Raw genomic sequence first — 144179 nt, forward strand, 5'->3', positions numbered from 1 at the left:
AATAATAAATTGATATTTTTAAATTCATTACAATAAACAAATTTATCTAACAACATCCCACATGAATAGTTTTGACTTTTATAGTCAAAGTTTATTTTAAATCAAAGTCAAAATGTAACATAGAAAAAAAAACCACAGGGATTACAACTTCTGACATTTAGGTTGAATCTTTATGAAATTAATTAAATTAAACTAGACAGTCCTAAAAATTCACATATTACCAATTCATTCTTGTTAGCATATAATAACGAAAAAGCTAGTTCGTTTAACATACATAGAATCACGCCAATCATTATTTTTTTTAAGGTGATTAGTTTGTCTTCTGATCCAATATGTAGCAACGACAAATTTTTACGTATAAATATAGTAAACTTTTAAAGATTCAATTCGTTAAAACTAAATTTCTACTTCTAAAAGCTCGTTAAAATTAAATCTTCACTTGTAAGTTATAAGATCACTAAAATCATATTTTATTTACTTTTTTTTTTAAAAAAATCTTAACTTTTAGAAATCCGTTAAATTTAAATCTCAAGTAATTTTACAAATTTATTAAAATAAAATCTTACAAACGTTTTTATGAGTTCGTTAAAATTGAATCTCAACCGCTAACAATTCATTAAATTTGTTAAAATAAAATCTTAACTATCTATAAGTTCGTGAATATTAAATCTTAATTTATATAAGTTCTTATCAAAATGAAATATTTTAATTAAATTTCTATGAGTTCTTTAAAATTGAATCTTAACCACTTAAAGTTTGTTAATATAAAACCTTATATTTTATGATCGAGTTCGTTAACATATTGAATCTTGACTTCTAGTTAGAAGTTTATCGAAAATATGGAGTAACTTTTTATGGGTTCTTGAAAATTTATTATTTACTTCGGTAAAATTAAATCTTAAGCTCTCTTGTTAGACTTAGAACTGAATTTTAACTTTTATAAGTTCGTTATATTATAATTCAATCTCAACTTAAAATTCCTTAAAATTTCAAGAAACTTTTTTTTTTTTTTTTTTTGTTGCAATGGATGATTATTAAAAGCGGGCCAAGCCCATTAACCTAACAAAATTCGTCATCAAACCAAAATGGAAATAAATCATAATGACAGTTCATTATTTTTGTAAAATCATAGATTATTAACAGTCATTATTCGTTACAGTATAAACACTCCAATAATACTAAGCACTTATCCATGCTAATTTAATATTATCTAATGAAAGTGAATGTATTCAGTGTATTCATTGATATATTCAATCCAATAGCATCCAAAAAAAAGGGTAAAATATTAAGATATCAGCTTTTCTTTTGGTAACGAATCATGGTAGTTTTTTTCCCCTCTTATTGTTGTGAACCATTATCAAAATCAAGAATATGATATTTAAAAATTACTTGCAAATGAATCATGATTTTATTATACACCTTTTTTTTTTTTTCTTTTTTTTTTTAACGGGTGGTTTTAGTTCTCTCTTATTGTTGTGAAACATCACCAATATCAAGAATATGATATTTCAATACTACATGCAAAAAGATACATTTTGCTTCCTATAAATTGCTCTTTAAATCGTCCCATTTTCCTACACCAAAAGCATTCTATCCCTCTCTTTTTCTCCTTTCTTCTCTCCAATTGCGATTCCTCTCAAATTTTTAGTCTTCTCTTTTATCCCCTCCTTTTCTCGATTGTAATTCCTCTCTAATTTTAGTTTCCTCCTTTCTCCCTTCTCCCTAGTTCCGATTTTTCTCATCAATCTGTTGTTTTTATATCTCCCTGAAAATGGCCCCCTCTGAAAACCGAATCTCTTTACTCCCAGAGGCAATTCTCATCACCATTGTTTCACTTCTTCCCATCAAAGATGCGGTTAGGACAAGCATCTTAGCAAAGAAGTGGCGGTACATGTGGCAACACTTGCGTTCCCATCCTGATGTCGAAATAAACGAGCGCCTTTTCGCCACCCCTCTCACAAATATTGATCCACAACACCCAAACTTCGAAGTTGAAATGCAAAATCTCAAATCCAACCAAGAGTTCCATTGCTTAGAGTTCGGATTAAAATGGCTATTAAATGAAAAATCTCCTATCTCATCTTTTAGCCTTACTTTCTCCAACCCTCAAAATTGGGAAGTTAAAATTGTTGAACTCATAAGGCTTGCCCTTGAACGTAACACCAAGTCTCTAGAACTCGATTTTTCGTGTCCAAGTTTCGTAGACGAACTCCCTATAAGTATTAATACTGAAAGGTTTGATCTTCCGGACTTTGTCTATTATTACACTCTCTTAGAGTCCTTAAAATTGGTATCATGCGGAATTGTTATAGACGAAGATTTCACGATTATCGGTCAAAACTTAAAAAGTGTCACTTTGGCGTGGGTTAGTATACAAGACGTATCGACCCTCGAGAGATTGTTGCTAGGTTGTCCGAAAGTCGAATATTTAAGTTTGTCAAAGTGTTTTGGTGCAACAGATTTTGTGATTCAATCCAACACATTGAAGACGCTTGTCGTCGACAAATGTGTTGATTTGTTAAGCTTAACAATTCTTACACCAAATCTAATACATTTCAAGTATTGTGGTGAAGTTGTACAATTCGGTATCTTCGTGTTCGCTAAATTGCAGACGGCCGATTTAGATTTCGGCTTCGTCGGCATGTTTGATGATGAACATGGTGAGAAGATTGTCTATCTTCTTGACTGCCTCAGCCCCGCAAGATCTTTGGTTGTAAGCAGTTACGTCATGCAGGTATAAGTTTTATTTTTATTTCTCTTTATTAAATGTTTTTTTTATCATTGTAATTGAATAAAAAATTATTTAATTGTTGCATATGTCAGGCGGTATAACCCACTGTAACTTCTTTTAAATTATCAGGAAAATAACAAAACATTATAATAAATTTTAAACAATAATTCCGATTGAAAACCGCCCTAATTTTCCCTTTTTGTGAGAGTTTTAATTGCCAATTGGCGTGAATAGAATAAGACATTATTATTTTTAAACAATAATTCTGATTGAAAACCGTTCTATTTTTCCCCTTTTGTGAGAGGTTTTATTGCCAATTGGTGGATACAACTGAAATTTTTTTCTTTTTTGAATTGTTAGAGGATTGTACCTCCAAAATAACAACTGTTATGATGACAGTTGTCTTAGAAAATTAGATTAGCCTTGATAAAAGGCATATATAACCATTGCATATGCCATGTGATTAATTCTGATTTAAATTTTATCGGTTTTTTAATGTATGCCTTTATGCATTTTTGTGAGCATGATACACCCAAAATGTGAAATGAATTGTACTCTATCCATTTGATGATAAAGTGTCTAATTTTATTTTATGATCAAATTTTTAAAATTTGACCCCAACATATACAATACATAATCATGTGACATCTCATTGAAAATGTCTTAATATTAAGATATTGGGTTATTTTTTTGATAATATGATTAATATGTAACTAAATATATTTTTTGGTTACAATCCTGTCTTGAAAACGGTTTATAGAAAAAAAGACAATACTCCGTATATTATGTTATGGAGGGTGTAACGTCATCTTATAACTTGTGTATTTTACATCATTACTTTTACAATTTATTTTTTTGTCAACTTTTATTCAGTTAGTTGTTTATTTTTCCATCTGTAATTAACTTAATTTAAATTCTACTATGAAGGTACTTCCTCTGTCAGAAGTAAGCCTCAGGAGAAACCAAGTGAGAAACCTAACAATTAAAACTAATTTTCATGAATTGGAATTCGAGGGTATACGTATCCTGTTAGACAATTCCCCTTTGCTAGAGGAACTCCGACTCGAGCATGGTAAACATTTCATTTTCGAGGTAATGTTACAATAGCTCTCAATTAATTAGTCAATCATCGAAGACTTAATTCAAAATTAATAGTCACATATTTTTGAAATATTGAAATGTGATACAATTTTTAATGTCCGGTTATAATTTGACGGTTTAAATTAATTTTGTCGAACAGGAGGACATGGCGGACTTAGGCTTCTATGCGCCTTCGAGCCCTTCAAGATATTGGGAAAGAGTGAAACCAAGGGCGCGAGGATGTGTACCAAAGACATTGAAAGTTGTTGAGATAATAGGGTTTCAAGCAACACCAAATGAAAATAATCTGTTAACTTATTTGCTTAGATATGCAGGTGCAGGTACCTTACAAAAACTCATTTTAAGGGCTGCTAATCAAATGGGAATGGATTTTGCAATCTGCATTAAAAATTTTGTAGCGGAACAGAAATTTAAATTTAAGGTACAAATTATCTCTCAAGATGGTGTCATCTACTAAGGGACGCGAGTGAAAGAAGATGTTCAAGTTACTTGATTCTTGCTCCATCAAAATAACCTGCGTGAAATTGTCGAAAATGGTTCAAGTTATTATATACTCCGAGAACTTTGTAGTAGTTTTATTATGTTATCAGTACTTTTAAACCTCAGTTTGAAGACTTTGTCAAATTTAAAGTTTATGGTTGCTAATGTTGTTGGTTTTTGCACTCAACGTCTTGAGTCCTACTTAATGGTTAAGAGTATTATCTTAATTAACTTTATCCTGCATATATGTGCTGCAAGTTCGCGTACAAGTTTGTTACATATTGATGTTCGTGGATCGTTGGCCGTCAACAATTTCCTTGACATTGTTAAAGCTAATTAAAGTTCTCGTGAACCAGGTGGACCATACTAAAAAAAACTTCTACATATTTTTGCTTCCAGGTTTTCATGTCCTCCACACTTGTTCACGTTTTCCTACTTTTAAATTTCTCTCTCTAAGTCTGTTACAAACCACTCAAGCCTCCTCCTCTAACCCGTTCTTTCTCTTCTCCTTCATTCTCTAACCTTAATTACTAACAATACGAATTTGGGAAAATCTTTGCCTCGATATGTAACCTCAATTTACACAATGTTCGTTTATTATGTTAATAAAAGTGGTTGTACGTTATTCATTCAGTTTAAGTTTATCTGGCCTGGGAGCATTTTTACCAAGGTCTATAGAGTGACACATAATATATGTTGTGTACTTGTGTTATGTTATAATAATATAAAGTTAATATAATAAAAAAAAATGTAAAACAAGCTAGAGGATTTATATTTCAAGTATGGCCCTTGTATAAAAGTTTTAGTGAATTTTGGACATAATAATAAAGAGTCTTAACATATATAATATATGTAATAAAAAATGAGGTTATTTTTAACTGAGAAACATGTTATGAAAATTTTAACCCACCCATCACTAGCTAGAAATTAAGCCACTTGAAGTCTTGAACATTTTTACGTTAGTAGTGTCATTGTTGTACATTACATTTTTTTTTTTTTTTTGAACTCTTGTTTTACATTAGTTTTATTCTTCTCATAGCCTCAGAATTAACTGGATCTCCTTTACGAATTTATCCAACTTCATACAAAATCTTGATTTAGAATATCATCAATGATTCCTACTCAATTATATACATATAAACCTGGAAAAACTACATTTCCTTGTACGGTGTACATATTTGAGCACATATGAATTCAACAAATTTGATTAAAAATACTAAACAATTGATATTTTTGAAAATTCATTACAATATGATTTGATCTAACATCCCACATGAGATGGTTTTGACTTTTATAGTCAAAGTTTATTTTGAACAAAGGTCAAAATGTAACATAAAAAATAAAATAAAATAAAAAAAAAAAAAAAAAAAAAAAAAAAAAAAAAAAAAAAAAACCGAAGGGATTACAACTCCTGACATACAACATGTTGAATCTTTATGAAATTAATTAAACTAGACAGTCTTAAAAATTCACATATTACCAATTCAATTTTGTTAGCATATAATAATGGAAAAACATGTTCGTCTAACATATATAGTGTCATGCCAATCATGATTTTTGTTTTTTAGGTGATTAGTTTGCCTTCTGATCCAGTAAATGTAGCAACGACTAATTATTACGTATATAATAAGCTTTTAAAGATTCGTTAAAACTAAATCTCTACTTTTATTTAAATCTTGACTTTTAAATTAAAAGTTCATTAAAATCAGATCTTATTTACTTTTTTATGAGTTCGTTAAAAATGAATCCGTTAAAATCTCAACTTTAACTTTTAAAAGTCTATTAAATTTAAATCCCAACTTCTACAGATTCGTTAAAATCAAATCTTATAAATACTTTCATAAGGTCGTTAAAATTGAATCTCAACCGCTAACCATTATATCTTAATTTATAGTTTATCAAAATGAAATCTTAATTAATTAAACTTCCTTTGAGTTCGTTAAAACCGAATCTTAGTCACTTTAAGTTCGTTAAAATAGAATCCAAAATTTATGAGTTCATTAAAATATTGAATCTTAACTTCTAGTTAAAAGTTGGGCTTTTCCTCAAAAAAAAAGTAAAAAAATAAAAATAAAAATAAAAATAAAAGTTAAAAGTTGGGTTTTTTGTCAAAAATACCTACTAAAAGCCATTTTTTTGTGTGAGAATTACATAAACTACACAGTACCTACATCAAATTAATTTTCAACGTTGACTAATTTTTCCAGCGTTGACCACCCTTTTCCGATCACGTGATCTTTTTAAACCTTTTTTCACGCCCCACCAACAATATAATGCCCACATTCCTTATCACCGCTCCATCACCATACGGAGTTGACCCACCACCATAGCACCTGAACCCACCTCAACCCCCCCCCCCCCCCCCAAAAAAAAAAAAAACCACCACATCATCTGAACCCGCCTCAAAACATCCCCAAAAGGCCAAAACCAACACACAAGCCCTCATGATATGACTGAATATAAGGATGAAACAGAGATGTGATTAGGCAATGATGAATTGGATGGGGAGATAAAAAGATTAATTATTACGTATATAATAAGCTTCTAAAGATTCGTTAAAACTAAATCTCTACTTCTAAAAGTTCATTAAAATTAAATCTTAACTTCTAAATTAAAAGTTCATTAATATCAGATCTTATTTACTTTTTTTATGAGTTCGTTAAAAATGAATCCGTTAAAATCTCAACTTTAACTTTTAGAAGTCTATTAAATTTAAATCTACTGATTCATTAAAATCAAATCTTACAAATATTTTCATAACGTCGTTAAAATTGAATCTCAACCGCTAACCATTAAATCTTAATTAATATCGGTTTATCAAAATGAAATCTTAATTAATTAAACTTCCTTTGAGTTCGTTAAAACCGAATCTTAATCACTTTAAGTTCGTTAAAATAGAATCCAAAATTTATGAGTTCATTAAAATATTGAATCTTAACTTCTAGTTAAAAGTTGGGCTTTTTGTCAGAAACTACCTACTAAAAGTCATTTTTTTTTGTGTGAGAATTACCTAATAAAAAAATGTAAGAAACTACACGATACCTATTAATGAAAAGATTCTTCACCGAATTAATTTTCAACGTTGACTAATTTTTACAGCCCTTTTGCCCACCACGTGATATTTTTAAACCTTTTTTCACGCCCCACCAACAATATAATGCCACATTCCTTATCACCGCTCCATCACCATCATACGAAGTTTACCCACCACCACATCACCTGAACCTGCCTCAAAACACCCCCCCTCCCAAACCACCACATCATCTGAACCCACCTCAAAATATCCCCAAAAGGCCAAAACCAAAACAAGCCCTCATATATGACTGAATAGAAGGATGAAACGGGGATGTGATTAGGCAATGATGAATTGGATGGGGAGATTAAAAAATATTAAATTTTATTAATTCACCGAATTGGGCACCGACCGAGGGTGGTAAATGCCGGAAAAATTAGTCAAAGAAGAAAATCCGACGAATAATAATTTTTACAACACTATTTGTTTTAATAGGTAGTTTCTTACAACAATTTTATTTTAATAGATAGTTTCTTACAATATTATTTTATTAGTTAGTTTCTCACAAAAAAGTACTCCCTCCGTTTCACTTTGTTAATCCCATAAAGAATTAATCACAAAAAAAATAAGAGAATGAATAATATTTGGAATCTTACATTTTAGTACAAAAACTGCTTAACTAGTTTTATCTTATTAAATGTTATATTTTTTTTTCTTTGGAAAGCATCAATTACAATGCTTCTTTAACGTGAGGAATATCAATCAAGTGTCATGTCATCAATCCACTATTGAGATTGATGACCAATCAGAATATTTAATTACTGCCATGTCATCAATCCACTAACAAGATAAGAAATTATAAGTTCGAATTAGGAAAAAAAATAGATTCAATATGAGTAGATCATTTTGAAACGCCCAAAATATTATATGGGACTAACCTTAGAAACGGAGAGAGTAACTTTTAAAAGGTATTTTTCTGACAAAAAATCCTTGAAAGTTTATTTAAAATATGGAGTAACTTTATATGGGTTGTTGAAAATTTATTCTTTACTTTGGTAAAATTAATCTTAACTTTGGGCGGTTTGTTTTGATTTACTAAACTGATGAGTTGATCTGAACTAATTAGATCTGAACTGAACTGAATATTTTATGAGAAAAGAAAATTAAGAACTGAACTGAATTGATTTGATTGGAGCTAAACTGAACTGAACTGAAAATAAACTGAAGAGAACAAGCCCTTCTTTTGTTTGTTCGGTCAGAATTTTATTTATTTTTTAATTTTTTTTTGGCAATGGATAATTAACTGCATGCCAAGCCCATTAACCTACAAAAATCGTCATCAAATCATAATGGAAAGAAATAATAATAATAATGGTTAATTATTTTTATGAATCAATGAAATCATAGATTCATAGTCATTACTGTTTTTTTTTTTTTTTAAAAAAATGAAAAAAATTCATAGTCATTATTAGTTACATTATAAATCTCCAATAATACTAAGCTCTTATCTATGCGATTAATTACTATATAATGAAAGTGTCTGTATTCAGTGCATACATTCATATATTCAATCCAATAGCATCCAAAAACATAAGCAAAAAGATTAAGATATTTAAAAATCAAGAATCAAGATTCAAGAATATGATATTTTAAAATTACTTGCAAATGAACCATGGCTTTATTACTCTCTTATGGTTTTGAAACATCGCCAATATAAAGAAGTGGGTGCCCCGGATTCTCATAATGAGAAAAAAATTTGTTTCTCACATAGCATTTTTGTAAATAAACCAACAACATTATTTAATTGTGGAGCCCACAATAATGAAAAAGTTGTTGATTTATTCACAAAATGCCCCCATGAGAAACAAATTTTATTTTTTAATATGGAAAACAGGAAATTGCTCTATAAAGGATACTTTGACTTGATTAATTTTCTAATATATAAAAACAAATGTTATTGTATAATCCATTGTTGTATTTATTATAATATATATTTTCAATATCAAATTTCATATAATTTTACTAACATATAATTAGATTTATAAATGGTCAAAGTCGTGTCTCGACATGCATGTTTGGTCAAACTGTAACACTTATTAAAACACGGAGTGAGTATGATATTTCAATATTACATGTAAAAGCTACATTTTGCTTCTTATAAATTGCTCCTACAATCCTCCCATTTTCCTGCACCAAAGGCATTCTATTACCCCTCTCTTTTTCTTCTTTCTTCTACCCAATTGCGATTCCTCTCTAGTCTCTAGTTTTCTCCTTTCTCCCTTATTCTCCCCAATCGCGATTCCTCTCTAATTTTTAGTTTTCTCCCTTCTCCCTTCTCCTCCCTACTTCCGATTCTTCTCTAATCGATTTTTTTTCATCTTCCAGAATTGAAAATGGCCCCCTTTTAAAACCGAATCTCTTTACTCCCAGAGGCAATTCTCATCACCATTATTTCACTTCTTCCCATCAAAGAAGCCGTTAGGACAAGCATCTTAGCAAAGAAGTGGCAGTACTTGTGGCGACAATGGCGTTCCCATCTTGATGTCGAAATAAACGAGTGCCTTTTCGCCACCCCTCTCACAAATATTGATCCACAACACCTAAATTTCGAACTTGAAATGCAAAACCTCAAATCCAACCAAGAGTTTCATTGCTTAGAATTCGGGTTAAAGCGGCTATTAGGTAAAAAATCTCCTATCTCATCTTTTAGCCTTACTTTCTCAAACCCTCAAAATTGGCAAGTTAAAATTGTGGAACTCATAAGGCTTGCCCTTGACCGTAACACCAAGTCTCTAGAACTGGATTTTTCGTGTCCGAGTTTTGAAACTGAAAGGTTTGATCTTCCAAACTTTGTGTATAATTACACACTCTTAGAGTCCTAAAAATTGGTATCATGCGGAATTGTTATAGACGACGATTTCACGAATATCGGTCAAAACTTAAAAAGTGTCACTTTGGCGTGCGTTAGATTACAAGAATTATGGGCTATTAGGACATCGAGTCCAAGTTGTCCGAAACTCGAATATTTATGTTTGTCAAAGTGTTTTGGTGCAACAAATTATGTGATTCAATCCGACACATTGAAGACGTTAGTTGTTGACAAATGTGTTGATTCGTTAAGCTTCACAATTCTTGCGCCTAATCTTGTTCATTTCAAGTATTGTGGTGAAGTTGTACAATTTTATATCTTCATATCCAGGAAATTTGAGATGGCCGAATTCGATTTCGGCTTCGTCGGAAAGTTTGATGATGAACATGGTGACGAGATAGCCCGTCCACTTTCCTGGATCAGCATCGCAAGGACGTTCATTGTTGATAGTTACGTCTTGCAGGTATAAGTATTGTTTTTATTTCTCTTCTTAAATTTATTTTTGATCATTTGTTACTCACTTCACCTTCATTTAATTATTAGAAAAAAAGAAAATATAATAATTATTATTTTTAAACAATTCCGATTGAAAACCTTCTTGTTTTCCCCCTTTTGTGAGAGGTTTTATTGCCAATTGGTGTGATACAATTGTTTATTTTTTTTTCCTTTTGTGAATTGTGAGAGTATTGTACCACCAAGGTGACAACTGGAATAATGACAGTTGTCGTAGAAAATTAAATTAGCCTAAAAAAAATTTATAGTTGCATATGTCATGTGTTTAATTTTGATTAAAATCTCATTGGTTTTTTAAAGTATGCTTTTTTGCATTTTTGTGAGCATGATACACCTAAAATGTGAAATGAATTGTTGGAGGATTGCCCCAATTTCTCAGGGTGTGAAAAGAATTCGTTTCTCATGGGGACATTTTTTGAATAAATCAACAATTTTTTTAACTTTATTCAATTGTGGAGCCTACAATATTGAAAAAGTTGTTGATTTATTCACGAAAATGCCCCCATAAAAAACAAATTTCATTTCAACATAGTTGGGTTTAATGGGGTTATTGGTAGTAATCGCAACATCTTAAAATTTTTTGCGGTAGTAATTTACAAAGTGGTATTAACTTGCGGTAGTAATTCACAACTTTTTTAATTTGCGGTAATAATTTACAAAGTGGTATTAACTTGCGGTAGTAATTGGGAAATTATCATAAATAAAAAAATAAAAGACAAAGACAGTACTCCGTATATTATGTGATGAAGGGAGTAACATCATCTTATAACTTGTGTATTTTACTTTACTTTCGCTACTTTGATTTTTGATTTTTTGATTTTTTGATTTTATTTTATTTTATTTTTATTTTTGTCAAATTTTATTCAGTTAGTTGTTTCTTTTCCATGTTATAAATGCAGAGTAATTAACTTTATGTTAAATTCTACCATGAAGGTACTTCCTCTTGCAAATGCAAACCCGGGGGAATACCAAGTGAAAAATCTGATAATTAAAACTGCTTTTCATGAATTGGAATTTGAGGGTATACGTATGATGTTAGATATATCCCCTCTGCTGGAGGAAGTCAGGTTCGAGCATGGAGAACATATCATTTTCGAGGTAATGTTACTTCACCTCTGCATCCATTAGTCAATTGTCGAAGACTTCATTTATTTAAAAATAATAGTCACATATACTACCTCCGTTAATTTTTATGTGCAATTTTGAAGTATTTTATATCTCACAAATAATACCCCAAAGTTACACATAAAAATTAACAGAGGTAGTATATTTGAATATAATATAATTTACTCTTAATAAAATCAAGAATTTAAGTTGATGGTTTAAATTAATTTTGTGGAGCAGGAAGACATGGCGGAACGTGGCTACTACGCGCCTACGAGCCCTTCAACATATTGGCAAAGAGTGAAACCAAAGGCGCAAGGATGTGTACCAAAGACGTTGAAAGTTGTGGAGTTTATAGGGTTTCAAGGAACACCAAATGAACGTAATCTGTTGATTTATTTTATTCAATATGCAGGTCCAGCTGCGTTACGAAAAATCATCTTAAGGGCTGCTAATCAAGAAGGAGAGGATTTTGCCATCCGCGTAAAAGATGTTTGCGCGGTAAGGAAAATAAAATTTAAGGTACAAGTTATCTTACAAGATGGTGTCGTCTACGAAGGGACGCCAGTGAAAGAAGATGTTCAAACAACCTGATTCTTGCTCCATCAATAACCTGCGTGAAATCGTCGAAAATGGTTCAAGTTATTATGAACTCCGAGAACTTCGTAGTAGTAATGTTATTAGTACCTTAATGTCCCGAGTAATTATACACTCGGTAGTAGTATCCTCTTAAAACTCATTTTGGAGACTTTGTCAAATTTAATTTTTATGTACTAGTACTTTTTCAGTTTAATCAATAATATTATTGTGGCTTTATGTTTCATTTTTTTTTTTTTTGCAAACGGCTTTTTATGATGATTTATGTTAGTCAATCCCAAATCATTATGAGGCTAAGCCGCTAAAGTTTATTGTTGATGTTGTTGCTAATGTTGTTGATTGGTGTTTCCTCTCAACATCTTGAGTCCTTAATGGTAAAGAGAATTATCACAGAATGTTAATCATTCTAGGATCTTAATTAACTTCATCCTGCAAATATGTGCTGCGTACAAGTTTGTCAACTGAACTTGAAAAGGCCTTGTTCGAATTCTCAAAGTTAATTAAATCATTGCCTTAATTCATGGATCGTTGGCCGTCAACAATTTCCTTATCAAAATATGTTGTTAACATTTTTCTTAAAGTTTTAGTTTTGTATTATACATTATCAAATGTGAATGGGCAGATGTAGTTAAAACTTATTGAAGTTCTGATGAACCGGGTGGGCCATACTTAAAAAAAAAAAAAAAAAAAAAAAAAAAAAAAAAAAAAAAAAAACTGCACATTTTTTCTACTAGGTTTTCATGTCCTCCACACTTGTTCACGTTTTCCTACCTCTAGATTTCTCTCTCCTTTAACACACCACTCAAGCAGTCAAGCCTCCTCCTCTAACCCTTTCTTTGTCTTCTTCTCCTTCCTTAACTACTAATCACTAACAATGCAAATTTGGGATATAATCCTTGTACATGATATGTAACCACAATTTACACAATGTTCGTTTGTTATGATAATAAAAGTGGCAGTACCATAATTCAGTCAATTTAAGTTTATCTAATTAGGAGAGCATTTTTAATAGGCCGGGTCTATCTATAAACTATAAAGTGACACATAACATATGTTGTGTACTTGAGTTGTTACATTAGTAGTGAGAAACGTTGTTACATTAGTAGTGACTAGTGAGAAACTCATTAGGTAGCCACCAGAGTTGTGACTAGTGAGAAACTCATTAGTAGTGAGAAACGTTGTTGCATTAGTAGTATACATGAAATGAACATACATAAATAGACCCACATAAATCTTATCATATATATAAATTACTAAGCATTCTGTTTTTGAAACCACATAATTTGTAAAAGGATTATTGATCACACTTAAGGGCTTCATTTAATTTTTTTTATTTTATTTTTTTTAAAAAATGAGATTATTTGACTAATGAGGTACATGATACGAAAATTTTAATCCACCCAGATAGTTAACCACTAGAAATTAAGCGTCTGTTCACTTCAGCTTAATTTCAGTTCAGTTCAACTCAGCTCCAATCAGTTCATTTCAGTTCAGCTCCGATCAGTTCAGTTCATCTCCTAATTTCCTTCTCTCATAAAATATTCATTTCAGCTCAATTCAGTAAATATAAACAAACCCAAGCCACTTGAACAATTTTACATCAGTCATATCATTGTTTTACATTACTTTTATTCTTATCATAGCCTCAAAATTAACTGGATCTTTCCTTATAAGATTTTATCCAACTTCATACGAAATCTTGACTTCAGAAAATCCTCAATGATTCCCACTCAATTATTGAGCTATTTACTCTGATTTCCCCCAAAAAAGTACTTTTTCTTATGCGAAAGTATATAAATTATTTCGTCTCTGTTCTATGGTTACACTTTGATTTTCACGTGTAGTCTCCAACACATGTCTTTGAGCACGTATATATTCAACAAATTTGATTAAAAATACTACAGAATGATATTTTGGAAATTCGTTACAAGATGAATTGTTCTAATAACATCCCACATAAAGTAGGAGGTTTTGATTTTTATATAATATATATTTATTTTCAAATTTTTAAACCAAAGTCAAAATGTAACCATAGAATGAAAAAGATGGAGGGATTCAACTTCCTAGATAGGTATAGCATGTTAGATTTTCATAAAATTACTAAAAATCTAATTATCACTTAGAATATAATAATGGAAAAACATGTTCGTTTAACATATATAGATTTACGGCAAACATAAATTTTGTATTTTAGGTAATTAATGTAGCAACGATTAATTTTAACGTATATAGTAAGCTTTTAAAGATTCGTTAAAACTAAATCTCAACTTCTAAAAATTCGTTAAAATTAAATCTTAAAATCAGTTATTAAAAGTTCGTTAAAGTGAAATCTTATTAACAATTTTAATGAGTTCGTTAATAATGAATATAATCTTAACTTTTAAAAGTTCGTTTAACTTAAATCTCAACTTCTACAAGCTCGTTAAAATCAAATCTTACAAAAGTTTTCATAAGTTCGTTAATATTGAATCATAACTTTGTGAAAATTAAATCTTAAATTCTAAAAGTTCATTAAAATCATATCTTAATTTTTATGATGATTTAGATTCATTCTAATTAAATCGTGACTTCTAAAAGTTTGTCAAATTTAAGACTTAACTTCAATTTCATAAATTCGTTTCATAAATTTAAATTGAATGTTAACTTCTAAGCATGTTCACTTCAGCTTAATTTCAGTTCAATTCAGCTTCAATTAGTTCAGTTCAGCTCCTAATTTCTTTCTCTCATAAGATATTCATTTTAGCTCAATTCAGTTTAGTTCAATTCAGTTCAGTTCAGTTCAGTTCAGTAAATGTGAACCGACCCTAAAAGTCCAGTAATTTAAAAAATTATAAATTTCTTTTTTTTTTCCTTTTTTTTTTTTTTTTTTTTGAGAGCAAACTTCTTATAAGTCATTACAACTGAGTTTTAACTTAGTAAAGTTTGTCAAAATTTCAATCACTTAGTTATTATTATTTTTAATTTTTTAAATTTTTTTTGCTATGGATTGACAAGCCCATTAACCTAATTAAATTAATCGATATCAATCCATCACGGAAAGAATCATTAGTAAGGTTAATAATAATTATGTTTCAATGAAATCATTGACATGATTCTTCAAAATTATGAATCTAATACGCCAATTATTCCTAGGTCTAATATATCCACGCTATTTCCATTAGTGATAGTGTGAAGCGCTCTATATTCAGTGCATACATTCATCCAATAATACAATCAAAAATAGTAAAAGATTTGGACATCAACATTCCTTTTTGTGTTTGTTAACGAATCATTATTGTATCATTCTCATTTTTGTGAAACAACGCCAATATCAAGGATATGATATTTTGATATCTCATGCAAAAACTACATACATTTTCCTTCCTATAAATTGCACCTAAAAGCCTCCTTTTTCCTACACTAAAAGCATTCATTCTATCCCTATCTCTTCTCCCTTCTCCCAAATTCCGATTCTTCTCCAATCTTTAGTTTTATTCTCGCCTTGAAAATGGCCCCCTTTCAAGATCGTCTCACGTTTCTCCCAGAGGCAATACTCTTCACCATTCTTTCCCTAATTCCCGTCAAAGAGGCTGCTAGGACAAGCGTCTTGGCAAAGCCATGGAGGAGGTTATGGCTTTCCCGGCCTAATGTTGAGTTAAACGACCGCCTTTTCCTCACCCCTCTCACGGGAATTGATGAACAACACCCAAATATCGAACAAGTAAGGCATGTTAACAAATTTTACCAACTATATTATCTAATAAAAGTTGGGTATAAGTGGTTTGCTAATGCACCATATATCTCATCTTTTAGCCTTACTTTCTCCGATCCTCATATTTCCCCATTGAATATAGAGAATCTAGTAAGGCATGCCCTTTATCGCCACCCCAACTCTCTAGAACTCGACTTTTCTCCTCCCAGTTGGGAAGACAGACTCCCTTTAAACAATGATTTCATTGAAAGGTCTGATCTTCCGGAGGATGTCTACCATTACACCTTCTTAGAGTCCTTAAAATTGTCTTCTTGTCGATTTGACATGAACAATTTCGCGATTATTGGTCTAACCTTAAAAAGTATCTTCTTAGCGTGGATTGAGATTATAAACGCAACAAAGCTTAGGCTAATGTTGCAAAGTTGTCCATCACTCGAAAATTTAAATTTGTCTAAGTGTTTTCAAGGAACACATTATGATATCCAATCCAACACTCTTAAGACGATTGTTGTGGACCAATGTGTTGATTTGTTAAGCTTAACAATTGTTGCACCAAATCTTACTCATTTCAAGTATAATGGCAAAGTTGTACAATTTGGTGTCATCGTGTCTGAAAACTTGGAGACTGCCGAGTTAGATTTCGGCCTCGTCGAGATGTTTGATTTGGAAGATGGTTTGAAGATTGCTAATCTTCTTCATAGCCTCTACTTTGCAAGGTCTTTGATTGTTGATAGTTACGTCGTTCAGGTAAGGTTTATTTATTTTTTTTTTTTTTATTATTATTATTATTATTATTATTGTTGGATCATTTTAATCTCTATTTTATATAATTAATCAAATTTGATATAATTGTGTATGTTCTCATCATGACTTATTATTCAATTAATTGAAATATCAATCGATTTTTTCTATTTTAATGTGACACGTTTAATGGTATGGTAAAGGTATAATTTTATGCATTTGTTTGAGTTAGATGCTTATGTAAAATGTGAAATGGGTCATAACATAATGGTCTGTTATGACAACTGGTTTATTTCTTGGAAAAAAAAAAATCATCAAACGGTTATTGTACATCGTACATGCCATGTGGTACAACACCCTATCTTTCAACCATCAAATTTTTTACATTTGTCACTTTTAATATTTTTTTTAATTGTTAAAATAATATATTTTTTTTATTATTTTACCATCTTTTATTCAGTTATTTCTCTCAAAAAAATCTTCTAATAATTTATTTTATTTAATTTCATGTAATAATTAATTAACTTGATTTTAATTTCTACCATGTAGGTGATTTCTTTTGATGGGGTGAAACTAAACTCTCTTGGACAAAACCGTGCAAAAAACTTAACTATCAAAACAGCTTTTGATGAATCGGAATTTCGTGGAATATGTATGCTGTTAGATAATTACCCTTTGCTAGAGGAAGTCCGGTTCGAGCATGGAGACCATGAGATTTTCAGGGTAATGTAATATATTTTCAATAACTCTCCGACCCTCAATTATGAATTTATTATCGAAGCCTTTATTTAAAAATAATAATCGCGTTACACTCATTAAAAAAATTATCTCTTGAATTGAAATTAATCATAAAAAAAATTCATGCTAGTAACTAATTCAATGTGAGAAATACTTAACTATCAAGGATTTGTATTATGTATATTAATTTGTGATGGCAGTGTGCTATAAAAATTGTTGTTAAAATTTCGTGTATATAATTTTACTTTTATACATATGGATTGGTAAAATTAATTACTTATACTTCGTACGATTTATTACAATTAAATTGGTTTATGTTGAGCCTTTTGATTTTGATGGACAAATTGACAAACTCGACTAATGAATGTTTTGAGTCTTTGGTGAATAAAGGGTTCAAGCAAAGTTCGTTCCGGAGTAGGAACTTGGATGCGGAGTAGCATTCTTTAAAAAGCCTCGTGCAAATCTCACGTTCTAGTTTTAATTGTGAGCACTCAATAATATAAAGTCGGAAAGGAACTCAATGACTTATGTTAAAGACTACTGGAATAAAAGTTAGTTTTAAAAGATAATTTCTTAAAGAAAAGATAATTTGTAAAAGTTTTAATAAAGATAATTATCGAAGATAATTATCTAGTTGTTTTAATAAATAATAAATTTATCTTTTCAAATAAAATCTTTTTAAACAAACTTTTGATAATCTTTTAAATAAATATTTGATAAAGTTAGCAAGTGGTTTTTCTGTGAGAAAATCTTTTATACGGCTAATGGTTATCAAGTTGTTAGGATAGTGGTTTAATTAGATAAGGCTAGGAAACCTCTTCATGATCACAATCTGTCAAGATAACTCCACAAGTTGTTAGTGGGTTGTTGACATGTGGACGTGATTATGGTGGAGGTTAATGACTAAGCCTTCTCTATAAATACTCATGCAAACTATCTCAGAAAAACATAACTCTTGAGCATAAAAATTCCAGTAGCCATCTAATAACATAAAGAGAGTTATTTTCCTTCATATATTCTTGAGTGCAATAGGTATTTGTAATCACAGATTGTATTCAAGTACTTAGGGGTTGGGATTGTGAGTTTGTAAAGTGAGGTCAAGGAAGCTTCGTTGCTGAAGTCTTCTGTGAGAGTTGGGAACAAGTTCCTAATTTGTGGAACTTGTTAACGGGTTTGAATCTTCACTTGTAAAGAGTTTGATTACTTAGTGGAAATTTAGAAAAGCCTATATCTTCTCTCGTCACTATTTCATTTAGTTAAATTCCGCAAAAAGTTTTTAGATTTCACCTCAAATACAATTCACCCCCCCTCTTGTATTAGCCAGTTAGACTTTCAGTTGGTATCAGAGCAGGAACTCAGAACACGCAGGCAACCCTGTTGAGTAAGTTCCTGGAAAATGGCTTACACAGAGGAAAAGGAATTCGGGAGTACATCCATTCAAAGGCCTCCATACTTCAACGGCAAATTTTATCCTTATTGGAAGGATAAGATGGAAATCTTTATCCAAGCAGAGAATTATCAGGTATGGCGAATTATACAAGTAGGAGATTACGAAATTACGAAAACGAATGCTAATAATGAGGTAATCCCTAAACCTATGGATGAGTATGAAAAAACTGATTTTGAAAAACTTGAAATGAATGCTACTGCCAAAAAGTTTTTAATTTGGGGACTTGGACCCGATGAACATACTCGTGTCAAAGGGTGCAAGTCCGCAAAGGAAATTTGGGATCTTCTGGAAGTTACACATGAAGGAACGTCAGATGTTAAACGTTCCAAAATAGACATTCTTTTGTCTCAGTATGAGCGCTTTGAAATGGGAAACAAAGAATCCATTAAAGACATGTTTACTCGATTTAAAGGTATTACTAACGAACTAACGTGTCTTGGCAAGATAATTCCTATAGATGAGCAGGTCAGAAAAGTCTTAAGAAGTCTTCCAGACAATGACAGATGGAGAGCAAAGGTTGCAGCGGTGCAGGAATCAAAAGACTTCACCAAGTTCAATCTGGAACATCTTGCGGGTTCCCTCATTACTCACGAGATCCAGTCGAACAATCGGACTCAGGAGACTGTCAAAAGTCAAGGGCTAGCATTAAGAGCTAATGAAGAATCCGAAGAGAAGTCTGACATCGATGAAGAAGAAGCTGCAATGTTGGTGAGAAGGCTGAAAAAATTCTACCGTAACAACAAGTTTTTAGACAAGAAGAAAGGATACAGTAAAAGAAATCAGGAACCCAAAGCCAAGTCTTCTTGTCACAAATGTGGAAGCACCAACCACTTCATCAAAGAGTGTCCATTATGGGAATCTGAGAAAGGCAAGGGAAAAGAAGCTGATCAAAGCAGAAATTCCAAGCCTAACTTTTCTAAAACAAATTTCAGGAAAGCAATGATTTCCACGTGGGGAGAATCAAGTTCCGAAGAAGAGGAACAGGAACACACAGACGATGAAGTAGCCAATCTCTGTCTAATGGCAAAGCATGATGATGAGGTAGTCATTCAACCTAATTATTTGAAATCTCTCTCAAAGGATAAATTAATCTCTTTATTGTTAGAAACCTTAGATGAATATAAAGAATTATGTGCAAAACTAAGGCAAGCCGAAAAGGCAACTGGAATTTGTAGAGATCATGTTAAGTATCTGAATAGCTTAAGAAATGATGTTCAAGGCAGATTCTTTGAATTGTTAGATAAAAATATTATGCTAAAAGAATCCCTTGAAAGAGTCAAGAGTGAGAATATCATGCTGAATATTGAATTGACTCAATATAAAATGTTGTGTACTAACATTGATTCTTGCAGGTCTACTGAAGTTCCTTTAATCATGTTTAATAATGAACTAGAGCATGTTAAGAAAGAGATAAAGGAAACCAATGATAAAAATGAGAAACTAGAAAAGGACCTAGAAATTGCAAGAAAAAGTAAAAATACAGCAAGCACGGGTGTTCCCAAGTGGGTAAAGGAAGCTCAGACAAAAAGAACAGAAGGTCTAGGCTATGTTCATAAGAAGAAGTCCACTGGAAAGAAAAAGAAATATGTGAACTTACCTAGTGAGACCGTTTGTTCTTTCTGTGGTAAAAAGGAACATCGCAGTGAAGAATGTACTAAGAAAGCAAATCTGTACAATAAGAATGTGAATTATGTTTGGCAGAAGAAATCTGATTTAAATGTGTCAACACAGGAACCCATGAATGAAAGGGTTCCTACTACTAACTCTTAATTTCTTTTGCAGGTCGAAGTGAGGGGGAACAACCAGTGGTACCTCGATAGCGGTTGTTCTAAGCACATGACAGGAGATGAATCCAGATTTCTCTCACTGACGGCCTATACAGGGGGAACAGTGACCTTTGGAGACAATAAGAAAGGCAACATTGTTGCTGTTGGCAAAGTAGGAAGGTCAAGTTCCCATGCAATTGACAATGTATTTTTAGTCGAGGGTTTGAAGCATAATCTACTCAGTATTTCTCAGTTTTGTGATAAAGGAAACTTTGTAAGCTTTTCTTCTGAAAAATGCAAAATCATCAACAATAACACTGGTAAAATCGTTTTGGAAGGAACTCGTAAAGGGAACACATATACCGTGGACCTTAACAAAGTTCCAAAATACAATCTATCTTGTTTAAGTGTTATTGAGGATGATCCACTTCTATGGCATAAACGTTTTGGACATGCTAGTCTTTCATTGCTTGACAAATTAAGGTCAAAGGACTTGGTAATCTGATTACCTTCTATCAAATTCCTAAATGACAAAATTTGTGAAGCCTGCATCAAAGGAAAGCATGTTCGATCATCATTTAAATCAAAGAAAATGGTAAGCACCACAAAACCATTGGAACTCATTCATATGGATTTGTGTGGCCCCGTTAGAATTCAAAGTAGAAGTGGAAAAAGATATGTCTTAGTTCTTGTGGATGATTATTCTAGATTTACATGGGTCATATTCTTACATAGTAAAGATGAAACTTTTGATATGTTTATGACTTTCTTGAAAAAGACACAAAAATCAATAGGTAATCAACTTATTCATATGAGAACTGACCATGGTACGGAATTCGAAAATTCCAAGTTTGATGAATTTTGCAGAGAACAGGGAATAAGTCACAATTTCTCAGCGCCAAGAACACCACAACAAAATGGTGTGGTTGAGAGGAAGAACCGAACATTGGAAGACATGGCAAGAACAATGCTAATAGCAAGTGGGCTTCCAAGAAATTTTTGGGCAGAAGCCGTCAACACAGCATGCTATATCGTCAACCGAGCCATGCTCAGACCAATGTTGGACAAGACACCTTATGAACTGTTAAAAGGGAGAAAACCTAATATTGCTCATTTAAGAGCTTTTGGATGCAAATGTTTTGTTCACAATAATGATAAAAGAAATCTTGGAAAATTTGATGAAAGGAGTGATGAAGCAGTCTTTTTAGGATATGCATCTAATAGTAAAGCTTATAGAGTTTACAATAAGAGGACTATGTGTGTAGAAGAAAGTATACATGTGATTTTTGATGAAACTAATAATTATGGTTGTATACAGGAATATGAAGATGGAGATTTTGAAATTGGTCTCACTCGTTCAACAGACCAAGATGAAGAATTAATTCCCAGAAAGCAGCATGTTCGAATTACTGAAAATACTAATAAGGAACCTACTGAAGTTCCAAATAATACTGAAGCCTCTGATCAAAATACAGAAGAAACAGAAAATACAGAAGGCGAAGCAAATGCAGAAGCAGAACACCATGAAGAAATGGAAGAAAGAGCAACTCAAAATAACACTTTTATACCAGCTCAATCATTCCAACCAAAGCCATGGAAACATCAAAGGTCACACCCCCTGGATAAAATTATAAGTGACCTAAGCAAGGGAACTCAGACGAGATCCCAACTGAGAAACTTCTGTGCATTCAACGCCTTCTTATCAACACTGGAACCTCGAAATCACAAAGAAGCCTTGGAAGATGCTGATTGGATTGTTGCCATGCAAGAGGAATTAAATGAATTCGAAAGAAACAAAGTGTGGCACCTTGAACCCAAACCAACAAATCAAAAGGTTATTGGTCTCAAATGGGTATACAGGAATAAGCTAGATGAACATGGCACAATTGTAAGGAACAAGGCAAGATTAGTTGTTAAAGGCTACAATCAGCAGGAAGTGAGTTTGAGATGAGCATGATGGGGGAACTCAACTTCTTCCTTGGGCTCCAAATTAAGCAAACTAACGAAGGAATAATGATCCATCAGCAGAAATATGTGAAGGAGTTATTAAAAAAATACGGTATGGAAAGCACAAAGATAAACCACACTCCCATGGGAACAACCACAAGGTTGGACCAAGACCCCAAGGGAACTCGTGTGGATCAAACAAAATACAGAGGTATGATTGGTTCCTTGTTATATTTAACTGCCAGCAGACCTGACATTTCGTTTAGTGTAGGTCTTTGTGCTAGATTTCAATCGGATCCAAAGGAATCGCATCTAACAGCCGTCAAAAGAATTCTACGATACTTGAAAGGGACGGAAGACTTGTGTCTGTTTTATCCAAAAAGTGACTCGTTTGACCTAAAAGGATATGCTGATGCTGACTATGCAGGAGATTTGGTCAATCGTAAAAGCACATCAGGTATAGTCCAATTCTTAGGCTCTTGCATGGTTTCTTGGAGTTCCAAGAAACAAAACACTGTTGCTCTATCCACTGCCGAAGCAGAATATGTGGCTGCTGCTGCATGTTGCTCTCAATTGCTATGGATAAAACAACAGTTGCGTGACTATGGCATTATTTTAGAGTGCGTTCCTATTCATTGTGATAACACAAGTGCCATTTGCATTTCTAAAGATCCAGTACAACACTCTAAAGTTAAGCATATACATATAAGGCATCACTTTTTGAAAGATAATGTTGAAAAGGGCTTAATTAAGCTAGATTTTATTTCTACTGAATTTCAAATTGCTGACATTTTAACTAAGCCTTTAAGCAGAGACAAGTTTGAAAAGATGCGTGTGGAATTGGGGATGCTACGGCTCAAGTGATTTTTGTTTGGAACCCCTAAGGTAAAATCGGATGTAACTAACAATGCTACGCTCAATCTTGTGTGAATAACACAGCTGAAATTACCCAGGGGAAAGATTTGTGAAGTATTGAAAAGTCACTTATACATACTTTTAATATGTTAAAAGTATTGAGCCATGTTGTTTCAAGTTCCTTTTTCATCATTCTTTACTCTCTGTATCATGATCACGTAAATTATCATCATAATTTACAATCAATCTTCTCTCATTTATCTTTTTCGTTTTTTTTTTATTTTTCTTCTTGTTATTTTCTTTCTTATCTTTTATTTCTATCTTATTTTTTATTCTTATCTTTTTCCTTCCTTATTTTTTCATGATGAATTTTTCTATTCCTCATAGAATTCAAAAATACAAAAAGATCTTATTTGCTACGTAAGATAAGAAGCATGTATATCAACTTCTTAACTTACGATTTTATTTTATCAACATTGAATTAGATGAGTGCAATTATTTCACCAAATTAAATCCTACTACCTCTAAAACTACCCCACTACCTCACAGTTTAAACCGTCACTTTTCTTTCTCACTCCTCCCCATTAAACTCTTTTTCTTCTTTTCACTCCACCTTCACCTATCAAATCAATTAAATTCCCCATACACTCCCATAACCGGCCTCACTCTCTCTCCTTCCTATTCACACTATTCATCTTCTCCTTCCCTTCATTTTACCTTCAACACCATGAAAACCAACCGAAACACCACCCCAAAAACCCGATCACCACCATTCAAACCCTCCTCAAACACGGGGTCTCCACAACCGGTGCCAATTGCGGTGGTGCATCCATCTGCTCAGCCAAAGAGGAAGGCTAAGGCTGTGAAGGGCGGCGACAGGAAACGGCGCGCAACCACCAAATTCCCATCATGGAATTACACTCTCGGATATCACATCAACTATGATTGGTGTGTGGCGAGTAAGTTCACTGAATTTACTTCTTTAATTGATTATCAAAAATGGACTCACTTGTTCCAGAATTGTTCTCATTACCCTGTTTATCCTAAATTTATTTATGAGTTCAAAAATACCTTTCAATGTGATAATGGTGTGTGCTCGGCCGTAGTTAATGATATTCCAATTTCGTTTGATGCCAATTATCTTGGAAATCTATTTCAAGTTCCTGTTAAAGGCTATTGTTCTTATTTAAAGCACAAACAATCTGTAAACATTGGCCATAATGATGAATGCAAAATCCTTCAATTTATTGGAGGAAATCCGAAAGTGAAAACTACTCACCATCATGCCCTAACACCCCTTCATAAGCTACTGTTTACCTTCACCTGGAAGGGTATAGTACCCCGTTTACAAAAACGGAGTACCGTATCACTCTTGGATGCCTCCCTCATATTCTGTCTTGCATGCAAAATACAGATTAATTTCCCTGCTCTAATGATTGAACACTTGAATTTTTATGCTCAAAAGACCACAATTCCATATGGCTCTTTCCTTACTGTGTTGTTCAAATCTTTTGGTATTGATGTTGAATGTGAATCCCCAACATATCTCAAACCCGATAATATCCTCTCTGAACAATCATTACTTAGACTGAGTCTTAGGCTTACAAATGGCAAAGTATGTTTTGTGCCTCGGAAAGGAGGGGAGAAAAAGAAAGGGAAAGGGAAAGAAGCTAAGGAAGAATGTGATGCAAGCAGTGACCAGGGTAGTGAGGAGGCTAGTGAGGGTGCTACCACCTCCAGTGATTCTGAGGGAGATAAGGAAGAAGAAAAAAGTTCTAACGGAGAGAAAAACAAAGAAAAAATACTTGAGGGAGATGTGCAAGGAGAAAAACAGGAAGATTCTGAGGGGGAACATATGGAAGTTTCTGAGGGGGAAGCTCGACAATCTGACTTACATGAGGGGCAGGGAACTGATCAAAGTGAGAGGGAACATACCACAGACTCTGAGAGCACAGCTGGACCACCTGTCATTCCTGTGTTTACAGGGGGCCTTAGAAGGAGTAAGAGGAATGTGGTCAAGCCTGCCCTTTCTACTACACACCCTGTGACTGTAGAAACCATCAGCTCCTCAGACAAATCTGATTCCACCTTCAAACCTACCCAAGTTCCCTCTTCCACTGAACCCTCTTCTATTCCTGTCTCACCTACTAGGCAGCCTTCTCATTCACCTTCTCCTCCTCCATTTCAGCCTACTGGCTTTGCTGCTTTCTCTGGAACTCGTGTGTCTGTTTATGATTTTCAACAGGTTCAAGCAGATATGGAGAAGTTGACTACTCTGGTGAGCAAGAAACTGGAGGAAATGGCCTCGGAACTGCTTTCTCTTAAAGGCCAGGTGCAGGCTCTGGCAGATTCTCAAGCAACCGGATTTGCAGGCGTAGAGGCAAAGCTTGCACAGGCTGAAGGCAAGTTTAGTGAAGGCAACAAGGAGATCTTGGAAACTATCAACAGAGTAGCCTTTGAGGAAGTCGAGGAAGACTCTATTGATCCCACAAATCCAACCCTTGATCCTACCAATGCAGCCTTTTAAATCCTTGATTGCACTTATTCTAATTTCATATGTTGAACAATTTTATTTTGGTCTTGTTTAATCTCTCTGAACTTTGGTTTGTACGCCTTTATCCTTTGCTACATTCTCTATGTTCCTCTTCTATTTCCTAAATCGGAACTTGGCTCGTATTTTTCATATGATTGTGTGAGGTTGCTGATGATTTAGTACCTAACTTATTTTTGCCTTGCATTATTTGAGCTCACTATTCCCTACGTAGTCTAGTGGGAGTATAGCAAAATGTTTTTTTTCAATCTTTTGATAATGCCAAAAGGGGGAAAAGACAAACTTCATGGCGGCTAAAGTGTTTACCAAGGAACTCACACATCGAAGGTACAAACTTTTCTAAGTTAATAAAGTCCTAGTAATCTAAGTTTTTAAACTTTTTCTAAGATTTTAAAGTCTTTGTTAATTTTTTCTCTTTTGCTCAGTCTTTTTAAAATAAATACTTTTTAGCTTTTTTTTAAGTTCTTTAATTACTCTGTTTTTTTTTGTTTTCATGTCTTACTTTAAATTTCTGTTGCATGCCTGGATGATTTTATTTACTTAAGTTTGTCAATGTTTGTCATCATCAAAAAGGGGGAATTTGTTGAGCCTTTTGATTTTGATGGACAAATTGACAAACTCGACTAATGAATGTTTTGAGTCTTTGGTGAATAAAGGGTTCAAGCAAAGTTCGTTCCGGAGTAGGAACTTGGATGCGGAGTAGCATTCTTTAAAAAGCCTCGTGCAAATCTCACGTTCTAGTTTTAATTGTGAGCACTCAATAATATAAAGTCGGAAAGGAACTCAATGACTTATGTTAAAGACTACTGGAATAAAAGTTAGTTTTAAAAGATAATTTCTTAAAGAAAAGATAATTTGTAAAAGTTTTAATAAAGATAATTATCGAAGATAATTATCTAGTTGTTTTAATAAATAATAAATTTATCTTTTCAAATAAAATCTTTTTAAACAAACTTTTGATAATCTTTTAAATAAATATTTGATAAAGTTAGCAAGTGGTTTTTCTGTGAGAAAATCTTTTATACGGCTAATGGTTATCAAGTTGTTAGGATAGTGGTTTAATTAGATAAGGCTAGGAAACCTCTTCATGATCACAATCTGTCAAGATAACTCCACAAGTTGTTAGTGGGTTGTTGACATGTGGACGTGATTATGGTGGAGGTTAATGACTAAGCCTTCTCTATAAATACTCATGCAAACTATCTCAGAAAAACATAACTCTTGAGCATAAAAATTCCAGTAGCCATCTAATAACATAAAGAGAGTTATTTTCCTTCATATATTCTTGAGTGCAATAGGTATTTGTAATCACAGATTGTATTCAAGTACTTAGGGGTTGGGATTGTGAGTTTGTAAAGTGAGGTCAAGGAAGCTTCGTTGCTGAAGTCTTCTGTGAGAGTTGGGAACAAGTTCCTAATTTGTGGAACTTGTTAACGGGTTTGAATCTTCACTTGTAAAGAGTTTGATTACTTAGTGGAAATTTAGAAAAGCCTATATCTTCTCTCGTCACTATTTCATTTAGTTAAATTCCGCAAAAAGTTTTTAGATTTCACCTCAAATACAATTCACCCCCCCTCTTGTATTAGCCAGTTAGACTTTCAGTTTAATTTAATTATACTTATTATGTTGATATAATTTATATAAGGTGTTTAATTTCTTTGTTTAAATTTATTTTATCGAACAGGAAGACATGGAGATGGATTACAATCATGTCGTGCCTCCTGTAACAGATTGGGCTAAAGTAGAACCATCAATAAATGGATGTTTGCCAAATAAGTTGAAAATTGTGGAGATTGTAGGAATGCAAACAACTTTGTTTGAAATGCATCTCTTGCCTTATATAGTTACTCAAACCGGTGTCTTACAAAAACTCATCTTGAGGGCTGGTAATCAAATGGGATATGCGTATGCTAAAGGCGTAAGATTTGTTCTTGCACAAGAGCGTAAGCAAGTGCAGGTTGAAGTTTATTCTGATGATGGTGTCCTCTATGAACCGTAGAGAGTAACAAAGGTTCTGGCTAAGCCTTGCATCGTCAATGAACATGAGTAATTGACGAAAATTTCATAGATGACATACGTGGTGTTATCGAAAGTATTCTATGAAAGTAGAAGAGGTTCAACCTAGTTCTTGCTTCATCAATGAATATGAACAATTTTCTATATTTAAGGATGTTTTATTTTACAGTCTTTTTTTTTTTATTTGGTTTGATGAAAGAAATAATCTTCTAGTATTAAGTCTAGTTTTTATTTTTATGCATGTAGTTACATATTCTTGATGAAATATAAGCTTTGTTTGAATTTTCAGAACTTTTACATAATGTCTTTGAGAACCTAGCCGTTACAATTGAGTTGTTTTCTTGGCTTTGTTAAAGCTGGTTTATTCTATCTTAAAATTTTCCACAAGTAAGCTTCAAATACTTTCTCAAAAAAGAGACACATAAGTTGAATTTTAATTTATGACAAAAACCAACACTGTGAATGATTATCAATTTACCATTCTATTAATAAAGAACTGCGGAGTAATAATTACATTACGTTTAATAAAGATAAGAGTTACTTATCATTTTAAAATTAATATATTAGATTTCGTGCCCGTGCAGTTCAAGTCACAAAGTTTAAATTACATATTTAATTATGTGAATTTGAACAAATAATAAAAAAATATATGGTTAGATTTAGTTTTCTTCCTTTTTTCGGTTCCTGTATTTCTTCTTTTCGTTGAAACCCTAAGTTTTTGGTCTAGCTAACCTCGCTCTAAAATGTACTCCGACCTTTCTTTTACTCTGCAACTAGAGTCTTCGCCGTGTGTGTATGTATAGTATTGGTCGAGCAAGGGTTACCTTCTCCCTCAGCTTGAACAATATTGTTGGTCAAGGGTTATTTCTTAGTCTCATCACTCTCATGTATGTTGACGATGTTGTAACTTCATTCTTGTTCTAATACACTTTGCTCTTGAGGTATGCATTTTGGTATAAGATTTGTAGTACAAACAAAATGATCATATATTCATACACAATTAGTAGATCAAAACATTCAAAATTCTCATTTACGCGTCTTTTTTCTCCCCTTTTTTTCCTGGCTTTTTTTTTTTTTAAACCTCGTTCATGTATCTACGATTCTATCTTGAAAATATGTACATGATGACACCCCGACTGGGGCAGAGAACGTGGAAGAAGGTACAAGGAAACAGAATTTTACACTAAAAATCAATAATGGGCTCTCCAATAGTGAGATTCCTCTGTACAGTCCAAGGCAAGTTAAAGAGCTTGGCCATGATGAACTTGAAGATTTTGTTCACATTTATGTTATGAGTTGCACTCGAGAAGAATAGAGTCGCGTTCATTGCCTTTGCATATGCTCTTGCCTGAATCAAAAAACAGATCCATAATCACCAAGTTATTAGCTAGTCCGGTGTACACGAGATCAAAGGTTTTACTAAGATTAAACATATTTTAGATAGTGACATACATGATCATATCGAAAACACAAGGTAGATTATAATGCCAATTGATACACTAGAGATTACCCTTGTATAACAATATAACATATCGAAAACACAAGGTAGATTATAATGTCAATTGATACACTATATATCACCCTTGTATAACATATCAAAAACACATGGTACGTAGATTATAATGTCAATTGATACACTAGAGATATCACCCTTGTATAACATATCGAAAACACAAGGTAGATTATAATGTCAATTGATACACTAGAATCACCCTTGTATAACATATCGAAAACACATGGTACTTAATTAGATTATAATGTCAATTGATACACTAGAGATATCACCCTTGTATAACATATCGAAAACACAAGGTAGATTATAATGTCAATTGATACACTACATATCATATCGAAAACACAAGGTAGATTATAATGTCAACTGATACACTAGAATCACCCTTGTACAACATATCGAAAACACATGGTACTTAGATTATAATGTCAATTGATACACTAGAGATATCACCCTTGTATAACATATCAAAAACACAAGGTAGATTATAATGTCAATTGATACACTACATATCATATCGAAAACACATGGTACATAGATTATAATGTCAATTGATACACTAGAGATATTCAGATATCACCCTAACTGTATAACATATCAAAAACACAAGGTAGATTATAATGTCAATTGATACACTAGATATCAACCTTGTATAGAACATGTAAAAAGGATCATAATCCGTGCATACATGGTAAAAATTATGATTGAACAATATTCGTCGAACCAAATCCTCCACAATGAGCAATATATCATCAAACAATTTCATATACACTTAAGCAATAATCAAATCTCACGAATTTACCTATCTTCCCTTGTATGTGGATTAATGAGTCACAAACACCGTGTTAGGCGTATCACTACACAGTCACACATACAATCTACATCACTACATGTAACAATCCAAATTATCAAATACAGTAAAGCAATACTCTGTAAATCTGAAAGCAATCAAAACAAAACCAACTAGTAAAGCAACTTTGTAAAAAAAAAAAAAAAAAAAAAAAGGATATTAACGTGTTTTTTTTTTTCTTGCATCAGACTAAAAAAGACAAAATCATAAAGATACAAAGAAAATACTAACAAAAGTATTAAGAGATTTCCCAGATGTTTCAAATCTATCCAAATTATACTACACGGGTGTTCACACCCTGGTAAAGTCCATTTACAGGGGTGTCACATTCATTTCAAATTAACAATTGGCCTTTAATTATAAAATACTCGTACACCAAGAAGATGCACTCATACATTGATACATCATACATGTTACCCTCAATTATTTTTATCGATGAGGAAAGGAAACTAGGCCGAGCTTACTAAAGAAACTCCAACCAAAATCATACATTACGACGAATATATTTAATTTGTACTCCGTATGACATATTAAGTGTTCGATAAAAGAGTGATCTATATAGTTTTGAGTTATGTTTATTTGTTGTGAGTAAAAAATACTTGTAGAAATGTACCTGAGTGACGATAGTCCACTGCAAATCAGGAGGAAGTCTAACAAAATCATCAAACTTGGTGCCAATTAGTATTGGAATTGCTGTCTGCAATTATTCATGATTCATGGAACATATATTAATCAATTTGTTGCACTTACATATTTTGTTCTTTGCAGCCAATTTTAATAAAATGTACTCCTTATCTAAATACCTAATAAATAAATAATTAAGCAATAATCATACTTGGAAAAAAAATAGAATAAAAAAAAAAATGGACTCCATAAGAAAGAAAATGGACATTAAAAAAAAAATAAAAAATAAAAAAATAAAAAAAAAAAAAAATTAGGTGAAGGAGAGGGGCAAGCCCCTAAAAGCAAAACACAAAAAGCACTTTGTTATACTTTGTAAGTATAAAATTTAAAAGCAGTCACATAAATTGTTGTCCCGCTTAATGACTAAGGGCCTGTTCACATTTACTGAACTGAACTGATTAGAGTTGAACTGAACTGAACTGAATTGAGCTGAAATAAATATTTTATGAGAGAGGGAAATTAAAAGCTGAACTGAACTGAACTGAAATGATTGGAGCTGAACTGAACTGAACTGATTGGAGCTGAACTGAACTGAATTGAATTGAAATTAAGTAAATGTGAACAGGCCCTAATTGTTAACCATTTAACTTCACGTCCTCACTCGAATTAAAGAGAATACTCCAAGAGTCTATTGGCAAACAAAAATAGGTAAATCAAGTGACAATTTTCCAAATAAATTATCACAAAATCTCAATTAGCATAACATTTTCAATATAAAATCAAATTTTATGGGTCCCACGAGTAATGAAAAGTTGTTATATTTGCCAAATTACCGCTTGATTTACATTTTGGCTTTTTATCCCCAAGTGATAAAGTATAGTAGGGGAGAAAAAGTTATGGGTAAAAGTAATATACACAAGCCATCCAAGTAAAATCAATTTAGAAAAAGATTGAAATGAAATACTGTAATTAAGTCGTCAAATTCTTGGAATAGAACAAACAACATTCGTACTAATGAACGTGGGTCAATCAAATGACTTGAAATTAAGACCTTTCAACTAGTTTAATTAATGAAAATTATTAAGATAAAGAGTATGTTGAAGAAATAGACATTTCTCAATGTAGCGTTATGATGAAGACTAAATAGCTTAGCTAAAATAGACATTTCAAGTGTTACATTATATTCTCTTTTGTCTTAATTCTACCTAACAGAGAGAGAAACCCCCAAAAATAGATCTTTTTCTTAGTAATGAATGGCCATTACTAATTAAGCTTCATTTTCATTCATGGAGTTCCACTAACTATGACAATATACATACCCATCTACTAAGTACAAGTACATAATTAGTAATATACCCATGTTCATTTACATGTCTCCAAGTCAACTTCTTGTATCTATACTTCGACAACATTACATTAGCTAGCGTATGGCATGCACGTGTACCACATGATACCAGAGGTTACGCTTAAGTGTACAATAAAATTAGGATTGATTTGATTTTATAAGCTTTTATTATCTATACTAGATATTTATAACTTGACCAAATATACCCATATAGTAAAATATGCACAAATTAGTTTACTTTCTTTTATTAACTTCTTTTTTATAATATAATTTGAAATTCAAGCTCTTAAGTGGCTAATTATGCAATGTAACTTCAGGGGAAAAGTAAAAGCTAAAAGAAAAAGAAAGCTCTGGTTTTAAATCTAGTACCTTATTCCACTTTCTTGCTTGATTATACCATCCAATTACACTGCAAATACACAAAATTTCAACACAAATCAATCAATTTTACTCATAAAAAAATGCATCTTGAAAACCTAATCAATCATAAAAATCTGCATAATTAAAGTTTCAAGTAGAAACAAACCTATTCAAAGTACATCTGCTAGTAAGATCAAACATGAACAAGATTGCAACTGCATCTTTACAAGCTATTGGTACATGATCCAAAGAACCATGATCACCTGAAATTAACAAAATTATCATACCAGTGCAAATTAATAGTCGTGTTGATAGTGTAATTTGAACTAGTAACGCGACAATAAAACCCGAAAAAATTAAATTACCTGCAACATCCCATATACTAAAAGCAATGCGAGCTCCTTTAACAACCAAAGTTTTATCCATCAAATTCAACCCTTTCATCTGCAAACTTTTCCTCTGTTGTTCATCTCCTACATATTTAATCTACCCACAACAAAAAAATCAAAACTTTAAATCAATAAATACAATCAATCAACATTTAATTCAAGATTAACACATCAATTAAACAAAAAAATCATCAAAAAATTAAAACTTACAACAAAGCTAGTTTTACCAATTTGGCAATCACCCAACAAACTAATCTTGAGATTAACCAAATTAGAATCACTCTCATACCCACTTCGTAAATCAGCAACTTCAAACTCAACAGCGTTTTCCGGCGAGTTTGGCCGGTCAAGCCGTCGGTAATTAGCCGTTGACGGCGGTTTGAAATTACTAGTACAACAAGAACAAACAATGATCCTGTTCCAAATGAATCGGAAAAATCGCCGGAGAACGGCAACTCGGTCAAGAATTTCCGGCCATCTAATGTTAACTCGGACGATTTTCCGGCAAAGTTGTGTCATTTTTCCGGTGGCTTCATTTATGGTTTGTCCCATAAAATGTATTAATGGAGGAAGAAGAGAGAGAAAATAAAGAGATGATTTTTAAGTTTTCATTGTTAAAGAAGAAATACGGAGTATTGAATTTGAATTTTAGTTTAGAGGGTTTTTTTTTATATTATAAAAGGGAAAAAAAAAAAGTTTTGAGTCCAAATAGCCGGCTAAAGTAGAGTTTTGAAGGTGGATGAGTAGGGGTATTTATGTCAACCACGAGATGGGAGGTAATGTTCGTTGAAAATTATTATCTACTTCCTATATTTCATGATGTTAGTTACATTTAGTTTGTTGATGGGTGAAGATAATCATAATGGACCCTTGTTGAGGTTTTTTTAAGTCGGGATTGGTTCAGGTCTATCTCGTTGATACTTGATATACGAGTATATACTAGTCATTTTATTGAATTTTATAAATTAGAGTTTATATGGATTATATTTGATGAGATTAGATTTATGATATATTGAATTTAAATTTGATAGATGATAATTTGACGGGATTTTTATTGGATTGACGTATTATGGTTACTATATAAAAAGATTCAATCGTGGTACAATATTTGGAATTGAATTTTATCTTTAGACCTTTAGTAGATTTCGCAAACTGTTACCGTAGTATAGTAAATAGGCTACGTAAGAATTTCATTTTTGGAAACATAATTGAAATAATAAAGAAAGTTATTTGTAATTTTGTACACAAAATAAATAAAGTTAGTTTTTATTCAAAAATGATGTTAAATAAATAAAGTTGGTGACTTGATTTGTTCTTAATTGTCTTAGTATTTTGTCGCTTTGTTGTTGTAGAGTTAATAAGTATGGAACTATGGATCGTGGTTTCTAATAAGCCTTATTATTAGACAAATATACAATTATATTTTTTTAAGGAACTAGACAAATACTACGTATATAATCCTTCCATTAATTTATATTATTTGGATTTTGCTTATATATAAATTAACTAATCTGCCATCGTTGAATCTTGAATCCTCAATCAGACGAATCTTGTAATTAAACTATATTTAACTATGCATTGATGTATTAGCATAGGTAAAGTAAACAAATGTTATATTAAATCAAATAGATGTATCTAATTATTGTCTTAATTAATGCTTGGGGATAAGACATACACATGCATTATACATGTTGATGTGATAAAATTTACTACCTTCGTCCTTAAAAGAATGATCATTTTGGGTAAAAAAAAAAAAAATTCAATACAAACAATTGATCAGACTGGTCAGGAGAATCAGCCAGCAGCCAAAGCCAATTGCTAAAGAAGGCCTAACGCTTTAGAAAAAAGTGTGGTTGTGTGGGCATGGCAGACATACAGAGCAAAGGATTCATTTCTAATGATCCCTTTTCTAATGATAGATTTTGTTTATTCTTGTTATTAAGTACTTTTTTCGTTTTTTGTATTTATAGTTGCAACAGTTTGACTTTTATACTATTTATTTGTTTTATTTTGACTAGGTTCAACGATTTATACTTAAGTAAAAATATAATTAGGTGTAATCTTGTTAGATTCGTCTCGACATATACAATTTTAATATGTAAGATTTATAATTTTTACACATTGATAATAGTGTTGCAATTATAAAAATAAAAAATAAAAAAAAAATTAGAGGAAGTAAATTATTGCGAAAAAGTATTTGAAAGCTTGCACGTGGACCAATGCCGAAAGAAAACACTTGCTATACGTTAATTTCAGTTGTAATATGTTAATGTAGGATGGGGCTTGGAAAGGAAAATTCTTGGAGGGAACAAATAGTGACTTTTGATCATTTTTATCACCATTTTTTTGATAAAATGTTTCACCTAGGGTTTGCCTCCTATTTAAAATATGTGGCATGTCCACTAAACCAATCTACAATTCTAGAAATCTACAATATTTTAGTTCAAAATTTGAGTTTAGTTTGAAAAAGTCTGAATAGCTCGTTTTAATTTATTCCAATAAGCTCGATAATATTTTACCAATTTGGACTTGAAATTTTATACAATTCGAATATTAAGGGTATGTTCATATTTACTGAACTGAAATGAACTGATTGGAACTGAACTAAATATTTTATAAAAGAAGGAAATTAGGAGGTTGAATAAAACTGAACTGAACTGATTGGAGCTGAATTGAACTGAAATTAAGCTAAAATAAACAGACCCTAAGTCGGGCCAACTTTTTTTTTTTTAAACACATCTATAAACAAACATGATTATTGACTTATTTTCCTTATTTTTGCTTACAAATACTCACTAGTATTTTATTTTCACTTTCAATCTTATGGACTTAGCTTGAAACATGATTATGCATTTTCTTAAGTGTGAACTACGAGCAGTAATTAAAAATTGTAAATAGAACATGTGAAAATTTTTGCACCGTGCTTACTTTATAGTAATTGTTAAGGAAAATTAAGGACAAAGGTAGTATGTGTATGCAATGTAGTGTTAGGGCTTGTTCTCATACATACGTTTATTTTGAGTTCAGTTCAGTTCAGCTCAGCTCAACTTATAATTTCCTTCTCCTATAAAATATTCATTTCAGTTCAGTTCAGTTCACTTCAGTTTAGCTGAGTTCAGTTAATGAGAACAGACTCTTAAATTATGACACATAAATCATTGATTCATCAATGAAATTAATTCAGCCAATTTATTTGCTACGAATCAAAATTAACATTATGATTTAAGGAAGTGGATTAAATAATAATGATGAACATACACATTACAAAATTAAAGAAATGAGTGACACATTGATTGGTAGATCTAGATCAAATAGGTGAAGACAATGGTATAATTTTTAAAATAAAGTTAGAATAAAGGAAAGAAATAAAGCTGTAAATGGGGCATTAGGTCACAATGTCACGAATTCCTTGATTCTTAGCTTTAAAAACGTTAAAGTATAAGCAACAGTACAACTCTCATTTCTCAAACCAATGGGTGCAATTGAGTATACTCACTTTTCCCTTTTAATTTACTTTTTACTTAGTTACATTTACATACACGTTTTTTGGTTGCTAACTTTTTCTAAAACTAAATACTTCAAATGTTGAAATTTAATTTGATGCCAAATGTTAATATTTTGTTTAATATGTTATAATGCACAAGTTTTTAAATTTTATTTCAGTTTTAAATACAAAATGATACTAGTTGGCCTCTAAATTTTGATTAAAAGATTTTTTTTTTAATCTTCTCTACTTCGTATAATTTATTTTCTATCATAAGATTAAAATACACATATTAGTTTAGCATAATTTTTTTTCATTAAATATTGTGATGATTCATTACATGTATGCACCGTTTTATCCACCCTAACACACCACTACATATCCACCTCCAACACCAGTAACAAAATGTGAGTGATCGTCGTCTCATACAAGATTTTACCATTAACAATAATCTAACCATTTAAAAATTCATAAACCGAAATGGTTGTGATGAAGAGGAAGGGGAGGTGTTTGAAGTTTACCAAACTACAACGTGGCACCAAACAAGACCAACAAAAATTTTGCTTAGAATGACTTTACTTCTCTTACATTTGCATGGACCCCTCCAACTTTCAACTCATATGCCTATTAAAAATACATGTATAAGACTGCCATAATCTTAAATTAAATATAATGTGGTCGTTACATTAAGATATGACATTTTACTAATTGGGGCCAAACAACCAAGTAATAGATTAAGTCGTTAGTTAAACATCCAAGCTAGCACTTTCATTAATAATAATTAATAATAATCACCTTAAGTAATCCAATAATTTTCTACTTAGGATTGTATATAAATAAAAACTTGGCGACGCCAAAAAAAAAAAAAAAAAAAACAATTGGATAGTGTTACACGAAAAGGTGACAAAAGTTAGGTCTTAATCTTGTTACATGGGCCCTACAAGTTAATGTTAGTAAACTATTGGTAGGAAAAATATAAGTTTAGAAACTTGTAATTGACACTAACATTACCTGACCCACCAAATTGGTAGATGCTAGATTGCTTGTTTACACTATACTATATACTTTTGATTCCTTTGATTGAAGAATATGGTTTAAAAAATGAACCTTAGGTTATAATGTCAATGTTGAGTGTATAGGAGAAAGCAAATCCAATACTGTAATATAGTTGTATATGCATGGAGTACTCTATTAGATCATATCATTGAATGCCTAAGTCTATAATTTGTCACTTCTAGTACCTATACGTTTTTAGCACTTCTAACATAGCTACTAATTACGTTAATTAACATTTCTCATGACTATGCATGCATGCCCGCCATGGTAAATGATCGAGGATGCATCATTACGGGGTGTTAAAGTTGTACGACGTAGAATAGATAGTCCAGCGTAGAATAGATAATCCTTCTTTTACACTAATGACCTACACTATACTTAAGTCTTTTTATTTGTTGTTCAATTTATTATTATCATCAAACATAAACTTAGAGATTGATGTTTGGTCAGAATCAAATGTTTCAATATCCACGAATCACCAACAATCAATTATTGAGTTCCTTTGTTTGTCATTGTAATCATGTATTGATGAACATACATTAAGGAAAAAATTAAGGGTTGATTGCCCTAGCTAGCCCCTAGCATAGTCATTATTGTTTGTCTTAATCAAGATGACTAAAATTTATTTAGTGTCATCATCATATAGCTATCTAGCCTCCATCTCATAACAACTACCTTAATTTAAAGACTATATAGTATACACAAATTTAATTTGATCAAAGAACTTCTAAATGATTCTACATTTGTTCCTTTCCAAGTTTCTGGTTTACCCACCCTCTTTTGGCTTTCCCTTTCTTTTGTCATGTTAAAAATATTCTAGTAGTAAGGTATGTGGCATGGAAACACTACAAGGGTTATGCAATCATGCATATCACATCAAAGATTTAATTTGCACTTGAAATTAAATGTATGGAAACACGTATTTATATTTTTTTATAGGTAAAATGGAATACCAAACGGAATTGACACCTCTTACAAGTTAAGTCAGCTCAACTTCACAACAAGTCATTATGTGACTGACTAGTAACTATATATGATTTCAAACAACATTATATGTTATTAAGATGCATCCCCTAACATCACTTGAGTTTCTAATATCATATCTTGATATCTATTAAAAATTATCCGAATTATTTAGGCAGGACCGTCAGCGTAATTTCTCGAGTATCGCTTCTTTCACTGATTGTTCTATTATCGGGTCAGGTTTCTGCAGACATTTCGATTATTTGGTTGGTTTAAGAAATCCGGGAGATTTTGTCCTCCTTTCAGACCTCACATTTCCGTAAGGTGTCAAGGTCTTTGGTTGATGATGCTCATTTCTTGGCCGGGGCTGCCAGGCGTAGAGAGTTACTTTATTTTACGTTTTTTTTTTTTTTTGTTCCCTTTGTCAAAAAAAAAAAATACCTTCATATATAGTCTAGTGATTATTTTCAAAGTTGACAAAATTAGGCTTTGAGATGTTTATTCTCAAGATTCTCAAAAGACTCTGAAGCTTACTTTGAGCTTAAAACCTCTATGCATATGTAACTTTCAACAAATTAAACGTCGCTAAAGAAGCAATCATTGAGAATTTGAACCGATCAAAATTGTTCCTCAAGAAACATAATCACACCTAAAGATAAACAAGATTATATTGATGATGATTGTAATCATAGTAACTAGCTAGTCTCAAAATATGCATTCCTAAAAATAGCTAAAAATAGGAATACGTAGAAAGATATAGTACATGTGAAAAGAATAAATGGCTAGCAATTGATCATCACCCTATAATTAATCAATTAATTTTACTAATTGTGCTACAAGTTTACGTAGTAGTGTAGTACAACATTGACAACAACGTTTGATCACGTTGCAAAGTGACACAAACCTAAATTTCAATGTTATCAATAAAACAGAAATGGGCCGTTTGTTATTAAAAACATGCATGGGTCCCACATAGAAAAACTTGCTATAAAAGTGTCCGAAAAACGGAAAAACCGTGTGTACTACAATTTCCATGTGAGAGAATATAATTTGTTGGGTGATTATTATTGATCATTAAGATAATAATCTTCCTTTTAATAGCTAATTTTTTAAGTTTTGGTGAAATCTTCCTTTTAATTTTACTTCCTAGTGAATAGTGACCATTTAGAGCTTTACTTCTATCCTTAAACAATGGATTAATTATTAAATTTTATTATTAACTACCTAAAGTGGGTCAACATGTGTTGCATTTGCAACCTTAGACATTAGTCAATTTAACTTTATTGATAATATAATTTACTTTAGTGGCAATTAGATCTAGTACGTAGCCACGTAGGTCTAATCAAATTAAATGTTGTACAAAAGGTAAATTACTACTCCTTAATTTTATATTATCATGTCATTGAGAATTATGTGTTATGACTTATGAGGATGAGGCTCAAAGCTCAATTCTCACTATTCTTTTCTTACTAATTACGGAGTAGCAGGAAAAGGTTTTCACAACCACATTTATATATTATGTAAAAAAAGTTGACAACAAGAGTCATGTGTAAACGTCTTCCTGTTAAAGCTAATTATCCTTAAAACACTAATTAAGGAAATACATGCAGTGTTATGTCAAACTTGTGTTGATATTTCATAAATGAGGCTCATATACATCACAATCCATTAGTCGTGTCCTCATGTGCGCCTAACCTTCTCAACAATTATTAATTATCTTAGTAGTAGGTTAAAAATGAGTGGGTTGAGCCTTCATGCTTGTGGTGAATATTAAAAAAGATTTCTATGTGCGATCAATGACCCACTGTTGATGAGCTTCTCATGTCATGTAAAGCTTACAATAAGGTCGTTTGAGCCAAATTAAGTAGCTCATGTGCTGCCTCGGCCATGCCTATCTCTAGGATGGGAAGCTTAAAATCCTACTAGTAATATATTAGCTGAGCAAAGTTAACTCACTGTTTTCTTGGCTATATAATTATTCTAGCATTAATTAGTAAGGTTGATTACTCAACTAAAAATAAAATAAATTAAACTTTCTTGTAATATTGGGTGGATTAGGCTTGTCGTCATTGATAGACCACTTGTAAATATTTATATATTTGACACCCTCGGATTGACCAAATTTGAGAATCATTTATAACAATCACTCAAAGAAGAATCATTGGAGATAGAGATAAAGAAAAAGGAGGAGCATCTTGTTTTTTAAACTTATCTACACTTCTAGTCTCTTGTGTGTGGAGAAAGTAAAAAGCTTATCTAAGAAATCAACTACCTAAAATGATTTCTCAACATTATTAGTAAACTTTGGAAGATATAACTTGTTTTCATAAACTAACATCCTTTTAATCAACACTCAAACTTCATATTTATTCATATCAAATTCTCTACCACACCTTGGTTCATATAAATTCAAATGCGGACTAGAAAGCTCTTCAGTGAAAATATCAACTAATATAAATCTATGTAGGTACATACTTGTAGGGTATGTTCCAATTTATTGAAACGACTAAACTGAACTAAACTAATTGGGGTTGAACTAAATTGAACTGAAATAAATTATTTATGAGAAAAGGAAATTAAAAATTGAACTAAACTGATTGGAGCTAAGTTGAACTGAAATTAAGCTGAACAGAATAGGCTCGTACAAGCAGTGAGAGCTTCATAGACAACATGCTAACGAACAAAGTAATAGTCAATTTTGATATGCTTATTGCTTTCTACGATCATGTTAAAATGACTTTCTATGAGATAATTAGTAGAGACACGACGTTAATTCTCATTCACTCGCGATAATTTTTAAAGTATTATTGATGTAAGACTATAAATTTGCATTACAATAATTAGTAGAGCCGCGAATTTTAACTTGAAAGTCATTACAACTTTACAAGCTTAAGACCAATTCGCACCCTTAGTACCTTATCATAACCGCAACAATATAGAGAACAAGGCAACAACTCTATAGTCAAGTAAGTCAACACCTCTATGGTCAACTTTAGTAGAGGACTTGGACACGATAACTCGCCATCTTTGTTTTTACGAGCCGAGTCAAATTTACACAAAAGTATACATTACATAACTTATTTTACTTATCAATATGTGGTCCATCCCATTGCTAGTCGTATTAATAACTTTATTATTGTTAAAGTTGTGTATTGATAAAGGAAAACTAACAATTAACATGGATAGGATTAAAGTATAACAAACAATTAATGGAAAACTGCCAACCAATCTTAATCGATCAAAGGAATATAATTTTATACAGTGGATAGTTTAATACGAAGTTCAGGGATAATTGGATAGGATCAAATTTACTCTTGCACTAATTGATTGACTTCTTTTTAAGTGATTCTCTCTCCTCTCAACACCCTGCTCTTCTATCAAATTCTTCCCATAAATCTCATGAATTAGGTATCTTTTTGATTGAGTCATGAATTAGGCAGCAAGTTTCCACGATAAATGCAAAATCGCCGGAATTTTTAGCATAAGAAAGCTATTCAATTGCAATATCTTCCTTTTGGTTGATTCATGGACAATTGGATAGGATTAAATTTAATCTTTCATAGGAAAGCAATACATACTTTGCAGATTATCATCAATGGAAGATTAGAAGTTTCCGTTGTAGTTTAGTTTTTAGAGGAAGAAGGAAAAATAGAGGAAAAAAATTGGGTATTTTTCTTGGTCAACTTAAATCAATGGCCCTTATTTACATAATAATAATTAATGGTGAAGATTTCGTTTTTATAATGACTACAATTTTATTGTAGCCATTGCAAAACTGTCCGATAAACAAATATAACCTAATTATATGGAAAATATTTATACTTAATAACAACTAAAAATATTAACAATAAAAATTGTGCATTGATAAACAAATTGATCCTACCAAAGAGAAAATATTTATACTTAATAATAATTAGTAACAGTAAAAGTTGTATATTGATAAACGTACAAGCCAAAATGAAACATCCAAAAAAAAAAAGTTTAAGTGGAACCGTTAGATTATGTAAATCTCCTTGGAGATGGTATTCTCATTAACCAAACATATATAGGTGAAGCATTACAACCTAATCATGGAGAATACAAAGAGTTACATAATTATAATTACAGAATACTAAAGGATAAATGAATATTAATCATATTCATTAACACACACCCGCAGTCGTAGCGGGAGGAGGCCGAACGCTTAGACTGTTTCTGAAATTCAAGAATAGCTGCCGAGGTAAACCCTTAGTGAAGATGTCCGCGTATTGGTACGAAGAAGGAACGTGAAGCATCCGTACCTAACCCGAGGCAACCTTTTCACGAACAAAGAGGTCGGATGTCTAACTCGATGTGCTTCGTTCGTTGGTGTTGTACGGGGTTTCTAGACAAATACACAGCCGAGATATTATCACAGTAGACAAGGGTAGCCCGTCGAATTGGGCAGTGGAGTTCGAGCAGCAAGTTGCGAATCCAACAAGTTTCCGCAACAACATTAGCGACGGCACGGTATTCAGCTTCGGCACTTGACTTTGACAATGTGGGTTGCCGCTTTGCGGACCAAGAAACTAGATTATCGTCGAGGTAAACACAATAGCCGGAAGTCGATCTCTATGTGTCCGGACAGCCGCCCCAATCGGCGTCCGTATAGGAGACAAGGCTGCTAGGAGCAGACCGGTAGAGGTGTAGGCCATGGTCGCCAGTACCCTTTATGTATCGTATGATGCGTTTAAGGGCATTGAAATGTGGCTCACGAGGGTTGTGCATGAACAAACAAATTTGTTGTACGGCATAAGCGATGTCCGATCTTGTGAAGGTGAGGCATTGTAAAGCTCTGGCAAGACTACGATACAAAGAAGGGTCGGTGAACGGTTTGCCGTCAAGAGCACTTAACTTGGACTTGGAGTCAACCGGAGTGGAAACCGGTTTGCAATTCCCCATATTAGCATGAGTAATTATCTCCTCCGCATATTTGTGTTGAGAGAGAAACATAACACTAGAGGACCTAGTAACCGAAATGCCCAAAAAATAATGAAGCTTGCCAAGGTCCGACATATCAAATTCGGATTTTAGGAGCTCAATAATCTTGGACTTAAGAGCCTCCGAAGATGCGGTTAGCACAATGTCATCAACATACAAAAGTAAGTATGCAACATTCAGGCCCTGACGGAAAATGAAAAGTGAGTTATCACTTTTGCTACATACAAACCCAATCCGAAGGAGATAATTAGCAAAGCGTTGGTACCACGCCCTCGGAGCCTGTTTAAGACCATACAAAGATTTTCGGAGCCAGCACACATAATAAGGAAACCGAGGGTCCACAAAACCCGTTGGCTGATGCATAAAAACAGTTTTTTGAGATCCCCATGAAGAAACGCATTTTTCACATCCAGTTGATGAATAGGCCAATTTCTTCCCATAGCGATGCTCAAAACCGTACGAATAGTCACCGGTTTTACCACCGGACTAAAAGGCTCATCACAATCAACTCCAACCTGTTGAGACTTGCCATTCACAACAAGTCTCGCTTTGTGTCTCTCCAAGTCACCATTTTCTCTGTATTTGTGCTTAAATAGCCACATGCATCGAATAATGTTGACCCCCTCCGGTCTCGGAACAAGTTCCCAAGTTTGCTATTTTACAAGAGAATTATATTCCTCATTCATGGCGGCATTCCAATTCGGATCAAGTTTGGCTATTTTGGGATTTTTAGGAAGAGAAGAAATAGCTTGAGCCGAGCAATTGTACTTAGGATTTGGTTTAAAAACCCCCGTATCCATGTGATGAGTGGAAATTGCACTATGCCGTGTTTGAGGAGTTGGGACTGGTGTAGGAGGTATAGAGCCAAATTGGATTGAGGGAGAAATGGGAGGAGTTGGAGATAGTGGCAGATTGGGCTGCTGGTGGGATGTGGCCTGCTGGACCTGCTCGCGGCCCACCTGGATTGGAGTTGAGAGGGGAGTGTGATGGGGAGAGTTGGGTGTATGGGTGTGTATGTGATTAGCTAGGTCGGTCTGATGGATTGGGCCGGTCTGAGCTTGCACAAGGAGGGGAGACACTATGAGTAAAGGAGAAGAATCCAGAAAACTATAGTCCATGTCTTTGAATTTGTGGATGTTAGAAAATGGGAAAATATCCTCAACAAAAGTGACATGTCGGGAAATGATGGTGTTGTTGGATGATAAATCATAGCATAGATACCCTCGATGATTAGAAGGAAAACCCAAGAAAACACACGAGGTGGACCGTGGGGCAAGCTTATGTGGTGCGGTAGCACTAAGATTTGGGTAACAGAGACAACCGAAAATACGAAGATGATCGTATGTGGGCAACCGACGATATAGGATTGTGGTTGGGGTTTGGTTGTTTATAGATTTTGATGGTAGGATATTGAGAATGTAGGCTACCATATGAATAGCATAAACCCAAAAAGAAGGAGGAAGAGAATCATGGAAAAGAATGGTTCGAGACATGTTGTTGATTGTGCGAATAATTCTTTCGGCTTTGCCGTTTTGGGAAGAAGTGTTTGGGCAAGAGAAACGAAAGACCATGCCATTCTCCGCACAAAAGTTATGAAATGGTGTATTATCAAATTCTCGACCATTATCACTTTGAAAAGTTTTAACATTCTTTTCAAATTGAGTTCAAACAAATGCCCGAAAGTGAAGGAAAGTGTCATAGACTTGGGATTTGAATTTTAGAGGAAAAACCCAAATAAAATGAGAGAAATCATCAAGCAACACCAAGTAATATTTGTGACCCAATTTTCTAGTAATAGGAGAAGTCCATAAATCCGCATGGATAATATCAAAAGGGGAAAATGTTACAGAAGAAGACGACTTAAAAAGAAGTCGTACATGTTTTCCTAGAGGACAAGAATAGAAAAATTGAGAACTAATTCTCTTATTACATTTGATTAAGTTGTTCGTTCTAAGAAAATCAAAAACTAGTGTGCCGGGATGTCCAAGTCTATGATGCCAATTTGAAGGAGAGATAGCAGCTAGAGAAAGATGAGTGTTTGAAGCGGAAGTTGTAGAGAGTGGATAGAAGTCCCCCATACTATTGCACCTCGCTAGAATTGTCCCCGAAAGAATGAAGTTCCTTCACAGAAAAGTTGAGAGGGTCAAACTCAACAGAAACATTATTATCACAATAAAATTTTCTGATAGAAATTAAGTTCTTAATAATGCTAGGAACATATAGGACATCTTTGATGTGGAAAGGAGAGTTAGGTGTAGGTGTAGTGGTGTTCCCGTAGCCATGAATTGGAATGCGTTTGCCATCGCCAACCAAAATAAACTAAGGAATGCTCAAATAAAACAGTTTAGAGATATTACCCACATCACGAGTCATATGAGAAGTTGCTCCCGTGTCCATGTACCACCCATAATCCATGTTTTTAAAAACCCATGGAGCTATAAACCTGACCAAATTATGTAGGCGTCATGAGGGGACCATAGCCGTGTTGAGTTGGGCTAGCATAAAAAGTCTGGTTCTGTGTGGGCCGAGGTCCTAATATGGACTGCTGGGGAGCCCTAAATTGTGGCATTGGGCCAGTGGGGTAAGGGCAGGGTGGTGAAGCCCACTTCCCTTGCTCTGACCATGCGGGCTGGGCTTGACCCCATTGAGGGGCCTGCTGAAGTTGGGCCGCATAAGCTGGGTCATTGGGCTGCTGTTGGTGAGGGTTGGAAGTACACCCTTTGCCGTGGCCTATCCCATTTTTGGCATTGCCACGGCCTCGACCCCTGTAGACACCCATTTGTGTCTCCCCAAAACCAAACCCAGTGATGAGTACCTTTCACGTCGAATCATAATCGAATGAAGCGAAAGTGTGGAAAGTTTAGTGTTGCGGAAAATTTTAATTTCTTTTCTCTTCTCTCTGTTTTTGAAAACTTATTTTAATAAAATAGCCAATCCAGTTTGGTTGGTCCATGATATGGGTCCAATAGTAGTGTAATTGGATGGGGCTTGACAAGAGCTTTCCAGCGATATAGTACAAGCCCAATTCCGATGAATATGGAGGAAGTTATGGCCAAATTACCGAACTGGGCCCGGTTTGAGCCTTGTATGCGGCCCAATGATCTTGGGAAGGGCCTAATATGATTTATCATTCCTAATGCAATTAGGAATGGTTTTAGTCTTCTAAAAGGTTCTTTTCATTCCTAATTCAATTAGCATTGATAAATTTACTTTTGTTGACTTTTCAGAGTTTATTTAAAATCAAAAAACATTTTTGAGGAAAATATACGATTTTATCCTCCTGTACGGCAAAACTTATCTGATTTTCGAAAACGCGTTAAAAACAGGCCTGGCGCCTGGAACCAGGCCTGGAACCTGGCGCAAGCCATTGGCGCCTGGCGCCAGTTAGCCAGGGTTGACGCCAGCTCTGTTTTTCGTGCGCCAAGACTCTGTTATGTTAATTTATCTTTTTGGCTAATTTTCTCTATAAATAACGTCGTAAAAACTCCGTTTTCATTCACCAATTCTCATCAACAATCAGTTTTAATTAATATTCAATTACAATCAGTATTCATTCAATTAATTCTCTCATTCTCCTCTCATTCATCAATTCTTTCTCTTTCTCTTTTCTAAATTAATCTTTTGCTTTTTCATACAAAATTCCGCATTCGCAAGATCTAGAAACACCTAGCCATATTCGAAGTTGCCTTCGCCCTAGACGTGAAAGGTTTAATTTCTGAGGGTTTGGTCCCAAATCTCTATTTCCATTATTTAATTTAATTGTTTGTTTGTTATTTTCCTTGAAGTTACTAACGTGTGTATTTTGTTATTAGAAAGAGGTACGAGGCATCAAAGTAAGTACTTTAATGGTTTTTAACGGTGTTATGATAAAGAGTTCATGTTTAAATTCTTATTATGATATTCCTAGTATCATGTCTAGGGTAATTTTAATATTAAATATGATTGTTACGATGCCTTTTATGTTCTTCCTAATATCTATGATTGTTAGTATCATGTTAAGGCTAAAGCTTTGATTTTTATTGCTTAGTGACATGCTAGGATTTGTTATTAGTCTTGTTAGTATCATGCCTAGGATCTTGCTATTTTTTATTATGCTTTAACATGATTCATGATTATTTTTATATTTGTTTTGATTATGATTATAATTTTATAATTATTATTATTATGACTAACATGATTATTATTATGATTAATATGATTGTTATTATGATGATTATTGTTATGATCATGATTATAATTATTATTATTTATTTTGATGATGATTATTATTATGTTGCTTGGTACATTATTTATTTTTTATTGCTTGATCACGCCTTTTATGCATGCTTAAAGGGAATTAGTACTTGTAATCACGCTTAATAAGATATTTAATAATCTTATTTTGGGTTAATTTGATTATAATTTCAAGTGATCGCCAATAATAGTTTATTTGAGCATTATATTCAACCAACATAGATAAACAGGTTTAGGGTTAATCCTATTGATTGCATGTTAGTCAGGAAGCGCACATGAATACGATCAGAATAAAGTAGAGGCCTATTATTAGGGCAGGTTCAATCTCTTTTAGGTTGGATTTGTACCTTCATCCCCGAACCCTTATTTGGTTCTAGACCTTATGGAGTTGACGATCTCTTGGATCGTTAAGGGGTGTAACCTTCACCCTGTGAACGGTTTACAAGTTCCTAAAACTTGTTGGCGACTCTTTTGCTCTATCTTCTTCCCTTTTGGACGCCACCGTACTTTATTGTATGATCACAGTGGGGTTCAAGCTAGGGGGTTAACGCTTAAAATTTATGCTCTACAGTTTTTGGCGACTCCGCTGGGGAGGATTTCTATTTTAATTCCTGAAATTTATTTCGGCAATGATTTAGAATGAGTGGATGAGACTTGAAACGTTCTAAGTATTTCATGTGCGTAATTTTGATTAACATTATTTTCATATGCGTAAAAAAGATCTCATTGGAAAGACCATCCGTAATGAGTTAAAAACATAGGACTTTACACGTAGGAAATTTGAGAAATATCTTTCACAACTAAGACCGAAATAACACCGCGTGAAACTGGAAAATTTTATCGAGCACAGAAGCTGCTGAGGCATGTGGGAAGTAGCACCAGGGGCCAGAGCATTGGCGCCACAATTTAACCGTAGTGCCAGATGCCAGCATTGGCGCCAGGCGCTACAGATAAAATGTGGCGCCAGTCTCTGATTGCTGGCGCCAACTTCTCCCAATACCGAGCCAGAAATATGCGTTCTAATTTCGACCGGTTTTTCGTATTGTTTGCTCGATCCTACTACGTGATTGAAGTTTTTCTCACTTTTCTGAAACCCATATGTGTTCTACATATGGACATAACCCTCTGGGAATTCATGCTCCATCTACCCGATTGAACGCTCTGTGCAACAAAGGGTACATCCGAGAATGTTGAATTTATCAAACCATGGAAGTGAGTTTTTTCTAAAGCTCACGGTGTCCCATCCACTCGCGCCAACCCTTCACGGTCAGGCTTCCGCGCGGTGCATCCGGACAATTAACCATGGACCCTCTATTGAATAAACCATATCCCGAACTTTAGAGAACTAGAGCCATGGTTAGGTTGCAAACTCATTGCATCATATTGTGCCTACTTGACTAATTGTGCATTATTTGTTGTGCATATATATTATGATTTCTCTTAACCGTTTGTTGACTTGTGTTGAGATTAAATAAATTAATGACCTAAAGAACTTTGCCTAATTAATTAATTAATTAATTAATTAATTTGAGTCAATAAAGTCTAATATTTTAATCAGAATTGACCTAGTCTGACTTTAGGCATACCACTTTTGATTAATAACACCGAAAACAGTCCCAGATTGAAGCTCCAGCATTGGCGCCAAAGTCTGGACTATAGCGCCACACTGTGGAGTGTGGCGCCTGGCGACAGCTCTGTCGTCTGGCGCCAAGCTGCACAGTGTGACGCCAGTCCTGTCGTTTGGCCGACAGTTTGGATTATTGGTCGAGTCGTCACCTAGGGTCTAATTAACCAGTTTGCTAATTAATTCGGTTAATTTTCGCTGACAATAACGCCTTATCGAGTCATTAGTTGAGTCTAGTCACATAGTCTAGCCACATGGTCATAACACGAGTCTTAACATATCACCTACACTCATTAGTCTTAGCACACACTTCGAGTATATGTCACCATGACCATGTCTTAGGTTCATGCATGAGTCGTTCTTTTCCGTCATTTGAGTTGGGGGGTACCTTCTATTCCTAATTCTCCATATCCCTCCATCTACATCTAAATATTCTTCACATTCTATTCCAATCTTTCTTCATTTCCTCCATCCATTGTATGTTGAATAAAGTTTGAGTCAAATAATTAACAATAGATATCCCCAAATTCCTTTTCCACAGTACATTGTCGAGGTGAGAAGGGCGATTATTCAAGGACAACCTTTTTATTCAAGTCTCACTTTTTTATAAACCACTTCGTCAAAAGAGGAAGGCTAAAAAGATAATGGCAAGTCAAGAAGAAGTCAATGAGCTTAGGAACCAATTGGTTACCGTGACTGAGACATTGAAGCTACTCACACTCAAGATTGATGATCCCATGAAGCAACAACAAATGAACCTCATGCAAGAAATTCTAAGCAAGCTATCTAGTGACTATAAATTTCAAGGCATGATTTCACAAGGGGTCTCGCTGGACAAGGAACTTCTTCCGCATAAGTTCAATGCCACTGACATCCCTAAATTCAAGGCAACAAATAACCCTTACTTCCATCTAAGAGCTTTTGAGACTATAATGAGCATTAAGGGTATCGATAAGAAGGTTTTCCCCTCTCTGTTCCCACTATCTCTCAAAACCGTTTGTCAACAATGGTTCTTTTCTCTCGAGAAAGAAAAAACCTCTTCTTGGGAGTCGATAACAAACGCTTTCGTTGATAGATACAAGTGCAACATCCAAGACAAAACAGACTACATACAACTTGAGATGTCAAAACAAAAAGAAAACGAAGGGTTCACTTCTTTCTTCAATAAATGGAGGGAAACTTCCGCTAATATGGTCAAGGCTCCTACCGAAAAGGAATCTGTGAGGATGTTTATCAAGAATCTCCAAGGGAAGTATTCAAGGCACTTAAAGTACCAACACAACTTGAATACTTTCAAGGCTGTCTATAATATAGGCATTGACATTGAAGATGACCTTCTGAAAGATAATAGTGCGAGAGGAAAGAAGAATGACCATCCTTCTTCTTCCTCTCCTATTAATGAAGTACATGCCACGAACGCCTCTAAACCACGAATCCAAAGATCAAAAAGAGTGTTCACTCCACTTGGTATGAGTTATGAAACGGCTTTCGAGAAGCTACATCACAAAGGACTAGTCATGCCCATAGGGCCCATCAAAGATCCGGTTCCAGAAGCAAGGCCACCCAAGTGGGACCCTAATAAGCACTGCAAATATCATCAAGGAAAGGGTCACGACACTGAGGATGTTGGAAACTCAAAGAAGTTATTCAAGATCTGATCAATGACAATGAAACTTCCGAGATTCTAGCCATCGAAGATGACCAAGCATCCTTCGATCCATCACTTCTTATTACACCTTTAGGAGAGCCCATGATCGAGACAGCTTATATGACCTCTCTCGATGAAGTGGCCATGATTGGGGAGGATGAAAGTCTTTTCTTAGATAATACCAAGGAAGACTCGTTAAGTCTAAAAAAGGACGTTCGAAAACTGCAAGATGTCATTTCCATGCTCTTGAATGTGGTAGAAGGACTAGCAAATCGGGCAATGGTCATCGAACAAAATTCTCGCTTAGGGATTAATGAAGAACTCAATGCTCCTAAGCCACAGGCAAAACGGACCATTGAAGAATACACACCAATAGGAATGACTTACAATGAAGCTTTTGACTGTGTTCACGATCAAGGTCAAGACCCTCCACCTAAAAAACGTTTTCCCAATTGGGATCCGAATTCCTATTGTCGATACCATAAAGGTCGCGGTCACACTACTAAAAAGTGTCTCGCCCTCAAGGATCGTGTTCTAGATCTCATTGATCCAAATCTCCTTCATGTTCCTCGGCGCGATAAGAAGGCCAAGATTAGTAACAATAGTAACAGTGGCTGTAAAGGGAAGAAGAAAGACTATCCTTCTTCTTCCGAAAACACCTACTCTAGTAATAGTGTTGGTACTTTCGACCTTAGTGAGATCCTAGCCATGGGTAATCGAAAGCAACCAAAAAGGGAATTTACCTCTATTGGAATTAGCTACGATGATGCTTTCGATCGACTCCATGCCAAGGGAATCATTACTCCCATTGGACCTATTCAAGATCCACCACTCAAGAAAAGATTGCCTAGTTGGAATCCAGACGAACACTGCAAGTACCATCAAGGTAGGGGTCATACTACTGAGAGTTGTTGGAATCTAAAGGAGGTTATCCGACATTTGATTGATAACAACAAACTTCCCATGCCTCCAGTTAACAAGAAGAGCGAGTGATGATAAAGGAAACTACGCAAGACAAGAGGCGGGCTTCAACGACAAGATTTCATGACCTCTTTTTCTATTTCTTTTTCATTTTTTCCTTTCCCCAATAAGTCTAGCATAGACACCTTTCTTTTCCCTTAAAATACTTTTGTAGATTCTCTATTTATTTTCTTTTAATAAAATGAGCATTTATTTCCTTATATATGATCATTTCATTGCATTGCATTGTAAAAAATAAAAATAAAAAATAAAAAAAAGAAAGAAATCCATGTTGAATTAAGCACAAGGTATACCAATGATTTGAGGCACTCCTTGTAGCCACATCATAACTCCTTTCACCTTTCTAATATACAATCCTTTCTTCACAAACCACTTTGAGCCTCGTCTAACGATAGACCCTTCATTTTTTCAACCTACATCTACCTAACCTTGGGATGGGATGGTGTGTAACTTATGCAATTCTAAAGAAGGCTTGAGAAAATTCAAAAAATTAAAATAGCAAAAATAAGCAAAAATTAGGTAATCATAAAAGTGTACAAAAGGGTAAGTGTTCCAATGTCTTTGATATGAAAATATCTTCGATAAGAACACGTCTCAGATTGCGTCTCTTATAGAATGCTCGGTACCATGCCTGAGAAACATGAATGCCAAGTGAGTGATAGACCGCATGATCGGGATTGCCCACACTTATTAAAATAAAATAAATGCTAAAGCAAAAAGAGCTAAAAAAGAGTAGAAACTCAAGCATAAAAAATACAAAGATTCAAAAGCAAGGTTGCACACCTTGGGGGCTTATCTAGGGTCTTGAGCCTTTATCCCCTTCTTCTATAACCTTTAGCCTAACCACGTTACAACCCTTAAAAGACCTTTTTGAGGTATACACACTTGTGCGAGGTTCGACTAGAGCTACGTTCGGCCTGATTCCTAACGGAAACGTAGGCAACCTCACATCGAGGTGCGGCCGTAATAAACATGCATTCATATTCACATTCACACACTCACATCATGATCATATCAAGGGATCTCTTGTGCTCATCCCTATTCTTAAAGCTAGACTTGGGGGCTTGATACCTACATCGTTAGCTTATCTAGCCTAAGAGTCACCACCATTTGACTCTTTTAACAAATAATATTTTTTCCACACACTTAGCTCTTGCGGCCTAACTTTAGTGTCACTATCACACACCGCACAGATACATGACCAAATATACTTTCCCTTATGAACCCTTTGTCATGGAATCTTAACACAACGCTGAATCATGCCTTGTCATATCAAAATCGCTCATTAATCATAATTGTCATTGCATCACGAAGTATGAATTACTTAGCCTCCGTGCCTAAGTTACCCAAATACTTTCATCGTGGAGTCAACAGTTGAGATAGCCTAGGATGGATTAATCCTTGCACCTTGAGAGATAGTATCAAACAACATTTGACTAAGCTCATTAAACATGCATTCGAAAACTTCGATTCTTTTTTTCGCGTCTTTCTTTTTCGGGAGAAAGTCGGTACCCTCCACAAAAATGAAGGAAATTTTTTGCTTTTTTTCATTTTCGAGTCGCACGATCACATTACAATGCACGCACGGGTCATGAGTCACATGTGTCATTTCACTTCGAGTCGAGTCAACCTCGAGTCAATCACAGCGAGTCAAGTTTATGCCTTGAGTTGTGTCAAGTCGATAATTCAAGCAACATTAAACCTTAGGTCAACCCTAAGATAATTTAAAGCCTTAGATCAACCCTAAGATAGTTAAAGAGATTGGAAAAGTTCTATAGTCAAAATAAATACAGGTGCTGCAGAACAGGGAAGACCCTAATCCAATTCATGGTGCCAGAGATATCTCAGCAATGATAGAGCTCGAAGCCTCTCAGAAAGGTGATTTCGACCTCATACATCAATTTCGGGTTCCTTGGTACGCCATTTAGCCCCTATGAGCAATTTGACATGATTAAGTAGTCAGTTTGATTACAATCACAATAAGTGGTCGACCTGATGAAAGATTGTCTCACTTAGCTTAAAGCGCCTAATCACGGAGACACCGACATACTGGTTTTAGCGGAAGAAAAATTCAGGCGAGCTTCAGAGATCGACAAACGTTGGTCTTCGGAAATTTTTCTTCGAAATATTATCGCAACAAACATTCAATCATCGAAGCTCTTTTGTTCAGAGACGCGTGAACATTTCCATCAAAGCTCTTTGCTCCAGAGACGCGTGGGAATATCATTCAAGCTCTATTGTTCAGAGACGCGTGGACATATCATCAAAGCTCTTTTGTTCAGAGACGCGTGAACATATCATTCAAAAGCTCTTTTGTTTAGAGACGCGTGAACATATCATTCAAAATCTCTTTTGTTCAGAGACGCGTGGACATACTAAAAAAAAGAAGCTCTTTGTTCAGAGGCGTGTGAACATATCAAAAAGAAGCTCTTTGTTCAGAGACGAGTGAACATCGAAACAGCAAGGTGGCGTTCCCTAGCTTGTGGAGAGTTGTCACAAACAACTAAGGATTATTTCAGGAGAAGCAATCTTCGATAGTGTTCCCTGGCTTGTGGAATATTATCATGGAGGAATTGGAAGCAGTTACAGGCGTAGCGGTTTTCAAGCGGGATGGCACTCTCTAGCTTGTAGGAGGTCATCAAAACAATCGGTTACTTTCAGAGACGTGTGCTCGACGGTGCAAGATACGCGTTTCTTAACTCTTTTATCTGTTTAACTAACGCTAGTTTTGCAGGTATCGGCGTTACAAGAGTGATTTAGGATCGCAGAACGTTCTGAATCATTCTCCGTCCCTATCGAATACTTTGAATTTTGTTTTCAAAACTCGCGTTTCTCCAAACTCAGTCAAACTGGGGGCTTCTGTAGACACCCATTTGTGTCTCCCCAAAACCAAACCCAGTGATGAGTACCTTTCACGTCGAATCATAATCGAATGAAGCGAAAGTATGGAAAGTTTAGTGTTGCGGAAAGTTTTAATTTCTTTTCTCTTCTCTCTGTTTTTGAAAACTTATTTGAAGAAAACAGCCAATCCAGTTTGGTTAGTCCATGATATGGGTCCAATAGTAGTGTAGTTGGATGAGGCTTGACAAGAGCTTTCCAGCGATATATTATAAGCCCAATTCCGATGAATATGGAGGAAATTATGGCCAAATTACCGAATTGGGCCCGGTTTGAGCCTTGTATGCGGCCCAATGATCTTGGGGAGGGCCTAATATGATTTATCATTCCTAATGCAATTAGGAATGGTTTTAGTCTTCTAGATTCTTCTAGAAGGTTCTTTTCATTCCTAAGTCAATTAGCATGGATAAATTGACTTTTGTTGACTTTTCAGAGTTTTAATTAAAATCAAAAAGCATTTTTGAGGAAAATATACGATTTTATCCTCCTGTACGGCAAAACTTATCTGATTTTCGAAAACGCGTTAAAAACAGGTCTGGCGCCTGGCGCTAGTGTTGGCGCCTGGCGCCAGTTAGCCAGGGTTGACGCCAGCTCTGTTTTTCGTGCGCCAAGACTCTGTTATGTTAATTTATCTTTTTGGCTAATTTTCTCTATAAATAACGTCGTAAAAACTCCGTTTTCATTCACCAATTCTCATCAACAATCAGTTTTAATTAATATTCAATTACAATCAGTATTCATTCAATTAATTCTCTCATTCTCCTCTCATTCATCAATTCTTTCTCTTTCTCTTTTCTAAATTAATCTTTTGCTTTTTCATACAAAATTCCGCATTCGCAAGATCTAGAAACACCTAGCCATATTCGAAGTTGCCTTCGCCCTAGACGTGAAAGGTTTAATTTCTGAGGGTTTGGTCCCAAATCTCTATTTCCATTATTTAATTTAATTGTTTGTTTGTTATTTTCCTTGAAGTTACTAACGTGTGTATTTTGTTATTAGAAAGAGGTACGAGGCATCAAAGTAAGTACTTTAATGGTTTTTAACGGTGTTATGATAAAGAGTTCATGTTTAAATTCTTATTATGATATTCCTAGTATCATGTCTAGGGTAATTTTAATATTAAATATGATTGTTACGATGCCTTTTATGTTCTTCCTAATATCTATGATTGTTAGTATCATGTTAAGGCTAAAGCTTTGATTTTTATTGCTTAGTGACATGCTAGGATTTGTTATTAGTCTTGTTAGTATCATGCCTAGGATCTTGCTATTTTTTATTATGCTTTAACATGATTCATGATTATTTTTATATTTGTTTTGATTATGATTATAATTTTATAATTATTATTATTATGACTAACATGATTATTATTATGATTAATATGATTGTTATTATGATGATTATTGTTATGATCATGATTATAATTATTATTATTTATTTTGATGATGATTATTATTATGTTGCTTGGTACATTATTTATTTTTTATTGCTTGATCACGCCTTTTATGCATGCTTAAAGGGAATTAGTACTTGTAATCACGCTTAATAAGATATTTAATAATCTTATTTTGGGTTAATTTGATTATAATTTCAAGTGATCGCCAATAATAGTTTATTTGAGCATTATATTCAACCAACATAGATAAACAGGTTTAGGGTTAATCCTATTGATTGCATGTTAGTCAGGAAGCGCACATGAATACGATCAGAATAAAGTAGAGGCCTATTATTAGGGCAGGTTCAATCTCTTTTAGGTTGGATTTGTACCTTCATCCCCGAACCCTTATTTGGTTCTAGACCTTATGGAGTTGACGATCTCTTGGATCGTTAAGGGGTGTAACCTTCACCCTGTGAACGGTTTACAAGTTCCTAAAACTTGTTGGCGACTCTTTTGCTCTATCTTCTTCCCTTTTGGACGCCACCGTACTTTATTGTATGATCACAGTGGGGTTCAAGCTAGGGGGTTAACGCTTGAAATTTATTCCCTACAACCTCGCCTACCACGACCACCACCACCACGTTGCTGGTCGGACTGAGTAGGTGGTTGTGATGGTGGCAGTGAAGTGGCGGCGACAGGTGCTTGCTGTGCGATGAGAGCGTGAGGTCCGTGTTCTTCTTGTTTGTTTTTACGGTTTTCCTCCAACAAAAACATCGAACGAGCCTCACTAAAACTCGGTGTAGGATCGGTTTGAGTGATCAATGCAACCACTGTGTCGTACTCACCCTTAGGCAGTCCCGAAATTAGTTGTAAAACCATCTTCCTTTCGGAAATCGGATTGTCGACGTTGCTTAATTGATCGGCAAGGAGCTTGACTTCCTTGCAATAATCTGCCATATTAGCAAAATTCTCAAGCCGAGTGGTGTTAAATTTTTCCTCCAAATAGTTTATCAGTTTTCAGTTTTCTTAATAATTATGATTTCAATAAGTCAGACTAATTTTTTTTTATACATTATATGACATATAGTCTTACGTTTAAAAACCAAAAAAATTGAAAACTCCTTTGTCAAAAAAAAAAAATAAATAAAAATTACAAGAATAATGATAGTTAATGATGTGATTCCTAATACCATAATGCCCACTTTGCTTCCCATGTTTTACAGTTTTACGTTGTAATTTATAGATTGGTAAGTTAAATGCCACAAATCGATGTGGATCTACATTCGTTCTTATGACTATCTTTATAGCCTTATTTAAGTACCCTTTTGATTTTACCTTACTCCTAAATTATAAGTTTTACAATTGGGCTTTTATTATTGTTTTATTGTATAAATGGACTCTTTTAGTTGTACTGGGCCTATAACTAGGTTCCAATATGTGAGGATTAATTGATGGGCTATTTAGTTCAGTAATTGATTCTTTAGGTCTTTTGTTTTACTAGTCTATATAGTTCCCTTTTCCCTTAAAATAATGTTTTTTTTTTTTGACACATCCCTTAAAATAATGTTAGCTAGGCGCCTAGGCATAATTATATGCTTAGGGACGTTAGGGTTGTATTTTAGAAGGTGAGTCCATTTTAATAATCCTTACAATTATTTACTTCTTCCATCTTAAATTACTTGTTACAAAATATTAAATAATAATACTTGTCTGTTTTATTTATTTATTAAAGGTATCAAATGATTTGGCAAACTTTTACTCCTATCTAATCGAGTCTCACAAACTTTTTTTTCAATCTAAATTTTCTTTCTTAAATATTTGTCACATTACCATTTGTTCATGGACCAAAAATATTAGGATAGGACTCATAGGAGTACTAGTTTATATTGAATGACTCAAGTAACATAGGTGTAAGCCTGTAACTCTGTAAGGTGTTAATGCATGTAAAATTCTGAAATTGATCAAAACATTTCGTAAATGGAGATGAATAAGTTCATTGGTTATATTGGCATAAAAACAGGCTCTGGTTATCTTCATACTCTCTTACTGGTTGTAGTGATAATGGACTTTATACAGCAAGGAAGACACATCTATCAAAGGAAGAATCACTCGTAAAATGAGTTTGGTGAGATTTGACTACGCTTTTGCTTACAAGTCGGAGAGCTAACCAACTGTTCTATCCACCAATCTCAATTACTGTAGTAATGAAGCTGTGAAACACGGGAGGACTAAAAAGCGATAATACAAGCAGGTTCAGTCCAATGCTGTAAAACAATTCTACAATGTGACTGATGTCTTAGGGAATAGACAACATGTGATGATTACTTTTATGGTTGGCACCCTCCTCTGTAATTTAGGTTAAGCACATAGATTAAGAAGTTGTATATTACATGGGTACCGAAACAGACATTTATATTGCAATGGTAAATTCAATTAACAGTTCAATGACTTTCTAAGCAGTCTGATAATAAGGAACACAGGGATCAACCGAGCAAGTAAATAAACATCTAAATATCGATATAGCCATGTTTATACAGCAATTCGACCTGAGATTTTACACAAAGTAGCAAAAATTCTTCCTAGACTCTCTCACACAAAAAGGAAGGTGGTATCATCGTGTTGATACCACAATCTCAATTATCTAAACAGAAGATGGTAAGAAAAGGCAGGGCTCAAACACTGCTACTAGGCCTACTGCTATGTTATGCCTTTTGTGCTTTGAAATTGAGTATGAAATCTCTGATCTCATCACTAGCTCTATCGAGGGCAGTTCTTCCATCCGCATCCTTTACGTCGTAGTTTGCTCCAGCTTTCAATAGTTCTTCAATTTTTGGTTGGTCACCCTCTGAGGCAGCCATCAACAGTAGGATATCTACAGGGTGGATGTTCTGGTTCAGAAGTGCTTCCATCTTATCATATGTACCCTCCACAGCAAGCATTCCCATGTAGTTATAGTACTGCAAGAGAAGCGGACAATGCAATGAAACTAACATTATAAAGATAAGCTCTATTATATGTTTACATAATACAAAAGCATTGCAGATCATCCTGCAAATAGAGAATCACAAAACCATAGCTAGCAGAAACATCAATTTGTACTGGTTGCTTCTGAAATTTAGTCTACAGAAACCAACTACAGGCACGATTTGCTACAATCTAACAATTCCAAATTGATATTCCACATGATGAGCACATTTTTTCCAGAACCAAATCCTTGTGACAAACAGACTCATCCTGCAAATAGAGAATCACAAAATCATAGCACAAGCATTAATTTGCACTGGCTGCATCTGAAATATAGACTACAGAAACGAACTATAGGCGCGATTTGTTTACACCCTAACAATTCCAAATTGATATTCCACAGGATGACACATTTTTTCCAGGACTAGTCCTTGTGACTAACAGACTATGATTCTATCCTAAAGATGTTGGTGAAAAGCCACCATATTTTCTATTTTCTTGTTTCTCTTACTTTTGCTATATGTTGTTCTAATGAGTCTTCTTAACCTTTTATGTCTTGACCTTCCTCCCAGTTTCTACAGACTACAGCATATGATAAGTTTGCTCTTGTTTACCGGTTTCGCTGCAGTACCTAGTTGGCTAGCAAATCATCCATTTTTTAGCACCTCTTTAAAATATACCACTCCCTTCTTAACAAGTTAGGTCCCCATGTAACTGGATTGGGTTTAAGGGACAATGAGCTCTAAAAGACAGAACTGATGATCAATGAAAAAGCTACTACGGAGTATTTGTTTTAGCAAAGTGTTAACTCAGTAAATCGCTAATAAAAATCAAAATGTGAGACATACATTTTGGTAACAAATGTGGTAGTGTGCAATTAGTGCACTTTTTTTTTTTTTTTGAAAACCTACCAATTAGTGCACTTAACTAGGCACCCAAGCTAAGGGGGCGTTTGGTTGGGGTAATAAACAAAGAGAATGGAAATGAGAGGGTTTCATTCCCTTTGTTATTGTTTGTTTGCCACATTTTCCCATTCCCTTTACCCCTTTTTATTTTTGGGTTCACCCATTTTCCCTCTACACTCATTCCCCACCCCCCCTCCCCTTTTGCATTCCTATTCCCCCCATCACCACCACCAACCTCACACCAACCACCACCTTGCTGCCCTACCCTACCGTACAGCCACCTCTGCCTCTCCCAGTCATCGCTGCTCGCCGTCATCGTCGCCGCCCCTCCTCATCAGCCTCCGCCCAAGGACCGATCTCCCTCGACCACCTTGCTCTCTCCTCATCTGTCGCCGGAGATCGTCACTCCTCCCCCCATCGTCGCCGGAGATCACCGGTCCTTCTCCACCCCCCTCCCTTGCCTTGACGCGAAAACCCTCCCTCTCCCCTCACGCGAAAACCCTCCTTCTCCCCTTAAAACCGTCGGCCGCCGTTACCCCCACCCTCGAAACCCTAGCAGCTAGGGTTTCGAGGGTGGAGGTAACGGCGGCCGACGGTTTTGAGGGGAGAGGGAGGATTATTTAGGGTTTTTGCGTGATAGGAGATTGGGAGGGGTGGTTTTCGAGCACAGGAGTGGCGGCGAAGAAGGGCGGCGACGGCGGGAGGGGCGGCGACGGCGGGAGGGGCAGCGACGGCGGGAGGGGCGGCGACGGCGGGAGGGGCGTCGACGGCGGGAGGGGCGGCGGCTAAGATGTGGGTACCTATAACTGTTGAAATTAGAGGTGTTGCGGTTGTGTCGTGGTGGTGCTATGGTGGTGTGATTCTTGTTTGTTTTTTTTTTAAAACAAACAACATGTTAAAAAGAATGGGTTTCATTCCATTCTCTTTGATTACTTTTCTTCATTCCATTCCGATTCCCTTGGGTGAACCAAACGGCCCCTAAGTTTATTAAAGATCAAATAATGTAGCCTATGACATTGTCACGATGACATGAAGTAACCCTTGGATCAACTAAACATTATTTTTGTCTCCGGACATTTGGTTATTATTATTAAAGTTACCTATACCATTGACATATGCAACCAACTACTAGGATCAAACAACTAAACTTCGTCGGAATTTAGACATCTACACATTTACTGAACTGAGCTAAACTGATTGGAGCTGAACTGAACTGAAATTAAGCTGAAGTAAATAGGTCTTTAATCATCACGTTACTAGTTCAAATTATGCTTCAAAACTATATTCAGACTGAAGTACCAATTATACATTGACATATGCACAAAACTACTAATCTAAAAACATGTATATTCAAATAGAAATTCACCAACGCACGAAACATAATACACATTTTTTTTATTCTTGGAACATAAATTTAAATAGAAGCAGAACAAGTAATTCAAAAATTAACAGAGAATTATAATAAAATTAACAAAAGTCTTACAAAAAACTTACTTGTTCAACATCATCTCTATCAAAATCATCACGAGATTGGCTACCATAAATGCCAGCATTTTCAGCATTAAACTTGAACCAACACTTAGCTCTGCCACCGTTAGTGGGTCCCAGCTTCGTAGTGGGCTTGAATTTGGGCCCACTTACGTTTCTGGGCATACCCAGAAACCCATTTCGCAAGTTCAACAAACGAGAGGTTGATGAATGAGAAGTTGAAGGTTTTGAATTGATTGCAAATTGGATAGAACATGAGATTGAAGCCATGGTTAAGTGTGGAGAAACAGAGGAGAGAGAAAATGTGAGTGTATCAAAAATGTTATTATCCTTTCTCTCTCTAAAATCTGGCCACACTTTATATATGTGTGGATAATTTGAGACCAGGGACCAAACGACCTCTGTCATCGATCTTTTTAGTACCTCTGTTTTAAATTACTTGTATCGAGTTTGTATGAAGTGTAAATAAAAACTGTATAATTATAGCAAATAATTTGAAACAAATATACCTTAGGAAAAATGTAAACTAATAATTCCACCTTTAGTCGGTCTTCCACAAACAATCGCACTTTTTGAAATTCCAGAAATAATCCCACCTTTTGCCCCTATCTTCCATTAACAATCCCTGACCGGTTGGATTGCTTTGGTAACCGATTTTCTTAAATTAAAAGACACGTGTAGGTTTTTAATAGGTTTAGTCCGATTTTTAATAATTAAAAAAAACAAATCTAATTAAAAAAAATAAAGAAGAAAACCCCCAGCCCCGCCACTAGCCCAACCTGCCACTGCACTCCTCTCCCCATCCCCGCCCTTGCATTCTCCGGCAACCACCACCCTGAAAACACCACCAGTCGCACACCCCTTCCACAACCATCAATTTCGCACAATCCCGGAGTTCAACGATGATGTAATTCGAACACACGAAGTTTTGAGATTTTTCGTGGGGGTGGGATTTCGTCGGGGTGGTACTTGGGTTTTGTGGGGGTGGTGGGTTTTGTATAGGTGGGTTTCATGGGGTGGTTTTTATGGAGTTTTTCAGGCTAAGGGTTGAGTTTTTAGGGCCAAGAGGAGTTATTTGGGGTTGTGGGTGGTGTTTTCGGGGTTATCATTGGTGTTTTTGGGGTTGTGGGCGGTGTTTTCGGGGGTGTTAGTGGTTTTGGGGGCTGTGGATGGTGTTTATTTTGGGGCTGTCAATGGTGTTTTCGGGGCTGTGGGTGTTTTCGGGGCTGTGGATAGTGTTTTTGGGGTTGTGGGTGGTGTTTTCGGGGTTGTGGGTGGTGTTTTCGGTGGCTTTTGATGGTGTTTTTGGGGCTGTGGATGGTGTTTTCGGGGGCAGTCAGTGGTGTTTTCGAGGTTGTGGGTGGTGTAATTTGAGTGAGGCTCGGGTTTTGGGGGTGGTGATGGTATTCCGGCGTGGTTGGGGGTTTCGTAGTGGCCTAATGGGTGGAGGTGGCGGTAAAGGGTGAGGGTTGGGGTGACCACGGTGGTGGCTGGTGGTCGTAGAAGAGATTAAGTTTTAAAAATAAAGGGAATTTTTTTTAACCTGTTTAACAGGTTGTAGGTCAAAGGGATTGTTAGTGGAAGATCCCTATCAAAGGTGGGATTATTTCTGGAATCCCAAAAAGTGGGATTGTTTGTGGAAGACCGACTAAAGGTGGGATTATTAGTTTACATTTTTCCTATACCTTATTATTTAATTGAAAAATTGACACTACCAACTAATTTAGAATGGTCTCAACTTTTAATCACAAAGCTTATTTTTTCAACACATTTTTAGCCTTATATTACAAATTTTACTTTTTTTTTTTTTTTGGTGTACGACAAATTTTACTATATCACGACCCTGTTTAATGGGTTTAAAGTGTCAAGTGATATGTTTTCATTAATCATTTGATACAGTTATGAGTATTACTACCTTTCATTTTTTTTAGTTGCAACTTTGGAATTTTTTATCTCACACAATTAATATCCCAAAGTTGCAACTAATAAAAAACGGAGGTAGTATTAATATGGGAGAATTCAAGTTAATCTCTGAGATTGACATGAAAAGTTAATCTCTTCTCACAGTATATTGTTTTACTTTTATTTTTTAAATAATAAAGGTGAAATTATAAAGTGGCACGAAAATATATGCATAAAGTTGTGAGAAGAGATTAACTTGGAATGTTAATCTCGGAGATTAACTGGGCAATAATTAAAATAAACTCGTACTTAAAATTACCCCAAGCCTGACTCCTGAGCAGTTAAGCTCAACTGTATTCATATACTCGAGTTTGAGCATCATAGACTTGGAAATCTTAGATGGAGCTCCACTCTAGCTACAGCAGAGCTAGAGTTAAACACAAGTTGTTCTTGAGTTTTTTTAAGACTCGCTAGTTTCTCCCTAAAAATTGAGTAAACACAGGTCATAGAGAGTATTTATCTGAGCAGAATAAAAGCCTTAGATCAGATGCAGCTCTGAAATTATAACAAAATTACATCACGGGTGATTTAATATTGAAGGAGAGAAATCCGTCCAGAGATTCAGAGAGTTGAGACAGATTAGGAAGCAGAATGGAGATTTTACTGTCAGAATTCAGGATCACCCGATAGTATGGCCAGTAGGCAGCAAAAATTTGCAGGAATACAACTATATAAGTCATGAGATCAAGGGAAACCTTCTCTGCAGCTCACCTTATAGAGTGAGTGCATCTCGATTCCCAGATCTCCCAAGCCAGTGATCATAAGGTCCTGCAATTTCAATTCCTGAAAACGATCCCAACCAACGGCATGACCATTAGTCATTAGACAGTCAACAAGGATAGGAAATGATTCAGGGATCATTGGACTTCTATAAACATCCTGTCAAACAGTATCTGGATCACAATATTGGTTAAATCATCAATCAGAATACTATAAAAAACGCAATTGTTTTGACATCTATAATCTTCATCCCCAATTATTTATCTTGCTTTCCAATAAAATTTGGTGCTACCTCCAACCTATTTCCTCAAGGCTGCCAATCAGTTGTATGTACGAATATCTGGCAAGATCCCTTCTTACCCCCACGACGTCTAACTGATCAAAGGCTTCAATTCTTAGAATGGTGAAGGTAACAACCAGTGTCAGCAGCTTATCCATTAATTCTCATTCAACTCCAACTCCCCAAGGTTTCTTTACAAAAGATAATCCTTGTCTTCACAGCAGCTCAATTTCTCAGTCATCAATTCTTTTAAGAATTCTAAGCGCTTCATCAGTTTTCTCAGTCATTCTAACAACTCCAATACAAGTAGTGACCATGCATATATCAGACCTTAATCCCAAACTTTCCGTCTTTCACTTATCTCATAATAGTTTCAATATCCTGTTACTTCTCTATCCCTACAGCAACCACAAGCACAGAATATGACTTTAAACTAAAATATAATCATTCTTCTGTACATCACCAAAGGCTCACTACAAGCATCAACCTTAATGTACCAGCCTATCAATTATAAGCATTCAAAACAAACCCAGCTGTTATCAGTCATTCGACACTCTGACAGGGGTATAAAATCCTTACCCGACACAAAATTTCACCCAACCACTACTATCATTTTGAACTACATATCAACAAAGGAAGTTCGTAAAAAAAAATAGGTGGGGGGGAGGGGGGGGGGGGGAGGAGGGGGAACTACATATCAGAATTACCAATGACATAAAGTCAGCTTGAAAAGACAGCATACACATTTGTAATTCAAATAACTCATTTACAAGTCCTCTAGTATCAATATCAAGTCTCATGACAGATCTTTGGTCTCTTATCCCCACATATGAGCTCATCCCGTTTCACCCAGAAGCACAGATGATTAGTCAAATAATTAAATCCGGGTTAATCATCTGTTTTAGCATCAAGTCAAACAATAACCATTTGCTCTCACTCTCCTATTCGTCTTCAACATCTAATGCATGTAGCTACAAGCTTCAGTGGTGTGGACTCTGTAGGGAATCTCTGCAGAGGGTCTGTATTTAACTGTAAACTCTCATAAACTATAAACTATATCCATGTATCCCGCCCTCCTGATTGCCCACGGACCTACCATACCCTAAAGGATAGCATACTTTCATTGATGTTGTGGCTTTAACATAACAATGAATTTGTTCTATGCAACAAAGTTTCCATAACAAAAGCATATCAACTGATGTAATAAAAATATCCAAGAACCAAATTGCGCATATGCAGTTGTGGGCATTTCTGCATATAACAGCTTTTACTTGAAATATCTGAAGCCTTGTAGCTGGTTTAACAAGATGAAGCATATTACATTGTACTTTAGCCTGTGCCTAAGAGATCAAAGCAAACAACTCACATATGATTGTACACAGCAATACATATGAATATATGATAGAACCAAACAAATTGTTGATAAAAAATATGTTTTAAATACCCATAATTCCATACATATGATGATATGAGTATTGTTTCTCAACAACTACAGCAGAGCACAATTGAGGTCAGAGGTAGCTGTGTACAGTGTACCACCAGTAGAAATAACATCAATTGCACCGAGCATTAATATGAAAATTGCAGGCTCGTCCAGCTGCACAAGTGGCAGCAACAAGTCCATGATTTTTTGGCCGAAGAGGATGTAATGCCTAAATGCTATAGCAAAAGGTCTGGTTTTTTGCTAGTTGATGAGCTTACTTGTTGCAGGCCATAGGGTTATGCTACAGAAAATCGATCCTACCTGATTTTCTAAAAAATTGAAATGCCACCAAGACCTCCCTCCTCCTCCACCACCGGGAGCTAGCCCTGAAAAACCACCATAACCCCAAAAGTCTCGAGCACCACCACTAACTCTACATTTAAGGGGAAGTTCAGCAAAGTTCCTGTACTTGATCCACCAAATATTTAAAATCTAGAAAAACCTTTAATCACACGAAATTAAACTCCACCAAGACCTATTCTCAAAATACCGCCAGCAACAAATCAACACGATATCACCCTGTATGCCACACAAAACCATCATTAACATCACATATACGCAGTATATATAGTTTATAATATATAAATAACATAGTAGAGCATATATAAGAAGTTAATTAATGCATATAACCTTGAGATTATATTTACAAAAAGTCGTCAAGGTTGTCAATTAAGTAGGTTTTTCACAAATACTTGTCTCCAAAAAAGATCGCCCATTGCTCTCGAACCTCATTGATTTCCTCATCAGTGTAGGGCTCATCTCGTCTTTGATACTCCTTTGACGACCATGAATTAGACCACACAAGTTAAAATAAAACTTAATTTACTGCAACTTAAAGCCACAATAATTCTTAAATGATGCATACCTTATCCATATTTTGACAATCACCATATAATGTGACTATCTCATGCATAAATTTCATGACATAAAAGCCACTCTCAGTATCACCAGTTTGTTGAGCACACTATATAAGAAAGATATTCATAAAATGTCAAGATACACGTATCTAGTTATTAGAGATTAACAATACATATTAACTAACATCATATACCTTTATAGAAAACCATTTCAGTTTAGAGTTGCGCCCCTTTCTACCCTTACCCTTACCCTTATAGACATTGTAAGCCCTGCACATGCATACACACACAAACATGAGATTATTAATGCTTTTACATCACACAAAAAAACTTTCTTAGTCAAAATTTATGGTGCACAAATTTTCTTCTTACATATCTAAACAGTCTTTTATGGTCAAAGATTTCCCCTTTTTAGCCTTGGAGGAATCGAACTTGAAGACTTTGCCGCATGTAAGGTTAATCACAATGAGTATCCAGTGCTCCCTGTATGAATTACAAGACATGTTAACTGTTAAGTTACCATAATTAATGAAAAATTCATACTCTACTACAAACAATTAAACATAATTATAGATAAGTTTGGAGTTCATAAATACTCTTCATAATATGGAGCCAGTATGAGTTGGTATCCAGCATCACCCCTATCCCTACTGGATAAGAAAACATCCCTTATGTAGTCTGCAGTGACTTGATGGTGGTGAGTCTGGTGACGGACATTAGATGCAGCGATTGTTTGGGGACAAAGAAACCCAATATGTGACGAATCAAAAGAAGAGATGTATCTATCAATTAGAAACCTGTGTATCAAAGTTGTGTCAAATGTATGATAAATGCACAGCTTTCGTTAAATCATTCAGATTCAAAGGATCAAGAGGGTAAAAAATTTTACATCATGAAGACCTGAACAACGGAAATGCTCAGCCTTGCCCCTCTGAGTAACAGGTTGATGTCCTCCGCTGTGATAAGAGTTTCAGTGTCCTTTTCTAAGTGGAACACTTTTGCATCCAACAGAACCGTTGTGACATCATACCGCTCCGGTTGACTCGCCATGACAAGTTGCACTTGCAACAGCTTACTTTTCTCACCATTGGAAGCAACCATGTCTTCCCCAACTTGTTGTGATGACCCTTTGACATTGGTTGCTGACTCTCCTGATTGAAGATCACTGCTGTCAACCTTTTCATTGCTGTTTCCTTCATACCTTTCTTCTGGGATGGCCTCCTAACATCATTTTTCAATCGTCAATAGAGTCATATTAGCTCACAAAATTCTATTATAATTCAAGTAGGGACTATATAGGGCCAATTTGGACAAAATAGTTTGAAACACCGAACGTTGCTAATTTAGGTAATATTACAGAACCATAAATAGAAAATGGGTTATATTTTGGGATAACAAGGTTCCACTTTCATTTTGAGTGAATCAAGGCCTATAGCCTTTTTAGAACAAATTAGGACAGCTTTAGGTGGAATTAAAGCAAAAATATGCACTCTTTTGTTTGATCTATATTGGGTCAATTAGGATCAAGTTTTCCAATCTGAGTCAATGTATGTACATCTATTTATAATCTGAGTCAATGTACATCTATTTATAATCTGAGTCAAAAATATGACTTGGAGAATAATACAAAAAGACCTCAAACTACGCCAGGTAGGAAAACTAAAATAAGTTTGAGTCCAATATCAGTCCTCACCTCATCTTCAAACAACACTAAGGCTGCGGGCCATTGCACAAAATTGTCTCGAGCTTCACCAATCTTAGTGACACCTTCCACAGGTACCGGGAGGTCAACATCGACAAAATCACTGTAAGGATCATTGATACATACCTTCATGTGGGCAGGCATGATCGATTGATTGCACATTGGCCCATCACCATAGGGATATGCCGTACCACCTGCTACAACAATTTTGTTCCCAGAGTAGGCATCCCACACAGCAAGACGACATGTTTTCGAAGCCTATACATCAAGAGTTCAATAGCTTAATGCAAGATACTATATTGTGTTTTTTGAGTATAAATGGAATTTTTTTTAAATTGTCGACTGAGTAAGTATTTACCGTCAACATAGGTGGTGATAGATTGGAACTGGTGGCTTGGGGCAATTTTTGTGGCATCATGGAGGCCAGTGCTTGCTTCACCTGGATTTCCACTTGATCTTTCAGCTTTTGTTCAAATTCCTCCATCAAGGAAGCTTTGATTTTCTCCTTCATTTCCTCCAATGATTGCCTTTGGTTCAATTCAGAGACCCTTGGGTCTGGCTTGCCAAAGGCCTTGCGATGGCCAACATTAAGTCCCCCTAATCCATAAACACGGCCAGAATGATCTTTTTTCCCAAGAGCCATGCACAGGGCATCCACATTCCGCTGTGGAATAAAAGTCCCTTTGGCCTGTTGTTGCATATACTCCTCCTATTGGCAATTAGGACACATTTATATACATTAGATATCGTCAATTTACAGCAACAAATTTCTCATTCAACAATACCTACATATTTTTTGGCAACTTTCCGTGTTTCATCGTTTGTGATAACCCAAGTTCCTCCTTCACCAGGCACTTGTCTTGCCAATAGCCATTCCAAGCCTCGTTTAGCTACTCTACAAGATGATGATCCATCAGTATCAGTAGGGTATCTTCCATCCTTGATCCACTGTTCTTTGCTCCTCCTGTAACTCTTCGACCCTAAGTGATGATAGTGCTTGTTCTGTTTTGCGTTCTTCCTTGCCTTCTCACTAATAGCCTATTAGATTAGAAAATAAATAAGCATTATTGATATTTTGATTACATATTGTGCGTCAATATTAACTAACATCTTTCTTTATTATATCCTTTGATATTACAATCACCTTTGCCTCATCAGTGGTACGATCTCCTTCAAACTTTTCCCAGTCCACTTTTGTGATGATTCCCTTGTAAATTTCCCAGGGCATTAAGTGTGCACTCTTTTCTGGAGGCTTCGTTGTCTTAGTGATCCAACGACTCACTAACCTTGTCTTAAAACCTCTGAATCGGCTGGCCACTCCAGAATGAAACAACTTTTCCTTTTCCTTTGTTGGACCATCTTCAATGTGGAACAAAGCCTGTGTAATCAGAAAACTAACTGATGTTAATAACCAACATCGACTACATTACATAAATTAGGTTATATCCAATTCTAACCTTTGTCTTATTCCATAATGTTTGCTTGTCGGCTTCAGGTACTAATCGATACTGCTTGACATTAATGTTAATTTTTTTAGCACAGCTACCAAGATGTCTCGCATAAACGTGCTCCCAATCACCCGCTGGCTGACCAAGATCATCATACTCAAGAAACATAGGCTCTTTGACTTGAACCTCTTTCGTCGGACCCCTACTTCGTCTGTTGCCTCGTTCATTTAAACGATCCCCTACCCCATCCATCATCTCATCCATGTAATCTTCCTCGTCATCATTGTCTTCATCCCCTACATCACTCTCACAGCTCTCGCGTTCACTCTCATCAGATTCATCACTCTCCTCCTGCTGAATATCATGTACACTAGAAGTTTCCCCAGAAACTAGTTTTTCACCATGCCAAAGCCACACATGGTACGCTTGCCTAAACCCACGACGAATCAAATGTTCTTCTATGATTTTTATATCACTAAATTTCTTTACAGTAAAGCAGTCACGACAAGGGCAATAAATTTCATCCTCTCCACTACTCTTTTGGTGCTCTTTAGCACGTCTACAAAACTCCTTAACCCCGTCCAAAAATTCACGCGTGTTGCGTTTACCATACATCCAAGAACGATCCATTTCTGACAGAAAAAGAGAGACACATAAATAAGCTCAGCATTCAAGCATATGTGGAGCCAGGTGACTAATTTTACCAAATCGACAAATTTCAATTCTGGGATGCAAGCTTCCAAAAGCTTCTTATTTCTCTTACCTAAACCATCTTTGTACGTCTAACTGCACTAGTAATGGTATCCATACTTTATGTCATCATTTAACTTTCTCAGTATAAGATATAGGTAATTGCTTGTCAACATATAGAATCAACAGCATGTGATATTCCTTCATATAAAGGCATACCTTCACCTCCTAGAAGGGATAAGTTCAATAATGATACCAAAACACGAACTATTAAGTCTTAAAAAGGTACTTCAGGTTATGATAATGATGATGCATTTGATAAAGTTTATGTACTTCAAAATTTGTACCAGTATCCCAATCATCAATCAGCTATATATTCAGATTTTTCACTCTTCACTAGTCATATTTGTCATTCAATAATTATAAGGACATTGCATATAAAGAATTGTTAATAGCAAAGGTTAAAAAAAAAATTACAAGTGCATCAATACATTAAAGGAAGTTAGGAACTATTAAAAAGGGATATGGAGGAAGAAAGAAGGGTAAGAGAGAATATCTCAATATCAAAAGCGCAAAAACCTATAAACCAATAAACTCCAAAATTATATCGGTTTAAAATAAAATTCCAATGAAACTACAATACATTAACTTGTAATAGAATGCAATAACGTAAGTAAATAGATAAAGCTTGCCAAATTAGCATTATACTTCTAATGCAACATTACATATTAGATGGTACTAATACTACTAAATTATGGAGCTTATAGTTGCATTTCAAAACATCAAATTAGAGCTTATTAAATTAAACATCTTTTTAGCAAGCACACAAGTCATGTAATTTAAACAAAACATTAAAAAAATTTAAAAAAAAAAAAATCAAACACATACATTGGGATGATATTAAACATGATTGAAATCTATGTTACTTGGATTCGAGTACCCATGTCTGACACGGGTACGTGTCCAAGCATCCGACTCGGCTATATTGTGAAAAATATTTCATGATTTTGAACTAAAAGTGAAGTGTCCAAGTCTCATACGCTCATACCCATGCCTGAGTGTCAACACGAGTATGTGAGGTGAAAATGTGAAATGAAGAGTTTAAGTAATATAGATTGAAAATTATATGACAAAAGCTAATATTAATTATTCCTAAATACCCAAAAAGAAAAAAAAAACACACACACTCAATTGCAGGGGCGGAACTATGTAGGTGCATGATGAGTCACGTGACTCACCAGCAAAAAAAAAATGAATTTTTTTTAAAAAAAAATATCAAAGAGACCTCCTATTATAGATAGGCGGTCTCTTTGCTGCTATTGCTGCCTAACACTGTCAGATTTTTTAAATAACAAAGAGACCTGTTATCTTTTTCTGCTGACATTGTATATGAATATTTGTTGCGCTGCTTTTTTTTTCATTAAAGAGACCTGTTATATTTAATAACAGGTCTCTTAAGTTATCTCACTATTTTATTTTTTGTGTACTCCGTATAATTTTTTAATAATTCTTGTACAATAAAGTTAATTTAATGTAATGATTTTATAGTACTATTTGTTTGTAACATGTTATTTATTTAGAGTACGTACTTTCGACTTGTAAGATTGAATTTTTAAGTACTATTGTAGTATGGGTTTTTATGTCCCTATTTTTGGATTGAAATCATTTTGGTGAAATATATTTTTTACATATACATATATATAATTTTTGGATTGAAACAAGTGATCAGTTATTGATGGTGACTCACCAAAATCCTGAATCCGCCACTGCTCAATTGAGATTGTCAATACACTTTGTGTACACCGCTAAAAATATACTCTAATTATTTAAAAGGTTAAAATTTATAGTAGTCATTATACAACATTTTGATAACTTGTTATTTGATATGATTTTAAAGTTATTTTGAACCTTGTCTACTTGATATATTGGCATTTTAGTTCACTTCTACTCTACTTTCGTTCAATTTTTATGTATCCCTTGCTTCACGGGTTGTTAGTGTTTTTGTTGAGTTTTTAGGTCCAAAGACGACCATTTGAAGCATATGGATGATAAACCGAGGTTAGAAGCCGAGACAATGGAGCAAAACCGAAGAAAAAGTGAAGAAAAGGGCCTAAGAGAGCCTGCACGAACCAGGAAGTTTGCACGTACCAGGAAGTTTGCACGGACCAACCGGGAAGTTTGCATTTTCCAGATCCTGCACGTCCGTGCAGAATTAGACACGTCCGTGCAAGATACTCAGCACGTCCGTGCCGATTCTAGCACGTCCGTGCAATTTGCCCAGCTCGAATCAGTTTCAAAACTGATCCTTAAGTTCAAGGCATGCACGTCCGTGCCACATTTGGCACGTCCGTGCCTACCTCAGCACGTCCGTGCAGATTTGTCTGCACGTCCGTGCCTGCCTCAGCACGGAGACCTGTAGCCGCGTCCGACTCTTGTTTTCTCCGTCTTTTTTATTTGGGGGTCTTTATACATAACCCCTTGAGTTCATTTGTACGACATCCAAGTTTTTAGTGCTTCCTCTTAGTTTGTAATTGTAGAAACATAAATATTCTCAAATCATTAGTTAGATTTTAATTAATAGCTTAGAAATTTCAATCTCAATCATTGTAGAAGACAAGTTCCACCATTGTTATTCAAGTTGAAGCTTCTGGTAACTTTTTCTCACTCTTCTCTTCCATTTTAATTGCTTTGATTGTTAATTATCTTGCTTAATCCTTGTATGCTTAGATTGTTATTTAGCTTAATCTTTAGTTAAATCTAGTTCATGAGTTACTTGAAATCCTTAATTGCTTTAATCTCCATGGATTGTGAACAGTCTAATTTTCTAGGGTTTGGGTAAAACCCTCAATGTAGTCACTAATTCACTAATTACTTGTTGCATGTGTTAATTTGGTAATTGTTGGGTGTTAATTAGTTGAGCTTAAGTGGTTTAATTGCTTAGTTCTTGTATATGGCCATTGCTAGAACTATTATCTAAGTTTTCTCAACGAAGGATCGAGAGATGAACTTGAGTTAGCTCCCTTATGCTTAATTGACTTGAAATGCCATGAGAATAGGAATTTCCAGTAAAGGGAATGTTTTTGTCATCATGATTATGGTTTAATACTTGTTTTATGCTTTGTAACCACGAGAGTAGGTTGTATTCATGATTCGAGTAATCCCTCTAGCTTAAGAGAGTAGTTGGGTGCTTTAGATGAGTTCCCCTATTTTATCCCCTTAATTTACCATTGTTGCTACATGTTATTTGTGATTTGTGACGAAGTTGAGTGGTGTATCTCGAGCCCTAGAATCCTCTAAATATTGTTAATCACCCCTTAGTATTAGTTGAATTGAATTATTACATGTTACATAAAACCAAACCAATTTCGACTTCATTTAGCTTATTTAAACGGTAGTATCTCGGTGGTTGATTCAACGTCTCTCTTGGGTTCGACCCTTTCTTACCCTTGCTATTAGCTAGTGAGACCAAGATAAGACTTTATCTTTGGTAGGCTCGACGACGGCCTATCACATTTCAATAACAGTATTTGCTAGGACTAAAACAGTATATACCCCAAAATGCCCACAAAAAATTTAATTCAAAATATAACTTACTAATTATTGCTCTAAAGAATGAACTTAGAAGAAGAAAAACAAAACCTACCTACAAAATAGGGGTGTGATTTGCAGGATCAAAAAGGTTGTGGGAAGTGGTGGGTAGTAGTGCAGTATGGTGGTTTCAGGTAGAACACCTAGCTGGAGTAGAAGCAAAATAAAGAGGAGAGAATGGTGATGACAGGAAGCACCGTTAGGAACTAGTTTCCAGTCACCAGTATCGGGTGATTTCAGTGCAATCACAGAAGCCCGGAGGTGAAGAATTTTAGGTTTTGGTATTGAGGGAGCTCATACGAAATTTTTCCATTGATCTAGCCTTCCAAGTAGAGAGTTTTTTCAAAGCACCAGAATTTGTTGCTGAGGGGAGTCTATCAATCAATGCAAATCACACTAGGTTAAGACTAAAGGGGAGTTTGGTTCATAAATATCATCACAAACACTAAATACAAAACAGAAATGGCCACAGAAGTTCTTGTTGAATTCAGCACCAAAGGAACTGTTGGCTCCCTCATAATGCAGCAGATAAATACTACTGTCAATCAAATCAGGTAAGCTGCAGCATAGAAATTGCTCGAGATTCCGACTTCAAATTACTGGTTATTTCTCAAAAGAAAAAACAAGGAGGAAGCAAGTTCTTCTAATCAAACATTTGTTCAATAGTTGATACTTCGAATAGCAAAAGGTTACTCCACTGTTGGGTTTAACTATAAAAACCAGAGGACTGACTGATCTCTGATGGACAGTCCATAAGTTCCTACTACATGAGGCTCTGAAAATAATTCATGAACTTGGAAGAATCAAAGGCCATTGATAATAGAAACAAGAGTCAAGACTAAGCAGTCTGTATCGTTAATTTATCTATCACAAAAAACAGCTAGTATATGCAAAATGTAATACTTTGTGTCCTTTTATCTTTGCCGAACGGTTCCTTATGACAATTCATGTCAGCCAACCCCAAATCATTTTGTGACTAAAATTTTGTTGTTGTATATTATACTTACTCCATTGCGTGTTAGATGCATCACTTTCTAAATAAGGAAGTTTCAAATTAGATGCACAATTTTCTTTTTAGTTAATAAATTCTCCATCTCTCTCAAGTAGCAAATGGGTCCTCTATTTTCTGTCTCTCTAATCTCTATTTCTCTCATCTCCAAAGACTTCTTAAGGCTTTGTTTGGTTCAATATTAGTAAAGGAAAAGAAGAGAAAGGACGGGAAGGGAAAGGAAGGTGATTTTATTTTCCAATATTTGGTTGATGAATAGGAAATAAAGGGAAGAGAAAGGAAATTACTTTTATTTTTCTCTTTCCTCCGATTTTGGGAGGAAAGGAAAGCCAAAATTTTGTTAAGAGACTTTCCTCCCACTTCCCTTCCTTTCCTTTAGATTTTTATGTCATTTATTCAACCAAACATGGGAATTTGATTAAAACAATTTCCTTTCTTTTCTTTTCCATCCAAATTCCTTCAACCAAAAAGGGCCTAAAAGTCCGTGTTTTTATAAATAATGCATCTAGAACGAAACGAAGGAAGTAAAATCCTGATCAAAAGCACCACTAAGGCACTAATTGAAATCCTCTTCAAAGCCTAAATCAGTATTTCACCAGAGCCATTAACACACATTTCAATACATAGCAAGTAGCAACACAAACACAAAGCGATTATTAGTTAGTTATATACATGACCCATCATTTTCAAAAGTACCCATGCCGGACCCTGACACTCATACATAGGTATGGATAGTTTCAACATCTCAATTTTGATTAAAAGCATTGAAATTTTTCCATAAATTATCCGATTCTAACACTTGTACACACACCCATTGAAATGGTTTCTCAAGTCCAAGTTCATAGAATGCTCGAAAAATGCACCCTTTTAAGTTTCAACTGCTACAGTAATACTAAAATGTTCAGAAATGGACATAATTGCAAAATGTCCCCGGTACATTATTACTTATAGAACAGCAACAACCCAGTAACTAACAATTCATTAAGAATTTCAATTTAACAGGACCCTAGGTCATCAAAGTAGTAGGGAATCCTAAATCTTTCAGTATCAAATTAAGCATATAATAATCAATCAAATATGAAATTCAAACCCAAATTTTACAATCAATGCATTAATCTATCAATTAACAAATCATAAAATTATAAGAAATTAAAATAAGGAAGCAATTACCCAGAAAAAACTGTCAGCTACCGAGAAATCACGAGCATAAATGGAAGTACTTTGAGAGCATTAAACCAGAACCCCAAAAAATTGGCTCTGCTACCACCATTAATGGATCCCGCTAATTGCTGCAGTAAATCATGGTGTTGGGGCTTCTTGGGGTTGTTGGAGATGCCCAGAAAAGTACTAATCAACGAATTCAGCTGATAAGAAATGGGATGATCTGAAGCTTTGTTGATTGTAATTGACATGTAATTGAAGAAGCTATTGTTGGGGAAGAACTGAGGAGAGAGAAAGACTGAAGTCTCCCACCCTAAACTTTGGGCTATTCGATCTTGTGTACTCTGTATTGTTGACTACTTTAACTCTTACCATTTTTAAAGGGTGTTACTAAATGCCACAATTAATTAGGGCGCGGTATTAAATGACTCATCTACCCTTATAAATTTTATGTTTGACATTATTCAATTTTTCTCACCAATTATACTCTTTCCACCACCATCACCACCACCACCCGTCACCGGAATCACCATCACCGTACACACCATCACCACCACCACCCAAAGGTCGCCGGAATCATTCAATTTCTCACTATCTATTACACCAAATCAACCACTTATCATACCAAATCAACCGGAAAAAGGAAGGGGCTGACGACAATGGAATCGCGGCGTGGGAAGGGGGTTCGTTTGCCGGGAAACGCGGGGAAAACGCCGGCCAATTCGTCGGTAATTTTTTTTTATTTTCGCATAAAATCGCATAGTCGCGTGCTATATGCGACTCCACCACTGTACAGTCACATATAGCGTGCGACTATACCACGGTACAGTCGCATATAGCACGCGACTCTACCATGGTGTAGTCGCATGCTATATTCGACTGTACCACGGTATAATCGCATGTTATATGCGACTATGCCGTGGTGGAGTCGCATATAGCACGCGACTATGGTTTTTTTTTTTTGAATTTAAATTTCGAATTATGATTGTAATTTGTTTTTTTTTTTAATTTCGAATTGTCATCCGTAAATTAATTTTGAATTGGTGATAAAATTAGTAATGTAATTTGAATTATGGTAATTTTATTATTATTTTTTAAAAAAAAAATCGAATTAATATTTTTTTTTAATTCGAATTAATATATTTTTTTTAATTACGGTATTTTTTTTTTTGAATTCGAATTAATATTTTATTTGATAATAAAATTTAAATATTAATCATGTTTTACTTGATCCATGTTTATCTTTATTCCATGATCATCAATGTTTTTGTTTTGAATCAGTTTATCTTTATTCCTAAGATATATATGTATGATTTAAGATAGTAGTTATTATTATTATTTTTTTAATTTAAAACAGCAGTTTTAATTTAATAAAAAAAAGCAGTTTTTTCCTTAAAAAAAAAAGTTATACTTGAAAGAGTCAAAGACTACGTAGATAATTGTCAACAATTTTTATTTATTTTCTTTTTTTACAATTGTCAACAAAGTAAACATGGATAATTTTTAAATAAAATCCAAATAACTTGTTTTTTTTGGAGGTAACAACTAACTAACATGAGTTGTGGGGATTTTTATTTTCTTGTTTTTTTTAAAAAAATTTTTTTATAACTAAAAAACCAAATGTAATCATTGTTTAAATTTTTTTATAACAACTAACTAAATTTTTTTTTTAAGATAAAACCAACTAAAAATATATCTTTTTTATTTAAAGTTAATTTCAAATTAGTCATAAAATTTTTGAAAAGTATATTGTTTAAAAAAAATGATTGTTATTGTTTAATCAACTGAAAACCAACTGAAAATATAAATTTTTGAATAGTATATTGTTTAATCAACTGAAAACTGAAATATATTATTTAAAAAAAATGATTTGAACAGTATATTGTTTAATAGTAAAATTATTAGTAATAATGCTTGAAATAATAATAAATATTGTTAGAATTATGAATATAATAATTTGAAATTTTATTATTATATTAAATAGCGACAAGGTGGAAAATCAATTGCAGTGAATGATGTGTTGACTAGCTCAGGGCCGCGACACACTCGAGCCCGAAACATCGATGCCTCTGTTAGGAGAGAAAGGGATGATGCACGATTGGGAAAGTCTGTTTTTGATGGTGCTTCTGATGATGTATTTGTTCCTTTTGACGACGAGCCTGATCACAGACGAGCTAGTGAGTCTGAGGAGATGGAGGAGTTTGAGGGTAATTTTGATCAGAGTGGTGAGCATGATGATACGTCAGGTGTAGTGGTTGGTAGAAGGGCTAGAGATGGTAGGTTTGTCGCTTCTGACACCGGTAGCACCACTAGTAGACGGCGTACTAATAAACGTCAAAGACAAGTTGATGATGATTCTTGGATAGTGAAGGAGGACATGCCCGGTGGGCCCCTTGATGGTAGTGTTATTCCTAGTTTCGGAGGCCATGTTGCTCGTATGATATGGGATGGAAAGGAGAGAAACTTGCTAAGGTGTCAGAATAGGGAAAGAGCATGTTACCAGCTTCAGTCATGGTTTGTCGCGCTTTCATCCGAGTAGGTTGCAGTAGTTGAGGGTATAGGCTTGTCACACTTGCCTCGGTGTATGTTTGGACACCTAGATATACCTCTTATTTGTGCATTTGTGGAGCGGTGGCAACCTGACACTAACACATTTCACTTCCCTTTTGGAGAGATGACTATTACTCTACATGATGTCTGGCACATTTTGCGCATCCCAGTGGATGGGCGTATAGTTTCTTCTCAGGCTACTAGTGAGGAGTTGCGCATACATGCTATGAAGTTGCTTGGAGTGGATAGAGATACACTTTTGGCACCTCTTACACCGCACTATTGTAGTGGTGCGATTTCCATTGATTCCATTATCAACATTTGCTCAAAGCGTAGTCCTGAAATGCAACTTGTGGGTTACATGTTACTATTTTTTGGTTCTACATTATTTGTAGACAAGAGTGCTAGTAGGGTACGACCAGCTGACTTCCTCGGGCTCATTCATGGTGTGGATGATATTTCAGATTATGCATGGGGAGTCGCCACTTTGGCGAACTTATATCGCCAGTTAGGGATTGCGAGCAGGAGTATGTGCTCAGGCATTGCTGGTTGTTTGACATTACTACAGGCTTGGATATATAAGCATTTCCCACCGTTTCGGCCTCATAGGGAACGGTTAGTTTGTGCATCTCATGGGGCTCGTGCCTCTACTTGGAGTGTTAAGAAGGAGGGCTTTTCTGATGCTCGGTTGAGATCTTTTCGTCAGCGGTTAGATGAGTTTGATTCGAACATGGTAAATTATAACACTTTCTACATATTTTCATTAAACAAAGGTTAATTAATGCGACTTTATTAATGTTTTTACCTCATTCCTTGCAGGTGGTTTGGCTACCCTATGGTCCAGAGCCAGCCTCAGATGTTCCTAGGACTGTATTTATTGGATGGCTTCGTTATCGAGATGTCATTGAGCCATACATGCCCGATCGTGTCTTACGGCAGTTTGGTTATGTACAGACAATTCCTATGCCTATTAACCGTCTAGATTTCGCTTACAGGCCTGCAGATTCGAAATTGTATGAAGTTAAGTGGAATGTCTCGAGTGTTGAGAATGCTTGGACCTTGTATCCTAGAGGTTTTCGGTTGATTCTTGCAGAGTTCCAACGCGCTCAGTGTTCCTCTGATGTTGTGGATGGTTATTATGATTGGTTCAATTACGTGTCACGTATCTTTGTTGTTCCAGAAGTGGATGCGGTACTTATTAATATCTCATTTGCAGTGGATGGGACGGATTGCTCAGGCTATTGTAGGGTTGCATCGACTGCTAGCCACGTGTTGCTGATGTGCTGAAAGAATGGGATGAGTATGCTGGATGATTATGTTTTATTGATGCACTTTATAATTTGTACCGAACGACTTGCTTCTATTTTATGTTTTAGATTTGTTATGTAATTTATGGACTTGACTATGTCACTATAACTTTTAGATACTTTTATGTGCTACTTTTATGTGCTACTATGCCTTAACCTCGTTCACAATTAAATACCGAGCTTGTATCCAATTGTCTTGCCCACCTAATAAATTAAACAACAAAATTTAAAGTAAAATCATTGGAATATAATGTGACAGATACTTTATGCAAAGGCTTACCTAAGAAAAAGTCTGCAACACATCGAAATCCACAATTCCCGTCACCCATTACATTGTTCCAATCCTCCACAAATGGTTTGATGATATCGGGAAGCCCATAAAGGTAAGGAAAATCTGAAATGTCTCTTCCTCCTGATGAATAACGAATTATTAATTTTGTAGTTAACATAAACATCAAAGTATAGCAAAATAAACAAAAAATTACAAAAACATAGAGTACCCTTACCTCGACCTCCACTACGACCACCATCACCGCGTCCCCCATTACGACCACGACGCCCACGAGTACCACGTGTATACTCCCATGCACTACGATTACGTCGTGTATTATTTGATTGTGGTCTCCCTCTAGTAGTTGTGTTCCTAGGCGGCTCATTAACATCAAATTGATCGGAATGGAGATGTTCATCTATTAGGCGAGATACAGAACGCATGATTGCCGGGTCACTTCTACTCACCTCACGCACAAGACTCTCAAAAAATCGACTGTCCTGTGACTGATGATCGGGGTCATCCAATGGAGTCGGAACACAACCATCCTCACCAATCACTAGTGTCCTATAAAAGGGGTGCACTTGGTCTAAGTAGAAGTATGTCCCCGAATCAATGGCACGACGTATATCACATGCACAGGGAATCTGATGAGTTGTCTTACAAACACATCCACACCGAACATTCACCTCATGACTTAACTCTCTCATTCTTTTCTTCTCATTCACCAACAACAACATACAATGGTGGGAGGTACGTCCATTAAGATGTTGTAATGGCATAACATCATATATCCGCCCATGACTGCGTCGACTGCGCTCAAGTGATTGCTTAATCTGTGTGACCTGATCTTCAATTGCCTTGTTTACCTTGGCCCATACAGAATCGAGAGAACCAGTTGAAGTTTCCAACCACCCCTTCAAAGATGAATGTGCACTTTCCACTCTACAATTGGTGACATTGCCGAAGTGAAGCACACCATTGGTCCAAAATTTCACAAATTTCTCCTTATGATTGTTTAACCAAGTGTCCTTCACATAAGAAATCACAGCAGGAAATGCTACATAAGATTCCTCCATTTTCCGGACCGCTCTATTATAATCATCCAATGTGGTGGCATTGAGAATTGGATTCCACCTTGTCAACCTGAAAATTTTTCCTTGATCTTTATTATTCGTTATTTTCTTAACTCTATGCTCTACATCTTTGTTAATATGCCATGTGCATAGTAAATGAGCAATGTCAGGAAATATTTCCCGAATAGGCGACATCAAACCCAACTCACAATCGGTTATAATAGTCGTAGGCGATACATCACTACCAACCAGCAACTTTAACTTATCTATCACCCATGCATAGCTCACAGCGCTCTCATCCTTCATAAAAGTATACCCGGTCAAGAAATTCATGTTGCAAGGAGTAACACCAACGAGCTCCAAAAAAGGCATTTTGTATTTGTTTATCTTGTAAGTTGAATCAATGCCAATGACCCACGGATACGTGCGTAAGAGCGCTAGAGACGTAGGATGTGCCATAAATACATGAGTCAAAACATTCGTATCCGGGTCAACCAAGCTCCAATGTGTATACTGCGACTCGATACTAAGTTCAAGGAAATATGTAACAGCAGCTCGACCATCAGCATCTTCAAGTCTCAACCGATCCCTAAAGTTGTAAATATGTCTACGATTGGGATGATCATCAGGAAACTGATTCCGTACAGCCGCTAAGATATTTAGTGGCTTCACTTTTGCATCGGTCAAGTCACGAACAAGTTGCTTCGCACCCGGACTAAGCTTGCTCATTTGTCGATTGTCTTCTTCATAGACAATTAGCTCATGGTTGTGTTTTCCATATGCATCGGGACCCAAGACAATCTGCCATCCTTCATCATCAGAAACTTTATAACCCTTGATCAAAAACTTGCAACCGCAATGTTGAGTTTTTGTCTTTGGTCGTTGAGCAACACTAAGATCTCTATTTTTTCCCCTATCTCTTGCACCACGATTGCATTTCAAATACAACCATCCGTTATGGTTGTAAGAAATCACAAGTTGAAATTTGAGTGTTAGTGCAATGTCTTTCGCCCATTGTGACAACTCTCGATACGTTGGAAATAATTGATCGGTCTGAAAATGTGGGTAATAATTTACCCCATCACCGTCAAAATCTTCAATTGGATCCTATAAGAAAGAAAAATACTAAGTTAATTAAAATTAAATTTAACTACAAATTAAATTAAATTCAATTGAAAACAAAAATAATTTTTTTTTTTTGCAAATTTAAACTACTAACTTTTTTTATTAAGCCATAAATTTACTAATTAAATTAAGTGTATTTTGTTATTTTTAATAATTATCAAAAATTAATAAATATAAATTATACAGATTGCTTAAAAAAAATATAAAGGATCCCGGTCGCATGCTATATGCGACTATACCACGGTGTAGTCGCATATAGCATGCGACTATGCTGTGGTATAGTCGCATATAGCATGCGACTACACCATGGTATAGTAGCATGCTATATGCAACTACGCCATGGTGTAGTCGCATGCTATATGCGACTATACCACGGTGTAGTCGCATATAGCATGCGACTATACCGTGGTATAGTCGTATATAGCATGCGACCGGGTACATCGGAAATTGAAAAAAAAAACCCGACATAAACCTGACTCGACGGCGTCGACGGTTCATCGTCCCCGCCAAGTGCCTCCGATATGAACGCCGACCGTCGTCGACTCATTTTATGTCTCGTGGGTGGTCAAGGTAAAGTCGTGGTGTATGATGGTCAAGGTGGAGTCGTGGTGGTGGACCAGTCAAGGTGAGTGATAGTATGGGTGGTGGAGCTAATGGTGAAGATGGAGCAAAGACAAAGTTAGTAATGGTTGGATTGTTATGTAATTTTTAAAATTATAAGGGGCATGAAAGTCATTTAATACTATAACTTGAGTAATTTTATTGTGGCAAATAGCAATTCACTTTTTAAATCTAATTTTTGAGTACTTCCTCCTTATTTTAATACGTAGTAAGTACTCCATTTTTAAATACTTGCTCCACTTTTCTTTTTCGGCCGTTTTTAAATACTTGCTCCGTTTTCTTATTTATAAAGTTTTTATTTGATTAATTTCTCTCACTTAGTGGACCCCACATATATTCTCTTTCTTCCAACTCTCTGCACTACTTTTGCCTTTTACAATTTTTTATTATTCCACCAACCCCACTCCCTTCATATTTTATTACTTTCTCCAATTTCTCCTAAAACTACGCGCATAGAGAATTGGAGCAAGTATTTAAAAACGGAGGGAGTAATATAAATTGGCTAGTACATAGTTTTATGTAATTTAATTGACTTAAATAAAATAAGAGATACGTGGGGGTAGTTAAAGTATTACAAAATTATATAATTGTAAAAGAAAGATAGTGGGGGTTATTAGTTTATTTAAAAGTAAAGAATATGAGAGAAAAAAAAATATAGTGGGTTTAGATGGGGACTATGAGAGGAGAAAGATACTCCCTCCGTTACATATTACTCGCAACAAAAGAATATTTTATGTCTCACAAATAATACCCCTTCGTTGCGAGTAATTCGTAACGGATGAAGTATAATACTCCGTTTTTAAATGTAGTTTTTTTTGTCTAAAGAAAGTGTAACATTTATTAAAACATGGAGGGAGTACACGATATGTAGATCCCCACCTCTAAGGTGTGTTCGACAATAACTTTTGAATGGTTTTAAAGTATTCCCTTCGTCCCAATAGTAATTGTCTGTTTTCCTAATTAAGGTATCCCAAAATTAATTAGGTAGTGTTTTGCCCAAGTCAAAAAACTAAAAGTTATGGAGTAATATCAAAAACTACCTAAACGCTAGTCCCAAACACGTGTCTATTTTTATATTTGTTTCATGTACAATTACTTAGATACCCCCATTTTTAGAGCAAAGTCATTGGTTGTCCAAGCTAATGGTGGTTATCAAATATTTAATACATATCTCTCTCTTCCACTTCATTCATGCCCAATTCCTATACCCAGCTATGTCAATATACTCTCATTGGTTGCCCTAGTCATAAATATTTTATACATATAAAACATTAAAAAGAATATTAAAAATAACACTATAGGCCAATTATTATAAGACAAGTGGCATACCCTCATCTTTTGCCCACCATTTGCTACAGGTCATGGCCTGGTCATGGCATTTCTCTCTCCGAAAATACTATTTTTTGTATTTTATAATATTATTTCAATTTCTCTCTCTTTATGCTCATTACAAAAGGGCAACGGATGGCTATGCTCTTATAACTTTTAACATATTCCGTACTAAACTTTCCTATATACCCTTTAAAATTTGTGCCCATATGTATTATAGATGTTTTTTCTTTAGTGTCTCGACTAGAAAGCCAAGATTTTATTATATGAGACTTATTATTTAATTGAAAAATTGACACTACCAACTAATTTAGAATAGTCTCAACTTTTAATCACAAAGCTTATTTTTTCAACACATTTTTAGCCTTATATTACAAATTTTACTTTTTTTTTTTTAGTGTACGACAAATTTTACTATATCACGACCCTGTTTAATGGGTTTAAAGTGTCAAGTGATATGTTTTCATTAATCATTTGATACAGTTATGAGTATTACTACCTTTCATTTTTTTTAGTTGCAACTTTGGAATTTTTTATCTCACACAATTAATATCCCAAAGTTGCAACTAATAAAAAACGGAGGTAGTATTAATATGGGAGAATTCAAGTTAATCTCTGAGATTGACATGAAAAGTTAATCTCTTCTCACAGTATATTGTTTTACTTTTATTTTTTAAATAATAAAGGTGAAATTATAAAGTGGCACGAAAATATATGCATAAAGTTGTGAGAAGAGATTAACTTGGAATGTTAATCTCGGAGATTAACTGGGCAATAATTAAAATAAACTCGTACTTAAAATTACCCCAAGCCTGACTCCTGAGCAGTTAAGCTCAACTGTATTCATATACTCGAGTTTGAGCATCATAGACTTGGAAATCTTAGATGGAGCTCCACTCTAGCTACAGCAGAGCTAGAGTTAAACACAAGTTGTTCTTGAGTTTTTTTAAGACTCGCTAGTTTCTCCCTAAAAATTGAGTAAACACAGGTCATAGAGAGTATTTATCTGAGCAGAATAAAAGCCTTAGATCAGATGCAGCTCTGAAATTATAACAAAATTACATCACGGGTGATTTAATATTGAAGGAGAGAAATCCGTCCAGAGATTCAGAGAGTTGAGACAGATTAGGAAGCAGAATGGAGATTTTACTGTCAGAATTCAGGATCACCCGATAGTATGGCCAGTAGGCAGCAAAAATTTGCAGGAATACAACTATATAAGTCATGAGATCAAGGGAAACCTTCTCTGCAGCTCACCTTATAGAGTGAGTGCATCTCGATTCCCAGATCTCCCAAGCCAGTGATCATAAGGTCCTGCAATTTCAATTCCTGAAAACGATCCCAACCAACGGCATGACCATTAGTCATTAGACAGTCAACAAGGATAGGAAATGATTCAGGGATCATTGGACTTCTATAAACATCCTGTCAAACAGTATCTGGATCACAATATTGGTTAAATCATCAATCAGAATACTATAAAAAACGCAATTGTTTTGACATCTATAATCTTCATCCCCAATTATTTATCTTGCTTTCCAATAAAATTTGGTGCTACCTCCAACCTATTTCCTCAAGGCTGCCAATCAGTTGTATGTACGAATATCTGGCAAGATCCCTTCTTACCCCCACGACGTCTAACTGATCAAAGGCTTCAATTCTTAGAATGGTGAAGGTAACAACCAGTGTCAGCAGCTTATCCATTAATTCTCATTCAACTCCAACTCCCCAAGGTTTCTTTACAAAAGATAATCCTTGTCTTCACAGCAGCTCAATTTCTCAGTCATCAATTCTTTTAAGAATTCTAAGCGCTTCATCAGTTTTCTCAGTCATTCTAACAACTCCAATACAAGTAGTGACCATGCATATATCAGACCTTAATCCCAAACTTTCCGTCTTTCACTTATCTCATAATAGTTTCAATATCCTGTTACTTCTCTATCCCTACAGCAACCACAAGCACAGAATATGACTTTAAACTAAAATATAATCATTCTTCTGTACATCACCAAAGGCTCACTACAAGCATCAACCTTAATGTACCAGCCTATCAATTATAAGCATTCAAAACAAACCCAGCTGTTATCAGTCATTCGACACTCTGACAGGGGTATAAAATCCTTACCCGACACAAAATTTCACCCAACCACTACTATCATTTTGAACTACATATCAACAAAGGAAGTTCGTAAAAAAAATAGGTGGGGGGGAGGGGGGGGGGGGAGGAGGGGGAACTACATATCAGAATTACCAATGACATAAAGTCAGCTTGAAAAGACAGCATACACATTTGTAATTCAAATAACTCATTTACAAGTCCTCTAGTATCAATATCAAGTCTCATGACAGATCTTTGGTCTCTTATCCCCACATATGAGCTCATCCCGTTTCACCCAGAAGCACAGATGATTAGTCAAATAATTAAATCCGGGTTAATCATCTGTTTTAGCATCAAGTCAAACAATAACCATTTGCTCTCACTCTCCTATTCGTCTTCAACATCTAATGCATGTAGCTACAAGCTTCAGTGGTGTGGACTCTGTAGGGAATCTCTGCAGAGGGTCTGTATTTAACTGTAAACTCTCATAAACTATAAACTATATCCATGTATCCCGCCCTCCTGATTGCCCACGGACCTACCATACCCTAAAGGATAGCATACTTTCATTGATGTTGTGGCTTTAACATAACAATGAATTTGTTCTATGCAACAAAGTTTCCATAACAAAAGCATATCAACTGATGTAATAAAAATATCCAAGAACCAAATTGCGCATATGCAGTTGTGGGCATTTCTGCATATAACAGCTTTTACTTGAAATATCTGAAGCCTTGTAGCTGGTTTAACAAGATGAAGCATATTACATTGTACTTTAGCCTGTGCCTAAGAGATCAAAGCAAACAACTCACATATGATTGTACACAGCAATACATATGAATATATGATAGAACCAAACAAATTGTTGATAAAAAATATGTTTTAAATACCCATAATTCCATACATATGATGATATGAGTATTGTTTCTCAACAACTACAGCAGAGCACAATTGAGGTCAGAGGTAGCTGTGTACAGTGTACCACCAGTAGAAATAACATCAATTGCACCGAGCATTAATATGAAAATTGCAGGCTCGTCCAGCTGCACAAGTGGCAGCAACAAGTCCATGATTTTTTGGCCGAAGAGGATGTAATGCCTAAATGCTATAGCAAAAGGTCTGGTTTTTTGCTAGTTGATGAGCTTACTTGTTGCAGGCCATAGGGTTATGCTACAGAAAATCGATCCTACCTGATTTTCTAAAAAATTGAAATGCCACCAAGACCTCCCTCCTCCTCCACCACCGGGAGCTAGCCCTGAAAAACCACCATAACCCCAAAAGTCTCGAGCACCACCACTAACTCTACATTTAAGGGGAAGTTCAGCAAAGTTCCTGTACTTGATCCACCAAATATTTAAAATCTAGAAAAACCTTTAATCACACGAAATTAAACTCCACCAAGACCTATTCTCAAAATACCGCCAGCAACAAATCAACACGATATCACCCTGTATGCCACACAAAACCATCATTAACATCACATATACGCAGTATATATAGTTTATAATATATAAATAACATAGTAGAGCATATATAAGAAGTTAATTAATGCATATAACCTTGAGATTATATTTACAAAAAGTCGTCAAGGTTGTCAATTAAGTAGGTTTTTCACAAATACTTGTCTCCAAAAAAGATCGCCCATTGCTCTCGAACCTCATTGATTTCCTCATCAGTGTAGGGCTCATCTCGTCTTTGATACTCCTTTGACGACCATGAATTAGACCACACAAGTTAAAATAAAACTTAATTTACTGCAACTTAAAGCCACAATAATTCTTAAATGATGCATACCTTATCCATATTTTGACAATCACCATATAATGTGACTATCTCATGCATAAATTTCATGACATAAAAGCCACTCTCAGTATCACCAGTTTGTTGAGCACACTATATAAGAAAGATATTCATAAAATGTCAAGATACACGTATCTAGTTATTAGAGATTAACAATACATATTAACTAACATCATATACCTTTATAGAAAACCATTTCAGTTTAGAGTTGCGCCCCTTTCTACCCTTACCCTTACCCTTATAGACATTGTAAGCCCTGCACATGCATACACACACAAACATGAGATTATTAATGCTTTTACATCACACAAAAAAACTTTCTTAGTCAAAATTTATGGTGCACAAATTTTCTTCTTACATATCTAAACAGTCTTTTATGGTCAAAGATTTCCCCTTTTTAGCCTTGGAGGAATCGAACTTGAAGACTTTGCCGCATGTAAGGTTAATCACAATGAGTATCCAGTGCTCCCTGTATGAATTACAAGACATGTTAACTGTTAAGTTACCATAATTAATGAAAAATTCATACTCTACTACAAACAATTAAACATAATTATAGATAAGTTTGGAGTTCATAAATACTCTTCATAATATGGAGCCAGTATGAGTTGGTATCCAGCATCACCCCTATCCCTACTGGATAAGAAAACATCCCTTATGTAATCTGCAGTGACTTGATGGTGGTGAGTCTGGTGACGGACATTAGATGCAGCGATTGTTTGGGGACAAAGAAACCCAATATGTGACGAATCAAAAGAAGAGATGTATCTATCAATTAGAAACCTGTGTATCAAAGTTGTGTCAAATGTATGATAAATGCACAGCTTTCGTTAAATCATTCAGATTCAAAGGATCAAGAGGGTAAAAAATTTTACATCATGAAGACCTGAACAACGGAAATGCTCAGCCTTGCCCCTCTGAGTAACAGGTTGATGTCCTCCGCTGTGATAAGAGTTTCAGTGTCCTTTTCTAAGTGGAACACTTTTGCATCCAACAGAACCGTTGTGACATCATACCGCTCCGGTTGACTCGCCATGACAAGTTGCACTTGCAACAGCTTACTTTTCTCACCATTGGAAGCAACCATGTCTTCCCCAACTTGTTGTGATGACCCTTTGACATTGGTTGCTGACTCTCCTGATTGAAGATCACTGCTGTCAACCTTTTCATTGCTGTTTCCTTCATACCTTTCTTCTGGGATGGCCTCCTAACATCATTTTTCAATCGTCAATAGAGTCATATTAGCTCACAAAATTCTATTATAATTCAAGTAGGGACTATATAGGGCCAATTTGGACAAAATAGTTTGAAACACCGAACGTTGCTAATTTAGGTAATATTACAGAACCATAAATAGAAAATGGGTTATATTTTGGGATAACAAGGTTCCACTTTCATTTTGAGTGAATCAAGGCCTATAGCCTTTTTAGAACAAATTAGGACAGCTTTAGGTGGAATTAAAGCAAAAATATGCACTCTTTTGTTTGATCTATATTGGGTCAATTAGGATCAAGTTTTCCAATCTGAGTCAATGTATGTACATCTATTTATAATCTGAGTCAATGTACATCTATTTATAATCTGAGTCAAAAATATGACTTGGAGAATAATACAAAAAGACCTCAAACTACGCCAGGTAGGAAAACTAAAATAAGTTTGAGTCCAATATCAGTCCTCACCTCATCTTCAAACAACACTAAGGCTGCGGGCCATTGCACAAAATTGTCTCGAGCTTCACCAATCTTAGTGACACCTTCCACAGGTACCGGGAGGTCAACATCGACAAAATCACTGTAAGGATCATTGATACATACCTTCATGTGGGCAGGCATGATCGATTGATTGCACATTGGCCCATCACCATAGGGATATGCCGTACCACCTGCTACAACAATTTTGTTCCCAGAGTAGGCATCCCACACAGCAAGACGACATGTTTTCGAAGCCTATACATCAAGAGTTCAATAGCTTAATGCAAGATACTATATTGTGTTTTTTGAGTATAAATGGAATTTTTTTTAAATTGTCGACTGAGTAAGTATTTACCGTCAACATAGGTGGTGATAGATTGGAACTGGTGGCTTGGGGCAATTTTTGTGGCATCATGGAGGCCAGTGCTTGCTTCACCTGGATTTCCACTTGATCTTTCAGCTTTTGTTCAAATTCCTCCATCAAGGAAGCTTTGATTTTCTCCTTCATTTCCTCCAATGATTGCCTTTGGTTCAATTCAGAGACCCTTGGGTCTGGCTTGCCAAAGGCCTTGCGATGGCCAACATTAAGTCCCCCTAATCCATAAACACGGCCAGAATGATCTTTTTTCCCAAGAGCCATGCACAGGGCATCCACATTCCGCTGTGGAATAAAAGTCCCTTTGGCCTGTTGTTGCATATACTCCTCCTATTGGCAATTAGGACACATTTATATACATTAGATATCGTCAATTTACAGCAACAAATTTCTCATTCAACAATACCAACATATTTTTTGGCAACTTTCCGTGTTTCATCGTTTGTGATAACCCAAGTTCCTCCTTCACCAGGCACTTGTCTTGCCAATAGCCATTCCAAGCCTCGTTTAGCTACTCTACAAGATGATGATCCATCAGTATCAGTAGGGTATCTTCCATCCTTGATCCACTGTTCTTTGCTCCTCCTGTAACTCTTCGACCCTAAGTGATGATAGTGCTTGTTCTGTTTTGCGTTCTTCCTTGCCTTCTCACTAATAGCCTATTAGATTAGAAAATAAATAAGCATTATTGATATTTTGATTACATATTGTGCGTCAATATTAACTAACATCTTTCTTTATTATATCCTTTGATATTACAATCACCTTTGCCTCATCAGTGGTACGATCTCCTTCAAACTTTTCCCAGTCCACTTTTGTGATGATTCCCTTGTAAATTTCCCAGGGCATTAAGTGTGCACTCTTTTCTGGAGGCTTCGTTGTCTTAGTGATCCAACGACTCACTAACCTTGTCTTAAAACCTCTGAATCGGCTGGCCACTCCAGAATGAAACAACTTTTCCTTTTCCTTTGTTGGACCATCTTCAATGTGGAACAAAGCCTGTGTAATCAGAAAACTAACTGATGTTAATAACCAACATCGACTACATTACATAAATTAGGTTATATCCAATTCTAACCTTTGTCTTATTCCATAATGTTTGCTTGTCGGCTTCAGGTACTAATCGATACTGCTTGACATTAATGTTAATTTTTTTAGCACAGCTACCAAGATGTCTCGCATAAACGTGCTCCCAATCACCCGCTGGCTGACCAAGATCATCATACTCAAGAAACATAGGCTCTTTGACTTGAACCTCTTTCGTCGGACCCCTACTTCGTCTGTTGCCTCGTTCATTTAAACGATCCCCTACCCCATCCATCATCTCATCCATGTAATCTTCCTCGTCATCATTGTCTTCATCCCCTACATCACTCTCACAGCTCTCGCGTTCACTCTCATCAGATTCATCACTCTCCTCCTGCTGAATATCATGTACACTAGAAGTTTCCCCAGAAACTAGTTTTTCACCATGCCAAAGCCACACATGGTACGCTTGCCTAAACCCACGACGAATCAAATGTTCTTCTATGATTTTTATATCACTAAATTTCTTTACAGTAAAGCAGTCACGACAAGGGCAATAAATTTCATCCTCTCCACTACTCTTTTGGTGCTCTTTAGCACGTCTACAAAACTCCTTAACCCCGTCCAAAAATTCACGCGTGTTGCGTTTACCATACATCCAAGAACGATCCATTTCTGACAGAAAAAGAGAGACACATAAATAAGCTCAGCATTCAAGCATATGTGGAGCCAGGTGACTAATTTTACCAAATCGACAAATTTCAATTCTGGGATGCAAGCTTCCAAAAGCTTCTTATTTCTCTTACCTAAACCATCTTTGTACGTCTAACTGCACTAGTAATGGTATCCATACTTTATGTCATCATTTAACTTTCTCAGTATAAGATATAGGTAATTGCTTGTCAACATATAGAATCAACAGCATGTGATATTCCTTCATATAAAGGCATACCTTCACCTCCTAGAAGGGATAAGTTCAATAATGATACCAAAACACGAACTATTAAGTCTTAAAAAGGTACTTCAGGTTATGATAATGATGATGCATTTGATAAAGTTTATGTACTTCAAAATTTGTACCAGTATCCCAATCATCAATCAGCTATATATTCAGATTTTTCACTCTTCACTAGTCATATTTGTCATTCAATAATTATAAGGACATTGCATATAAAGAATTGTTAATAGCAAAGGTTAAAAAAAAAATTACAAGTGCATCAATACATTAAAGGAAGTTAGGAACTATTAAAAAGGGATATGGAGGAAGAAAGAAGGGTAAGAGAGAATATCTCAATATCAAAAGCGCAAAAACCTATAAACCAATAAACTCCAAAATTATATCGGTTTAAAATAAAATTCCAATGAAACTACAATACATTAACTTGTAATAGAATGCAATAACGTAAGTAAATAGATAAAGCTTGCCAAATTAGCATTATACTTCTAATGCAACATTACATATTAGATGGTACTAATACTACTAAATTATGGAGCTTATAGTTGCATTTCAAAACATCAAATTAGAGCTTATTAAATTAAACATCTTTTTAGCAAGCACACAAGTCATGTAATTTAAACAAAACATTAAAAAAATTTAAAAAAAAAAAAATCAAACACATACATTGGGATGATATTAAACATGATTGAAATCTATGTTACTTGGATTCGAGTACCCATGTCTGACACGGGTACGTGTCCAAGCATCCGACTCGGCTATATTGTGAAAAATATTTCATGATTTTGAACTAAAAGTGAAGTGTCCAAGTCTCATACGCTCATACCCATGCCTGAGTGTCAACACGAGTATGTGAGGTGAAAATGTGAAATGAAGAGTTTAAGTAATATAGATTGAAAATTATATGACAAAAGCTAATATTAATTATTCCTAAATACCCAAAAAGAAAAAAAAAAACACACACACTCAATTGCAGGGGCGGAACTATGTAGGTGCATGATGAGTCACGTGACTCACCAGCAAAAAAAAAATGAATTTTTTTTAAAAAAAAATATCAAAGAGACCTCCTATTATAGATAGGCGGTCTCTTTGCTGCTATTGCTGCCTAACACTGTCAGATTTTTTAAATAACAAAGAGACCTGTTATCTTTTTCTGCTGACATTGTATATGAATATTTGTTGCGCTGCTTTTTTTTTCATTAAAGAGACCTGTTATATTTAATAACAGGTCTCTTAAGTTATCTCACTATTTTATTTTTTGTGTACTCCGTATAATTTTTTAATAATTCTTGTACAATAAAGTTAATTTAATGTAATGATTTTATAGTACTATTTGTTTGTAACATGTTATTTATTTAGAGTACGTACTTTCGACTTGTAAGATTGAATTTTTAAGTACTATTGTAGTATGGGTTTTTATGTCCCTATTTTTGGATTGAAATCATTTTGGTGAAATATATTTTTTACATATACATATATATAATTTTTGGATTGAAACAAGTGATCAGTTATTGATGGTGACTCACCAAAATCCTGAATCCGCCACTGCTCAATTGAGATTGTCAATACACTTTGTGTACACCGCTAAAAATATACTCTAATTATTTAAAAGGTTAAAATTTATAGTAGTCATTATACAACATTTTGATAACTTGTTATTTGATATGATTTTAAAGTTATTTTGAACCTTGTCTACTTGATATATTGGCATTTTAGTTCACTTCTACTCTACTTTCGTTCAATTTTTATGTATCCCTTGCTTCACGGGTTGTTAGTGTTTTTGTTGAGTTTTTAGGTCCAAAGACGACCATTTGAAGCATATGGATGATAAACCGAGGTTAGAAGCCGAGACAATGGAGCAAAACCGAAGAAAAAGTGAAGAAAAGGGCCTAAGAGAGCCTGCACGAACCAGGAAGTTTGCACGTACCAGGAAGTTTGCACGGACCAACCGGGAAGTTTGCATTTTCCAGATCCTGCACGTCCGTGCAGAATTAGACACGTCCGTGCAAGATACTCAGCACGTCCGTGCCGATTCTAGCACGTCCGTGCAATTTGCCCAGCTCGAATCAGTTTCAAAACTGATCCTTAAGTTCAAGGCATGCACGTCCGTGCCACATTTGGCACGTCCGTGCCTACCTCAGCACGTCCGTGCAGATTTGTCTGCACGTCCGTGCCTGCCTCAGCACGGAGACCTGTAGCCGCGTCCGACTCTTGTTTTCTCCGTCTTTTTTATTTGGGGGTCTTTATACATAACCCCTTGAGTTCATTTGTACGACATCCAAGTTTTTAGTGCTTCCTCTTAGTTTGTAATTGTAGAAACATAAATATTCTCAAATCATTAGTTAGATTTTAATTAATAGCTTAGAAATTTCAATCTCAATCATTGTAGAAGACAAGTTCCACCATTGTTATTCAAGTTGAAGCTTCTGGTAACTTTTTCTCACTCTTCTCTTCCATTTTAATTGCTTTGATTGTTAATTATCTTGCTTAATCCTTGTATGCTTAGATTGTTATTTAGCTTAATCTTTAGTTAAATCTAGTTCATGAGTTACTTGAAATCCTTAATTGCTTTAATCTCCATGGATTGTGAACAGTCTAATTTTCTAGGGTTTGGGTAAAACCCTCAATGTAGTCACTAATTCACTAATTACTTGTTGCATGTGTTAATTTGGTAATTGTTGGGTGTTAATTAGTTGAGCTTAAGTGGTTTAATTGCTTAGTTCTTGTATATGGCCATTGCTAGAACTATTATCTAAGTTTTCTCAACGAAGGATCGAGAGATGAACTTGAGTTAGCTCCCTTATGCTTAATTGACTTGAAATGCCATGAGAATAGGAATTTCCAGTGAAGGGAATGTTTTTGTCATCATGATTATGGTTTAATACTTGTTTTATGCTTTGTAACCACGAGAGTAGGTTGTATTCATGATTCGAGTAATCCCTCTAGCTTAAGAGAGTAGTTGGGTGCTTTAGATGAGTTCCCCTATTTTATCCCCTTAATTTACCATTGTTGCTACATGTTATTTGTGATTTGTGACGAAGTTGAGTGGTGTATCTCGAGCCCTAGAATCCTCTAAATATTGTTAATCACCCCTTAGTATTAGTTGAATTGAATTATTACATGTTACATAAAACCAAACCAATTTCGACTTCATTTAGCTTATTTAAACGTTAGTATCTCGGTGGTTGATTCAACGTCTCTCTTGGGTTCGACCCTTTCTTACCCTTGCTATTAGCTAGTGAGACCAAGATAAGACTTTATCTTTGGTAGGCTCGACGACGGCCTATCACATTTCAATAACAGTATTTGCTAGGACTAAAACAGTATATACCCCAAAATGCCCACAAAAAATTTAATTCAAAATATAACTTACTAATTATTGCTCTAAAGAATGAACTTAGAAGAAGAAAAACAAAACCTACCTACAAAATAGGGGTGTGATTTGCAGGATCAAAAAGGTTGTGGGAAGTGGTGGGTAGTAGTGCAGTATGGTGGTTTCAGGTAGAACACCTAGCTGGAGTAGAAGCAAAATAAAGAGGAGAGAATGGTGATGACAGGAAGCACCGTTAGGAACTAGTTTCCAGTCACCAGTATCGGGTGATTTCAGTGCAATCACAGAAGCCCGGAGGTGAAGAATTTTAGGTTTTGGTATTGAGGGAGCTCATACGAAATTTTTCCATTGATCTAGCCTTCCAAGTAGAGAGTTTTTTCAAAGCACCAGAATTTGTTGCTGAGGGGAGTCTATCAATCAATGCAAATCACACTAGGTTAAGACTAAAGGGGAGTTTGGTTCATAAATATCATCACAAACACTAAATACAAAACAGAAATGGCCACAGAAGTTCTTGTTGAATTCAGCACCAAAGGAACTGTTGGCTCCCTCATAATGCAGCAGATAAATACTACTGTCAATCAAATCAGGTAAGCTGCAGCATAGAAATTGCTCGAGATTCCGACTTCAAATTACTGGTTATTTCTCAAAAGAAAAAACAAGGAGGAAGCAAGTTCTTCTAATCAAACATTTGTTCAATAGTTGATACTTCGAATAGCAAAAGGTTACTCCACTGTTGGGTTTAACTATAAAAACCAGAGGACTGACTGATCTCTGATGGACAGTCCATAAGTTCCTACTACATGAGGCTCTGAAAATAATTCATGAACTTGGAAGAATCAAAGGCCATTGATAATAGAAACAAGAGTCAAGACTAAGCAGTCTGTATCGTTAATTTATCTATCACAAAAAACAGCTAGTATATGCAAAATGTAATACTTTGTGTCCTTTTATCTTTGCCGAACGGTTCCTTATGACAATTCATGTCAGCCAACCCCAAATCATTTTGTGACTAAAATTTTGTTGTTGTATATTATACTTACTCCATTGCGTGTTAGATGCATCACTTTCTAAATAAGGAAGTTTCAAATTAGATGCACAATTTTCTTTTTAGTTAATAAATTCTCCATCTCTCTCAAGTAGCAAATGGGTCCTCTATTTTCTGTCTCTCTAATCTCTATTTCTCTCATCTCCAAAGACTTCTTAAGGCTTTGTTTGGTTCAATATTAGTAAAGGAAAAGAAGAGAAAGGACGGGAAGGGAAAGGAAGGTGATTTTATTTTCCAATATTTGGTTGATGAATAGGAAATAAAGGGAAGAGAAAGGAAATTACTTTTATTTTTCTCTTTCCTCCGATTTTGGGAGGAAAGGAAAGCCAAAATTTTGTTAAGAGACTTTCCTCCCACTTCCCTTCCTTTCCTTTAGATTTTTATGTCATTTATTCAACCAAACATGGGAATTTGATTAAAACAATTTCCTTTCTTTTCTTTTCCATCCAAATTCCTTCAACCAAAAAGGGCCTAAAAGTCCGTGTTTTTATAAATAATGCATCTAGAACGAAACGAAGGAAGTAAAATCCTGATCAAAAGCACCACTAAGGCACTAATTGAAATCCTCTTCAAAGCCTAAATCAGTATTTCACCAGAGCCATTAACACACATTTCAATACATAGCAAGTAGCAACACAAACACAAAGCGATTATTAGTTAGTTATATACATGACCCATCATTTTCAAAAGTACCCATGCCGGACCCTGACACTCATACATAGGTATGGATAGTTTCAACATCTCAATTTTGATTAAAAGCATTGAAATTTTTCCATAAATTATCCGATTCTAACACTTGTACACACACCCATTGAAATGGTTTCTCAAGTCCAAGTTCATAGAATGCTCGAAAAATGCACCCTTTTAAGTTTCAACTGCTACAGTAATACTAAAATGTTCAGAAATGGACATAATTGCAAAATGTCCCCGGTACATTATTACTTATAGAACAGCAACAACCCAGTAACTAACAATTCATTAAGAATTTCAATTTAACAGGACCCTAGGTCATCAAAGTAGTAGGGAATCCTAAATCTTTCAGTATCAAATTAAGCATATAATAATCAATCAAATATGAAATTCAAACCCAAATTTTACAATCAATGCATTAATCTATCAATTAACAAATCATAAAATTATAAGAAATTAAAATAAGGAAGCAATTACCCAGAAAAAACTGTCAGCTACCGAGAAATCACGAGCATAAATGGAAGTACTTTGAGAGCATTAAACCAGAACCCCAAAAAATTGGCTCTGCTACCACCATTAATGGATCCCGCTAATTGCTGCAGTAAATCATGGTGTTGGGGCTTCTTGGGGTTGTTGGAGATGCCCAGAAAAGTACTAATCAACGAATTCAGCTGATAAGAAATGGGATGATCTGAAGCTTTGTTGATTGTAATTGACATGTAATTGAAGAAGCTATTGTTGGGGAAGAACTGAGGAGAGAGAAAGACTGAAGTCTCCCACCCTAAACTTTGGGCTATTCGATCTTGTGTACTCTGTATTGTTGACTACTTTAACTCTTACCATTTTTAAAGGGTGTTACTAAATGCCACAATTAATTAGGGCGCGGTATTAAATGACTCATCTACCCTTATAAATTTTATGTTTGACATTATTCAATTTTTCTCACCAATTATACTCTTTCCACCACCATCACCACCACCACCCGTCACCGGAATCACCATCACCGTACACACCATCACCACCACCACCCAAAGGTCGCCGGAATCATTCAATTTCTCACTATCTATTACACCAAATCAACCACTTATCATACCAAATCAACCGGAAAAAGGAAGGGGCTGACGACAATGGAATCGCGGCGTGGGAAGGGGGTTCGTTTGCCGGGAAACGCGGGGAAAACGCCGGCCAATTCGTCGGTAATTTTTTTTTATTTTCGCATAAAATCGCATAGTCGCGTGCTATATGCGACTCCACCACTGTACAGTCACATATAGCGTGCGACTATACCACGGTACAGTCGCATATAGCACGCGACTCTACCATGGTGTAGTCGCATGCTATATTCGACTGTACCACGGTATAATCGCATGTTATATGCGACTATGCCGTGGTGGAGTCGCATATAGCACGCGACTATGGTTTTTTTTTTTTTTGAATTTAAATTTCGAATTATGATTGTAATTTGTTTTTTTTTTTAATTTCGAATTGTCATCCGTAAATTAATTTTGAATTGGTGATAAAATTAGTAATGTAATTTGAATTATGGTAATTTTATTATTATTTCTTTAAAAAAAAATCGAATTAATATTTTTTTTTAATTCGAATTAATATATTTTTTTTAATTACGGTATTTTTTTTTTTTGAATTCGAATTAATATTTTATTTGATAATAAAATTTAAATATTAATCATGTTTTACTTGATCCATGTTTATCTTTATTCCATGATCATCAATGTTTTTGTTTTGAATTAGTTTATCTTTATTCCTAAGATATATATGTATGATTTAAGATAGTAGTTATTATTATTATTTTTTTAATTTAAAACAGCAGTTTTAATTTAATAAAAAAAAAAGCAGTTTTTTCCTTAAAAAAAAAAGTTATACTTGAAAGAGTCAAAGACTACGTAGATAATTGTCAACAATTTTTATTTATTTTCTTTTTTTACAATTGTCAACAAAGTAAACATGGATAATTTTTAAATAAAATCCAAATAACTTGTTTTTTTGGAGGTAACAACTAACTAACATGAGTTGTGGGGATTTTTATTTTTTTGTTTTTTTTTTTTAAAAAAATTTTATAACTAAAAAACCAAATGTAATCATTGTTTAAATTTTTTTATAACAACTAACTAAATTTTTTTTTTAAGATAAAACCAACTAAAAATATATCTTTTTTATTTAAAGTTAATTTCAAATTAGTCATAAAATTTTTGAAAAGTATATTGTTTAAAAAAAATGATTGTTATTGTTTAATCAACTGAAAACCAACTGAAAATATAAATTTTTGAATAGTATATTGTTTAATCAACTGAAAACTGAAATATATTATTTAAAAAAAATGATTTGAACAGTATATTGTTTAATAGTAAAATTATTAGTAATAATGCTTGAAATAATAATAAATATTGTTAGAATTATGAATATAATAATTTGAAATTTTATTATTATATTAAATAGCGACAAGGTGGAAAATCAATTGCAGTGAATGATGTGTTGACTAGCTCAGGGCCGCGACACACTCGAGCCCGAAAGATCGATGCCTCTGTTAGGAGAGAAAGGGATGCTGCACGATTGGGAAAGTCTGTTTTTGATGGTGCTTCTGATGATGTATTTGTTCCTTTTAACGACGAGCCTGATCACAGACGAGCTAGTGAGTCTGAGGAGATGGAGGAGTTTGAGGGTAATTTTGATCAGAGTGGTGAGCATGATGATACGTCAGGTGTAGTGGTTGGTAGAAGGGCTAGAGATGGTAGGTTTGTCGCTTCTGACACCGGTAGCACCACTAGTAGACGGCGTACTAATAAACGTCAAAGACAAGTTGATGATGATTCTTGGATAGTGAAGGAGGACATGCCCGGTGGGCCCCTTGATGGTAGTGTTATTCCTAGTTTCGGAGGCCATGTTGCTCGTATGATATGGGATGGAAAGGAGAGAAACTTGCTAAGGTGTCAGAATAGGGAAAGAGCATGTTACCAGCTTCAGTCATGGTTTGCCGCGCTTTCATCCGAGCAGGTTGCAGTAGTTGAGGGTATAGGCTTGTCACACTTGCCTCGGTGTATGTTTGGACACCTTGATATACCTCTTATTTGTGCATTTGTGGAGCGGTGGCAACCTGACACTAACACATTTCACTTCCCTTTTGGAGAGATGACTATTACTCTACATGATGTCTGGCACATTTTGCGCATCCCAGTGGATGGGCGTATAGTTTCTTCTCAGGCTACTAGTGAGGAGTTGCGCATACATGCTATGCAGTTGCTTGGAGTGGATAGAGATACACTTTTGGCACCTCTTACACCGCACTATTGTAGTGGTGCGATTTCCATTGATTCCATTATCAACATTTGCTCAAAGCGTAGTCCTGAAATGCAACTTGTGGGTTACATGTTACTATTTTTTGGTTCTACATTATTTGTAGACAAGAGTGCTAGTAGGGTACGACCAGCTGACTTCCTCGTGCTCATTCATGGTGTGGATGATATTTCAGATTATGCATGGGGAGTCGCCACTTTGGCGAACTTATATCGCCAGTTAGGGATTGCGAGCAGGAGTATGTGCTCAGGCATTGCTGGTTGTTTGACATTACTACAGGCTTGGATATATAAGCATTTCCCACCGTTTCGGCCTCATAGGGAACGGTTAGTTTGTGCATCTCATGGGGCTCGTGCCTCTACTTGGAGTGTTAAGAAGGAGGGCTTTTCTGATGCTCGGTTGAGATCTTTTCGTCAGCGGTTAGATGAGTTTGATTCGAACATGGTAAATTATAACACTTTCTACATATTTTCATTAAACAAAGGTTAATTAATGCGACTTTATTAATGTTTTTACCTCATTCCTTGCAGGTGGTTTGGCTACCCTATGGTCCAGAGCCAGCCTCAGATGTTCCTAGGACTGTATTTATTGGATGGCTTCGTTATCGAGATGTCATTGAGCCATACATGCCCGATCGTGTCTTACGGCAGTTTGGTTATGTACAGACAATTCCTATGCCTATTAACCGTCTAGATTTCGCTTACAGGCCTGCAGATTCGAAATTGTATGAAGTTAAGTGGAATGTCTCGAGTGTTGAGAATGCTTGGACCTTGTATCCTAGAGGTTTTCGGTTGATTCTTGCAGAGTTCCAACGCGCTCAGTGTTCCTCTGATGTTGTGGATGGTTATTATGATTGGTTCAATTACGTGTCACGTATCTTTGTTGTTCCAGAAGTGGATGCGGTACTTATTAATATCTCATTTGCAGTGGATGGGACGGATTGCTCAGGCTATTGTAGGGTTGCATCGACTGCTAGCCACGTGTTGCTGATGTGCTGAAAGAATGGGATGAGTATGCTGGATGATTATGTTTTATTGATGCACTTTATAATTTGTACCGAACGACTTGCTTCTATTTTATGTTTTAGATTTGTTATGTAATTTATGGACTTGACTATGTCACTATAACTTTTAGATACTTTTATGTGCTACTTTTATGTGCTACTATGCCTTAACCTCGTTCACAATTAAATACCGAGCTTGTATCCAATTGTCTTGCCCACCTAATAAATTAAACAACAAAATTTAAAGTAAAATCATTGGAATATAATGTGACAGATACTTTATGCAAAGGCTTACCTAAGAAAAAGTCTGCAACACATCGAAATCCACAATTCCCGTCACCCATTACATTGTTCCAATCCTCCACAAATGGTTTGATGATATCGGGAAGCCCATAAAGGTAAGGAAAATCTGAAATGTCTCTTCCTCCTGATGAATAACGAATTATTAATTTTGTAGTTAACATAAACATCAAAGTATAGCAAAATAAACAAAAAATTACAAAAACATAGAGTACCCTTACCTCGACCTCCACTACGACCACCATCACCGCGTCCCCCATTACGACCACGACGCCCACGAGTACCACGTGTATACTCCCATGCACTACGATTACGTCGTGTATTATTTGATTGTGGTCTCCCTCTAGTAGTTGTGTTCCTAGGCGGCTCATTAACATCAAATTGATCGGAATGGAGATGTTCATCTATTAGGCGAGATACAGAACGCATGATTGCCGGGTCACTTCTACTCACCTCACGCACAAGACTCTCAAAAAATCGACTGTCCTGTGACTGATGATCGGGGTCATCCAATGGAGTCGGAACACAACCATCCTCACCAATCACTAGTGTCCTATAAAAGGGGTGCACTTGGTCTAAGTAGAAGTATGTCCCCGAATCAATGGCACGACGTATATCACATGCACAGGGAATCTGATGAGTTGTCTTACAAACACATCCACACCGAACATTCACCTCATGACTTAACTCTCTCATTCTTTTCTTCTCATTCACCAACAACAACATACAATGGTGGGAGGTACGTCCATTAAGATGTTGTAATGGCATAACATCATATATCCGCCCATGACTGCGTCGACTGCGCTCAAGTGATTGCTTAATCTGTGTGACCTGATCTTCAATTGCCTTGTTTACCTTGGCCCATACAGAATCGAGAGAACCAGTTGAAGTTTCCAACCACCCCTTCAAAGATGAATGTGCACTTTCCACTCTACAATTGGTGACATTGCCGAAGTGAAGCACACCATTGGTCCAAAATTTCACAAATTTCTCCTTATGATTGTTTAACCAAGTGTCCTTCACATAAGAAATCACAGCAGGAAATGCTACATAAGATTCCTCCATTTTCCGGACCGCTCTATTATAATCATCCAATGTGGTGGCATTGAGAATTGGATTCCACCTTGTCAACCTGAAAATTTTTCCTTGATCTTTATTATTCGTTATTTTCTTAACTCTATGCTCTACATCTTTGTTAATATGCCATGTGCATAGTAAATGAGCAATGTCAGGAAATATTTCCCGAATAGGCGACATCAAACCCAACTCACAATCGGTTATAATAGTCGTAGGCGATACATCACTACCAACCAGCAACTTTAACTTATCTATCACCCATGCATAGCTCACAGCGCTCTCATCCTTCATAAAAGTATACCCGGTCAAGAAATTCATGTTGCAAGGAGTAACACCAACGAGCTCCAAAAAAGGCATTTTGTATTTGTTTATCTTGTAAGTTGAATCAATGCCAATGACCCACGGATACGTGCGTAAGAGCGCTAGAGACGTAGGATGTGCCATAAATACATGAGTCAAAACATTCGTATCCGGGTCAACCAAGCTCCAATGTGTATACTGCGACTCGATACTAAGTTCAAGGAAATATGTAACAGCAGCTCGACCATCAGCATCTTCAAGTCTCAACCGATCCCTAAAGTTGTAAATATGTCTACGATTGGGATGATCATCAGGAAACTGATTCCGTACAGCCGCTAAGATATTTAGTGGCTTCACTTTTGCATCGGTCAAGTCACGAACAAGTTGCTTCGCACCCGGACTAAGCTTGCTCATTTGTCGATTGTCTTCTTCATAGACAATTAGCTCATGGTTGTGTTTTCCATATGCATCGGGACCCAAGACAATCTGCCATCCTTCATCATCAGAAACTTTATAACCCTTGATCAAAAACTTGCAACCGCAATGTTGAGTTTTTGTCTTTGGTCGTTGAGCAACACTAAGATCTCTATTTTTTCCCCTATCTCTTGCACCACGATTGCATTTCAAATACAACCATCCGTTATGGTTGTAAGAAATCACAAGTTGAAATTTGAGTGTTAGTGCAATGTCTTTCGCCCATTGTGACAACTCTCGATACGTTGGAAATAATTGATCGGTCTGAAAATGTGGGTAATAATTTACCCCATCACCGTCAAAATCTTCAATTGGATCCTATAAGAAAGAAAAATACTAAGTTAATTAAAATTAAATTTAACTACAAATTAAATTAAATTCAATTGAAAACAAAAATAATTTTTTTTTTTTGCAAATTTAAACTACTAACTTTTTTTATTAAGCCATAAATTTACTAATTAAATTAAGTGTATTTTGTTATTTTTAATAATTATCAAAAATTAATAAATATAAATTATACAGATTGCTTAAAAAAAATATAAAGGATCCCGGTCGCATGCTATATGCGACTATACCACGGTGTAGTCGCATATAGCATGCGACTATGCTGTGGTATAGTCGCATATAGCATGCGACTACACCATGGTATAGTAGCATGCTATATGCAACTACGCCATGGTGTAGTCGCATGCTATATGCGACTATACCACGGTGTAGTCGCATATAGCATGCGACTATACCGTGGTATAGTCGTATATAGCATGCGACCGGGTACATCGGAAATTGAAAAAAAAAAAACCCGACATAAACCTGACTCGACGGCGTCGACGGTTCATCGTCCCCGCCAAGTGCCTCCGATATGAACGCCGACCGTCGTCGACTCATTTTATGTCTCGTGGGTGGTCAAGGTAAAGTCGTGGTGTATGATGGTCAAGGTGGAGTCGTGGTGGTGGACCAGTCAAGGTGAGTGATAGTATGGGTGGTGGAGCTAATGGTGAAGATGGAGCAAAGGCAAAGTTAGTAATGGTTGGATTGTTATGTAATTTTTAAAATTATAAGGGGCATGAAAGTCATTTAATACTATAACTTGAGTAATTTTATTGTGGCAAATAGCAATTCACTTTTTAAATCTAATTTTTGAGTACTTCCTCCTTATTTTAATACGTAGTAAGTACTCCATTTTTAAATACTTGCTCCACTTTTCTTTTTCGGCCGTTTTTAAATACTTGCTCCGTTTTCTTATTTATAAAGTTTTTATTTGATTAATTTCTCTCACTTAGTGGACCCCACATATATTCTCTTTCTTCCAACTCTCTGCACTACTTTTGCCTTTTACAATTTTTTATTATTCCACCAACCCCACTCCCTTCATATTTTATTACTTTCTCCAATTTCTCCTAAAACTACGCGCATAGAGAATTGGAGCAAGTATTTAAAAACGGAGGGAGTAATATAAATTGGCTAGTACATAGTTTTATGTAATTTAATTGACTTAAATAAAATAAGAGATACGTGGGGGTAGTTAAAGTATTACAAAATTATATAATTGTAAAAGAAAGATAGTGGGGGTTATTAGTTTATTTAAAAGTAAAGAATATGAGAGAAAAAAAAATATAGTGGGTTTAGATGGGGACTATGAGAGGAGAAAGATACTCCCTCCGTTACATATTACTCGCAACAAAAGAATATTTTATGTCTCACAAATAATACCCCTTCGTTGCGAGTAATTCGTAACGGATGAAGTATAATACTCCGTTTTTAAATGTAGTTTTTTTTGTCTAAAGAAAGTGTAACATTTATTAAAACATGGAGGGAGTACACGATATGTAGATCCCCACCTCTAAGGTGTGTTCGACAATAACTTTTGAATGGTTTTAAAGTATTCCCTTCGTCCCAATAGTAATTGTCTGTTTTCCTAATTAAGGTATCCCAAAATTAATTAGGTAGTGTTTTGCCCAAGTCAAAAAACTAAAAGTTATGGAGTAATATCAAAAACTACCTAAACGCTAGTCCCAAACACGTGTCTATTTTTATATTTGTTTCATGTACAATTACTTAGATACCCCCATTTTTAGAGCAAAGTCATTGGTTGTCCAAGCTAATGGTGGTTATCAAATATTTAATACATATCTCTCTCTTCCACTTCATTCATGCCCAATTCCTATACCCAGCTATGTCAATATACTCTCATTGGTTGCCCTAGTCATAAATATTTTATACATATAAAACATTAAAAAGAATATTAAAAATAACACTATAGGCCAATTATTATAAGACAAGTGGCATACCCTCATCTTTTGCCCACCATTTGCTACAGGTCATGGCCTGGTCATGGCATTTCTCTCTCCGAAAATACTATTTTTTGTATTTTATAATATTATTTCAATTTCTCTCTCTTTATGCTCATTACAAAAGGGCAACGGATGGCTATGCTCTTATAACTTTTAACATATTCCGTACTAAACTTTCCTATATACCCTTTAAAATTTGTGCCCATATGTATTATAGATGTTTTTTCTTTAGTGTCTCGACTAGAAAGCCAAGATTTTATTATATGAGACTTCAATTCATTTTGGCAATAGACATTTAATATATCGTAGATTGTAGAAATTGAATTCGGGTCAAATTTTATGTGATATCGGATTTTAGGTTTATTATGAAACTAATAATTTTTGGTCAAATTTTATGTTAATATCGGATTTTAGGTTTATTATGAAACTAATAATTTTTCTAAACAAAATAGTAATACTAATGAAATGTCAAGCTAACTTGTCCTATATCTTGGCCAAAATACTAAAGCCTTAAAGATGCGCCATGTGTGTTAATTTTTTTATATAGGAGTTGAGGATTTTTTTTGAGGGGATATAGGAGTTGAGGATTAGTATTACCTTATTATCAAAATATACAAAAATCAGAAATCTGTAATTAGTGTGAACAAAATTAGAGGATGTGCTTATGAATTCCATTATCAGAAATAAATGCTGTATTAATAACCATGTGACTCAGAATCTCTATATTCCCGGGATTTGTTAAACATTGCCCACAAATTACTACATAAAGCCCACAAAATTCACTTGGTTTCCCAAAATTGCCCTTGACCTTAAAAAAAAAACACTCACACTCTCATCACTCACACTCTCATCACTCACACTCTCATTGCTCATCTTCTTTCAACCTCTCTAAAAAAAAAATTTCAAAATAACGGCAATGTCGAGGCGGCAAGGCAAGGAAGTGGCGGCGGCGGCGGAGGGAAGGATGTCCCAAGGAGGAAAGGTATATTTTGTTAAAAAAAAAAAAAAAGGGGAAAACCGCCGTGAACGCGGTGGGGCGCCCTGGCTGGACGCCCAGCCAGCGGTGGTGGCGCCAGATGCAGACGCCGCCACCAGTTGGCTGGCGCCTGGGCTGGACGCCACAGCCACGGTTGTGGCGTTTATTCTAGGCGCCGCAGCCGTGGCTGTGGCGTCCAGCCCAGGCGCCAGCCAACTGGTGGCGGCGTCTGCATCTGGCGCCACCACCGCCGGCTGGGCGTCCAGCCAGGGCGCCCCCCCCCCCAATTTTTTTTTTTTTTTTTTTAAATTTTTTTAAAAAATTGTTTTTAATTTTTTTTTTTTTTTTTTTTTTTTGTAATATAATTTTGAATTGTTTTTATATTTTGTTGTTTATTTTTATAATTTTTTTCAATTTCTTTGTATTTTTTCTACGTTTATATTTTGTTTACAATTATTTGTATGTTTTTAGTTTATTTGATTTGCGATGATGATTATTTATCGTATAAATTTTTGTATGTTTATATATTTTAAAATTTTGTGTAGGGTCGTCATGGTGGGGGGAAGAATATAGAGCTTCTTAGTAGAAGTTATTCAGTGGAGAGGTCGGGGCATAGACATGTCAGATCCCGTGGTATTTCGGCCTCAGTTCGTAGAGAACGGATCCACCGTCGGGATGAGGATGACGATGACGATGATGATGCTGAGGAGGGTGACCAGGAGGAGGATCAGGAGGAGGGCGCAGATGAGGATGAGGATGTGGACGGTGGCAGTGGACCGTATGATGATTACGGTCCATTCAGTCAGAGGGTTGATGACATGTACGAGACGCATATGGTGGAGGTGCGTAAGGGTAGGGGTGGTAGGTTTGTTAGTAGATCTGGCACATCATCTGCGTCCACTGTATCTGGGGCAAGCAGGAAACGGTCGAGGGCCGGTAATGATTCTTGGGTTGTTAGGAGTGAGGTGCCCGGTGGGCCTGTTGACGGGAGTGTGTTTCCTAGCTTTCTAGAACACATAGCTGCCCGTATTTGGGAGGACCAGGAGAGGCCTTCAGTTACGGGGTTGTTGAAATGTCATACCCGGGAAAAGACTTGTAGCTTTTTGCGTACATGGGCTGAGGCCTGGCCGGCGGAGAGCGAGATGTTCGAGCGACTGGAGGGCACTGGGGTGAAGCATGTTCCTGCCACCATGCACGATAAGATTGACAGTACGCTGATCACGGCTTTCATTGAGCGATGGCAGCCGGATACAAACTCTTTTCACCTTCCGTTCGGTGAGATGACGATCATGTTACATGACGTCGAGGCCATTCTGGGGATTCGTGTTGAGGGTAAACGACTTTGTGCTGTGGCTGATGCGGATCAAGCAGATTCGCTGGCGGAGTTGTTGGCGGTGGACAGGGCTGCACTGTACACCGAGGCGCTAGGTGTTTGGGAACACGGAGGTGTGAAGATCGCATCCGTGTTGCAGCGGTGTTTGTACCCGAGTGCACGTAGGACGCCCGACGCACAGCTGAGTGCTTATGTTTTTCTACTCCTCGGATGTACCTTGTTTCCGGATAAGAGCGGCGGAAACAAGCTCAGGCCACGCGACATCGTAGAGGCGTGTGACCCCGACAGTGTAGGCCAGTTTTCCTGGGGATCGGCTACGTTGGCGTATTTGTATCGCCAACTAGGATTTGCGAGTCGGGCTGACGCGGCAGGTATCACTGGGTGTCTGACTCTATTGCAGACCTGGATATACGAGTACTTTCCTGCATTGCGACCACATCGTGACCCAGTTCCTATTGATGAGGGGATGCCGCGTGCTTGTGCTTGGAGTCCGCGCTCGGAGAAGAAGTCCGTTGACCGCCTCCGATCGATACGGTTATTGCTGGACAGGCTGTCCCCCTTAGAGGTAACGTTTATTTATAGAGTCTACATTTTATTATTTGCACATATTATATTCATGTTATTAAATTTTATATGTTGTTATTGTACAGGTGAACTGGATGCCTTTCGGCCCGAACCCTAGTGTTAGGGTACCCAGGACCCTGTACACGGGACTCATTCAGTATCGTGACATCGTCGAGGCGTACATGCCCCAGCGTTGTCTTCGCCAGCTTGGATTTGTCCAAGTTGTCCCTCCTCCCCCGGCGTGCCCGATGAAGGCGGTCCGACCTGCATCGTCGAGGGAGTACGTCGTGGAATGGCCGGATATCATGACCGGGACGTGGGACCAGTTTCCGATGGTGGCCCGCTTATGGACAGCGGAGTTGCAGCGGCCGCCCTCTGGGGTTACTCCCATGTGTGACCATTACTACATGGAATGGTTCAACCGGTATTCGCACCCGAGGTTGATCGCTGATCTCGACCACAGCGATGATGATTATGTGCCACCGCCTACTGCCACGGAAGCGGTATGTCTTTTATTATATTTATCGTTGTCTTTTAATTAAGTTTTATTTGTTGTTATTGTATTTCATCTTCTGTTTTTTGTTGTATGCAGTGGATGGGAAAGATAATGCAAGACGTACAGAAACTCTCTCTTGAGAAGGATAGCATGAGTGCAACAGGGAGAGTTGTTGTTGATAGTCTGGAACAGACCCTTGCGCAGTGGGAGTCGTCGTCGAGGAGGGATTACTGATGGTTATTGTATTTTATTTATAGAGCATTATGTTGGACATTATGTTGTAAAATTGTAACATTTTAGATTGTTCTTTTAGCTTCCAACTTAAACATATTATCAGTGCTGTTTTTAAATTTTGATATAACCGTTCGTGGATCCGCGCAACTTACCCATGCAACATATAGAATGCAGTAAGCAATACAATATAAAATATTAATGTTCTCATTAAAAGAGCAACGTACAAATAAGATTACAAATAAAGAATGTAAACATGAAAAACTAAAATGCAGCTAGGGTGTTCCATTCGTGGATCCGGTCATTATATAGCGCATCCCAACCCTCTACGCTTGCTGTGCGAATGTTGTACCACCGAGGTATAATCGGTGGCACCGAAAAATCGGTTGACATGTCTAGTCGGATGAAATGTCTGTATGACGACCCAAGAAACGCAATAGCTAGCTCTCTGACCGTTGTGGTGACAGTCTCACGCGATCGCCAAGGGAGAACCGTGGTACAAGGATAATAAGCTTGACTATGCACTCCCAGGCCGAAATGCATGACTGCGCATTTGTAAATGTTTTCAACGGCAAACAGATCTAGGGGCGCGTCAAAATAATGATTTTCGCCGCAAGGTCCACCTCCCCACCGGATACGCCGCAGAGCGCCATCCAAGTCATCCTGGTACACATGACGATAAACATTTCGGTTAGAGGCAATTTCGCTGTACATCAACTCACGCACCAAACCGTAGTTGTCTTCGCCCATTTGAAAAACATCAGCCACGACCCGGAATCCGCAGTTACCATCTCCGATTACATCATTCCACCCTTCCAAGTACGACATGATGATCGCAGGTATCCTTTCCTTGTACGGAAACTGATCAACATCGTTTCTTCCTATTCACCAAATAATTAATTATAGACAGTTAAGAAGGCAGGAGTAACACTTTAAAACTATGTGCAATAAAAACAACCAAAACGTACCAGTTCTCAGGGGCATATTCACAGACGATGAAGATTGACTACGACTAGATGACGATGTCCGACCACGAGAACGACCACGACCAAGACCACGGATATACTCAAACGCACTCCTGTTCCGCCGTTGTCGACCTCGAGGACGGTCAACTCCTTCGGGTTCCTCATAATCTAAGTTAGACGGGTGGAACATGTCATGAAGCACATGAGTAGCGTCACGAATAATAGAAGGATGGCAAGGACACTCGGTCGTACATCGAACGGAACTGCTCCAACTCTTCCTGTTCACGGTCGGCCGTTTGATTGTCTGCATGCTCACCAATAACAAGCGTCCTCCAGAATGAATGGACCTGATCAACATGTAACGACGCCCTTTCTTCTGTAATAACGCGATGAATGGTGCATGCGCAAGGTAATCCATGAGTTACTGAAATAGTACACCCACACCGAGTATACACTTCGTCAGCCAAGTCCCTCACCCTGTTCAGCTCAGTGAGAATCAACCCCAAGCAGTAGTGCGACACACGACCATGGAGAATCTTAAATATAAAATGGCTATACATCGTACCATGTCGTCGTCTGGAGTCCTCTAGAGAGTTCCTGATGTCGTTCTTCTGAGTTTCAATTGACTTGTTCAGTCTAGCGAACAGTGTATCCAAAGCAGCGGTCGATGAATCAATCCAGTCCTTGGTAGCTCTCTGAGCGCTCTCAACTCTACATGTTGTAGTGTTCCCAAAATGAAGTACCTGGTTTGTCCAATATTTGACAAACTTTTCCCTGTGAGGGACCCATTGATGCATCACATAGTCCACCAGTGCCGGACACCACTGGTACGAATCCCTGAAGTTAGCCAATGCTCGCTCATACGCTTCCTCTGTGGTAGCCTGTAGGATCTTCCGCCACTTACCATTCACCAATCTCTCTGCCATTTCCAAATTCTTCTTGAAAAGGTTGTAGGCTTTCACTTTCACGCAGTTGTTGATGTGCCATGTGCACAATAAGTGGTTCGATTCGGGAAACAGCTCTGCTATGGGGGCAAAGAGACCTCCCTCACAGTCGCTGACGATGGCTGCTGGATGAACATTAGGCCCGATGTAGTTTCTCAGCTTCTCCAAAACCCAATAATAACTTGGAGTCGTCTCATCCCTGATGATTGCATGACCAATCAGAAAGTTCTGGTTCGTTGGAGCCATCCCAACCATCTCAACCAGAGGGAACTTGTACTTGTTTGTCTTGTACGTTGAGTCAATCAAAATCACAAATGGCCAAGACTTGATCATATCAGCACAATCAGGATGCACAAGGAAAAGATGAGTCACCTCCGCTGTATCTTCATCAGAATCAAACCAGAACAGGTAACCACGTGATTGTGCCTGGTGTAGCAGCTGCTGTATAGGGTTCCTTCCCTCTGACCGTTCAAACCTGAGTTGCTGTCTGACGTTGTAGATGTGTCTTCGGTTTGGATGGTCTTCTGGAAATTTCTCTAACACAGATGCTAATATTTTAGCAGGCTTCACTTGAGCATCACTCATTTCTTTCACAACTAGTTTCGCAGCAGGACTTAAGCCGCTCAGTTGTCGATGACCCTCTTCATATACTATCATCTCATGGTTGTGATACCCCCATTTAGAGTAACCTATCACTTCCCAACCGTCACGACTCCGTAGTTGTCGAACCTTTACTCTGAACTCACACCCACAACCTTTCCGCTTTGTGTCAAACCGAGTGGCTGTACGAAAATCTCTTTCTTCTCTTTTGCGATAACGGTCACATCTCAAAATGCGATCCATTCTACCATCCCGTTGAGATTTATGAGTTGCTACTACCAAGCAAAATCCAGCTGCAATTGCAACCTATTTTGCCCAATCAATCGCCTGTTGAGCTTCTTCGAATGGACCATCATGTCCAAATATCCCACTGTAATCATTTCCGTCTCCACCATATTCCTGCATCAATTATATATTACAATAAATACATTTAACGGATAATACATTTAATTTCTATATTTCCACATAATTAACACAAAAAAAAACATAATTATATATAATCAAACTTAATTTTTATAAAAACCCAATTCGAATTTTCAAACTAAATTTAAAAATATACCATTTCGAATTTTCAAATTTAATTTTAAAAAAACCTATTTCGAATTTTCAAATTTAATTTACAAAAAACCCATTTCGAATTTTTTTAAAAAATCATTTTCGATTTTTTTTTTACAAAAAAATTAAATAAAAAACAACAAAATCAAAAAGGAAAAAATAAAAATTAATTATTAAAGGTGGCGTCTGCCAGGGCTGCCACAGCCACTGGACTGGCGCCTGGCAGGGCCGCCTCACCCAGTGGAGTGGCGTCTGCCCAGGACGCCAGTCTGGTGGTCTGGGCTAGCCCACTCTGGTGGTCTGGGCGTCTAGCCTGGACGCCACTCTGGTGGTTCTGGCGTCCGGCTTGGACGTCCAGGCTACGGTTTGGGCGTCCACCCTAGGCGCCGGAGCCACTCCGACGGTAAACCGTGAATTCTAACGGTGACTTACCTCGTTTTCCGTCGACGACGACGTACCTTCGGCGTCCCCCGCATCTCCGGCCTGCCATCCGGTCTCCCACGGCGAGCCAGTACGGCTCCACATTTTTTACACCGAGATTATTTCAATTTTAGCAAAAGGGCATAATGGTCAAATCATAACATATTTGTGGGCTTTATATGGTAAATTGCGGGCGATGTTTAGCGTTTCACATATTCCCGGGCTAATATGAACTATGGACCAACATACTACATGAGCTTTACATTATTGCATTTGTCCAAAAATAAGGTTAATGCAATCAAGAATAGTACTTTTCCATTATTAATTACGGAGCAATAGTCTTCTAAACTTATCGATTATACGTTGTATAAATTATAAGATTTTGACACCGATGTATAAAATTGTCAAACTAACTTTGAAACTCGTCTTTGTGAGTAAAGTGTCATATTGATAGTGCCAAAATCATTTTCTTACGTTTTCGTACCTTATTGTATAAGACGGTAACGCAAACAAAACCAACAAAGCAACTGTTATGATGGTAGTCACAGAGAGCACCCAACTCATTGTACTACATAACAAATATAAATAGGGTCCCAAGTTATAAAAACACCAAGGGAAGTTAATGCAAATTGATATAATGAATTGATATTAACATATACCTGCAAGCACAAGATTATGATGACCACAACACCCATGTTAGTTCAAAGGCTCCAGCTATTAAAGAGTCCCATGACAATAACCTCTAGATAAAGAACAACCATGAGGCAAGATGTTCATGCATCAAATCGTCGAGTATAAGACCGGATAACAGAACCCCTAGTCCATAAACAACCAGCCTGCCTAAGAAGTCTTAACTTCACACCCCCAAAATATCATCACAAACACTAAATATACAACAGAAATGGCCACAGAAGTTCCTGTAGAAATCGGAACCAAAGGAACTGTTGGCTCCCTCATAATGCAGGAGATAAAATACTACTGTCAATCAGATCAGGTAAGCTGCAGCAGAGATATTGCTCGAGATTCCAACTCCAAATTAGTGGTTATTTCTCAAAAGAAGAAGAAACAAGGAGGAGGAAGCAAGTTCTTCTTATCAAACATGTGTTCGATGGTTGATGTTTCTAATAGCAAAAGGTTAAACTCAGCTGTTGGGTTTAACTATAAAAACCTGAGGACTAAGTGATGGAGAGTCCATAAGTTTCTACTACATGAAGCTCTGAGAGAGTTTCGAAAAATTAAGCTTCTTCAGTCTATTGCTTATAGAACCCCCTGGGTTCCCACAGTGTATGTCCACTATATCAACAATAGTAGATCCTTTCTTTGTGGGTTTGTCCCGTATAGGAGTTTTTTCCAGATGGATGTTTTCTGAGCCAAGCATAGGGATATGATAGCTACGTTTGTGGCTCCGTGTTTTGCCTGATAGATCTAGGCTTCTTTTACTGGTTCCCTGGCTAACAGTGCTATTATTTCCCACATCTTCGAATGGTGTCTTTTGTTTTGGTCGTCTACGAGTAGTTGTTGTGCTAAGATCTTGAACTTTTGTTTTCCTAAAAGCTTCAGGGTTTTTATGCTTAATACTGGTGGGAGTGCTGCTGCTGCTACTGCTACTGCTTGCTTCACTCATCAACTTACGTGGCTTCAGAGGGCCATTACCGCGAACAACAGGAACTGAGGTACGCGGGGATGAAGATTCAATTTCCCTCGTCATCAAAGAACCAATCGTTCCAATGGTGCCTACCTTGACAGAACCTCCACCACCTCTGATTGCTTCCAGTGTAGGAGCCATGATTACAACCTGCAGAGCTACAAGAAGTGCTACGAATCCTCGCCTTTTAATCTAGTTTTGGAATGAAATCAAACTAGGCAATCAACATCTGCAACAGCCTGTAAATCCATATTAAATGTCAAATGTGCTTGTACTTTGTACATATGTAGCATAATAAGTCCTGTATCTTAGTATTATAATGTAGATGTTAAACCTCCCAAAGTTTCAAATACATATCAATACTGTATCCTTGCAGATGGTAGACACTAGACAGTATGCATTTATATGAAGCAGTGAAACAAAAAAAAATTCACTACACAACGGAGCAATGCTCCTAAATCATCAACGTGTCGCGACTCGTGGAACTCCACTCCACTTTCTTTGGAGCAACATGGATGAAGTAATCCTAAGATTAAATGCATCTCAACATTCTCAAGATACACTATAGTCCAATTATCAACCCGAATCACCAATTTCATAACAAAACATTATCAATTCAACAATGAATAGTGAGAATCAACACCTAGACACATCATATAACAAGCTGATACAGCTTATAATACTCCCAAATTACAGCAGCATACTACTGAATTCAAAGCAAGTTTGACAATTTCTTGACAGGTCAAAAGAAAGAGAAAAAACCCAACTTCAAATAACCTCTATTTCAACCAATCAGCTCCTAACATTAAGGTAAATCATGTGATTAACAATTATGATGGTAATGATTAGTAACAAGAAAACAAGGAAAAACAGAAAGATATGGTTTTTCCTTTTTCTTGTCAATTAATCAAAAGTAATGATGACAATTACACTTTTTTAGATAATAATGCTAATATCAAACAAATACCCATCAACATACTTGATTAAAACCCCAAAAATTACACATTCATTACAATAAAATCAGCCAAAATTTGCACTATATATAGTTTTAAGAACCCTTAAAACAGCAAACCCAGAAACAAGAAATTCATCAGAAAATGAGATCTAATTACCAAATATAAGGCTAAACTTACAGAAAAATCAAATCTTAGAAAGATAAAATAAATTATAAGGGACTTACCCAATGATTTATTTGCCCAGAAACTTCAATTTTTTGCTCAGAAGATCTTGAACTTGTCCTTATATGGAAGAAGGGTACCCACGAAATACAATAATAAAATAAAATAAAACACCCAAAATCACAAGACTTTTTTTACAAAAAATTGCAGCTTTTTGGGTTTAATGTAATTAATTATTATAATGGTACTTAAACTTTAGGAAAGGGTGATTAATTGATTATGTTAAAAAAAATGATGTTAAAAAGCACAGATTAAAATTGAAAATTAAATTAAGTAGGAGTTTAATTTAAGGTGGTCGGAATGGTCAAAGTTAAGGCCAGCAAAAGGCAGAATTTATGGGGATTTTATGAAGGTGGGGAAGAAGATCTGACATTATTAGAAGAAGAAAAAAGTTGTGTCAATGTCATTTTACAAATAGTGATTTCCACTCAATGTCGTGGGATACACATGCATTGTTGGCCCTACCTTCCTCCGCGCCAAAGTGGTGAATTGGTGATGGTTCATCCTCTAAATAATTCTTACACATTTGCTTTTCTTTTCGTCATTTTGCGTTTGTTTGTTCGACTTTAGTTGTCACGTTACATGTTGTAATACAATAGGAATGTAGCATGAACGTTGATTCAAACGAAAATCACTAGATAAGTATGTAGCTTCTCTATTTACATTGATCAATAGTTGTATATTTGTATATGAGGGCTAAATATAAGTTTCTCAAAATGAGAAACATTTCAATCATCTTAAGAAAGTATTATGGGTTTTTCCCTCAATAAATTAGGGATATATTTGTCAGCTCACATTAACCGCTCCAAATGACATAACTAATAACATGAACCCACCTTTATTTATCCTCAACAATGGAGGTTGAGAAATCTAGAAAACTCAAATTTTGCAACAATTCACTTCAATTAGAGGAGAATCCATGGTGGAAGATAATGAAAATTATGCAGAACTATGTTATAGAATCTAAAAGCTTGCTAGAAGCTTCAATGGCAGAAAGAAAGCTCACAAGAAAATGAGAAACACCTAGCTTTAGGGTTAACCACGCCCCTTAATTTCTATACTTTGCATTTTAATCTTAGGATTCTCGTTAAATACTTGGTGGCGAAGACGCCATAGTTTTATTGGGGTTAGGCCAAGGTTTGTTGTGGTGCGGGTGTTGTATGAGTGTAGGTGAATAATCTGCCATTGTTGTTGAGAAAATAAAAGGAGGAAGAACAAGGAAGCAAGTTGGAGGCCATTCAAGTTGGAAGCTAGTAAAATGGCAAAGAGACACCTTCAAAAGCACATATCTCTCAATCCAAAAAGTAATCTTTGGCTCAGGTGATTCTAGTTGGAGGTGATAACTTGTTTCGTTTCAAGAGATTTTCAACGATATGGCATATGCTCAATTCCGATAAGATAAGGTTATAGCTGTTTTACGAAGTATTGTCGAGGCTGGAGAAGTGACATTGATGTGCCCTATATAACACTTCTATGCCTAATCCAGTGGAGATGTTTTTGCTTCCGATTTTCAGGTATGCTTATGAAGGCCACTAATGATATTCCTTGGAGAATAATCTAGGGTTTCATTAAGGTTACCTGATGTTGATTAATCTAACCAACCCAAGCAAATATGCAACTCCATTGAGATATTTTGTGAGATATAGTCTTGTATCTTCTTTATTATATATTTTGTTTATCCTTTGTGAAAACTAATAAGAAAATATCATCCCTTTCCTGTGGACGTAGGTCTAATTTGGCCAAACCACGTATATATCCATCATTTGTTCAACTCATTTATAGTCTACTTTATTTTTTCTCAAATTTACGCTTTACATATTGTTGTCTACGTTCCGCACATATCAAACACATTACTGAAATCAATTGATCCTCGTTTATTTACCAACATGATGTTTATGCTTTTATTTTTTGCCATTAGACAAACACAAAACGTTTCTCATGTTGAGAAATTGGGGCTAGTCTTAGACAAGAGTGGTTTTTTTTTTTTTTTTTTTTTTTTTTTTTTTTTTTTTTGTAAAAAAGAATACCATTTTTTGAATGAAAATTTCGTTTATTCAGGGTACTAACCCACACTCGCTTTTTGCCTGGTATAGTAACACCCATATTTTTATATGAACAGACTTATTCACCTCTAGTTTTTGAATTTCAACTGCCACTTTACTTTTCCATATCAATTCAACCACTAAATAATTCAACCACCACCAAACAAAGCCTCTACAAAATTCAACCAAACTACAACTGTTGTCGAGGCTACAAGGAAGCAGGATGTTGAGGATTCAGAAAAGCAAGGGGATCGATGCCAGCAAGTTGGTGATTTTTTTTTTTTTGTTCAACCATGAGAAGCGATTGGAGATCTTGGGAATCCAAGCAAGTTGGGATTTTCAGATCCCCGGGCAAGCATTTGAAAATTCCAGGCATTTCTAGGAACACCAAGAACTTTCGAATGTTTGGTTGGGGATTCAAAAATCCAAGGTGAACTTAATTTTAAAAAGGTAATTATTAAACTTGGGAAAATACAAGTTAATAATCTTGATAAACATTAGTGTTCGCCAAAAGAAAACTAAAAAACTTGATAAATATTACTCTATAGTTGTTTATCAAATGATAACTTGAAAATGAATGTCTAAATTTACATTTTTCATGGATGAAACTAGAGTCGACCCCCATTTATATCCTATATTAACAAAGTTCTGTGTTATATCCTCACAGATCTGATGTAGAGTGAGCAAATATTGTTAGAATATTACTCCCTCCGTTTTTTTTAAATGCATCACTTCGTTTTTTGCACTATTCACATATCATAGTTGACTTGATTTTTCATCTCAATAAAATAAATAAATGTTACTATATAATATACCATTAGATTCGTCATAATGTCTAGTTCAATAATATAATTTTGTTAAATTTTTTACTAATTAATTATTAAAGATATTAATGGTCAAAGTTGCATTTCGGTAAATGTGCCGGTCAAACTGATGCAAATAAAAGAAAACGGAGGGAGTAATATAGCTTCCCTTTGGTGATGATGTAGACTTATATTGTCATTATCACTCTGTCAAATAACGTATGTAAATGCTCCAAAGAGAAACCCACCTTCTCTCTTTGACAATGGAGGAACGAAGCAAAAAAAGATGAAGAACCACCTCTATCCCTTTGACAATGGAGGAACGAAGCTAAAAAGAGATGAAGTCTCTTAACCCTTTTATAATGAAGGAACAAAGCCAAAAAGAGAAGACCTACCTCTCTCCTTCACAAGCATTCTCTCTCCTTCGCCTCATTAACTCCCGTCACGCCTATCATCCCGACTCGTCCCCATACTCAAACAACAAGTTGGTAGTCTCATACACTACCTTTTTGGCGGCTACTAAACGGAAACTCTAAGAAAATGGAGAAATTAAGGGTATAATTAACACTAGTGGGTAGGTATTTCACTCTTCCATTATTCTTCCAATAGAGATGAGCTTTTATATCTTTTCCATTGAAGATGAGCTTTTCATTCTCTATTGAGTGACGACCACAAGATTTAACCCCGTCAATCTCCTAATTAATCTTTCATTTATAAGTTGAACTATTGTTACAGTACAGTGATACCCTTAGTTTACAATCGAAAATAATGAAGATATTCTTTTTTTTTAGGAAAAAATAATGAAGATATTCTTATCAAGTATTAACAAGTTTTGTTAAAATAAGGGTATGTTCTTTTCCGCTTAATTTTAGTTTAGTTTAGTTCAGTTTCAATCAGTTCAATCACTAATTTCTTTCTCTCATAAAATATTCAATTTAGCTGCAATCAGCTCATTTGAGCTCCAATCAATGCAGTTCAGTCCAATAAATCCAGTATCAAATTTATGGTAATAATGCTAACATGGAATTTTAGTGGGATAACGTTTTGCCCAAAAATATGCCAATTTTGTCCCTTGATAGTTGATAGTCACTATTCAGGCGAGAAACTCAAGCTAGAAGTCACGAAACTAATAAATGACCCACACATCCAACATTTCAATTTCCCCTTCAAATCAGAGTAGTTCACACTTCCTTCTTGCTAAAGTGACCCCAAAATTGTTCAAAATTCAAAAAAATTCAAAGAAATTCAACAAATTCAAAAAACCCAAACACTCTCACTCCATTTCATCATTCTACCTAGATCTCATTTCCGCCATTAAAGCTCTGATTCCTGCTCAAATTCATCTACATTCTTCAAATTCCCAGAAAAAGTTAAACGAAAATGGGGTCTCAAGGACCCAAATCCTCGAAATCCACAAAACCCACAACAACAACACCAGCACAATCTACAGTACCACCATCTTCAGCTTCTCTCTCTTCTCACTTAGCAATGGTGGAATTGAAGCAAAGAATCCTCAATTCAATCTCCAAGTTATCAGACAGAGATACCCACCAGATCGCCATTGAAGAGCTTGAAACCCTCATTCAAACCCTTCAAAACGACGCCGTTCCAATGCTGTTAAACTGTCTCTTCGATTCTTCTTCCTCCGACCAATCAAAACCCTCCGTTAAGAAGGAATCAATTCGCCTTCTTGCCGCCGTTTGTGGGTCCCACCCTGATTCAACTGGGACCCACTTAGTGAAGATCATTGCTCACATTGCTAAGAGGTTGAGGGACCCAGATTCTGGGGTTAGAGAAGCTTGTAAAGATGCAATTGGGAATTTATCTGGGATTTATATAAAAGGGGAGAATTCTGAAAACGGGGTTGTTTCTTTGTTTGTGAGGCCTTTGTTTGAGGCAATGGGGGAGAATAATAAAGGGGTTCAAGTTGGAGCTGCAATGTGTTTGGGGAGAGTGGTTGATTGTGCTGTCAATCCGCAGCTTTCGTCGTTTCAGAAGCTTTGTCCTAGGGTTTGCAAGTACTTGAATAGTCCTAATTTCTTTGCGAAGTCTGCTCTCTTGCCTGTTGTTTCTAGCTTGTCTCAGGTCCGGTTTTCGCCTTCGAATTTCGGATTTTTATTGTGTTTTGATTATGTACTTGATATGTTATGAGCTTGTGTTTGTGTGATTGATGATCAATGCTTTGATATTTGGCTAATCTTGTGGGAATTGTTAGTGTGCAATGATTTTAGGAGTTTTGTTGGGTTTGATATGATTGAAAAAGTTATAGATAGGAAAGAGCAAAAGATGAGGAAAGAGAAGAATTCATGTTAGTTTGTGTTCTATACTTCTAGTGGTTGGAATGGTTACGGAAGGACTAAATGGTTTTTGAAGATTGATGATGCTGTGATTTTTATATATCTAGGAGGGATGCATGTGAGTTGATCATCTAAAAATAGGATGAAGAGGGGGTATTGAGAGTCAAGAAAAGGGTGCAACCAAATGAGAAATTTTTGTATTTGTATAGCAAGTTGCAAAGATATCATATTAAGAATATGAACCAAGCCTGTGTTTCCTGTTTTGCTAGTTCGCATAGCAAATTTTAATTAATCTTTGTATTGTTCAAGCTGTTAATTTGTAATATCTTTGGTTGCAAACTCCTTTTCAGGTAGGGGCTATAACACCCGCAAACTTAGACCCTTTACTGAAAAGCATTCATGATTGCCTCGCTAGCACAGATTGGGCTACCCGCAAGGCTGCTGCTGAGGCATTGATAGCACTGGCACTGCATTCAACTGACTTGGTTAAAAATGGAGCATCGTCAACCTTGACTGCTTTAGAGGCTTGTCGCTTTGACAAGGTAGCTTCATTGAACATTTACTAAAATTGCATTACTATCCTTGTTTATGTGGCTTTTAGTGGTTAATTTGTGTTACTCTGGATTTTGGTGTCCACAATAATGGAATACCGACACAAGGTTTTTGTTGTGTTTTGTTTCACCTAACTGATATAATCATTGACACTCTTGCTTTGAGCTGGTAGTGGAATGTATCAATCAGCATAAACTATGTTTGATGATTATATTGGTAACGTGTCAGTTAAATTATATCCTTGCTTCATACCTAAATCCATAATTGGTACTACGAGTAATGGTTCTTGCTGACCAATACAAAAACTTATCATCTTCTTTATGTAATGTGTTTTGGATCATTTGTGCCAAAACAAGAATTAATTTTGGACAGGAATGCCCTATTTAGCCTTCAATGTGAATGCATGAGATGCAGGGAATGGTTATATATTGATTATGAAATAGATGACATTGAACGATTGCCTACTGGAAGTTGTTAAATAGAACTTATGATTGGTTTGCCACTGGGATCTGTTTAACTCATGTAAATTATGTATATATGAGGTGAACAAAGACTATCTGGCTTTTCGCTTACAAATTTACGATACCACCTGACCCTGAACCTTTCTCCCTTCTTTTATCTCTCATACTGGAACCTGGAACACTTGAATGCTATGTAACTGCTGGATCATAGTGGTTGCTTCCACCTTTTTTTTTTACTAATTGATTGATTTATTGGTCCTTTTTTTTAGCTAGTTTAAAATCTTAGCTATAAGCCTATAACACCTGCAAGTGGTCCTTTGTGACGAGTGCACTAACTCCTAAGGACCGTGGCTTGATTACTTATGTGCGAAGGAGGAGGGGTCAGCCAAGTAATGAGGAGCCAATGAGGGGAGGTCTGTCAAGGAATGTGACAGCTAGGCAGTCACCACCAAATCAGTGAGGCAGCCCCTGAGATCATGACTGCTGCTGCATCTTGTTTTGTCCTTCTTTTGTCAGCTTGTGTATATATAAGAAAGGGAGGGTAGGAATTGCTAGTTAGGCAGAATCATAGTAATTTCTAGAACTAGAGAGTGGTGCCCTAAAGGTGCTAAATAGAGACTGGTAGCCTCAAGCTACTCTTGTTTTGCCATTTCCATTTCCAAGTTAATCAAAAAGCTGCCCATCTTCCCCAAGATTGAATCTTTATTGCATAATTCGATTTTATTACAAGACTTTAACTGCTAGTTTGTTACATCCTTGCTGCTTGTGTAGTTTGAAAAGGTAAGTTGTAGGCGGTCTATTTCAGAGAGGTTGCCTATCTTTCTTCTTGACTGCTAGGATGAAACATTGCAGTAGTTGAAAATTACTGCTATAAAGTATTTTGTTTCTTTTGTTTTTGCAGCTATTGAAGTGAGTTTTTAATTTTTCTCTAGTTGTCATGTCAAGCTAGTTTGGAATGTCTGGATAAGTTGTTTCATGTTTTAAATTACATATAATTTATAATCTCATGATTGGATTTTCCATTAGATCCAACTTAATCAAGTGTTTAGGGAGGATATGAGTAATACAACTGTTGCATTTTTTTTTTTTGGTGGAATCATGTTAAACATTAAGGGATTAAAAGCTTGGGGTGGTAACATAGTTACGAGCTCAAGTAGTTCGAGCCTAAATCATGAAATCCAATTTACTACTATTCTTTTAAGCTATGGTAATCATGAATCTATCTCTTCACTAATACTTTGAGGATTCATTCCTTTGTCCTATTTTACTTGCCCAATTTTCCTTTATGCGGTGTTTCAATTTACTTGCCCAATCTCTCGTTTTTGGAATTTTTTCTCTACTTTCTCTTGAGCTGGGTCCCATACTCTCTCTCTCTTTTCCCTCTTGTATCTGCTTATTCACTTGCATAAAATCCCGTGCAAATGGTCATGGTGCAAGTAATTAGGGACGGAAGGAGTATTGCATACAATTAACTCATATTCCCTTCGTTAAGGTTGGGGAGAAAGTTGGGAAATTTTTTGCCACAAAAGGAAAAAAACTGCAGAACTTGAAAGAATTAAATAGAACATCTCAAATCGGAAGAGCAAAGAACAAAAATAACGGAAATTTTTACTAAATTGATATATTTGAGCCTGGTCATGAGCTTTCCATGTCAAGCTTTGCTCCTTAATGGACATTATGCCAGCTTTTTACGGTATCCGGCTGAGAGCTTGAGTCAAATTCTGTAGAGCTGAGTTTTGACTGAGACAAGATCGAGTAGCTTATGAACAAGCTAAAGCCTAGGTTCCTCTCTCTCCTAATTGGATCAATGTTGCAATTGTTTCTGCACCGCAATTGTTTTGCTGTTGAATTCATTTTGTAGTGTTTGTAGCAGTGTTATGTAAGTTTTCTTTAATGAGATTTCACTGCATTCTGAATTTGACTCTATCCTTGTACCTTTATGTATATTTTTTTTTTTGCTCTTTTATAAGTTTTTGTATTTTTTAAAATCTTTTTTTTTTTTTTTTTTTTTTTTAACACACTGCCATCTATTTTATCTTATATGACCAGATTAAGCCAGTTAGAGAGAGCATGACAGAAGCGCTACAGCATTGGAAGAAGCTGTCAGGAAAGGCTGTAGATGTGGCCTCGGACGATAGGAAAGGTAAAAATTTTTCATTGTACAGTTTTTTGTCGTCTTTAAGTGATCACATTTCTTTCATTGTAGTCTTAAAGTGATCACATTTTTTCATTGTGCTATTTTATGTGCTGATTACTTCTATCTGTTCTATGACAATTTTTTAGTCGCGGGAAATGATTTGCCAGATAATGATAAGCAGAAACATATGAAATCTGACCAGCGAAATGAAGAGTCTTCTCCCCGTGATTTGTCAAATAATGCCACATCATCTGATTCTGTTGGGAAAACAAAGAACGGGAACTATTCAGATAAAGCTGTTGGAATACTGAAGAAAAAGTTGCCTGCATTCTCTGATAAAATTTTGAATCCAGAATTCTTTCAAAAGCTTGAAAAAGGAGGTTCAGATGATTTGCCAGTAGAAGTTGTTGTTCCACGTAAATGTCTTAATCCCTCAAATGCTAATGGTGGAGAGGTAGAGATAAACTCAGGAGAAAACAAGGATAGCACAGATAAAATGCCTGCCAACATACCGTCTAGACAACGAGAAAATGATGGTTATATGCGAGTCAAATGTGTGGATGATGTGGTAAGTGGGAATGATTTGAGACCTGGAACATCTGGCCTTGAAGATAGGGGTCTTAGTTTTTCTAAAGCCGATGGACAAACTGATGGATCTCTCATGAATGGTAAGGGAAATTGGCTGGCTATTCAGAGGCAGTTGCTGCAGTTAGAAAGACAACAGGCTCATGTGATGAATATGTTGCAGGTGCGTATTTTTATCTGCATATTTACTCTAGGTTATGGATCTGTTATAAACTTATGACTAAAGGTTATTTATATGTTAGGAGTTCATGGGTGGATCACACGACAGCATGGTGACTCTGGAGAATAGAGTACGGGGTCTGGAGAGGGTGGTTGAAGATATGGCTCATGATTTGTCCATATCATCAAGCAGGCGGGTTGGTAACTTTCGGTCAGGTTATGATGGATCTTCCAATCGTCCTGGCAGGTATAATGGCTACCTTGACTATGGAGGGAGGCTTCCATTTGGTGATCGGTTTACTGCTTCTGAAGGAGTGTCTCCAAGCATGAGGGTTAGGGCGGGACCTTGGAGATCTGAACATCAGGAGCCCTGGGACTTTCATTCATATGGTGCTTCTAAAAATGGTCAACCTGGTAATAGAAGAGATGCTGGCAGCAATTCTGTTGATGGCAGATCTCCAAGATCCGAGCATGAGAATGAGCAGTTTAGTGCTCGTAGAGCTTGGGACAAAGGGACTGGAAATGTCAGACTTGGTGAAGGTCCCTCAGCAAGGAGTGTTTGGCAGGCTTCAAAGGATGAGGCTACGCTAGCCGCAATAAGAGGTGCTGGGGAAGACAGCACAACAGTAAGGCCAACAAGAGTAGCTGTCCGAGAACTGGAGGCAATGGGCTGTGACAATAATGAACCCGAACGTGATCCTGTTTGGACTTCTTGGAGCAATGCAATGGATGCTGTTCAAGTGGGTGATATGGATACGGCATATGCTGAGGTTGTATCAACAGGGGATGATTCTTTGCTTGTGAAGCTCATGGATAAATCTGGTCCTGTGTTTGATCAACTCTCCAATGAGGTGGCAGTTGAGGTTATGAATGCTATCATGCCATTCGTGGTGGAGCAGAACTTATATGATTTAAGTTTGTCTTGGGTTCAACAGGTATGGTTCAACCATTTCTTATATTGGCCCAATCTGAACTGCTTGTTTCTATATTCCACGTAAAATTCTTTTGCTTTTTCGATGCGATAGCGAGATTGATTGCTTGCTCCAATGGACAAAAATATCTGTTGATAGATGTAGTATGGTGGTCTTCTCTGACTGTTTCCAAGTGTTTTGGTTAGAATTTGGTGATACTTTCCTAGTGCTAGAAACTGCTACTATCACTAATACTATTCAAAATCAATGAGGATATTTAAGGATTGAGAAGAATAGTGGCAACAGAATGAGGTCATGAATGGGTGGAGAGAAGCTTGAATAGTGCAGTCACTGTTTTGTTGTTACTTTGATGGTCTGCTCAGACACACATTTCTTGTACTTTTAAAGGGAATGTATGTCATCTAGTTGGGATAACTATGTTAATAAACAGCGGGGAATAATCTTGAATGTGGAGTTTTCTTAGGTCTTTAATGTGGAGTTTCTTAGGCCTTTAGAGGAGTAATTGTTGTTCCAATGTGTTGCTTGAGTACAGTATTTATTTCTGACAATGTTACAAATGGTGCATAACTTGGTTTTGAGGTTGGGGGTTTAATTGTCTTTAGGTCGGATGTATGATAGATAATGCCCAGTTGTGCAGCCAGAAAGTCACTTTTGCATAATCATTTAGTTTGATTTCAGGCAGTTTGGTTTTGATTTCTTCAACTTCTGTGTCTGGCTCATCTGTTTGCCATTCACTGTCTTCCTAGCTATACAGTAATCAATAACAAATGAATAAAGAGAGTTGGTGGAAAATGTTGTGTGCTCTTATTCTTAAAAAAAATGTGATGTGCTATCTGTCATTTGTTATTTTTTGATTTTGAACTTTTGCATTAGCAATATCATCAAATTTCTCAGCATGAAATTTCCTTGTGCTAATTGCACATTGATTTTTCCCTGCAGTTGCTGGATTTGGTTGTTGAAAATGGACCCGACATATTTAATATTCCTATTGAAGTGAAGAGGGACCTTTTGTTTAGTCTGCATGATGCTTCTTCTTCTATAGAGCTCCCTGAGGAATGGGAAGGAGCAACTCCAGATCAACTCATGCTGCAATTGGCTTCAGCCTGGGACATTGATCTCCAACAACCTGGGAGCTAGTAGCTAAAATAAGTTGGTAATTTGCATGTAGTCAAACATGTGGGTATTCTACCTGGTCATTTCCCAAAATTCTTTTATGAAGTTTAGTGATTAGATGCCATCATCCAGCAAAATTTCACCTTGGCAAAAGAGCTTGAGGTACCCACTAAACCGGAAAGCTTGTATTTTACTATCAAGTTTATCAACCATTGATGTGACTGATTGCAATTTCCATATAGTCATTAACATGCACCTATTGTATCTTTTCACTTCTTACTCGTAATTTTTGGTTTTTAAAATGCATATATTGTGTTGGTTATTGTATAACTCCATGAATGGTGTTCACAGTTCAATGATATAAGATATTATCGTAAAAAAATTGTTTCTTGTATTGCATTTGTCATTCTGAAATTGTTTGTTTTGATCTTGTTCAAATGTCAAATGCCTTTTGATTTTCTGAATTCGGTCTGATCACTGATTCGCTGATGTCCTTGAAATTACATTCTGTTTTCATCATTGATCAGCTCAACTTTTCTCATCATTAGATGCTTACTTATCCTTGTTTAGAAGTAGGTTGTTAGTTTCTACTGTTGTTTCTTTGTTATATTATGATCCAGACATGGATACCTGGGTGGTAACTGGTAAATCTAAAGCTATTTATGAATTGTACTTTATTTTAGGAGAATCTGTGCAGTTCAGGTGCTAATATAACTCCCTCCAGTTTCTTTTAATGTACCCAGTTACTGTAGATTATTATTTCTAGGAAAGGTGAGTGAATGTAAGAAAAATGTACATAAACTCATAAAGTAGAGAGTGCAAAAAAAGTGGGTAGGTATTACAAAAAAGTGAATTAAGTAAGAGAAGGTGAAAAAGGTGTAATTATTGTAAAAAAGATGGTAAATTTTGATTGCCAAGAATAGAATAAAGGCCTTGTTTGGTTTGCTAAAAATTTTGTGGGAAGTCAAAATTCACATGAATTTCATTTTCACCCTCTTGTTTGGTTGACACAAAAAAGTTAAAATGGGGGCAATCAAAATTCATGGGAATTTTGACTTCCCACAAAACATGGGAATTCACTTACCTTACCCCCCTTGGTAAGTTGAAATTCCCATGGAAATTTACTGCCTCCATTTTTAACCAAACAAATTTGTTGAATTCCCATGATTTTGATGATGGAATTTATTTCCCACAAATTGAAATTTCATGGGAATTTACACTTCCCTAATGAACCAAACGACCCTAAAGTATAAGTTGGCAACATCAAATAAGATGCCTTAAAATGGAAAGTGGGTACATCGATAGAAGACATTCAGGAAATTTCTGTACAATTGTAGATTTGTAGGCATTGTAGCATAACCTAAAAAATCTAGCACCTGAAGATGTCATTGTGTCAGCTTTTTTTTCCTTCTTTTGCTGTGCCGTTGCCTAGCTGGTCACTCTCTCCCCCATCTTTTGCTTCATCATCGTCATCTCCTTCTTCTTCATAATCCTCCAAGTTCACAGATTTTTCTGTAGATAGATATTCAAGTGCAATAACCACGTCACTGATGTAAGGGCGTGTGCTAGCTTCTTCTTGTAAACACATAGCTGCAATTCCTAGTGCTTGGTAGAGATTCTTCATTGGATAGTCACCCTCTAGTAAAGGGTCGGCCATTAAGTGAAACTTACTCTTGTCTTTGAACAAAGGCTGTGCCTGCAATCACAGAAATAGGTTGTGAATAATTTTCGCTCAGCTAGCTGGATAACAAGTTTGTAGCTGAAAAATTGATAGTAATTGTAATATTAGTTGAACTTTGCTGTAAGTTCATATAACATAAAAGGCTTTATACCAATAGATGCAGGGACCTATTTTTGGCAATTTAATGAAGATACATTTTTATTTTAAATGATATGCTAATTTGGATAGCTTTTCGTTATTAGACTTGAATTCCAATAAAATTTGCAGAAAACTTGTTACTCAAGAACTTCAAACTATACTCTGTGCCTCTGTGGTATTTGACCTAGTCAGTTACTAATAAATTAAAAGCTAGTTTTGAATTTTGATGCATTTCTTTGATGTATAACTTGTAGCATTGGTCGTAAGAATATAGCCTTTTGCTATTGTTTTCCTATCTCGTTAATCTCTTTGCTATTTCCTTGTGTGAATCCCTTTTTTTTTAGTGCAACGGGTGTCTATTGGTATGTCTAAGTTTCCCTCTTTCGAATAGCTAGATGTCTTTGCTGCTTCTATTAACTAATGAGGATTTACAACACATTGTTGTATGCTATACATAATGATAATTGCATTTGATAAAGATTCCAGTACTTGTTAGCCTGGCTCATCATCATCCCTAGATGATCTATAGCAGAGATTTATCAATAAAAATCATATCAAAGTAATGGTAATTATTAACATTACCCAAAGCACTAGATTCTGCTCTTCACTTGATCTGTTAGTATCGATGACTCTCCTCCCGGAGATGATCTCAAGGAACACAACCCCGAAACTATAGACATCAGACTTTGTTGTCAGTTGGCCTGTTGATGCATATTCTGGGGCGCAGTAGCCATATGTTCCCATAACCCTTGTACTCACGTGGGTCTCGTTTCCTGTGGGGCCTAACTTTGCCAGGCCGAAATCTGAGAGCTTTGGGTTAAAATTTTTGTCTAGTAGTATGTTTGATGCTTTGAAGTCCCTGTAAATTACTGGCGGGTTGGCAATATCATGAAGGTACTCGAGACCTTTTGCTGCGCCTGCTGCAATCTTCATTCTGGTCTTCCAAGTTAACGGCTTCCTGTTTGGTTTTAGTTCTGTAAAAAAAGGGGAAGCCAACAAACAGAAGAAATAATTTGGTCGGTCGGATAGGGAAAGGCAGCAAGCCAGCAACATTAAACATTCATTCTATGGTTCAGAGTTCAGACATTGGCATTACCAAGAAGGTGATCCTCAAGGGATCCGTTTTCCATAAACTCGTACGCTAAAAGTCTTTGAGGGCCTTCAGCACAATATCCTACCAAATTCACAAGGTAAGGATTGTGAAGAAGGTTCAACATCAAAACTTCTACAAGGAACTCTTTGTTCCCTTGGAATCCATTTCTATCTAGCTGTTTTACTGCGACAACCTGAATATATTTTTTGTCATTTTCATTTCGTTGCTGAACAGATGCACAAAGAAGGGGCGGGATAGAAAATGTATTACCTGCTTTAAGCTGTCTACGTATCCCTTGTGAACCGTACCAAAGCCACCCTCGCCGAGTAAATTCTCAGATCTAAAGTTGTTAGTTGCATCACATAGTTCCCTATAGGTGAATATCTTGGCGGTGATGTTCCCCTTTCCGTATTTAGCTATCTCTTCTTGAATGTATCTGTGCCTGCTGCTGTCTGATACAGAAAGAAAGAAAGTTCATAGACCTTATTAGCACATTCACAAACTATGATTTCTGATACAATGCTTGTGACTGTGTTAGACATGCCCCAAAATTTCATAGCCCAAAATGTTCATGCCTAGCATAATCATGCATAACAGCAGAAAATTTATGAAAGAGAAGCCATTTATCACCTGTTTTGAAAGATATGTTTGCGAATGACAATTTGGATTTGACTAATAGGATGTCCTTGACGCTAGCCTTTAAAGAGGCCCTTATTGATGCCATTATTGATGCTCTTTTACTTGCGATTGATGGCTTAACAACAGGTTCACCACCGGTTTCCTCCGTTTCATTTTGCTGCTCTTCTGCAGGTACCTCTTTCTCATCATTATTTTTGGCTAGTGTTCCGCAACATGAAAAACAACTCATTGCTAGACAATGTCAAACAATGTATGGTAATGGAAATTATTCTCCGAGTCATCAACCGCAATGTTGGTGATAGGCAACGGGAGGTGGCGGTGAACCCCCACAGATCCTTAGAGGGGGAAGGGAAGGGAAGGGAAATGAAGGATCGAAAGGTTAAATTTCCGGTTTTCTCAGGGAAGAGAGAAGTTTTATTCCAGTAATTTTGTTGTTCTACTGGTTTCTTCCTCCTCTCTTCCCTCGTTCCGCCCCTTCCCCAAGTTTGTCCCAACTTTGCAAACCCATACAAAAATGGATTCTGGAAAAACCACTGCCCTGATTTTTTGCAAATTTGCAGAATTGGAAAATCAAAGGCCTAAATTTTCTCAAGGTAATTATTTTACTCTTACCTGTTTTTAACGGCTTTTCAAGGTGTTGGTTAGATAATAGAATGAATACAGTTGTTTGAGATTTTCATAAGCAAATTAGTTGGAAAATGAAAAGGTTGGATCTCATCTGATGTCTATATTTAGCAATTTTTTTTCTTTCTTCCTGATATTAGAAAATACATATTTAAAATAAATGCGTGAGAAAAAAGTGGCAGAACTTCCTTTGCCCTACATTACATACATTTTTTTTTTCCTCTTTTTAATTTTTCTATGCCCCTCTCATAGGAGTAGAAGGAGAGCCTTCAACCCCTGAGCCGACCTTGATTCTCACATATATTTTCTTCTTGGTTTCTTATACTCCGTATTTTATAGGTTGATCTACCAGTCTTAAAATTGAACAGTTTTGTTGATGGCGTAACATATGCAAAATCTTGGACACTGTTACCAATATTTTTACTCAGTATACCAAATTGGTCTTATTATGCATGACATGAAGCATTGAAACTGTTTTTAGCTGGGACTCCTTTCCTTCAGCTTGTAAAAATTTGTTCAAACAAAACAACTAAATATTTACTCAACAAGAAAGGATTACAAATTACAATGATGTTTCTTCTAATTAAAGTCGATTGTAAGCATGTTTAATTCATTAAAAGTCCATTAATGGATAATCAACTAGTTTACTTGATTAAAATTTTAAAAAGTTGTACTAAAGAATTAGGATCAAATTCCATTTACTTTATTGACATCAAAACGAACCTTGGCTTTGACTAATTGAGCTGCAGCTGAAGGTTTAAGGTGAATGGTGGTGATGGTGGTTGTATGGTATTGTGGGCTACGTTGTGTGTGCGATTATTTGGGCTGAGCAAGGAACTATAGTGGTTTAATTTGGAGTTGGTGGCTGGGCGGTTTGGAGTCGGTGGTTGCGGTTTGCGGGACTGCTGAAATGGAGGGTGGAAACGGAGTTGGGTGGTGGTGCGAGCTGGGTTGTGGCTGGAAAGGGAGGGTAAGGGGAGGATGGTCAGAAAGGGAGGTGGTGAGGAATGGTGGCCGGATTTAATGGAGGTGGTGAGGATGGTGGCCGAAAAATATGATATTTTTTATTTTTTAATATTTTTGTTTTTTAATAATTAAAAAAATAATTAACCTATTAATAGATGACACGTGGCATCTAACTTATAAAAACCGGTCATCAACAGGTAATGGACCTTTAGATGAAGGGAGGGTATAAAGGTTGGATTTTTGAGGAATAAAATAAAGGTTGGATTTTTAGGAGGAAAAAGTGCAAAAGTTGGATTTTTAATTTCCATTTTTCCTTAATCTTATTGGTTTTATTATTCCCACATAAATTAAACATTCAAACAGGTGATACGGTCAACTGTGGTTGGCTGGTAGTCTAGTAGACTTGACGACTGGTACCAATGCCGTTGATTTCATTTTTGGTTTATAAGGCACTACAAATTTCTGAAATTTCGTCGGTAGAAATATATGGCTTTGTGTCATTGTGGCCCAACCCATTTTAAGTACTACAATCCAAAATAAGTTACTTGACATCAATTTGTATTTGATGCAAATGTGGACTACTTGGTTCACTAGATTAACTCCGTACGACTCACGGTTTTAAAATAAGAATTGAATTATAGACTTTTAACACGTAATGAAACAAAATAACTTCCTCATTTTTTTAACTAATTTCTAATTAAATATGAATATACAATTCCCGAAAGTGCATAATTTTCATATTTAATTAAGAAATTTAAATTAAATTATATTATTAACTATTGTTAACAACTCTTAATAACTTAATAACATAATATGTGTAGAAAACCCAAAATGGAATATATGTTCAAAACTATATTAAATAGGGTAGCTTTAAAAGGAAAAAAATATGACATCATCCTTGCATTTTGGATGGAAAAAATTAAATAAAAAAGTGACACGTAGGCAATGATGACATCAACGGTTGTTATTTTAGTATATATAGATAGATATCATGAAGGTTTTTCGAGATATTATACCAACAACTAAAAACCAAAATTGCAGAATGCTTACTCAAGTAATTATCCCACATAAATCTTAATAAAAACTGTAGTGGATTTGTTTCAAACCAATCAATTAATTTAAATAATATTTGGATTAGTCACTAATTGACTCTTGATGCAATGATGATTGGAGGACCGCGTGTTCAATCCTCTGCAACAACAATTGAGAGGGGAGTAGAACCTAATCATCCAGAACTGATCCCCGAATCCAAATTAGAGCAAAGAGTGGAAAAAAAAAGCAAAATGTAAGCAACTTTTGTTGACTTTGAAGAACATTGACTATTGCTGTTCTTTGAGATAAAGAAGCATAGTGTCAAGATCCATGAATCCCGATGAAATCATATTCAGACCTCTGTAACATCCTTAGCTTCTTCTAAAAAATCCCTGAATCCTCGGCTTCTAACTTAATCTTCTGTAATCATTAAAATGTCAGAAGCACTTCTCTGGGCTGTCACAAAAACAATTCTAGGACACATTGCTTCTTTTGCAGGTGATCTTACCTGCAGTTATGCTACTGAAGGGATTTTAGCAGCACAACGTGTTCGAAACGATCTGAAGAAGATCGAGAACAAGGTGATTGCTATTCGTGCAGTCCTGCATGATGCAGAGAAAAAACAGTATGACAGTGAAGCCATCAGAATCTGGCTGAAAGATCTGAAAACTGTTGTTTATGATATTGATGATCTCTTGGATGAAGTTGGGACTGATTTATTGCGGCGTAGAGTTAACAAAGGTCATGCTCTTCAGCAAGTCAGGTACTATCTTTCATCTTCAAATCCTGTTTTGAGTCATTTTTGTTGGAGTCAAAAGATTAGGGACCTTTTACATAGTTTTGATGACATAGCTGCTAATAGAAGGGATCTTGGATTGGATGACCATTATATTGTCAAAACACACGGTATTGAGAGGAATCCCTTAGATGCATTTGCTTATGTGAAGAAAACAGAAATCATTGGTAGGGATGAAGCTAAATGTGAAATTGTTAGACGTTTAGCGAGTAGTTGTGTAGGAGATGCTAGTAGGGTGGTTGTGCTTCCCATAGTTGGATTGGGAGGGATTGGGAAAACGGCGTTGGCTAAGCTTGTTTTCAATGATGAGTGGGTGACTAAGAACTTTGATGTTAAGTTGTGGGCTTGTGTCTCAGAAAATTTTGATCTGCAAAAGACAATAGAAGAAATACTGAGTTCTGTTAGTAATGAAAACACAGCCAACCTCAGCATAAGACAGTTACATGAAAGGCTTTCTGAGATATTAGATAGTCGAAAATATTTTCTTGTGCTTGATGATGTGTGGATTGAGGACATCAAAGTATGGCGAGACTAAAATTTGTTAGCTATAGGGGGAAAGGGGAGTGTGATTTTGGTCACTACGCGAAGTGAAATGGTAGCATCTGTAGTTGGAAATGTTGAGCCATACTGTTTAGATAGTCTTTCTAATGATGTTTGTTGGTCCATATTCAAGCATTTGGCATTTAAGAGTGGTGAAGAGGAAAGATATCCTAATCTTGTTAGAATTGGGAAGAACATTGCTGTCAAGTGTGGTGGGGTTCCTCTAGCTGTCAAGGTACTTGCGAGTTTGTTACGTAGTGAGAGAGATGAAAAAGAATGGAGGCGGATTGCTGATAAAAATAACCTTGTGAACCTACATCCACAACACAATGACATCAAACAAGCTCTGAAAGTGAGCTATAACAAACTCCCATCTCATTTGAAAGCGTGTTTTGCTTATTGTTCTTTGTTTGTGAAGGATAAGAAGCTTAATCCACCAATAGTATCATGTTTGTGGAGTGCACTTGGCCTTCTGCAAGGGGGATTCAACGACGAAGAGTTGGAATCAGTCGGATACAAGTACTGTGAAGAACTGTTGTCAAGATCTCTTCTTCAGGATGCATTTATTGTGTTTACTGAAACTGTAAGTGAATTTAGAATGCATGATCTATTCCATGATTTGGCAACTGATATTGTTGGCCAAGAAATAGCTGTTGTAACTAGCAATCAGCTTAATGCTTCAGAGATATGCAGACATATAGTATGGGGATATGATGGAGGTGAAGTCTTGTCAGACAAGGGTGTTCCGAAAGAGCTACTCAGAGCAAAAAAGGCTCGAACATTCAGATTTAGCTATGCAATGGGTTATATTAGCAGGTCATTTATTGAAGGTATTATACACAACTTTACACACTTGCGTGTATTAGATTTTCACCAGAGTAGTTTGAGGAGTTGCCGAGGTCAATTGGGAACCTGAAGCATCTCAGATATCTTGACCTGTCATATAATCCTGTCATCAAATTTCTTCCAAGTTCAATATGCAAGTTATTGAATCTACAGTCTTTGTTTCTTCCTGGTTGTGAGATGTTACAAGAGCTACCTAGGAATATCGATCAGTTGGTAAGCCTAAGGTACTTGTCTGTGACTACAAACCAAGAGAGTTTAACTAGCACCAAATTATGTGACTTAAGTACTTTGGGGAGACTAGAATTGTATTCATGTAAAAGGCTAACATCACTATGGAATGGATCGTCTATTCAATTCCATACATCCCTGCTAGAACTTCACATTGTAAACTGTCCTAGATTGACTTGTCTTCCGGATAGCATGAAACACCTTGTTTCCCTCGAGACATTAGTCATCCGTAATTGTCAAGAGATCGATTTGGAGAAAGGAAGCAACCTGTGTGGGCTTCAAAGCCTTCGAACCTTGGAAATTACCGGGGTTACAAAGCTAAAACATTTGCCTGATGGAATCCAATCTGCTGCAAACTCTCTTCAATATCTCTGGATTTATAGCTGTATAAGTTTAACAATGCTTCCAAATTGGTTGCAGATTTTCACCTCCCTTAGAAGAATTCAAATATACAGTTGCATAAATTTAGTAGCTATACCCGAGGGATTCAGTCAGCTGAATTGCTTGCAGAAGCTACTGATTAAGAACTGCCCCCATCTCAGTAAAAGATGTGCAAAATATACAGGCGAAGATTACTCTCATATTTCACATGTGCCTGAAGTTCTCCTTGATGAAATTCACATCAATGGAATTGATTCCGTCTGAATCAGGTTTTAATTCTAGTCTCATTGTTTTCATTAAGCTCATTGCATACTTTAGACTCCTTTTGTGTTGTGCATACTTTGAGTGATCAGAATGCAGATCAGAGTCATTCTACAATTAAGTATCATGAAAAATACTGTGGATTTATTCTTCTTTTAAATAAGAGACTGGCTTTCATTTTGCTATGCTGGTGTTCTGACACCAAATTATATGGTCAAGTTTCGAGTTATACAATTGAGCATACCAAAATCATTATGATCAATTCTCTAATATATACATATATCCAGTCTTGGTCATTTATTTTCTTTATTATCGCGTCTTTTACCAGCACAGTCATGAAAGATTTCTACAGTTTTGATCAATTTTGGCTTCTGTTTTACTGACATAGACAGTTGCTGATGCAAGATCATAAACAAAACTAATTAGAATTTGTTTTGGCACGCCTTATTGGATTTAGATATCCATCACTCTTTCCGCAGTCTTAATCTTTTAATCTTATGCAAATCATTTAACCAATGTTCTTCAAAAAAAAAAAAAAAAAAAACTTTTAACCAATGCACAACTGGTATTTCTGCAGTACGTGACAGATGAAGATATGTATAGAGTAATAATAAATAATATTGAAGATTTTTCAATCAACTTTGAATTGGATTGTTTAAGAGGAAACCCTTGAGGCAGAGTATAACACTCATTAGACCGAGGTTGATCAACTCAAACTAGTCCAATTAATCGTACAATACACATAACTTAAAATGGAAACTTTTCTTAAAACTTAAATGATAAACATCAAAGAGATCGAGGTTGTAATACAATTAATGAAAAAAGTGCAGGTAAAATGGTAGTAGCAGAGTTGCTTGATATATCTTAGAGACAGGAACCTAAACCGCCTACTGCAACACCGGCTAGATCATAAGAAGTGATGCAACTTAGTCCTTCACAGCAAGTGTATGGACCTCCTCCAGGACATAGTTGGCCTTTAGCTTGACATGATGGAACTGAAGACGACGGCCTTATACCTTCTGATGTTGGAACTGAAAGCAAAGCATGAATCATAACAAGTCATTATTTAGATTATATATTAAAAAAATGAATAATGTAATAGGAGCTATATGCAGATATATATATGAAATAACACTTGAATACATTACTATGTATTTCATGAACTAAACTGATGGTTTTAGAGAGGAAAAACCTGATGTAGTAAGCAAAAGAATCGCGAACATCATAGCCATAACAGAGCATTTTATGTATACACTAGCCATTTGGATGTGTTTTAAGGATGAGTAGAGTATGTTAATGGCTTGCATACATACTATATCAGGTACGTATCACCATTTTACCTTATATACTCATCATATACTCTTGAGAACTTGGTGTCTCAAGTTTTTGATCGAATACATAAACTGTTCTTGCTCCTTAGCTTAGTTTACCTCTCTATTCTCTATGAGTCTGATGTTTTAAATGTTATTATTTTCGTGTACTTTTAATTCATCACATGAATACAAATAAATTACTCCCTCTAGCTATTCCTTTAATTTTTGTTTTTACGATTTGACCATTTTTCTATCACATAAAAATTCCAAATGTAAAAAACAATGCAAATATGGATGGAGAGAGAACCAACAATAGCTGGTTCCTACAGGTGTCTGCGGTGCAACTTACAGTCGTTTTGTAGGAAAGAACATGATATATAAAAGTAATGAACATATAGTTATAGTGAAAAGAACATATTATTAACATGTAATGAACATATACCTAGAGTGAAAATAACATACTATCAAAATGTAATGAACATATACATAGAGTGAAAAGAACATATTTGCACCAAAAAATAAATGAAAATAACATATGTTTATGTTCTTTGATAGTCAGTGTAATGTACTTTATTTGCGACATAATGTTCATTGCTTAATGTGAAATGTTTATTGAATTTTGACTTCAAATTAGGGTGGTTATATATAGATAGTGTTTATACATAATATTATCATGTTCTTTATTAATATTACAAATGTTCTTTAGATATGATAAAAATATATAAAATTGGATATTCATTACAAAACAACTATAGGTTCTTTACAAAATAATTGTATGCTCTTTACAAAATAGTTACATGTTCTTTTTTGCAATCTTTAGCTGTACCAAGCAAGGTATAGCCGCCTGGACCTTAAAATTTTCAAGAGAAAACCACTTTCATTTCATAATAGATGCATTGTTATGACATTTTTATATTAATTTTAACAACATTTTTTACATATATAAAAGTTAAATATTTATATGTAATATATTGTTGGATTGGTTTCATTATATATTTCAAAGTATAATTAATTTTAAAATTTTTAATTAATTATTGAATATATTAATCGATGGTCAAAGTGGTTTAATTTGTTAGAAAGTATAAAGGGAAATTATACCATATAATCTTGCATTTTATGCGTGTTTTTCTTGTATAATCCTTACTTTTACACTACTGCATGAGGTAACCTTAAATTGGATGAAAAAATAACTCCGTGAATTAATTTCATAATTTAACTTGACTATTTTGTGAATTTTTTTCATGATTTTGAACTAAAATGAAGTGTCTAAAGTAGTAAAGTGTCCTACCCATAAATGTCCGAGAGGGCCTGAAACAAATATTATTTAAGGTGAAATGAAGAGTCTGAATAACATATATTTATACAAGTAAATATATAAGGTTTGATTTCATGTTTTCAGTACTTCCAGTTCCAACCTTGGCAGCAAATTACAAGTCCGCCAGATACTATGAGCAGCCACCACCACCAAGGCCGTCGCCCATGTGTAGGAACGAAACTGAACTGTGCTTAGCTTACGGTGATTACGCATGTTGCAAAAGGATTAAATTGCATTTTGGGAGATCCAATCCTTCCTGCTGGTGTTGGTTCATGTTTACCTTTAGGCGAACAACCACCATCAACTGATGAGTGTCGAAGAATTAATCATCTATGTGAGCCTTACGGTCAGTATAAATGTTGCGACGGAATGAGCTGCGTCGATACTCGTACGCTGCCTCTGGCTGCTGGTGTTAACACCCAAGAGCTTGAGCTTCCACCTGGTGTTGGAGTTTGCGAGCCCTTAAAGCTCTAAATATTGTTATGCCTCTCTAAATATTTCAGCAAGTTTGCGTTAATTGTTTTCCTTGAATTTCTTTTAATTTGCCTTTTTTTATTGTATAATTTGATTTATTATTGTTTTTTATTGTATAATTTTTAGATTTGATCTCTAGCTAAAAATTCAATTTTGGTTTGATTAATACTCTCTTCGTTTTTTTTAAGTGCCCCATACCATTGAGCACATAGTTTTAGGCAAAAGAATAAAATAATATATGAATGGATATAGTTAGAAATAAAAAATTTAAAAAAGTAAGAGAGAAATATAAACAAGAACCACTAGAAATAATATGAGAGAGACAAAATATGAAATTTTCTTCATGGAGGCGGATGCACAATGCTCCGTGCATCCGTTTTCTTTTTAAAAAGAACGCAATGAATATTTAGTTGTCAACTAAAGAACATACAGTTATTTTATAAAGAACATCTAGCTATTTTATAAAGAACATCACATATAGTTGTATTGTAATGAACATATAGTTGTTTTGTAAAGAACATATAGCTATTTTGTAAAAAAAAACACCAAACTTTATGTTCTTTATATATATCTAAAGAACATCCGTAATATTAATAAAGAACATGATAATTAGAGGTGGTCAACTTCAGCCCGGCTCAAAAATAAGACGGGTTTGGGCAAGCCTAAAAATGCATTTTTAGTTAAAAATCCAAACCCGACCCGAAAAGAGCCCGAAAAGCCCGCTATATTTTCCGGGTTTTGGCGCAAGATATTATGTTAAGGCTCGGCCCGACCCGAATTAACATTATGTCACAAATAAAAGTTCATTATATTGACAATCAAAGAACATGAAGATAAAGAACATCATTTTTTTTTTTAAAAACATAAAGAACATTATTTAACATTCTAAAGGGAAGACCTTGGAGAATTATTTAGCTAGGAGAGACGGACTATATAATTTTAGCAATTCAGATTCGGTGAATCATGTTGATGTGGGTGAAGCAAGGTCGACCTTGGAGTTGTGACATCGTCGAATGGGTCATCCCTCTGAAAAAGTGGTTAAGTTACTTCCTCATGTCAGTGGAAATAAACATAATCTTGCTAAAGGATGTGAGGTATGTATGCGTGCTAAACATCCTAGAGATAAATTTCCTTAAAGTGATGGTAGAGCTTCTAGGATTTTTGAGAAAATACATTGTGATTTGTGGGGTCCGTATCGACATGTCTCATCGTGTGGAGCTCGTTATTTTTTTACTATCGTTGATGATTATTCCCGAGATGTTTGGATTTACTTGTTGGTTGATAAAGCTGAGGTGTTTAGAATGTTTTTAGCATTTGTTGCAATGGTTGATAGACAATTTTCTCAAAATATCAAAGTTGTGCAAAGTGATAATGGTACGAAATTTAATTGCTTGCATGATTATTTTAGTGCTATCGGTATTATTTTCCAAACCTCTTGTGTGGGGACTCCACAGCAAAATGGGAGGGTTGAGAGAAAACACAAATACATTCTTGAAGTTGGGAGAGCTTTGAGGTTTCAAGCTAATTTGCCTATTTATTTTTGGGGGGAATGTGTTCTTGCCGCCGCTCACCTAATTAATCGTACACCCACTCCCTTGTTACAAAATAAAACTCCATTTGAAATTTTGTTCAATAAACCTCCCTTATTTGATGCACTTCGTACTTTTGGATGTTTATGCTTTACTCATAATCAGAAAACTAAGGGAGACAAGTTTGCTAGTCGTAGTAGAAAGTGTGTATTTGTGGGATATCCGTTTGGTAAAAAGGGGTGGAGGTTATTTGATTTGACTACAAAAGAATTTTTTGTCTCGAGGTATGTGAAATTTGTGGAAGAGGTTTTTCTATTTGAGAGTCCAGAAGCTGTGAATATTTCTCATAATGAGTTTGATGCTCCAATAATTCATGAGGATTTCGCTGAATTACGTTTGGAAGAAGAAAATGAGGTTGGTAGCATTTTGGGTGAGCAACAATCCCAATTCGTGGATAGCCCAGAACCAGCGGATCCACAAATTGGACCATCGCACGCTGGGCTTTCAACAGAGCAGCGCTCCAAAGCTGCTGACTTGCCCGATGGTAATCAAGCGCTCGCTGGGCCTTCACGTGAGCAGCCCACTGACGTGCAAGAGCTTCAACAGCCCATTATTACTAATTCTGATCAAGATACTAATGGGCTAGCATCAAATGAGGCTTCTATTGAAGTTGGTTCTAATGACATTCAAATGGGTCGTGGATTTCGACAAAAATTTCCCAATATTTTACATCGTATGTGACTCACTCTGTTTTTGCTAATAGTCCGTCTTCGTCCTCTCCGTCATCCAACACTCCTTCAGGTACGCTTTATCCTTTGGCACACCATATAAATTGTGACATGTTTTATGTGAATTATCGCAAATTTCTTGCAGCTGTTTTTTGGGAAAGGATCCAAAATCCTTTCAAGAAGCCATGAAATCAGAAGGTTGGCGGAAATCTATGAAATAGGAAATAAGGGCATTGGAAGATAATGGGACTTGGACATTAGAGCGTCTTCCTCCCGGCAAGAAAGTTCTAGGAAGTCAATGGGTGTACAAGACGAAATTTCTGTCTAATGGTGATATTGAGCGTCTCAAGTCTCGTCTGGTCGTCTTTGGTAATCATCAACAAGAGGGCATTGATTATGGTGAGACTTTTGCTCCGGTTGCAAAAATGACTATTGTTCGCGCTTTTCTTGCTATAGCAATTTCTAAAAACTGGGAGATTCAGCAGATGGATGTTCATAATGCTTTCCTACATGGTGATCTAGAAGAGGAGGTGTACATGAAATTACCTCCATGTTTTGAGAGCTCGGATTCGAGCTTGGTGTGTCGTTTGAGAAAGTCTTTGTATGAGTTGAAACAAAATCTGAGATGCTGGTTTGGTAAACTCACTACGGCACTGAAAGGGTACAGTCACTACGTGAAAAATAAAATTGGCACCGGTTCAAACCCGGCCTAAGGCACCGGTTTGAACCGGTGCCAATGTGGGAGGGGGTGCCAAAAAGTGGTTTAAAAAGGCACCGGTTCAAACCGGTGCCAAAACTCGGAATTGGCACCGGTTAACCGGTGCCAAAAGACACCAAAAAATTTAATTCAATGCTTTTGGCACCGGTGCCAAAAAACACCAAAAAAATTTAATTCAAAGTGCCAAAAAATAATTTTTTTTTCTTAAAAATTAAATAAACTAAAATTAAATGAGAATACAAAATATAAATCGAACATCACAATCAATGTAATCAAATCTTTTCAATATATATATATATAATCAAAAAAATTTACAGTATAGATCAATAAAAAATTACAACATATAAATCAAAATAAAAAAAATTACAACATATGAATCAAAATAAAAATTTACAACTTTACAAAAAAAAAAAAAAAACCATACAACATCTAAATCAATATACTTGCATCTTGATTCTTCGATTTAAGATCTAAATACCTGCACCAATTAAAACAATCAAAATAAATTGATTAAAATGATTTAATTAAGCTGCGAATTTTTTTAAAAAAAAAATCTTGAAAAAAAAATAAAAAAGAAAATCAGTTGAAAAGAAAAAAAAACAGAACATCAGTTAAAAAGAAAATCGACAAATAAAAATATAAAAAAAACCCAGAAAAAAAAATCGAATAAAATAAAAACCAAAATCGAAAATCACAAAAAGAAACAAAACCCAGAAAATAAATAAAATTAAATTTGATTAAAAAAACCCCAGAAAATAAATAAAAAAAATTCGAATAAACCCAGAAAACAATTAGAAATCGAAGAAAACCCAGTATTCGAAAAAACCCAGAAAACAAAAAAATTAAAATCGAAAAAAAAAATGGAAATCTGAAAAAAAATAAATAAACCCAGAGATCAATAAACAAAAATGAAATCGAAAATAAAATAAACCCAGAGATCCAAAAACAAAAATGAAAATCGAAAAAAAAACTAAATAGAAGAGAATTGAAATGGAAAAAAAACCCAGGAAAAAAAACCTAAAAATCACGAAAATAAAAACCCCAAAACCGCATGCATTAACCCAAAATAATCAATTATTTTAACAAAAAATTAACCCAGAAATCGAAAAACAA

The 144179-nt window shown here is 35.7% G+C and overlaps 10 protein-coding genes across 11 annotated transcripts; 2 read left to right on the top strand and 8 right to left on the bottom strand.

Moving 5' to 3' along the window:
* Nucleotides 1–29124: 29124 nt before the first annotated feature.
* On the bottom strand, nt 29125–33942 carry LOC110723780 (septum-promoting GTP-binding protein 1-like). 2 transcript variants are annotated; one of them, XR_002511766.1, is made up of 7 exons: nt 33455–33942; nt 33221–33341; nt 33022–33118; nt 32865–32904; nt 31140–31223; nt 30479–30533; nt 29422–29511 (listed from the first exon to the last, which is right to left on the bottom strand). XR_002511766.1 is itself a non-coding variant. In XM_021903152.1 (6 exons), exons 1-6 carry the CDS (start codon nt 33794–33796, stop codon nt 29347–29349), a joined length of 849 nt encoding a protein of 282 aa, XP_021758844.1. In that variant the 5' UTR covers nt 33797–33941; the 3' UTR covers nt 29125–29346. The 2 variants fall into 2 exon arrangements, 1 of the variants encoding a protein (XP_021758844.1); XM_021903152.1 differs by lacking the exon at nt 30479–30533 and having other exon boundaries at nt 29125–29511; nt 33455–33941.
* Nucleotides 33943–57068: 23126 nt separating this feature from the next.
* LOC110723524 lies at nt 57069–57425 on the bottom strand. Its single transcript, XM_021902876.1, has one exon. It carries the CDS (start codon nt 57423–57425, stop codon nt 57069–57071), a length of 357 nt encoding a protein of 118 aa, XP_021758568.1.
* Nucleotides 57426–58951: 1526 nt separating this feature from the next.
* LOC110723781 (protein LHCP TRANSLOCATION DEFECT-like) lies at nt 58952–62209 on the bottom strand. Its single transcript, XM_021903153.1, has 2 exons — nt 61832–62209; nt 58952–59425 (listed from the first exon to the last, which is right to left on the bottom strand). The coding sequence occupies exons 1-2, from the start codon at nt 62093–62095 to the stop codon at nt 59171–59173; spliced, it is 519 nt and encodes a 172-aa protein (XP_021758845.1). The 5' UTR covers nt 62096–62209; the 3' UTR covers nt 58952–59170.
* Nucleotides 62210–66012: 3803 nt separating this feature from the next.
* On the bottom strand, nt 66013–77082 carry LOC110723782. Its single transcript, XM_021903155.1, has 13 exons — nt 76735–77082; nt 70287–70909; nt 69974–70207; nt 69619–69867; nt 69188–69538; nt 68821–69087; nt 68017–68348; nt 67724–67924; nt 67500–67610; nt 67322–67397; nt 67136–67234; nt 66901–67045; nt 66013–66789 (listed from the first exon to the last, which is right to left on the bottom strand). Exons 2-12 carry the CDS (start codon nt 70905–70907, stop codon nt 66953–66955), a joined length of 2634 nt encoding a protein of 877 aa, XP_021758847.1. The 5' UTR covers nt 70908–70909; nt 76735–77082; the 3' UTR covers nt 66013–66789; nt 66901–66952.
* Nucleotides 77083–87773: 10691 nt separating this feature from the next.
* Nucleotides 87774–98844, bottom strand: LOC110723783. The gene is made up of 13 exons (XM_021903156.1): nt 98497–98844; nt 92048–92670; nt 91735–91968; nt 91380–91628; nt 90949–91299; nt 90582–90848; nt 89778–90109; nt 89485–89685; nt 89261–89371; nt 89083–89158; nt 88897–88995; nt 88662–88806; nt 87774–88550 (listed from the first exon to the last, which is right to left on the bottom strand). The coding sequence occupies exons 2-12, from the start codon at nt 92666–92668 to the stop codon at nt 88714–88716; spliced, it is 2634 nt and encodes an 877-aa protein (XP_021758848.1). The 5' UTR covers nt 92669–92670; nt 98497–98844; the 3' UTR covers nt 87774–88550; nt 88662–88713.
* A 3650-nt stretch (nt 98845–102494) lies between these two features.
* Nucleotides 102495–114555, bottom strand: LOC110723525. Its single transcript, XM_021902877.1, has 5 exons — nt 114520–114555; nt 114345–114428; nt 102856–104803; nt 102630–102761; nt 102495–102553 (listed from the first exon to the last, which is right to left on the bottom strand). Exons 1-5 carry the CDS (start codon nt 114553–114555, stop codon nt 102495–102497), a joined length of 2259 nt encoding a protein of 752 aa, XP_021758569.1.
* Nucleotides 114476–117095, bottom strand: LOC110723784. The gene is made up of 2 exons (XM_021903157.1): nt 116686–117095; nt 114476–115744 (listed from the first exon to the last, which is right to left on the bottom strand). Exon 2 carries the CDS (start codon nt 115644–115646, stop codon nt 115065–115067), a length of 582 nt encoding a protein of 193 aa, XP_021758849.1. The 5' UTR covers nt 115647–115744; nt 116686–117095; the 3' UTR covers nt 114476–115064.
* A 3486-nt stretch (nt 117096–120581) lies between these two features.
* LOC110723785 (microtubule-associated protein TORTIFOLIA1-like) lies at nt 120582–128146 on the top strand. Its single transcript, XM_021903158.1, has 6 exons — nt 120582–121613; nt 122176–122367; nt 124888–124981; nt 125122–125723; nt 125803–126654; nt 127591–128146. The coding sequence occupies exons 1-6, from the start codon at nt 120909–120911 to the stop codon at nt 127786–127788; spliced, it is 2643 nt and encodes an 880-aa protein (XP_021758850.1). The 5' UTR covers nt 120582–120908; the 3' UTR covers nt 127789–128146.
* A 317-nt stretch (nt 128147–128463) lies between these two features.
* LOC110723787 (probable serine/threonine-protein kinase PBL23) lies at nt 128464–132829 on the bottom strand. The gene is made up of 5 exons (XM_021903159.1): nt 131307–132829; nt 130947–131128; nt 130680–130869; nt 130166–130557; nt 128464–129460 (listed from the first exon to the last, which is right to left on the bottom strand). The coding sequence occupies exons 1-5, from the start codon at nt 131542–131544 to the stop codon at nt 129158–129160; spliced, it is 1305 nt and encodes a 434-aa protein (XP_021758851.1). The 5' UTR covers nt 131545–132829; the 3' UTR covers nt 128464–129157.
* Nucleotides 132830–133774: 945 nt separating this feature from the next.
* Nucleotides 133775–137594, top strand: LOC110723788 (putative disease resistance RPP13-like protein 1). Its single transcript, XM_021903160.1, has 2 exons — nt 133775–134700; nt 136768–137594. Exons 1-2 carry the CDS (start codon nt 134372–134374, stop codon nt 136808–136810), a joined length of 372 nt encoding a protein of 123 aa, XP_021758852.1. The 5' UTR covers nt 133775–134371; the 3' UTR covers nt 136811–137594.
* The last annotated feature ends 6585 nt before the right edge of the window (nt 137595–144179 follow it).

Source organism: Chenopodium quinoa, unplaced genomic scaffold (assembly GCF_001683475.1).
Source record: "Chenopodium quinoa cultivar QQ74 unplaced genomic scaffold, ASM168347v1, whole genome shotgun sequence".
Lineage (NCBI taxonomy): Eukaryota > Viridiplantae > Streptophyta > Magnoliopsida > Caryophyllales > Amaranthaceae > Chenopodium > Chenopodium quinoa.

Coding starts and splice junctions, on each gene's coding strand:
- LOC110723524 (XM_021902876.1), bottom strand. CDS start 57,425: ATGGCAGATTATTGCAAGGAAGTCAAGCTCCTTGCCGATCAATTAAGC.
- LOC110723785 (XM_021903158.1), top strand. CDS start 120,909: ATGGGGTCTCAAGGACCCAAATCCTCGAAATCCACAAAACCCACAACA. Junction 125,724..125,802: donor ATGTGATGAATATGTTGCAG/GTGCGTATTTTT, acceptor TTTATATGTTAG/GAGTTCATGGGTGGATCACA. Junction 126,655..127,590: donor GTTTGTCTTGGGTTCAACAG/GTATGGTTCAAC, acceptor TTTTCCCTGCAG/TTGCTGGATTTGGTTGTTGA.
- LOC110723784 (XM_021903157.1), bottom strand. CDS start 115,646: ATGGCTCCTACACTGGAAGCAATCAGAGGTGGTGGAGGTTCTGTCAAG.
- LOC110723525 (XM_021902877.1), bottom strand. CDS start 114,555: ATGGGTGTTGTGGTCATCATAATCTTGTGCTTGCAG. Junction 104,804..114,344: donor TTACCGTCTTATACAATAAG/GTACGAAAACGT, acceptor TCTTTCTTATAG/GATCCAATTGAAGATTTTGA. Junction 102,762..102,855: donor TGGTCGTAGTGGAGGTCGAG/GTAAGGGTACTC, acceptor GTTATTCATCAG/GAGGAAGAGACATTTCAGAT.
- LOC110723787 (XM_021903159.1), bottom strand. CDS start 131,544: ATGAGTTGTTTTTCATGTTGCGGAACACTAGCCAAAAATAATGATGAG. Junction 131,129..131,306: donor AAACATATCTTTCAAAACAG/GTGATAAATGGC, acceptor TTTCTGTATCAG/ACAGCAGCAGGCACAGATAC. Junction 129,461..130,165: donor AGCAGAATCTAGTGCTTTGG/GTAATGTTAATA, acceptor CTGTGATTGCAG/GCACAGCCTTTGTTCAAAGA.
- LOC110723780 (XM_021903152.1), bottom strand. CDS start 33,796: ATGGGACAAACCATAAATGAAGCCACCGGAAAAATGACACAACTTTGC. Junction 33,119..33,220: donor TAGTATATGGGATGTTGCAG/GTAATTTAATTT, acceptor TGTTAATTTCAG/GTGATCATGGTTCTTTGGAT. Junction 31,224..32,864: donor AAGCAAGAAAGTGGAATAAG/GTACTAGATTTA, acceptor GAATAATTGCAG/ACAGCAATTCCAATACTAAT.
- LOC110723781 (XM_021903153.1), bottom strand. CDS start 62,095: ATGGCTTCAATCTCATGTTCTATCCAATTTGCAATCAATTCAAAACCT. Junction 59,426..61,831: donor ATAGAGATGATGTTGAACAA/GTAAGTTTTTTG, acceptor CTTCTCTTGCAG/TACTATAACTACATGGGAAT.
- LOC110723788 (XM_021903160.1), top strand. CDS start 134,372: ATGTCAGAAGCACTTCTCTGGGCTGTCACAAAAACAATTCTAGGACAC. Junction 134,701..136,767: donor CATGCTCTTCAGCAAGTCAG/GTACTATCTTTC, acceptor AATTGGTTGCAG/ATTTTCACCTCCCTTAGAAG.
- LOC110723782 (XM_021903155.1), bottom strand. CDS start 70,907: ATGGATCGTTCTTGGATGTATGGTAAACGCAACACGCGTGAATTTTTG. Junction 69,539..69,618: donor GGAAAGTTGCCAAAAAATAT/GTAGGTATTGTT, acceptor AATTGCCAATAG/GAGGAGTATATGCAACAACA. Junction 68,349..68,820: donor TAGTGTTGTTTGAAGATGAG/GTGAGGACTGAT, acceptor AAATGATGTTAG/GAGGCCATCCCAGAAGAAAG.
- LOC110723783 (XM_021903156.1), bottom strand. CDS start 92,668: ATGGATCGTTCTTGGATGTATGGTAAACGCAACACGCGTGAATTTTTG. Junction 90,110..90,581: donor TAGTGTTGTTTGAAGATGAG/GTGAGGACTGAT, acceptor AAATGATGTTAG/GAGGCCATCCCAGAAGAAAG. Junction 88,996..89,082: donor TGAAATGGTTTTCTATAAAG/GTATATGATGTT, acceptor TTTCTTATATAG/TGTGCTCAACAAACTGGTGA.